The sequence below is a fragment of the Hypanus sabinus genome, chromosome 1 (genome assembly GCF_030144855.1).
Source record: "Hypanus sabinus isolate sHypSab1 chromosome 1, sHypSab1.hap1, whole genome shotgun sequence".
Lineage (NCBI taxonomy): Eukaryota > Metazoa > Chordata > Chondrichthyes > Myliobatiformes > Dasyatidae > Hypanus > Hypanus sabinus.
Genome location: NC_082706.1, coordinates 169,288,866 through 169,418,715, shown reverse-complemented (window position 1 = coordinate 169,418,715; position 129,850 = coordinate 169,288,866). Strand labels below are relative to the sequence as shown.

The 129,850-nt window shown below is 39.6% G+C and overlaps 1 protein-coding gene across 1 annotated transcript; it reads right to left on the bottom strand.

Annotated features, from left to right (window-relative positions):
* Positions 1 to 9,044: 9,044 nt before the first annotated feature.
* On the bottom strand, positions 9,045 to 102,634 carry rgs20 (regulator of G protein signaling 20). Its single transcript, XM_059951386.1, has 5 exons — positions 102,590 to 102,634; positions 50,466 to 50,614; positions 24,485 to 24,571; positions 18,895 to 19,129; positions 9,045 to 9,233 (listed from the first exon to the last, which is right to left on the bottom strand). Exons 2-5 carry the CDS (start codon positions 50,609 to 50,611, stop codon positions 9,045 to 9,047), a joined length of 657 nt encoding a protein of 218 aa, XP_059807369.1. The 5' UTR covers positions 50,612 to 50,614; positions 102,590 to 102,634.
* Between the last annotated feature and the right edge of the window lie 27,216 nt (positions 102,635 to 129,850).

Genomic DNA, 129,850 nt, shown 5'->3' with positions numbered 1-129,850 from the left:
CTCGCTCGCACTCTCTCTCTCTCTCTCCAACGATTACAATACAACAACCATAACTACATCAGCACTTATGAACTGAACTGAACTTTATACTTTTCTATGACAATTTATTTACCCCTAGACATCGATAGAGCTTGTTTATTATTGATTATTATTAGTTCTACACTTTTAGGTTTATTACTGCTAACTTGTTTTATATGTACATTTGCATTATTGATATGGTTTTGCTTATTTTTTATTAATAAACACCTTTAGTATAGTACCACCAGACTCCAACGGATTCTTCTTTCTCTGCTGGTCAGACACCCAGTTATGGGGTATGTAACATTATTATTATTATTATTATTATTATTATTATTATTATTGCTGTTGTTTCTTTAAATTTGCACATTTGTCTTTTGCACATTAATTGTTCATTCTGTTGGGTGCTGTCTTTCAGTGATTCTATTATGTTTCTTACATCTACTCAGTATGCCCACAAGGGTTTTTATGATGACATCTATGTACTTTGATAATAAACTTACTTTGAACTATGGTTAACTGCTACTTTACTCCCTCTGGATTGAGGAGAAGTGTGAGATCTGAGGTGGCTGATGAGACGAGTATTGGACCCACAGATACTTAACTGGGTAGTTGTTTGATTGATTAGCAGAGGGTAAGTTTCAACGTAATCCCAAGTATTCATCATTTATAATCAGTCACTGTCCAGGGATTCCCAGAAGCTGGTAGGAGTGTTGCATGTTTTATAGTGACTGTGTGAATTGATTCCTCTGTCCAGTTAGTAATCTTTTGTCCAACAGAGCTTAGAGTATAGTATCTGGTTTGGAAGCTCTCTAGGTGAAGGAGAAACCCTGTCTCTCTTTCTTCATCCTCCTCTTCAGATGCATATCTCTTACCAGGAGGTTAGAGGGAATATATAACATGATTCTGTTGTGGCCTTTGAAGGTATCTGACTGCGTGCTTTCCCAAACCTTCAGACAGGCAAATATTAAATGGACCCTTGCAGTTGCCACTAGTTCCCTTGTTTCTATTGCTAACTGGCTGTGTGCAAAGATTTTCTTGAATATTTCTATTCAAAGGTTAGCATTCATTTCTTGAAAGGATTCTCAGCTTTTCTACAGTACTGCTGGACTGACTGCCAACAATATATACTATAATTTCTCCTTCAACCGGATCCTAAAGTATCAGCATTTACTGAAGTATGACTAAAGAAGATCACCATCTCATGGATTCCATAAAGCCACTGTTCTCAGGCAGTACTCACAGACAACTTGCCAAATCCCAGCCCACAAGAGTTGCAAAGTGTTTGCAGCGTATACAGCAGATTACCTTGAAGACTTCCAATAGGTCTTGGCCTCTCTGCCATCAGGACTGCTCTGATGAAAATGGCCACAAAAGGAAGGCAATCCTGAATTCGAAGGTCTAAGTTTATTCAGTGAAAATGTAACAGCAGAAGGCAGAGGGCCGCTTTAAAATTGTGCCCCCTCATATTAGCCATTTCTGCCTAGGGGAAAATTTTCTGGCTATCCACTCTCTTCTATCAAGCCACCTCTCATTCTCCCTCTCTGCAAAGAGAAAAGCCCAAGCTCACTCAACCTAATCCAAGCTACAAACTAGTAATCCTTCTCTGCATCCTCTCTAAGATTTCCGCATCCTGATGTTAAAACAATCAATATCAATGAAGGCAAAGATCAATGGGCCAAATGGCCTAATTCTGCTCCTCTATCTTATATTTTATGGCCTCAGACAAGGCAGTGTAGTTACCCCAATACTTTTCTCAATTCTTCTCATTGCACAGTTGCATCTCATATGGTAATTGAGCTAATCTTCACAACTAATGAGAAACTCTTCAACTTACAATGAGTACACTTCAGAACCATGATGCCCAAACATCAGACACAAGGGATGCTGCAGGTGCTGTAAATCTTAAGCAACACACATAAAATACTGGAGGAACTTAGCATCCTGATAAAAGGTCTTGGCCCGAAGCATCAATTGTTCATTTCCTTCCCTGGATGCTGCCTGAGTTCATCCAGCATTTTGTATGTACTCAGCAGTCACTCTGGGGTGTAGCCCATCAGGTGACTTACCAACCTTCAAATCTTTCAGTTTCCCAAGCATCTTCTCCTTAGTAATAGCAACTACATTCACTTCCTTGTAACACTGTCAAATTTATAGTATACTGCTTGTGTCTTCCACAAAATACAAAGTTCATCAACCATTTATTTGTCCCCCATTACAACCTCTCCAGCATCATTTTCCAGTGGTTCAATATCCACTCTTGCTTTTCTTCTGCTCTTTACATATAAGAAAAAATACTTTTGGTATACTCATTTATATTATTGGCTAGTTTACCTACGTATTAGATCTTTTTTCTCCTATGCCTTTTTTTAGTTGCCTTCTGTTGGTTTTTGAAAGCTTCCCAATCCTCTAACTTCCCCACTAATTTTTGCTCTATTATATTCCCTTTCTCTTTTATGCTGTCTTTGACTTTTCTTGTCAGCCATGGTTGCATCATCATCCTTTCAGAATACATGGTCACCTTTGGGAAGTACCTTTCTTGCACTTTCCAATTTGCCCCCAGAAACACCACACAATGCTGTTCTGCTGTTGTCCCTGCTAGTGTCTCCTTCCAAACAACTTTAGCCAGATTCTCTCTCATACCTTGGCTGATTCCCTTTACGTCACTGGAATATCGATACATGTGCCTTAATCTTTTCTTTCTCAAACTGCAGTGAAATCTATCATATATCACCTATCATGGAAAGTAAGCAGGTATGAAGGGGACATTGCTTTGTGAATTGTCCCTTCAGAACTGGCTTGCCCACAAAAGGCAAAGAGTGGTTGTAGACGGGTCATATTCTGCATGGAGTTCAGTCACCAGTGGTGTGCCTCAGGGATCTGTTCTGGGACCCCTTCTCTTCGTGATTTTTATAAATGATCTGGTTGAGGAAGTGGAGGGATGGGTTAGTAAATTTGCTGATGACAAAAGTTGGGGGTGTTGTGGATAGTGTGGAGGGCTGTCAGAGGTTACAGCGGGACATCGATAGGATGCAAAACTGGGCTGAGAACTGGCAGATGGAGCTCAACCCAGATGAGTGTGAGGTGGTTCACTTTGGTAGGTCAAATATGATGGCAGCATATAGTATTAATGGTAAGACTCTTGGCAGTGTGGAGGATCAGAGGGATCTTGTGGTCGAAGTCCACAGGACACTCAAAGCTGCTATGCAGGTTGACTCTGTGGTTAAGAAGGCATACGGTGCATTGGCCTTCATCAATTGTGGGATTGAGTTTAGGAGCCGAGAGGTAATGTTGCAGCTATATAGGACCCTGGTCAGACCCCAGAAAGTTCTATTTTAACTTCATCAGTGCACAGGACTTGATTCCAAAATGCATCAGGCTTGTTTAGATGTTCCTCTGAAATTTTTGAGTACAACTTTTTGGCTGCAATGAGCAAAGGTATGTTTGAAGAAAAAAGGGTGCGGAATTTCATGAAAAGAACACCTCTCCAACTGTTAAGCATGGGGGTGGATCGATCATGCTTTGGGGCTTGTGTTGCAGCCAGTGGCACGGGGAACATTTCACTGGTAGAGGGAAGAATGAGTCCAATTAAATGCCAGCAAATTCTGGAAGCAAACATCACACTGTGTGTAAAAAAAAGCTGAAGATAAAAAGAGGATGACTTCTACAACAGGATAATGATCCTAAACACACCTCAAAATCCACAATGGACTACCCCAAGAGGCGCAAGCTGAGCCACAAGAGGCACAAGTTTTGCCATGGCCCTCGCAGTCCCCTGACCTAAACATCATTGAAAATCTGTGGATAGACTTCAAAAGAGCAGTGCATGCAAGATGGCCCAAGTATCTTATAGGACTAGAAGCCTTTTGCAAGGAAGAATGGGTGAAAATCCCCCAAACAAGAAATGAAAGACTCTTAGCTGACTACAAAAAGTGCTTACAAGCTGTGATATTTGCCAAAGGGGGTGTTACTAAGTACTGCCTTTTTCCTTTTTTGTTATTTTTAAACTGTAAAAGATGGAAATCTTGCTTAAAATATTAAAGAAATGTGTCATCTTTAACTTTATGCCTTTTGGAAATCAGGTAATCTTTTACTCGCTTTGCTGTTCACAGTAGCAGAAATTTTGACCGGGTTGCCCAAACTTTTGCATGCCACTGTATATAACTCCCATCAGGGTCTTCTTATCTTTACAGTTTTAACTCTACGTTAAATTTTAATTTAACATTATTGAAACACAACCTATCCAGATATTTTCCCTTGCTTGTTTCTGGGATATTTTTCTGCCCAAATTTGGTTGCTGTTTTTCCCACACAGTACCTAGATCTCAACAACACCACAATGACTAAAGTGCTTCAATATCAGGAGGCTATGAAATGTTCTACTTAAAATCTCCTTTCGTTTATCCAAGCATTAATACTGATCATGCTGCAAGAACTATTATGAAGCTGAAATACCATTGGCTTCACAATTTGCTGCAAAGTGGAGAATATAAAATAATATTAATCTTTATCATGTTGTACAGAGCTTAGGATATGTCCCACTGTTTATAATGTTTTAATGGTGGTGGGGGTTACCATAACATCAGATAGATGAAAGTATGGTATTTAGTTTTACATTTGTGGCTATTTCTATTTTCTAATGGACCATTAAGAAACTATTGCAGGCTTTACAAAAGAAGGTTTTTTAAGGGATCATGTTGGATCAAAATATAATACTTAATTTTAGCCAAAGCATTTATGACAAATAAAATTTGTAATTTGTAAAATACCCATCATTTTGATTTCATTGTCAAGATATCATCTACAGGCAAGTTCACTGGAGTGACATAAATGCAGATTATGTTTTACTTAATTACGTTTCTGAAGTAAAAACATCTCTGCTATGAATGTCTTGAACAAAACTGAGGCATGTTTTTACTTCTTGTAAGAACATATGAACTTAGAAAGTGAAGTATTTATTGCCTGTGTTTTGTGGAAAATCTGCATTCGAGAAAATTTTTTTTTAATGTGGTGATTTTTACATCCAGTGAAATTACTGGCCTCAGAGCCAGACGTGTAAAAGCATGATTCACACAGTAGTTTTTTCCTTGCTGCTACTTGTGAATGTGATAACACCATCAATACTCGTTCCACTCATCTCTGCCTTACTGATAGAAATGGAACAATAACACACAGCCCATAATCTTCAACTCCTAATAAACCAAGGAGAAAAACTTCCCCCGAGTTGGCTAGGAAATGTGAATTGGTTCTGAGACATAAATGATGTGGTAGCTGTAGGAGCTGAGATTCCAAGGTTTTTAATAATTATTTGGCCTTGCAGTGCTCATTGCAAAACAAAAGAGATGGTTGTTGACTTCAGGAGTGCACGGAGCAACCACTCCCCACTGAATATCGACGGCTCCTTGGTAGAGATCGTAAAGAGCACCAAGTTTCTTGGTGTTCACCTGACGGAGAATCTCACCTGGTCCCTCAACACCAGCTCCATAGCAAGAAAGCCCAGCAGCTGCTCTACTTTCTGTGAAGGCTGAGGAATGTCCATCTCCCACTCCCCATCCTCATCACATTCTACAGGGGTTGTATTGAGAGCATCCTGAGCAGCTGCATCACTGCCTGGTTCGGAAATTGCACCGTCTCGGATCGCAGGACCCTGCAGCGGATAGTGAGGTCAGCTGAGAAGATCATCGGGGTCTCTCTTCCCGCCCTCACAGACATTTACACTACACGCTGCATCCGCAAAGGAAACAGCATTATGAAGGACCCCATGCACCCCTCATACAATCTCTTCTCCCTCCTGCCATCTGGGAAAAGGCTCTGAAGCATTCGGGCTCTCACAACCAGACTATGCAACAGTTTCTTCCCCCAAGCTATCAGACTCCTCAATACCCAGAGCCTGGACTGACACCTAGCCCTACTGTCCTGTTTATTATTTATTGTAATGCCTGCACTGTTTCTGTGCACTTTTTGCAGTCCAGTGTAGGTCTGTAGTCTAGTGTAGCTTTCTCTGTATTGTTTTTTTTACGTAGTTCAGTCTAGTTTTTGTACTGTGTCATGTAACCCCATGGTCCTGAAAAATGTTGTCTCATTTTTACTATGTACTGTACCAGCAGTATGGTTGAAATGACAATAAAAGTGACTTGACTTGACTTGAAATTTCACGACTGTAGTGAATTGCTGAAATTCCTGCCTGAATAATGAGACTATGGGTCACAGTGCAATGGGCACAACAGGCATAATCTGCAAATGAAACCAATTCATCACTTTCTATCACAGTAATCAGGTAAAACAAAACACCTGAGTTTTCAAAGGTAAGTTTTCTGATTTTTTTTGGTGGAGTCTCCCAAATTATTTGCTATTGCCATATCCAGCAACAGTTCAAAAGGGCAAATATGGCTGAAGTCAACTTTCTATGGTATACCACCTGGTGAACAGATAAGATTAGTGTCTTCAACAATATCAGACAGGAGTAGGGAATATTGACTGTTTTATTTGATGTGGCAACTTCATGGCTTTATACAGCTTCTGGTACTTGGTTACTTTCCAGCAGAGCAATATTATTTGCATTTATCCAATGGACAATAATTCGCTTTGTTAGCAGATATAATGGTTCCAAGCCTCTGTTTCGATGGAAGAATACATGTAATTTTCTCTAGGAATACTGTATTGTGATGTTAGTATTTCTCAATATAAGGAAAATAATTACTTAATCTCAGTTTTGAATGAGCTTTTATCTTTACAAATACAAATGAAGAAAATATTTAGGTTCAGTATAAGTTATTGAACAGTTGACTGGCTGAGAAGCAGATTGCTGGCCAGAAAGTTAATCTCTTAATGAGAAGGCAATTCTTGTGATATACTCCTGAAATGGATAAATGGAATTGTTAATTAGTCTATGAGGGGAAAAAAAAACATTTTAACATAAAGAAAAACATTTGTGTAATTTAATTTTTCAATTATTGTTGCATGCAACCAGTATTTTAAAAATCTTCATCAGTATTTTGTGAGTCATGCACCAATACCATAAAATAACATGCCAAAAAGAACCATAAATTAAAACCATACTTTAAATTATAGTTTAAATATTTGAAGATACTACACAGTTTTGGTCTTATGCTGTATCATTGATGCATATCTCTTTCCTTTTATGATTGTGGGTTAATACTGCAAATCCTGATCCAAATGTACTGCAGTGTGGTGCAATCTGGAGACAGACTCCTGCACTTATAGGGAAAAGATAAAAGACAATGATAATTTGAGAGATAATACTCTAAACAGTCCAAAAACAGTCATCATGAAGAATTAAAGATATAAAGTCAGTTGGCATTCCAAAATAATCCGAATTATAAGCTTACCAATGATAGTTACCCCCAATTGTTAATGTGAACTTTTTTATAAAGAACAAAACAAACACATACATTTTCAATTGCAAATGAGATTTTTTTTTGTGTTTATAAAATTTGCAGGTTAAAAGTTTGAAACATATTTAAGTTTTACTAGTCCCTTACAGGAAACCTCAAGAATAGACAAGAGAAGATTGGACACTTTGTTTAGAGCTGGAGTAACTAATTAGGACACTGCTTGAAATCACATTACTGTTAATTATGCACATAGAAAATAGTTGCTAAGCATTAATAGTAAATCATATGTAAAACATTTTTTGTGCAGAACAGCTTATTACTTAATATTTGGCCTTATAATCTATTTAGTGGAAATTTTCTCTAAGCATCCCTTAACACCACCCATTTATTTGTGCATTTATCTTTGTTTTTGTTTTTTTTATGTTGTCAGTATGCAAATCTCTTAACTATGTGTATATCTTATCTTCTTACACATTGTTTGCAATTACTTAACAACTGGGAATAAAATAAATAATTTTTGGCATTTGGCTTGCCCGTATGACTAAAGTGCTATATTTGTTATCATGTGGTTTAATAATACATATTGGAACTTTAAAATCATCAACAGACCATAGTTTGAAGGAGTAAAGTAAATGATTTAAAATGAGTAGATCATACATTTTCCACCACTGCGTTTTAATGTGATCATTTAGCTCACTGAAACTGGGAAGGAAAAGTGTTCTGGTTAAGCATTTCACCAATATTTCTTTTAATACTGCATTCAGATTCCAAATTGAGGAGTGTGTCTTGCAAAATTAGAGGAATATGATAATTCTTCCAAGAAAAATATAGTTTAGATATACAATTGTACAAGTACAATACATACCCAGCATATTACTTTATAAAAGATTTCATCACATTGTGTACACTAATTTAGTTGTGACAGATCATGAAACAACTGTAAATTAAAATTATTGTGCTTTATTTTTTTAAAACAATTGAAATGCCCACACTTTGTCCGTTTTCCATTTGCAAAATAAAACAAGTGATAAATTCTTTGAAATCAAGTTTTATAAATATTCACAAATCATAACTAAAAAAAATTGCATTTTAAGCAAAACTCTGATAGTAAAATAATAGACGTCTTACAACAAACCATGTTTTATAGGCAGTATTTCAGTATTTTTCCAAACCATTGGCTTAGATACTTTAAGTTGATCCATCAGCACTATGTTTACATTTATCAAGTATATATACTCCAAGACAAGTGGAAGTACCGCCCAATGTGGCTGTGGCATCATTATCATAATGTGCAATGGTAGGAGACTTTTGAACCATACTGTAGTACATGTACCTCAGGTGAGGATGTCATTAGAGGAACATCAAGGCACTTCCGCAAACAAACTCTTGTCTTCGAGTACATCTTATTAGTATTTCATGTAAAAAATACAACTACAGGCTTTTAAAACGACTAACATATCATCAGTCATCCTTTGGAGAATCTTGCTGTGTTGATCTGAAGCTGTGTTTTGGCCTGTGTTCAGAGCCCTCTGCAGATAGACATTAAAATCCTTAGTAAAATTTGCCTGAGTATTACTTTCTGGTGAAGATCAAATAGCTCCAGTGTCCCTGTGAGTAATAATAGCCCACAGACATATCAAACTTTTATTTTCAGAAATAACATTGGGAAGGCTTAAGGTTCTGACGATGTATCAGTTAAGGATTGAAGCAGGGTTTTGTAGACAGCGGAGTTCATAAATCTTGGATAAGAGTCTCTGTGCATTAATGTGTAAATCTGAAGTTGTGCATCATCAAATGTATGAGGGGTAGGTTCAAGCATGTTTCTGTTGATGACCTCGCGGACTCTGGAATCAAGGCTGACCTAAATTTAGAATAATACAAAATAAGGACCAGCTCTTTCAAGTATAATGTGCGTTTTACATTAGCAAATGAAAAACTAGTTTTCAGAACACATTTCTGTAAAACTATATTACTGAAAAATTACTGGTAGAATGGAATACCTGAATAGAAAATGTATAACTATGCATCTGTTTGTTCTGTATAGAACTAAGAGTACTAAGAGTAGACTTATTTAAAAGTTTGCTTTGGGACAGATTCACACATATATATTGCTGAGTTTTAGGTTCTCTGAGAAGACGTACATTAGTTTATCTATTCTCAGAACCATTTCTGGTGTTTTTGTGCAACAACATTGTAAAAAGTTAAGTACTTAAAATTGCTGATTTTGCAGGGATTTTGTCTCCTGGGGTGTCTTGGATCTGGGTTCACAGTATTTAAACGAGGGGCTGACTATTTAGAACTGAGATGAGGAAAACATTATTTATCAAGTATATATGAACTTCTGGAATTCTTTACCAAGACGGTGGTAGAGGTTTTGTTGCTTAATATGTTCGAGACAAAAATTGTTAATTGTTTCATATTAAGAAATATGGGGTTGGGTTCAAAACTAGCACTTAGATAAAGGATCAGCCATGATCTTACTGAAAACGAAAACAAATGGTAGGGCCAAATGGCTTAATCCTGCTGTTATTTTGTATGTTGTTTACCTTTTATAACAGTAGGCAAGACTTATTCAGCCTTGGTGGCATTCTTCCAAGTAATTAAAAATCACATGCATAATCTCAATAAGAACACGTTAGTAATTATATATTATTAACACAAAAATAGACAAATGTTTCAACTGGACAATGAACAAGGAAGGATAGTATAAGACCAGAAGACATAGGAGCAGAATTCAACCCATCAAGTCTGCTCCACAATTCCATCCTGACAGATTTCTTATTCCCCTCAATCCCATTCTCCTGCCTTCTTGCCCGTAACCTTTGATGCCCTGATCAATCAAGAACCTATCAGCCTCTGCTTTAGATATACCCAATGGCTTGGCTTCCACAGATTCATTACCCTCTGACTTAAGAAATTCCTCTTCATCTCTGTTCTAAATGGATGTCCTTCTATTCTAAGGCTGTGCCATCTGGTCCTAGACTCCCTCACTACAGGAAACATCCTCCTCCCCACAACCACTTTACCTCGGCCTTTTAGTACTCGATAAGTTTCAATGATATTCCACCCCCCCACCCCCATTCTTCTGAATTCCAGTGTATTCAGGTCCAGATCCATCAAAAGCTGTTCACATGTTAAGCCTTTCATTCCCAGAATTATTCTTGTGAGCCTCCTCTGGACCCTTTGCAATGCCATCACATCTTTTCTTGAGTAAGGGGCCCAAAAGTGTTCACAATACTCCAAGTTTGGTCTGACTAATGTCTTATAAAGCCTCAGTATTACATCTTTGCTTTTATATTCTAGTCCTCTTGAATTGAATATGAACGTTGCATTTCCCTTCCATGCCATCGACTCAACCTGCAAGATAACATTTAGGGAATCCTTCACTAGAACTCCCAACTCCCTTTGAACCTCTGATCTTTGAATTTTCTCCCCATTTAGAAAATAGTCTACTCCTTTATTCCTTCTACTAAAGTGCATGATCATACACTTCCCTGTGCTATATTCCATTTGCCACTTTTTGTATCATCTTCAAACTTGCCCAAAAAGCCATCAATTCCATATACCAAATCATTAGCATAATATGAAAAGAAGCAGTCCCATCACTGATGCCAGCGGAACACCACTAGTCACTGGCAGCCAAACAGGGAAGGCCCTGTTTACCACTCCCCTCCACTTGCCTCCTGCCAGTCAACCAATCTTCTATCCATGCTGGTACCTTTCTTGTAATACAATCGGCTCTTATCTTGTTAAGCAGCCTCATGTGCGGAATCTTGTCAGAAGCCTTCTGAAAATCCAAGTATCCAACTTTCAATGACTCTCTTTTGTCTATCTTGCTTGTTATTCCCTCAAAGAACTCCCACACTTTTGTCAGACAAGATTACCCCTTAAGGAGACCATGCTGACTTTGCGTATTTTATTATTTGCCTCCGTGTACCACAAAACTTTACCCTTAGTAATGGACTCCAACATCTTCACAACCACTAAAGTCAGTGTAGTTTCCTTTGCTCTGCCTCCCTCTCTTCTTAAACAGTGGAGTGGCATTTGCAATTTTCCAGTCCTCTGGAACCATTCTGGAACTTGAACAATCATTTTAATGCCTCTATTATCTTTTCAGCTACCTCTTTCAGAACCCTGGGGTACAGTCCAACTGATCTAAGTGACTTACCTATCTTCAGGCCTTTCAGCTTCACAAGCACCTTCTTAGTAATTTCAACTGCACTCACTTCTGCCAGCTGACACTCTCTAATATCTGGCGTATTGCTAATGTCTTCCACAGTGAAGAATGATGCAAAATGCTTTTAGGTTTGTCTGTCATTTCTTTGACCCACGTTACTACCTCTCCTGTGTCATTTTCCAATGGTCCAATATCCACTCCAAACTCTTCTATTCCTAATATATCTGAAAAGGTCTTGTGGTATCCTCTTAAATTATTAGTTAGCTTACCTTCCTGTTTCATCCTTTCTCTCCCTGTGGCTTGTTTAGCTGCCTTTGATGAGTTTTTGAAACCTTCGCAATTGTCTAAATTCCCACTAAATTTTGCTCTATTATATGCCCTTTCTTTCTTGCTTTCATGGTGTCTCTGACTTCCCTTGTCAGCTATGGTTGCATTATCCTCTCTTTAGCATACTTCTTCATCTTTGGGATGTATAGTATCTATCCTGCACATTCCAAATTGCCCCCAATAACTCATTGCTGCTCTTCCCTCATCACTGCTTGTATACCCTTCCAATAAACTTGGCCCAGCTCCTCTCTCATGCCTATGTAATACCCTTTACTCCAGTGGAATACTGATATATCTGACTTTATCGTCTCCCTCTCAAACAGCAGGGTGAATTCTATCCTATTATGATCACCACCTCCTAAGGATCTGGTTCATTACACAACGCCCTAATCAAATCTGGTTCATTACACAATGCCCAATCCAGAATTGCTTTACCCCTGGTGAAGGGTGTCGGCCCGAAACGTCGACAGCGCTTCTCCCTATCGATGCTGCCTGGCCTGCTATGTCCCACCAGCATTTTGTGTGTGTTGTTGTTTGAATTTCCAGCATCTGCAGATTTCCTCGTGTTTGCTTTACCCCTAGTGGGCTCAATAACAAGGAGCTCTAAAAAGGCATCTCATAGACATTCTACAAATACCACCTCTTGGAATCCAGCGCCAAGCTGATTTTCCCAGTGTACCTGCATATTGAAATGCCCTATCATTATTGCAACTTTGCCCATTTTACATGCAATACCTTTCCTATCACTCATTTAAATTTGTACCCCTCATCCTAGCCGTTGTTTAGCAACCTGTATATAACTACCATCATGTCCTTTTACCCTTGCAGTTTCTTAAATCTACCCACAAGAATTCACCTTCTTCTGATTCTATGTCACCTCTTTCTGAGGATATGATTTTGTTTTGTTTTCACCAACAGAGCTACCTCCCCCTGTCTGCCTACTTCTCTGTCCTTGTGTGTACCCTTGGATGTTAAGCTCCCAACTATGATCTTTTTGCAGCCACAACTCAGTGATGCCCACAGCGGCATACCTGTCAATCTCTAATCTATTCCGTGTACTATGTGCATTTAAATATAACACCTTCCATCCTGTATTCAGCACCCTTTTTGATTTTGTCCCCGTGTTATACTTCAACTCATCCCACTGACTGCTACTTTGCCTTACAATCTGCCTGTTCTTCCTCACAGTCCCACTACACACTGCATCTACTTGCAGAGCAACTGCTCCATCCTTCTCTCCAAGTTAGTTTAAACCCTCCTCAACCGCTCTAGCGAACCTGCCTGCAAGGATATTGGTTCCCATCAGATTCAATGAGTAACCCATCTTTTAGTACAGGTTATACCTTCCCCCTAAGAGATCCCAGAAATCTGAAACAACGCCCCTGCACTAAATCTTCAACCACGTACATTATTCATCTGCCAAATCATCCTCTTCTTACTCTCACTGGCATGTGGCACAAGTGGAAATCCAGAGATTATTACCACAGATGCCTTGCTTTTTAGCTTTCTACTTAACTCCCTATATTCCCTCTTTAGGACCTCCTCCCTTTTTATCTACTTACTTTGTTGATACCAATATGTACCGCAACTTCCAGCCGCTCACTCTCCCCATTTAGAAAGCTGTGGACCTGAGCTGAGACACTCCTGACTCTGGGACATAGGAGACTCTTTCACATCTACAGAATCTCCTGTCTGTTTCTCCATGTATGGAATCCTCTATCAATAGTGCACTCCTCTTCTCCCTCCTCCCCATTTGAGTCACAGACTCAGCACCTTCTCACATCCTGCTAGAGGAGCAATTCACTATCGTGCCTAGCCAGAAAACTGATCAAACTGGCTTTCTTCTTCTAACTCATCACCACCCACCCCCCCCCCACCCAACAGTATCCAAAATGGTATACCTGATGTTGAGGGAACAGCCATGGCCACAGGGATACACTGTTCTGGCTGCCTATCCCCTTTCCTCCTCCTGACGGTCACCTAGTTAACATGTGCCCTGCACCTTACGTGTACAGTAGCTGCCTCCCTGTATGTGCTGCCGATTAACCTTCAGCCTCCTGAATGACTGGAGTTCATCCAGTTCCAGCTCCGGTCCTTAACATAATCTGAAAGAAGCTGTGGCTGGATGCACTTCTTGCAGGAGTAGATGTCAGGGACTATGGAGGTCTCCCTGCCTTCCCACATTCCGCAAGAGGAACATTCCACTATCCTGCCTGGCATACCCTCTGCTCTAAATCTGCAATAAGAAAGAAAGAAAAATTGAATGAAAAAATAGGATTATTTTTCAGGAGCAGGATTGTGATAGAAATAAAATTGGTGACAGAAAGAGTATGGATATATTTAATGATGTTGAAAACTCCACCACAATAATGGGGGTCAAAGCGAGAATTCTGATAGGTAGCAGCGATGCACCAAAAATTTCTGTAGTAATAACATTGTGACTGGGAGTAGAATCAGGAGTCGTAGTGACTGTAGGCATAAGAAGGTGAGAGGTATTATAGACGTGGGACAGGGAAATGGACAGGAATTCAATATAGATCATCGATGCAAATGTAGCAGAAGACACATTAAGTATTCTGATAAAGCTTGAAAATTAGATTTTGAAGGCTAATCATCTATACCATATTACCACAGATTTTTTTTGCAGCAGTAACTGAAGAATTAAATACATTGTGATTAAAGCTTTCGCACCATATAGAGACAGGTTGGTTATATCTTATACTGTGCTTGCATTCACTCCTAATTATTGAATCTGCATATACGAGTTTGTACCTATTCAAGTGTGGGGTCATACACAATAGATTAATTCTGAAAACTAAGTATGTGAAATCTTAATTTACAAGGCATAACACTAAAGCTTTGTCATTGAATAATTATCAGTTATTGAGAACCTCATAAGTATTGTTCAGACAATCTTCACATGAAATAGAAGCACTTCGATCACACAAGATCATTGGACATCTCTTATACACAAAATAAACATAAAACATGCAATACACAGAATATTTTTTTCTGATACAAGGTGATCCTTTAAAGACTTTGTGGTTACCAATACAGATTTTCAATTCAAATCCAACCACAGGTACTGTATATAGAGATTCCAACAGCAATGAAGTTTAGCCCATCCTTCATAACGTCATATCTCTGAGTTAAATTGCATGAACGAATTACTGCTTTTCTTGTAGAAGAAATGTAAAAATGGTGAGCAAGTGGTAAGGGCAATTTGTGTCAGAAAATAGTGTCAGCTCCTTATTATTAAGGAATTGGAACTACAATCACCATTTAATACATGGGGACTACAGGCAGGATATCATGTCGCCCTTGATTACGGATCTATATAATGTAAAATTAGGACTATAGTTTCACTTCAAAAGATACTTATTCCTATCTCAATGTATACTATTTTGGTTAAACATGTAATGACAAATATAGGGAAATTTTTTTTATTTCTAATATATCATGATCCTTTTTTTTTCTCTTTGTACTGATGGTTTATCATCCTCTTAAGAGCAGTTTGGTTATGTGTCCTAATCTATTCAACATTAGACATGTCAACTTTGATATATTAAACTCTTTTCTCAATTACATTTACTTTTTTTTGTTCTAACTCTTGATGATATTCCTCTAATGGTTTCATGAAGATAAGTGGATTTATCCGCATAATTTCCTTCTGACCAGATCTAGCCATAGTATAGGACATATATTACAATGGTACTGTATTGGGACTATAAAGAAAACTGGGTTATTTTCAAAAAGAGCATTTTTAAAGATAATTTCCATACTTTTGTAGAATGTGCAATAACTTAGTGTAAAGGATTATTGAATCTCTAGGTAACAGTGTCAACGTGACTCATCCTGTAATATGTTCACACCCAACTACTAAGAATAAACAACCAGAAACCTGAAGCTTGCAAACTATCTTGTGGTTCATTTGCAATTGATACCATTAGGAATATAACAAATAACACTACTATATATTAAATGTTATGATCCATATTTTGCAATCAATAATGAACAAATGCTGACAGATACCCATAGAATGTTCACACTGTATGTCCATGTTTACTGTTACTGAGTCTTTATACATTAGATCTCCTCCAGAGCCCTCTAGAGGAGATTTGTGAAGCATCTGAATATAACTTAAGGAATTCTAGTTTTATTACATGCTTATATTGCATATAATGGGAAATAGGAATAATGTCTTCTAATCTTCTAATTAAGTTGTGAATATGCTAGCCATATTTGTCAGGGTTTATTATGGGTCACATCTTCATGATCTATAGATAAAAAGAAGCATTTTTAATTTTATAATTCAGCATTAGTTTGTGCAGTGTCATTGCTTCTGATAATATTCTTTTAAAAGATCAATTGGTTTATTCCCTGTACCTCAAAGGACATGAGCGACTGGCATCCTGTCGCACTTGTCTCAATAATAAGCAAATGCTTTGAGAGGCTGGTCAAGGACTACATCTGCAGCTTGCTAACACCCATGCTGGATCCCCTACAATTCACCTACCGACACATCCGATCAACAGACAACACAATAGCCACAGTTCTGCACACCATCGTTACACATCTGGAGAAGAAGGATGCTTATGTGAGAATGCTGTTCTTGACTACAGTTTAGCATTCAACACCATAATTCCCTCCAGACTCGACAAGAAACTCAGAGACCTTGGCCTTCACCCTGCCTTATGTAGCTGGATCCTGGACTTACTGTCGATTGCCGACAGGTGGTAAGAGTGGGCTCCCTCACCTCCGCCCCTCTCACCCTCAACACAGGAGCCCCTCAGGGCTGTGTACTAAGCCCCCTCCTTTACTCTCTGTATACCCATGACTGTGTTGCCACCCACAGCTCCAATATGCTAATTTAATTTGCTGACAACACTACACTGATTGGCCTGATCTCAAATAATAACGAGGCAACCTACAGAGAGGAAGTCATCACCTGACACAGTGGTGTCAAGAGAACAACCTCTTCCTCAACATTGCAGAAACAAAGGAGCTGGTTGTGGATTACAGGAGGAATGCAGACAGGCTAACCACTATTGACATCAGTGGATCTGGGGTTGAGAGGGTGAACAGCCTAATGTCCCCTGGTTTAAACATCACTGAGGATCTCATGTGGTGTGTACATATCAGCTGTGTGTGGTGGAAAAGGCACAACAGCGCCTCTTTCACCTCAGACGGTTGAAGAAGTTTGGTATGGGCCCCCAAAATTCTAAGAACTTTCCATAGGGGCATGACTGAGAGCATCCTGACTGGCTGCATCACTGCCTGGTATGGGAACTGTACTTCCCTCATTCGCAGGACTCTGCACAGAGTGGTGTGGACAGCCCAACACATCTGTAGATATGAATTTCCCACTATTCAGGACATTTACAAAGACAGGTGTATAAAAAGAGCTCAAAGGATCAGTGGAGACCCGAGTCACCCCAACCACAAACTTTTCCAGCTGCTACCATCCGGGAAACAGTACTGCAGCATAAAAGACAGGACCAACAGCTTCTTCCACCAGGCCATCAGACTGATTAACTCATGCTGATACAATTGTATTTCTATGTTACACTGACTATCCTGTTGTACTTAATATTAATTATGAATTCCTATAGATTGCACATTGCACATTTGAAAGGAGACGTAACGTAATGATTTTTACTCCTCATGTATTTGATGGATGTAAGTAATACAGACAATGCACTTCAGTATTTTCTTAACAGCTGTGCAAGTACAGAAGGAAATCAGCCTAGGATGTACTTTCACGTCTTGTCTCTAGGTCAAGAATAGTAACCAAGCTATTCTAACTGTAACTGAATATGTCAATACCACACAAATTCTATCTGAAAAACTGGAATTTACCTGCTTCTCCTCAGACTGTTAGAATGGATAGATTTAAAAAAAATATTAGAACCATGCGAATTAAAAATAATATTTTTCAGATAGACTTGGTTTTCTGGAGCAACGTGTTTTAAACAATGACGGGGGTAATCTGCGTAGATAATCTGTGGCAACATTTTATATAGAAACAGCTTTCAAAGGAATAGTAAGTGTTGATTATAAGAATCCTCATCTTTACTCCCTCACACCCACATATTTTTGCAGTTGAGGTATATAGCTCAACCGGTTTGAATTTGGTTCTGTTACTTTCTCAGCTATGGTTAAAACCTATTTACCAACCATTTATTTTTCCAGGCAGTTGTAGTTGTGATGCACCTACTCCCTGCAAGAAGTAAAATCTGCCCAAAAACTGGAGCACTAACAAATACTGTGATTTTAAAAAAGTAGGAAATTGACTGAAAGAACCATATGCCCAAAAAATCATTAGAACAGTTTTCACCCTTATGTACAAATACAAAATTACAGAGTCTGTGACAGACTCCCATCTGACAGAAGGCCCTCTCATTGATTGTGCCCAAAATGTGTAGGCCAGTGTTCTGATGGTCTCTGACTGACTCAGAAATGATCATTAGCATAAACTAATGTGTGCACATTTTAAGCAGATCTGCACATTAAAATAAGTGCAAATGGACTTTCTTTCCTATTGAATTGTTGTGACATAAGAGGACATGCAGCCCATTTTTTGCATTCATTACTTTTTCCCTCAATGTTTTCCAGATTATTATTTTTCCAAATGTTTTCCTAATTCCTTTCAAAAGACTTATTAACACTACTTTTTAAGGCATGTCAGGCAGTGAGCTCCTTGAGGTTAAACATTTTCTGTCTAAAACAAATATTTCTTCATCTCTCTTGTGTATTTCTTCATCACTTTGAATCAATGTTCTATGATCCTGGGGCCATTCACTAATTGTAGAAAATTATATTTACCCCTTCTAAACCATTACATCACTATTTCTACACCTCTTCACAGTATTTAGATTATATCATTGATCTGCCTAATTACAAATGTACATTTTTGGATTATTATGTGTACTTATAAGTATTCTGATGAGCACTTGGTTTCCATGATAGTATATTTTACTTAAATACTCCCAAAATGATTAATGTAACATGAACTCACCTCTTTAAGTGAAAGGATGGATATATAATCCTCATATATTAACCTTGCTTTCTCTTCCACAATATTTTTGTTGACTTCTTTCTTAAGGTCCTCACAGGCCAGCCAGAACAACATATTCTCCTCACTGTACTCTGTTCGTAAAAATTCTCGGAATGCATTTCTTCCTGCAGGACTTTTCATTAACTTGTCAAAAGACTGTCCCCAGGATTGCACTTCTTCAAGTGTTGGCTTTGGACTGTATTAGCAAAGTCATAAAGAAGGAAACAATGGTTAACTCAAGGAAACCTTTGTATGAACATTCCAGCAAACAACCTGAAATTCAAAGACAGCATTTTTAAAAAAAATGGAAAAACACCTTTTACATCTACACAGTTGATTTCATAAGTAGCTTACCAAATTGCAGTTTTATTAAATTCACACAGAAGGAATATTCTGAATTGGGTCCAATTGACTAATTTCTTCCTATCTTAGAACCTGCTGAATTGTTAGAGTTCTTCCTGTTTTGTTGTCTGGCAGATCTCAGGTTTAATTCTATTCTTATTGGTGGATGTGCCTTCAGAACTCAAGTCCTAAACTCTGGAATTCTATTCCTAAACCTCTCTGCTTCTCCTTCATCCTATAAGAAGATCCTAACAGTTTAGGACTTTGAGTTTTGAAGGAATAACGATCAATGAGGAAAGAATTAAAATCAGAGAATTGCCAGACACCTAAAAAAAATTGTTCAAGGGGATGGATTTTAAGGAGAGTCAAATTGGGAAAGAGTAGTGCAAAGATTTAAGGAGGGAATTCCAGACATGAGTTCAACTGAAATATTGACAGCTGATTGCAGAGCAATTAAATTCAGGGATGAGCAGAAATGGAGGGAAACAAACATACTAAGGCACTGTAGAGCTGGAGAAGGTCACGGGGTGACCATGTGTTCATGGAAAGATTTTTTGAGAAGTGAAAAATTTAAGATCTAGGCATTGTCGAATCGCAAATCAACATAGTGCCACTAACTGAATGGTGGTGGGACTTTGCGTGAGTCAGGGCATGAACATCAGCATTTTGGATGATTATAGGTCAAAGGCTGGAATGTATTGGTAAGGTCCAGTCTACAAAGGATGTAGTGAAAGAAGGATACAGCAGCAATTTAGCTGAGGTAGGAGTAACTCCTTCTTAGAAATCAGCCTCTCCTGCAAAATTCTGTTCTGACGTTTTACAATTAGATAAATTTGTGGATGATTTGTGATCTAACTTTATATATCTGTCTTTGCACCATATTCTTTAAAACCACTGGTTAATAAAAATCCATCAAACATATTAATGACTCACCTGGAATGGATTCTCATTTGGAGTAATAAGTTTCAAACTTCTACAAACCTTAACAGGTAGCTGTATTTCCTAATTTATTTCTTTAAAGGACTGGCTCTAATTTTTAGACTGTCCTCTAAACATAGACTGCTCAACTAATGAAAGTAGTTTCTATCTACCCAACTCCCTTGAAATCTTCACTCATATCCAATTTCTAAGAGATATATCGCTAATTAGTTTAGTTGTTCATTTTAGTTTAACTCGTAATGAAGGTGTTTATATGAGAATTCAAAATTAAACACCAATGAAGACACAAAGTGAGCACATTGTACATGTTCTTAACCCTCAGAAAATCACTTCCATTTATACCATCCTTTTAATAGAGGAAAACATTTCAATGCACACAACTGAGGATTTTTCTGCCTGAATTCCCCAGAGGATTAAAATAGAGGTATGCAAATGATCCCTTGGAAGCTCATTTTCTCCAAGTATTCAGTGGTGAATACTAAACCAATGTGCTCAGGTCAATTATTAAAAAATCAAAAATAGTTAATGCCTTCAATATCAATGAAATAAAGCTCCAAGACAGGTTAAAGAACATTAAAAAAAAATTTTACAGTCATTATTCTAGAGTATTCCGACAAAACATTTAAAAGATTGTGCTCAACCGAAAAAACATTAACATTTGAAGCAACATGAAACAGAAACCATTAAAAAAATCCAAATTGAAACCAATATTTTGGTAGATTGATTATGAGAAATAACTAAAATGTTACGTATGTGCTAGCAAGTTGGTTAGCAGCCACATTGAAAAGACTCAAACTTATTTTTTTCTAAATTTATGTTTCCAGTAAGAAATGTTCTAACTAGATTTCCTAAGATTTCTGATGAATGGGAGAATCTAGAAATGCACAGGAAACTTGGTGAGGAATGAGAGAAAGTGCAGATAGGAAACAGGTGATATTAGGAAGAGGTAGACTGCTTGCAGGTGCAGATTGAAGGTGGGACAGACAATGGTGGGGGGAAGACTTGTGTTTTCTTACAGCACCTTCAAATCATTAGTTGTGTTTTTTCAATCAATTCAGCAGAGCAATGAAAAAGCACTGCAGAAATTAAATTCAGAGCAGTTATATAAATTGACTTTGTAAGTATCAGACTTCACGCTCTTTAGTATTGCCTACCATGCAGCATGATGGAAGTGGAGAATAGATCTGTCACGGATAATCACAGATTTATTGATAACTTTTGGCTGTCATGATGGGCATGCAAGGATGTTACTTTCCCCCGTAAAGGAGGAAGAAGTTTGCACCTACACAAAGATTGCATAGCTGGGGTGTTACTAAATGGCAGAAAGAAGAGTGTGGAAATATATTTAGGCATGGATATAACTGCTTTGCAGATGCTCTCGTACTACTTAATCAGAGTATCAGAGCGGAGAAGAGCAAGAAATTCACTTTACTGGGTATGGAATTATGATCTTGGTAGGGGTTTTCAGTGACATTTGGAGGTTGGGTTAAGAAACCCGGTTCTAGAAGTTTTAATGATTAGGAATGAGAACTCATGGTTGTGAGAGATCAGCAGGCTTCTGAGTTTGTTGAGGAGTTGGAGGCAGTGGTGGGGTGGTTACTACTATGGAGGAAGCAGGTACTTAAGTAATTTAAAGGAAGCACCTGAGTTAGTGTCCCTTTCATGGGCTGGAATCTGCTCAGGAATTCCTCAATAAATCATAATGAGGCAGTGCTACCATTATTCAGCAAAGAATGTTCTTCTGTGGGCATGTTATGGTACCACACAAGTTAATTTCTGCCAGGAAGGCGCTAAGTGAGCATGAATATCATTAAACATGTCATCAATGTGAGGGTGAAAATGCCTGGGCAAGGTCTTGGCAGAGGCCCATATTGACTCGGAAACCATCACAATGATGTGCCACTTTAAAACAAACTTACTTTTATATACAAGCACTGAAAAAGAAACAGTGCCACTAGATTGAAGTTCCACGCAATCATTCGTTGTTAAAGCCAACTGGCCAGAATATAATCATACTCTGATTTGGATTCCGCAGATTCAGTACATTTGACAGTGAAGTTAGAAAGGAAAAGTAAATTATCTCTCTATTTATCATTCCATACAGTGGTGTTGACTTTCCACACACGCCTCTTCATTAACCTTTGTTCAGGAACCACTAATTATCCTGGTCCATTATGAGCAGAATGCTATTTAAGTCAAAAAAATTCTTGAAACACAGAATGTGAAAATATAATTGAATCATTCTCTCTTCTATTCAATACATGGAATGTAGATTACTTACCTCATCAAAATATTTCAATATTTCAATATCCTGAATACAGTAACCAGTTTATCTAATGCCTTATGTGTATTGGTTATTTAGTGATGCCCTGGAAACAGCAGATTCCCCAGAGCATCAATAAAATAAACTTGTGTATCTGAATACAAGGTTTATTGAGGAAGTTGGTGAAAAGTAAATACATTTTATCAAAGTAAATAAGTTCATCCATATAAATAAATCAGTAGGTTTGACTGAGATGAAATTTTTTAACAGAAGATGTTTACATGAGATTTTACTGAGATAATATTTTACCAATGATTTAAGTTAAGATTTTTATTCCCTCCTTTTATTGGAAACTTTCACTAATTAAAAATCAGGGATTTTTCAAATCAACATAATTTCAGACTGAATATTAACTTAATCTGTGTCTGACATTAGATGGTAACTGTTCTGCTCAGTAAGCATTTTGATCGGTCTTTCATAATGGTAAGGAAAACAAGGCAAGGTGACATTTTATCTCAGTACTCAAATGTATACAAAAAATGGAATATGAATGGCTTACTGTGTGTGTTGATATGAATGCCTTATTATTTTTTGCTGTTTATAACAATAATCACTTATTACGATACCAACCACAGTTTAGCTTCAGCAAGTGTAAACATTGGAAGTTATGTAACAACTGCCTATTACTGTGCTCAGTTCTGGTCGCCTCACTACAGGAAGGATGTGAAAACCATAGAAAGGGTGCAGAGGAGATTTACAAGGATGTTGCCTGGATTGGGGAGCATGCCTAATGAAGACAGGTTGAGTGAACCCGGCCTTTTCTCCTTGGAGTGACGGAGGATGGGAGGTGACCTGATAGAGATGTATAAGATGATGAGAGGCATTGATCGTGTGGATAGTCAGAGGCTTTTTCCCAGGGCTGAAATAGTTGCCACAAGAGGGCACACCTTGAAGGTGCTTGGGAGTAGGTACAGAGGAGATGTCAGGGGTAAGCTGTTGTTTTTAATGCAGAGAGTGATGAGTGCATGGAATGGGCTGCTGGCAATGGTAGTGGAGACGGATACGATAGGGTTTTTTAAGAGACTTTTGGATAGGTACATGGAGCTTAGAAAAATAGAGGGTTATGGGTAACCGTAGTAACTTCTATGGTAGGGACATGTTCGGCAAAACTTTGTGGGCCAAAGGACCTGTATTGTGCTGTAGGTTTTCTATGTTTCTGTTTAATCTTGCTCTCCTACCTAACATTCCTCATCCACTCTAACTCCCACCCCTCATTTTGTAAAATTTTCTTTACCTTTGAGATCAATTGTAACAATTGCTGTTAACAGAAAATGGATAATAAAGGATGTTTGGAATAGCCTTTTTATACTCCAACACTGTAAGTTAAAACTGACCATAGTTCACACCACTGCCTCACCTAGTTTAATGTGCAATAATGAATTCACCTTTGAGTCTGCAACAAATAGCTTCACTGTGGTTAAAAAGATTAGTAAAGTAATAAAATGAATGATCAATTGCAAGTTGCTAGTACTAAAACAAATCGAGTGAACATCCTTGTTGCTATGAGCTTAGCTGTTTAACAAAAGAGTTGCAGTAGAACATTCAATGAACTTTGGTGTTACTAAGGAAGGAAGGTTGCACCAGAACAGAGAACTCCAGCTGGGAAAAAAGACAGAAAATAATATTTTGATGAAAAGACCTTAACAAACGAATCATCTCCTTATTATTTCATGATGCTGTATTCTTCTATCTATTTTGTTCACATTACAAGAAGGATGGGGTAGATATTTCTGTCTATCATCTCTCAAAACTAATGGAGAGGAATTTCAGATGAGAAGTGTATAAATTGATCAGATCTCAACCACCTGATTTCTACCAGGACCTAAGTTAAACCCTACCCACTACTTTCAATTACAACCCCCTACTTCAGCAACAAAATCACTGCTAACATGTTAACAACAGCAATCATTTCAATGGAAAGTGTATATTGGTTAAGAAATAACGTACCTTTCTTCACAGTTTGGCAGGCTTTCTCCTCTAGCTTCCTGAGACATTCTCCTTGCTCGTTCCTCATCTTCATTCCTAACAGTAAGACTGCAAGGTAGTAAATAAAATCATTTTATCTGGGTACAAATGTAAATGGCAATGGTGTGTTATTCACAAAAGAAATCTAGACTGATGAGCAGTAATCTTTTTGATTACTGAAAATAAGGATAGAGAGGAACCTCCAAAATATTTTCTCCAGTCTTGAATAGTGATCACCAAAATCATTAACAGATATTGTCAATATTATCCAGCTTAGATGATAATACCAAAAAAAAACCTGGTTATATTTATCACCTGGCATAAGAATACAAAACTAGCCAATTTAAAAAAAAATTTGTAATATATCATTATCTTTCATAGCAAAAACAATTCGAAGTAGATTAATATATCTTCCCTACTTGTCAAATGATATCTTTTCTTATCTCCCATCTTCTTAATTCTTCGTGATTTACTCTCTATTGTTGTCTCTTCTTCATATAATGTATATATTTACATTATACCCTACTCTTGTAATTTCCATTTTATTGTTAAGCCTGTCTTTATCTGTCTGTTTAAAGAGAATTGTAAAGAATTGGTGTAATTTGTAATTATACAGAATTGCAAAATATTTCATTTCCCAACAACCTCCTTATAATTTAAATTCTCCTTTTTTATTGTTGTTGTTGCAAGGTTTAAATTTCTGTCTTTCAATTACTGGCTCATTGGCCATCTTATTGGAAGCCATACTTGATATATACAGCATTCTTGAACTGTGGGATTTCCATCAATAATCCCTTTACTAAAGTAAGTATGTAATTATTTTTCCTATGAAGCCAGAAGTGGGAATGTGGATGTATCCAAAAATATACGTACATAGTATTCCAGGTGCATACCAATCACTGGTTACTATAAATGGTAGCTATGTGATATTTCAAGTTATATAGACTAATAGCAGTGTGGAGTGATAACCCTGCAAATTTTCTTGGAAGATTGAAGATGTGTATAAACAGAAAGCTGGCTGATTTGTCCTGGGATCTTTTTCAAGGTCATAGGTAAGCAACATTTTTAGCATCTTGCTAATTGCCCAGTTTTAGAACTAAAAGCAGTAAACCAATGACAGGAATTGCAATTTGACATTAGTGAAGGTTTTACTTTTTATTTTCTTCATTTTTTAACTTCTTTTTTGTTGTCAAGAAACCTTTTCTAAAGCTGCTGATTTAACTCTGCAGTTCACTCATAGAAACAAACTGGACTATTCACATGGCCAAGGTGTGCACAGGAAATCAAAACTGACTGCATATGGAGATGAACATCGCATTTATGTGTAATGTACACATGTACAAGCATTCTTAATGTGCTTGATCATTGAAGGGAGGGGTGAGGGTATATCTCACCCAATCACTGGTTATGCATGGTACTGCGCAATGGGCATTCGTACTGGATATGTATAACTGTGGCAGTTTAACAAAGTTTACATTTGCTTCTGCAAGTGTTTATAGCTTAATTTACATTTTTGGTGAATTTACAGCTGAGTTTTGGTGAATTGATCTTTTCTGCTCCATCCTGAACTTCCACAATATTTCAACTCCAAATTTAAATTATACTTTACATTATTTTCTGCATTCATTAAATTTTCCAACATCCTATTAAATGCATCTGTGTACCTGCTCCTAAGACTTTTCAAGGCGATTGTCACCCAAGATTGAAGAAAACCATAAGCAAGACAACCACGGTGACCCATTCTGTGCCAGTAACTCACTGCTAACCCAGTTAAATAACTTTTACACACTTGTTACTTCACCAACATTGTGTAGGGATAGACAGCATGTCCTTGGAAATGCTCATGTAAAGAAACTCAGGCGGAGTGCTTCATGGCCTAATGAACAATAAACAAAGATCCCATTAAGAGAATGTAAAGTAAGAAAAGCAGAAGATCAGAGACAAGCTCTTTAAGAGTTGCAGAACAGGAGGGTAGACAAAATGTGACATTTCAGAAGACACTGCAGAAAGAGTGTGAAGCAAGGACAGCGTAAGACTATAAGACCATAATAAGTAATTAGACCCAGTGGGGTAAAAGGACCATGGAACCTTATGAAGACAATATTTATAAAATAAATCAATTCTACATACACTACTCCAAATCCAATATAATCTTGCATTACAGCTCTTCATTAACCACAGGCTGTTCAATGTACACAGAGATACTGGTTCACACCCAATCTTTGGTGCTGCTAAACGGGAGTTACACTTTGTTCCAATACAAAACTGTACACCACTACAGGAGATATTGAGTGTTAAGACACTGTAGCTTCTGTAATCTGGAGCAAAAAAAAACATACCGCTGAAGAAACTAAACTGGTCAGACAGCATCTGAGGTAACAGAGGGATGGTTCAGGACTGAGAGATCTTGAAATTAATTATGAAGGGCAAACTCACTTCCTTATGATCCAATTTCTGACATTAAATAATTAGTAAGCATTTACATACTGGCAGTGTTATCATGTACAGGAAAGGCAAAGAGGAAATGACAGTGGTTACAGTGAATTGTGAGAGAAAGTCCACCAATTTAATTTCCAAAAAGTTGGCATTTTAACAGGATATAGGAGTAAACACTGAAAATATGTTCAAAATTGCTTCTATGTGCTACTTGTACAAAATGCACAGTCTATTCCAATTTACAGGTTTCAATGATCACTACAGCAAATGAACTCAAGTGGATGTAATTACTTTCATGTTTTTTTATTACACGGAAAGAGCCATTTGGTCTATCAAGTATATGCCAGTTCTTAGAGTCATTTCTTTCCTCTGACCTATTGCCTTCAGATCCTCATTATCTCCTCCTGATTCTACAGTAGGGGTAACCTAAAGTACCCACCTAACCTACCAGCCAGGACACTGGAATGCTGGAGCACCCAGAATAACCTTCATGGCCATCGGGACAACCTGCAAACTCCACACTGACAGTACTGAAAGTCAGGATCAAAACCTCGTCACTCAGCACGACTTGCACTCTATCACCTTTAACGTGGGCATAGACGTGGGCATTGACATTAGAAATGTGTAGAAACATTTTTAAAAATCACCAAATTGGATATTTTGTCTTCTTGTCCGTAAATTAATTTCAGTTGCCTGTGTGCACTGAACCAGCTATGCATTAATATCAGTTACCAGGTGGCTTATGGGTAGGATTGAATCTAGAAAAAAAGACTATAATAGGCAAATCATGAACTCAAGAGGTTCTGCAGATGTTGTAAGTCCAGAAAAACATAAGTAAAATATTGGATGAACTCAGCAGGTCAGGAAGCATCTACAAACAGCTGACGTTTTGGGCTAAGACCCTTCGTCATATAAGAGGGAAATAATTTTTCTCTAGAATAGGATATTGTTTAAAAATGTGGCCAATCATGTTTCTTTGCCTGGACATATGTGTTGGGTATACACGTAGAAAGTGCTTAACCCAAGCTAAACCAGGTTTTGCAACTATTTGTGAATACCAGCCCGCTCAGAAAGCAGAGCACTGATCTAAAGTCAACAGAAGTGAGAGAAACTGAGTAAAAATGTTTTGAGGGATTCTTGGGAAACAGCAGGGGAATGGGACTGACTAGATGGCTTTGCAGAGATCTGAGTGTCCCCTCAATCACAAAGACTCAATAACTTTATGAGTTAGATTAAAAAACAACTTTATACACATTATCTCTCCCAAATCCATCTTGTACCCTTCCTTTGTGTGTGACTTCTGCACACTATTTTCTTTTATTTATAAGAATTGTTCCCTCAGGAGGACCAGACAAACTGGTGGATGATTGCTCACTTTCAATGAGACTTACAGGAAGATGTTTCCTGCTTGACATTGCTGCCTGCCACACCTTCAACGGTTTGGTCAGCTGCAGGGTCATCAGTGAGGGACCACCATTCATTGCTGTGTCGCTCCCTTAGCCCCGGAACATCTCCTGATCTCCTGGTGGTGAAGCAGTGAGTGTAAATGCTGGCAGACATCAATGAAGATTTAACAGAAGCAATTTTAAAGCCGAGTGGCCAGTTTGCAGACTGCACCATCTCACGATTGGTGTCAGTAGTCTGGGCTTTCAGGTTGATGGGCAAAGCAAAGGGTATGAAAGGAAAGGCAGTTGTAGCAGCATCACTGAGAGAGGCAAGTTTGGAAGCACTGTATAGTCTTAAATGAAACAATGTTCCTCTGGACCAAGGTGCACAACACAGTAAATATAACTCACATACCACACATAAAGTAATATTACCACAAATAAATTAACATATAACAAAATATACTTCAGAAGTGCCACAGTTGGTGCAATGCCATTACAACTTGGGGTGTCAGAGTTCAATTCTGGCATCCTCTGTGAGGAGTTTGTAGGTCCTCCCTGTGGAATATGCAGGATTTCTCCAGATGCTCCAGTTTCCTCCCACAGTTGGTAGGTTAATCGCTCATTGCAAATTGCCCCGTAATTGGGATAGGGTTAAATCAGGAGTTACTGGTGGCCAGGTTCAAAGGGCTAGAAAGGCTTTTTCTGTGCTGTATCTCTAAATTAAATAAAATAAAAAGCAAACAAAGATAGATATGGTGCATTTATAAAACAAGTTAAAAAGTGAACAGTATAATGCTACTGGCATTTCATATGCGATGAGACTTGGGTGATGGAAGGGAGTTCAGTAGTCTCACAGCCTCGGGAAAGAAGCTATTTCCCACCCTCACAATCCTTGTTTTAATGCTATGGTAGAGCTTCAAAGAAATTGCGGACAGATGGAAGAGTTTCTTGATAATGCTAAGGGGCTTGCATGTGCACTGCTCCTGATAAAATCTCAGATGGGTGGAAAAAAGGCCCCAGTGATCCTCTCAGAAGTCCCTCGTAATCCTTTGTAGGGTCTTCAGGGCAGACACCTTGCAACTCCCATACCAGATGGTGATGTTGCTGATCAGGACACTCTCAATGGAGATCCTGTAAAAATTGGTTAGAACACAGTGGGAGGAGGGAAGCCTTGCTCGCCTCAATCTCCTCAGGTCGCGGAGACTCTGAGTACCACGGCTCCCTCAAAGCCTCTTCCATCAATGAAATCCAGAGGCATAGTCACAAACTGATGAGTTTTGGTGGTAAAGTCAGAAATACTCTGAATAACAGCTACAACGGAAACTGAGATTTCCTTCTTCGGATTACTAATGCTGTAAGTTTTTCCATGGAGCTAAGTACCCCTTTCATATCAAAAAGATTGGGGTTCAAGGTCCACAGACATCCTTGTGTATATTTGGAACTGGGCTCTCCAATTTCCTAACCATTCCATGCAGGCTTTCCAGGAAGAAGGATAGAACCCCAAGTATCTCTACCTGGATAAGCATCAGGTATCCTGTCAACAGGTGGCTAAATGGATATCACCATTTCAGCACTCTGGAGCAGAACTGGTGTTTGACTTGGCCTTGCAGTTAACTGGTGTGTAAGCTAATCCCGCCCCCCAGTTTTGTCATTGGCTACTCATGTATAGTGACTCAGTGCTTCCATGTCCTGAGTCTAAATTGCCCCCTCAACCATACAAAGCGAAGTTCTGAGCAGATGGATGGCAGTGTCAGATGCAGAAGCATAGCAACATCTTCTTGAGTCCTTGGCAATTTGTCACATAAGGGTGGATTGAATTGTACTTCTTGGCACTCTTTAAATTGAGAGTGGCACAATGCCATGGTGGTATGATTCAGGGGCAGGTAAGAGAGCATCAATAAATCATCTGAATCTTATGAAGCTGAAGAGTGTGTAGGATTAGAAGGAAGTGGTGGTGTAAACAAGGAGGATTAGAACTGAGCAAGTTGACATCCTCACTGATTTTAGTCATAAGCTCTGTGACCACTAGCCCATGATGGTGAACATCTTCTCTTCAAAGCAAATTAATCAGTAAGGACCCTCTCCTGATTGTGTGCCATCTTTAGCAAGGGAAAGGGAAGAGTGAGAGTGTATTACAATCTGTTTTTGTTATGTATCTGTCAGTTGAAGATATATGTAAAGTGTCAGTTGGATGCATGAATGTTGAAGTAGTGTATGAGTATATAGAACATAAAACTGTACAGGCTACAATGTTGTGCCAAACTTATGACCTACTCTACAATCAACCCTTCCCTTCTACATAGCTCTCCATGTTTCTATCATCCATTTGCCTGTCCAAGAGTTTAATAAATGTCCATAATGCATCTGCCTCTACCATGAACCCTGGCAGAGAGTTCCATGCACCCACCACTCTATGTAAAAAACTTACCTGTAACCCACCCCCATACTTTCCAACAATCATCTTAAAGTTATGCCCCATCATATTTTTGTCCTGGGAAAAAAAGTTTCTGACTCTCCACTCAATCTATGCCTCTTATCATCTGATACAACTTTATCAAGTCACTCCTCATCCTCCTTTGCTCCAAAGAAAAAGACCTAGCTCACTCAACCCATCTCATGTATGTAGGGGGCATATGAATACTTAGTGAAGCATTGATTGTTAGATTTATGAAGTGAGTGTAATGCAAGGCGTAAAGTATAAGTGCAGTTCTGCATTTGTTGGTGATGGCTTTGTTGTTGCTTAAATTGATGTATAAGGTGATTCAATTCCTTGCAATACTGGGACTACCATCTAAAGCCATTGTACTGGCCACAAGGAATATCCTGCAATCTGAAGACTCCCTGGGCCCATATATGAGAGTCCATGTTTACCAGCAAGATCTTTACAGGTGAGAGACTAGAGCAGGATATTCATTTCCATGTTGGTCTTGACATTCTTCTAAATAATACTCTAAATGACATGACAACTTCTAGCAGAGAAAGATTAAGTGATCCCCTAGGTCCACTGGCACAGGTCAGTGTCAGCTGGTGTACTGCAATAATGTGGAAATGACTATGACTGATGTAATTAAATCAGACACATCCTTGCAGGAAAATCCGATGCCATTGGCACAGTTAAAAACTGATATGTTTCCTTTACAATGCCATCATTTGCACATTTCAATGTACAAACGTTTGTACAATGAATTTCTTAATGCATTGATTTTCAGATGAAACAGAAAACCAAACCCTCAGATAGCCTGTTTGGAAGATTCCACAACACTACTGTTATTGATATAAAACCAGGAAATGATTTGATTCCACAAGATTATTTCAGGAAGAGCAGGGAATTTGCCTAGTGTTGTGGCCACCATTCGATCCTCGATCAGATCTGCATAAACAGATAAACTTGTCACATACTTTAAAGTACCATTTTTGGAAACCTGCAGTGTATAAGTTTGTTACATCGTTTGCTTATCCAACACTGACAGAAAATACAGTAAAGCAAAAACACGCAGATTATTACCATTAAAACAACTTCAGAAAACTCTATATAAATTAACAACACACACAAAATGCTGGTAGACCACAGCAGGCTAGGCAGCATCTATAGGGAGAAGTGCTGTTGATGTTTCGGGCCGAGACCCTTCATCAGGACTATAGCAATATCAGAACATCCTTGTACCGTAGTCACTGGCCTCCTCATTTTCAGGTACCACTGGACAGTTGGCCGTACAAGATGTCCTTGGGCAGTCTTCCATCAGGCATTCTGACAGCATGGCCTGCCCAGCACAGTTGGGCTGACATCTCCAAGGTTGAAATTGCTGGCATTCCGGCTTGAGAGAGGACCTCGGTATAGGAGACCTTGTCTCGCCAGGTGATCTTCATCAGAGAACGTAGGTGACGCTGCTGCAGTTGGTCAAGCTGGTGTAAGTGACTCTGATATGGGCACCATGTCTCACATTTGTATAGCAAAGCTGATATGACAACGGCCCTGTATACCTTGCCCTTGGTGGCCAACCTGATATTCTGTGACCAAACTCGATCTTTTAGCTGACCAAAGGCAAAGCAGGCTTTTCTGGTTCTTGACTCGATCTCTACATCCAGAGAAGCTGAGGATATTATTATGCCGCCCAGGTAACAAAACTTGTTGACAGCATTGAGACGAGTGTCATCAATGAGGACAGTTGGTTCTTCGTAGCTTGAGCCAGGAGTTGGTTGGTACAAAACTTCCATCTTTTTCAGGCTGATTGTCAGTCCGAGGCTTTTGGCTGCACTGGCAAAGCGACTGGTGATCTCCTGTAAGTCTTCGAGAGAGTGGACAACCAGTGCACAGTCATCAGCAAACCGTAGCTCATGTGCCACAATGCCCCTGACTTTTGTTTTTGCTCTCAGTCTTGTGAGGTTGAGGAGCCCGACATCAGCCCTCATTTGTAGGAAGACCCTTGACTTCAGATCTGATGTGACCTCCCGAAGAACAGCAGCGAAGAATAGTCCAAACAGAGTAGGAGCCAAAACACAACCTTGTTTTACACCGTTGCTGATGGGAAATGGGCCTGACAACTCATCACACATGTTGATAGGGTCTTCCATGCCTCCGTGGAACTGACGGAACTGAAGGTTGCTAGTTCGAGCCTTGGCTGAGGCTTGTGTGTGTGTCCTTGAGCAAGGCACTTAACCACACATTGCTCTGCGATGACACCGGTGCCAAGCTGTATGGGTCCTAATGCCCTTCCCTTGGACAACATTGGTAGTGTGGAGAGGGGAGACCTGCAGTTTGGGCAACTGCCAGTCTTCCATAAAAAAAAACCTTGCCCAGGCTTGCGCCCTGGAAACTTTCCAAGGCCCAAATCCATGGTCTATCGAGACTAACGGAGGCCTACTACAATTACACCCATTTTAGTGTTAATTGATTTTATTGTTTATCTTTAACAATGATGGATACCCAAATTATTTTTGTTACTGATGTACCTCAATAATTATGGAAGATACCTAACAGACAAATAAGCTATGATTTTTAAATACTTTGATTAAACTATTTGGAGATGAAATATGTAGTTGACAATACACAAAACCAGTGAGAAACTGAATACCTGCAAAGCTGAAGCTACCTTCATTAGATCGTCAGCTTCTTTACTCTTATGGTCTTGACTTAATTAACCTCTAAGAAGTGCATTAACTGCCTTTGGCTCCTTCCACACTATCCACTTCTATAACAAATGATTCCTTCCACTTTCACAGAATTGACTGGTTTCAACCTGTTTCTTTTGTTTTTTTAACTGTGATCATGCTTTCATCATCTCAAGGCCCAAGCCCTAGATGTGGAAATTCACCTTTTGTTTTGGTGTGCTAGAGGCATTGCATTTAATGTGATGGTCAAATATTGATCTCCATCAGTTTAGAAATAATCTTAGTTTTGATAGAAACAGTAGCATGATGGTTTACCCTTTGAACCAAGAGCTAGAACAGAACCTATATGGCTTCCAGTGGGATCAGACTCAATTTATTGAAGCTGCACATTTATCTGGGAAGGGTATTGGCCCTTAAAGCCACAGTGCCTCTGAAGATCCTGTGCTGGCCTCCTTCCAGTGATTTCCAAACCACCAGGCATTTGCAGTCATTGAAATAGTGGTACCTCCTGTAGTAAACTTCATCGCTGAACAAGTGCATTAACAGGTAAATACTGAAAATGAAACCCAGCCTTGAAGTCTGAATGCACTGTATGGACTTTGGAAAGGATTGAGTAGCTGCAGACAGTTCTGTGGGTGCCCAGTCAAGTCACTTCAGGATAGGCACGTCTTCTATAAAATGCAGTAAAATTGCACATTGTACTTCCAGTTGCGAAGTGAGTGGTTGCATCCAAAAGCTCAATTTATGCTGACAAAGGAGGCATTGTGGAGCACACAGCTGGTTACGTCTTCAAATGTGTAACTGCTATGAGAAAAATATCAAAAACACATGGGTGTGCGTGTCACATGGATGTCTGAGTAAATATTCAACCCAGGTAATCATAAACCACTGGGATGACAACTCTCATACTTCCTTCCTGCTCTCCTCTGCACAAGATTACAAAAGAATTCTCTTGGTTTGAGTATCCATTTGCTTGCTGCATTCTTTCAACACACACTTTCTCACTCAGTACTTCTATATTCCATCACTGTATTGTTTACATTTTGCAATTCGATTGTTTTCTCTGGAACTCTATTAAAGACCATAAAACCATTCGACATAGGAGCTGAATTAGGCCATTTAGCCTATTGAGTCTGCTCCACCATTTCATCATGGCTGATTTATTATTCCTCTTAACTCCATTCTCCTGCCTTCTCTTGTTAACCTTTGATGCCCTTACTAATCAGCATCCTATCAATCTCCACTATAAGTATACCCACACAGCTGTCCGTGACACAGATTCACCACCTTTGGCTAAAGAAGTTCTTTCTCATATCTGTTCTAAAGGGATGAGCTTTGTGCCCTCTGGTCCTAGACCATAGGAAACATGCTCTTCACATCCACTCTATCTAGGCCTATTTGATTGATTTCAATGAGATCCCAACTCATTCTTCTAAACTCCAATAAATATAGACCCAGAGCCACCAAACACTTCTCAAACATTAACTTGTTCATTCCTGAGATTATTCTTTTGAATGTAAAGGCTCAGCATTACATCCTCGCTTTTATATTGTAATCCTCTTGAAATGAAAGCTAACATTGTAATTGCCTTTCTTACCAACAATTCAACCTGCAAATTAAACTTTAGGAAATCCTGTACAAGATCTCTCAAGTCCCTTTGCACCTCTAATTTCTGAATTTTCTTCCCATTTATAAAATAGTATACACTGTTATTACATCTACCAAAGTGCACGACCATACACTTCCCTACACTATATTTGATCTGCGGCTTTTGCTCATTCTTCTAATCTGTCTAACTTCTTCTGCAGACCCTCTGCTTCCTCAACACTACCCAACACTCCATCTATTTTTGTATCATCTGTAAACTTGGTCCCAAAGCCATCAATTCTGTAATCCAAACAACTGACATATAACATGAAAAAGAAGTGGTTCCAACACCAACCCTAGTGGAATGCCACTAGTCACTGGCAGCCAATCAGAAAAGGCTCCTTTTATCCTCACTCTTTGTTCCTGCCAGTCAGCCAATCTTCTATACATGCCAGTATCTTTCCTGTAAAACCATAGACACTTATAATGCTTAGCAGCCTCATGTGAAGCACCTTGTCAAAGGCCTTCTTAAAATCCATGTAAAAAAACACCCACTGACTCTCCTTAGTCTATTCTACCTATTGAATTCAATGAATTCAATTCATTCAATTCAATTCACTCAATGAATTCCAACAGATCTGTCAGGCAAAATTTTTCCTTAAGGAATACATTCGGCCTATTTTATCATATGGCTTCAAGTACCCCAAAATCTCATCATCAATAGTTGATTCGAATATTTCACCAACCACTGAAGTCAAGTGAACTGGCCTATTACTTCCTGTCTTTTGCCTCTCTCTCTTCCTAAACAGTGGAGTGACATTTGTCATTTTCCAGTCCCCTGGAACTATTCCAGGTTCTAATGATTCTTTATATAATGCCTCCACTATCAGAACCCTGGGATGTAGTCCGTCCAGTCAAGGTGACTTATCCACCTGAAGACCTTTCAGTTTGCCTAGCATCTTCTCCTTAAAAAAACAACTACACTCATTTCTGCCCTATCTCTCTTGAACAGTGAAAACTGATGCAGCATATTCATACAGTTCATCAGCCAATGTTTTAGGTTCCTTATTATTATGCTTCCAGTAGTTCAATGTCCACTCTTACCTCTCCCTTACATCTTTCATAACTGAAAACACTTCATATTTCCTCTTTCATCACCTTACTAATTGTCTTCAATTGGTTTTTAAAAGCTTCTCAATCCTCTAGCTGCCTGATAATTTTTGCAATATTGTTTGCCTTCTCTTCTGCTTTTAAGCTGCCTTTGAACTTCCTTGTCAGCCACGTCTAATCCTCCCTTAAAATGCTTCTCCCTTTTTGGGATGAAATGATTCTGTGCCTTCTGAATTACCCCCAGATACAAATGCCCTTAGATTTTAAAGTATTTTCAGTTAAATGGTTACAGCTAATATCTCCAGCAGAAATATGTGGTAATTTGGGATGATTATTTCAAGTGCATATCTAATCATCAGGGAAAAGGGTATGGTAAGTGCTTACTTGTGAAAGTGAAGCTAAAACATATAGTAGCAAGAAGAAAGGAGACCTGCTGAACTGAGAGTAGTGCCATAGTTGCAGATAATGATTACCTCCTAGCATGACGATTAGGACAAATGTTCAAAACTAAGTGATATTCTTTACAATTATATAACTAGGTGATAGCGAATTAACACTTCAGAACATTAAAGATAAAGGGGTGTGTACTGTTATTGCCGAGCTTAAGTAACAGACAAAAGGGAGAGGAAGGGAACCAAAATGTTGTGAACAGTTAAGTACCATATCCCACCCTTTCCAATGTTGTTGAAGGCAATAAAGGTGAGTCACTGTTTCCTTCAAGAATGCAAACACACAGCAAGTCTGGGATGCTCTCCATCTTTCAAAATCTTTGACAGCAGAAAATTTCACTGGGCAGATAGAGATGTTTTGTTGGTGGACTGGACATAAATGCTGCCTCAGCCAATTAAAATTTCAATATTTCCAGTGGAATCCTCCCTTCCAATCATCTACTTACAGCAAATCCTGAATCTTAAGTGGCAATCTGAATCCAGATAGACAACAAAGATGCAGGTTCAAAGTAAATTTATTGTCAAATACATGTCTGTTTTCATATATTACCTTGAGATTTATTTGCTTGCAGGCATTTACAGAAAATAAAAGAAATATAATAGAATTTTATAGATAAACCTACGGAGTCTAATGGAAGTCAAGTAGGATGCTTGTAGAAAGCACAGTGCTTGACTTATAGCACAGTAAATGGGGCCAGAAGATACTAAGACAAATGGAAATACTGTATTGCATGATTATATGAGGTTTACATCTAATTCTATGGATATAATTTTGATTTTATATTGACTTTTTCTGTAACCTTACAAGTTCCTCTCCAGGAAAATAAATCGGAAAATTACTTTATCCCAATGTTGTTTTAGTGTTTATATTGATAGATAAATATCTAGCATAAATATTGTTATAAACAGCAGAAATTTAATAATAATGTACTTAAAATTCTATTCTATTTATATACATTACTTTAAAGGTACAAGGTGTACAAGAGTATATTCACTTTTTATTACAGTTATTTTCTTTGGTTTAGCATTTAGTAATGAAATTTATGTATACTATACAATACTTAGTTACATTTCTCCTAAGTAATACTAACCTTCAAAACCCACTATGGTGGTTTGATTCCAATATACAGGGAGCAAGCTGAAATGGAAAACTGGATAGAAAAGCTTAACAACTCTTTCTAAATTTACTACCACAGAATAGTTTGTTGGTTGAAATAATATTAAGATGTGATATTTGGAATTTACAACTGCATATGGCATTCATTCATTGGAGAACAGTGCATGGAACTTGATAGTATTTGTTTAGGTATCTGATGCACCATCAATAACTCTCGGAGATGGGAGGCGAATGATAGGCTTTTATTAGCAACAGACCATCACAAAACATCCTGGAGACTGAGGGAGGAGCAGTGCCTCCAATCACCTTTATACAGGGGTCTGTGGGAGGAGCCACAGGAGCAGTCAGCAGGGGGGCGTGTCCAGACAGGTATATGTAGTTCTCCACAGTATCTATTTTATCCTTGGGTGGCTTTTAGGTATCTTTTAGAAAATAGAGGACAGAACTGTTGATGTTTCTTGCTATTTAACACCCACATGGGAGTGAGCTATCAATCCTGACAGTTTCTTTAGAGATATTGGCAAAGCTTTGTTTTTTTTTGTTGTTATAATGTTGTGCAATACCTTTCTTCCTTTTACTCTCAGTCTTGCCTCTTTTACTCCAGACTTTATCAAATTTATTTCAGGCCTGACATGTCCTGTTCACTTTATGTGCAGCAATCTCCCTCTACAATCAATTTTCAAATAGTAATAACAAAATATAAATCAAAGTATTTAACTGAAAACAATGTCCAACAAAATACTGACAAATGTTATGGAACTGGTAGAAAACAAGAAATAAGGCCTTCTCACTACTGTGACGGAACTGCATTTATATATTCCTTGCAGTCCAAAACTGTAAACCTTGATTTTTCACATTAGTAGGTGTAAAAAAAATCGTAGATTTTTAAAAAACTTATTTAGACTGTAGCCATTAGAAATAGGTAAACATAAAGATATATTTCTATTAATATAGTTAGCATAACTTGCATATATGCAACTGTGTGACTTTGAGCAAGTTTGATTTTTTTGCTCTATTTAATATTACAAATTGGCAAAGCAAGCAGTAGGATTATTCATTCATACTACACAAGACAAGTAGCATTTATTTATTTAGAGATACAGTACAGAGCGCGCCTTTCCAGCCACATCACCCAGCAACCCAGCTGTTTACCCCTAGCCTAAACACAGGACAATTTACAATGAACAATTAACCTACTAACCAGTACACCTTTGGAATGTGGGAGGAATGTTTCTTTAGGAAGCTTTCTAATGTTCCAAGCCTTTTCTATGCTTTTACACTGGAGATTGTAACAGTCATAAGAAGATCTGCAAATGTCTGAGTCTGGAAACTCAGGCAATTATAGTTATGGAGTCATAGAGATGTAAAGCATAGAAATTGACCATATGGCCCACCACATTCGCACCAACCACAGGTTAACAGTCTGCACTAGTTACATTCCCCAGAACTTGGCTCATGTGCCTAAGCATTTAAAGTGTTAATCTAGAGACTTTGCACCCTTCTTTAACCCTACTTCTGGGCAGTGAACTCACTTCAAGTTGAAGTTCAAGTGCATTTATTATCAAAGGATATATGTATCATACAATCTTGAGATTTGCTTGCTCACCGGTAGCCATAAAGCAAGAAACCCGAAAAAAACCCAATTAAAAAAAATTAAAGACCAACACTCGATGTGCAGGAGAAAGAAGAAGAAAACAAATCATGCAAACAATCGAAGCAAACAACAGCATTCTGAACCAAAAGTGAGTCCTCAGATCTGAACCCAGACATCCCACCCTGGAAAAACTTATTTCAAGGAGGTAGCACCACCAGCCCAACCCCCGCAACCCCATATCCCCCCCCCCCCCCCCGTTGACCTCCAAGGGTGTATGTATACAGGACATTTGATTATGAAAGGACACAACACTTTATCTGATCACATATTGAAACTATTTACACACACACACACACACTCACTATATTCCTTGTTGAGCATTTTGTTGGCAGTCTCCTCAATGCTAATTGCTAAATGCTAATGCAAATAGCTTTTCTATTTCTTTTGCAAACTTTCCTTGTACTGTGATGTGGCATGCTTGGCAGATTTAGGGATTTTGGCCTCATCAAGTAGGACATCAATAGAGTAGCTCCTTAGCAGCTAGCCAGCTAGTTTAAATAACATTAGCTATGCTAATGAATGAATGACACCTGTTAAACTCACCTCAACATGTCTTTTACAGTTATTTAACCCACCATGGGCAATAGAAAAGTCTCTGTTGCAAACAGTGCAGCAAGCAATACTGTCATTATTTTTGACCCCTATTAGGCAGGGGTACACTTTAGTGTAGTCTGGGATGAAGTACATTTTATATTTTCTTTTTTTTGGAACACTCTGCCATGGTGCAGCAGGACACTAAACTGAACTGATGGACAATGAAAGAGAGAGAGAGAGAGGTCGACTGTAAAGCCCGCCCACAGAGAAAACTGATAGGACTACCTAGCACAAAGAGAGACCAATCAGGATGCTCTGTCTGTCACCCTCTTGCTATGTCTGTCATTCTCTCTCTCTCTCTCGCTCACTCTAAAAAAAAATTGATTTCTGGGATATTGTATATAATTTGCGGGCATCAGGGCATTATTAATATGTAGGAGACTCCCAGAACTTCTGGGAGAGGAATGGGATGTCTGTGAACCTCGAGCAGCCTAGAGTAGGCCCAAAGCCTTGCTTATCAATTCACCATGTTAGCAGGCATGGAGCACAGCAGCCGGGGCAGTCTTCACAGCCTCAGTGCCATGCAGATGACCATTGAGGAGAACGAGTGAAATCAGCATTCACCCCGACTGACACCCATCCTTTCAGTCTATTTGGACTGGTGTTTAAATTGACCCAACAACAGGACAACAAAAGGCTTCAGCGCCCTAGAGAGAGGAGTGAAGATCGCAGAGAGTGGGCTAAATCAGCTCTCGTCTCCGATCTGGGACAGCGATTAACTGTGCATTGTACCACACACGAGGACCTGGGCACCGCCTGCGAAAGGCACCTTGCACTAGGTCCAGGCACCACTGCTCTGGAAGGTCCTAAGGCCAGATCACACTGCCCAGCAACTTGCTCCGGCTCCAGATTTCATCGCCCAGCCTGAAACCGCGCTCAAGCTCTTCAAACCAGCTCAGTGCCCAGATTGATCCAACCTCGCACCCAGGCCAGTTGAACAAGCATCAGAACTTGTCTGCCCAGGCCCTCTATTCTTTTGGCTCCCAGAGCAATCCAACCTCATTTCTGGGCCAGCTGTACTGGCATCAGACCTGCATCTGCATCGATTCATCCCCCGAACTCGCCTCATCATTGCTTACCCCTTCACTGTTTGTGGCACTAATTGAACATAATTTTTCCTCAGAAAAGGTATTTTTTGTGATGTTTTTACCACCTTACCACCCTATGGGTGAAAACAATGCCTCCCATATTCCTCTCGCATTTCTTCCACCATTTCTCAAACAGGTGTCATCCTACTGATTTGTTGACCCCTAATATGTGTAATCCTGATCTGTTTACTGCGAGAATGTTTCCTGCGGTATACCTCACCTCTACCACTCATTAGTATTTTCCTTAAGCATGGAGAACACATTCGGTTTCTAAGTTCAAATTAAGAATCATTCATTCATTCAAGCAATGTGAAGAAAAATAATTTTAAGTTGGTGCAAAAATCCTTAAAAGTTTTATGTAATAAAAATAAATGTATGTAAAGCACAATGAAATGAAAAACCCCAAGGCAGAAACATGAAAAGGAGCTTGTGAACAGCAGTATTTCCTGTTACATGGCTTGTGAAGAAGCTTCATGGGAAGCAGACAGAACATTGTGATTAAAAATGTAGTGAATTCTCTACACACCACAGCAATGAGCAGATAGCAGCTGGTGTTGTTATGAAGCAATAGTGTGCTTTCCTAGTTTGCAAGAGAATGAGTTAGGCTGAATGAAATGAACAGGAGATAGATGTTATTTTAGAAACATTAATTGCATGGTATTAGACAGAACTTACAATGTGAAAATGGCACAATTAGTCCATGTTATTTACCTTCCAAGTGAACTGTGGACCCACGCAAATGAAAGCTCTTTTCCATTTTTCACGGTTTATCTGTCCTTCAGCCAACTTTATAAAGCTAATAATAATAAGTATCTATTGGGCCTGAAATTCTAGTATGAACCCAACTCAGTTTCTTCACAGTGTTGCAAACCAAGCTGAGATTCTCCCTAGCAGTTTCCAAATGGCTTTGCCTTGGACTGGGGCTTTTAGCCCAAGCCATGGAGAAAGAAATAGTGATAGGACAAAATTTCCACATCAGGATTTCCTTCCACATGGGACCCTCAGGAGCCTGGAAGAGCAATGTTGGTTCATACAGTAGGTATATCCCTTTATCTGGTGGAAATACAATTGTAGTGAGATCGTATTTCCTGCCGAAAGGAGATCATCCAGGTTCACTTACCTAAACTAGAATTATCAGCTCATTACAAATAAAACCAAAAGGGACAATCCAGTCACCATAGCAGACCACACAGCATGTGTTGGACTGATGGGTGGTTCAGATAAACCTCAAGTGATGATCAATAGATATCGAGAGGAGATAGAATCCTACTGTAACCGTTGATGTTGAATTGCTTTGTGATTTTGGAGCCAAATATATTCAAACATTATTGTCTAATTTCACCCGCATAGCTTAGCGTGTGAGTATCCTTTTCAGATACCTTGATCAACCAATTTTACAATCAAAGAGATAATTTTGTGAAGTAGATAAAATGCCAGTTTATTTTTATTTGCCAGGAGTGCTTTTTATTGAAAAGTTCACAAAATTAACTTACAATGCTGATATACATTTTAATTACACAGTGCTTATGGGAAAATGCAATGACAGCAGTACGAAAAATGATGAAAATAATGAGGTTTAAAACTCAACATCTGAAACATGATCCCAGGATGGCGAGGAAATTACAAATACATTAACTATCCTAATTTTTCAAAGCCCTTAAGATGCAGGATTTCTTTCTTTGGTTAGGAAGTTAGAACTATCACTATGATTTAAGAAGGATGTGAGAAGAGAATCAGGTATATACTGATTGGTTGGTTTCAATCAATCCTGGGGGTAGTGCTAAATGATTTGGACTAAAACAATTGCTCAAAGAAAGTGCATGAATTTTTGAAAAGTGTGTTTTAGCTAACTATCACTCAGGATATCCTCACTTCTCACGGCTACCATCAAAGAGGAGGTACAGGACTCTGAAGACACAAACTCAAAGTTTCAGGAATAGTTTCTTCCCCTCCGCCGCCAGGTTTCTGAATAGATAATGAACCCATGAACACTAACACAATATATTTTTCCTCTTTTTTTGTTCTCTTTTTGCACTACTTACTTAATTTAAAAATGTATATATATATATATATTTCTTACTATAATTTATAGTTTAAAAAATTATTATGCATTGCAATGTATTGCTGCCTTAAAACAACAAATTTCATGACACGCGTCAGTGATATTCAACCTGATTCTGAAATAATCCTATAAAGTTTCTTTGAGGAGGTTACCAGGAGAGTTGATGAAGGAAAGTCAACGGATGTTGTCTAAGTGGACTTTTGCAAGGCTTTTGCCAAAGATCCACATGGTAGGCAGGTCAAGAGGTTTAGTCATTTGGCATTCAGGATTGTACTTGATAATTGGGTTCACAGGAGAAGTCAATTTGGTAGTAGAGGGAAGCCTAGGATATAGCGATCAGTGTTGCTTCTGTTGTTGTTTGTTATTAATATTAACAACATGGATGACAATGTGGTAAACTGGATCAGCAAATTTGCAGCTGACACCAAGACTGGGGGCACAGTGGACAGCGAGAAAAGCTATCAAAGCTTGCAGCATTTTTGGGACAAGCAGGGAAAATGGGCTGAAAAATGGCAGATGGAATTTAATGCAGGCAAGTGTGGGGTGTTGCACTGTGGAAGGACAGACCAAGTTAGGACTTGCACAGTGAATAGTAGGGCACTGAGGAAATGGTAGAACAGAGGCATCTTGGAGTTCAGATCAACAATTCATTTAAGTGGCATCACAAGTAGATAGTGTCGTAAAGAGAGCTTTTGGCACATTGGCCTTCATGAATCTAAGTTCAGCAGATTTTGAGATTCTGGACACCTACCTACAGGAAAGAAACAATAAGATTGAAAGAGTGCAGAGAAAATTTTCACAGATGTTGCCGGGACTTAAGGACCTGGATTATAGGGATGGATTGAATAGGTTAGGACTTCCTTCCCTGGAGCATAGAAGAATGAGGGGAGCTTTGATAGAAGTATACAGAATTATGAGGAGAAAAGATCAAGTTAATTCAAGCAGATTTTTTTCACTGAGGTTGGTTGAAACTAGAACTAGAGTTTGTAGGTTAAGGGTGAAAGGGGAGATATTTAACAGAAACCTGAGGGGAAACCTTCATTCAGAGGGGTGGTGCGAGTTACAGCATGATAACAGGTCCAACAAGCCCAATTACACCTTTGTGACCAATTAAGTTACTAATCCAAACGTCTTTGGAGCAGAGGAGCAAACCAGACACGGTCATGGGGAGAACTTCTAACCACTTTACAGCTAGTGGCAGGAATTGAACCTGACTGCTAGCATGGTAAATGCTAACTGTGCTGCCTCAAAGACTGTGGAACAAGTTGCTAGAGGAAGGGTTGGTTGTGGGTTTGATTCCAACATTTAAGAGAAGATTGGATAAACACATGGACAGGAAGGGTATGAAGGGCTATGGTGCAGTTATGGGTCAATGAGATTAGGCAGAAAACAGCTTGACACAGACTAGATGGGTGAAGTGCCCATTTATGTGCTGTAGTGCACTGTGACTCTATGATTCTATTCCAATAATGGATTAGTGCAATAGATCACAAAAATTGCATACAAATCTGTGCCTATGAATATTGCCTCTACATTAAGGATTAGTAAGAGAAGTGAGAGTACAGAGCAAGGAACCTTAAGAAAAAGTCAATAATTGAGCAGTTGAAGATGCAGAAGAATAATTACATTTCTGATATGGAGGAAATGAAAATTGGTGTCCCATAAGTAGTTGAACCGCAGCCTAACCTGTTTATCAGATATATTTTAATGACCCAGATGAGACCACATCTAGATTAATGTGTACAACATTGTGTCTTTATTTAAGGAAGGGTATTAAAATGTTCAGTTTAGTTCAGAGAATGCTTACAGGACTAATATCTTGTATGGATATGTTACCTTATTGAGAAATGTAGAATAGGGAAGGATTGTACCAGGTGAAGTTTACATGAATTAGTGAGAACTTGATTGAATCCTAAGAGTGGATGTGGTAAGGATGTTTCCTAAAGAGTTTAAAACCAGGCATCACCGCTGAAAATAGGGTGATATACTTACTGTAAGAGTAAATGTTTTGTTTCAGAGAGTCAACGCTCTTCCTCAAAAAAGATTTGAAAGTTTGTAAAACAAGGACAGATAGATGCTTGATAAGCTAATGGAAGAAAGGAAATCGTGGATAAATGGGAATCCAGAGTTAAGGTTACACTCAGATCAGCCATGACCTTACTAAATGGCAGAATAGGTTTGAAAGGAAAAATAGACTAGTCCTAGTTTGAAATCTTAATCAAATAAATGTAGAGGTATGGCAAGTAGATGGGAGCAGGAAGTTTCAAATGGACAGATTTCCACTGAGTGAATCAGGAACAGTAAGACATATGGTGATCAACACAGGGAATTATGAGGTTAACCCCTTTTGATCTGAGAATGACAAATCAGAATAGTTTCTTCATGGTGAACTAATCAATGTTATAAAAATTATTTAGGGATGGCACAGGAAACTGTTGTCTCCATTGGTTGAATCTAGATCAAGGAAGTGTAATGTTAAAACTGAAGCTAATCCCCCAAAGTCTGACCCTTAATCCCTATGTTCCTTTCTATATCGTTCTTATTAATGGCATTAATTGCCTCGCTTCAGATTCTCTAGCTTTTTTTTCCAACATGCGGGATCAGAGAAGGAGGGACAGCACCCAACATTCACATGCATAATCCCAGCAGCCAACGGACATCTGACTTTCCGGGTCACGACCCTTTATTTCGACTGTTGTTTCTGTTGATGTGCGTGCCACATGCTTAGACACTCTGTATCAATTGTCTACTAGAAATGGACAGTTGGCATTTTAGGGCAAGACCTAGCCTGACCCACTGAGTTTCTCCAGCAATTTTTTTAGCATTAGTACAGGAGGTATGGTTTCAGGTTAGAGATATGACTGAGATGAGGAAGAACATTAAATATAAAAATCATTCATCTTTGAAATTCTCTGTCCAGAGAGCTTGGAGAGATTGCGGAGGCATTAACAATGATCTTTCAAGAATCAATAGATTCTGACATTCTACCGGATGACTGGAAAATTGCAAATGTTACTCCACTATTTAAGAAGGGTGAGAGGCAGCAGAAGGGAAACTACAGACCTGTTAGCCTGACATCAGTGATTGGGAAGTTGTTGGAATCAATTGCTAGGGGTGAGATTACAGAGTACCTGGAGGCACATGACAAAATGGCCAAAGCCAGCATGGTTTCCTAAAAGGAAAATCCTGCCTGACTAACCTACTGAGATTTTTTGAGGAAATTACAAGCAGGTTAGACACAAAGAAGATGCAGTAGATGCGGTATACTTGGATTTTCAGAAGGCCTTTGACAAGGTGATGCATGTGAGGTTGTTTAGCAAGGTAAGAGCCCAGGGGAGTTACTAGCATGGGTGGAGCATTGGCTGATGGGCAGAAAACAGAGAGTGGGAATAAAGTGATCCTATTCTAGCTGGCTGCCAATTACCAGTGGCTGCTTTTTATGATGTATGTCAATGATTTGGACTATGGGATTAATGCATTTGTGGCTAAATTTGCCGATGATACAAAGATAGGTGGAGGAGTGGGTAGTGGGAATAGGCAAAGAAGTGAAGTACAATGTTGGAAAGTATATGGTAATGAACTTTGGTGGGCAGACTATTATTTAGATGGGGAGAAATTTCAAAATATAGAGATGCAAAGGGACTTCGGAGTCTTTGTGCAAGATACCCTAAAGGTTAACCTCCAAGTTGAGTCGGTGGTGAAGAAGGTGAATGCAATGTTGGCTTTCATTTCTACAGGTATAGAATAAAAGAGCAGAGATTAAAGCTCTATAAGGCACTCATGAGACCTTGGAGTATTGTGTGCAGTTTTAGGCTCCTTATTTTAGAAAGGATATACTGATATTGAAGACAGTTCAGAGACGATTCATGAGAATGATTCCAGGAATGAGCGGGTTACTGTATAAGGAATGTCTGGCAGCTCTGGGGCTGTATTCCCCGGAGTTCAGGAGAATGAGAGGAGATCTCATAAAAACATTCCAAATGTTATAAGCCCTGAACAGATTAGACATGACAAAGTTATTTCCCATGGTACTGGATTCTAGGACAAGGGGGCACGACTTCAGGATTGAAGGACATCCATTTTGAACACAGGTGTGGAGAAATTACTTTAGTTAGAGGGTGGTAGACCTGTGGAATTTTTTGCCATGAGCGCCTGTTGAGGCCATGTCATTGGGTGCATCTAAGGCAGAGACAGATAAATTTTTGATTAGCCAAGGCATCAAAGGGAATGGGGAGAAGGCTGGGGAGTGGGGATGACTGCAAGAATTGGATCAGCCTATGATTGAATGGCAGAGCAGACTCAATGGGCCGAATGGCCTACTTCTGCTCCTATATCTTGTGGTCTTACGTAGAGTTGTTAATAATATTCAAAACACTGATAGATTTTTGGCTGATAGGGGAATCAGCGATAATGGGGATTAGACAAAGACACAGGTTTGGTCAAATCAGCCATAATCTTATTAAACAGTGCATCAGGTTGGCTCTTGATCTTTGTTCTGCTTCATGGTTGTTGTCATCATTGGTCAACAGATGAGTTGGTGTCTTTGGTGGTAGAGGGGTCAAGATAATGTGGTGGATTTGTGATAAGTGAGCTTGTGTTTAAGATCTTTTGCATTCCTTTAAAAGCTAAACCTTTCTCATTCTGAATGTATTCACCAATATTGCACTTATTGTGGGGAAGGTGGGACTGCTCCCCAAGGAAGGGAGTGTGGGTCAATGAGGAATTAACAGACTTGCCTGAGCTAGGGACACTTAAGAATAACTTACCAGACTAATTTGGAGGGAAGCTCAGGATCTATTCAAATCATAAAAGTGTGTAGCTTTCTCGAGAATAAGAGGATTACAGCTATGATGTAATGTATTGTCTTTCTATTAATCTTGTTTGAGATTTGAATAGTAGATTTCGTGGGAGAGCGCAGCCATTTATTTTGCTGTGGTTCTGACTGGGGAAGCCCAATGTCCATTTTAATTGGGGAAGCCCAATGTCCATTCTCACTGGGGAAGCCCAATGTCCATTCTCACTGGGGAAACCCAATGTGCATTCTCACTGGGGAAGCCCAATGTCCATTCTCACTGGGGAAACCCAACATTCATTCTCACTGGGGAAATCCAATGTTCATTCTCACTGGGGAAACCCAATGTCCATTCTCACTGGGGAAGCCCAATGTTCATTCTCACTGGGGAAACCCAATGTTCATTCTCACTGGGGAAACCCAATGTCCATTCTCACTGGGGAAGCCCAATGTTCATTCTCACTGGGGAAGCCCAATGTCCATTCTCACTGGGGAAACCCAATGTCCATCCTCACTGGGGAAACCGAATGTTCATTCTCACTGGGGAAACCCAATGTCCATTCTCACTGGGGAAGCCCAACGGTCGTCCTCACTGGGGAAGCCCAATGTCCATTCTCACTGGGGAAGTCCAATGTCCATTCTCACTGGGGAAGTCCAATGTTCATTCTCACTGGGGAAACCCACTGTCCATTCTCACTGGGGAAGCCCAATGTCCATTCTCACTGGGGAAGCCCAATGTCCATTCTCACTGGGAAAGCCCAACGTCCATTCTCACTGGGGAAGCCCAAGGCCCATTCTTACTGGGGAAACCCAATGTCCATTCTCACTGGGGAAGCCCAAGGCCCATTCTTACTGGGGAAACCCAATGTCCATTCTCACTGGGGAAGCCCAATGTCCATTCTCACTGGGGAAACCCAATGTCCATTCTCACTGGGGAAATCCAATGTCCATTCTCACTGAGGAATCCCAATGTCCATTCTCACTGGGGAAACCCACTGTCCATTCTTATTGGGGAAACCCAATGTCCATTCTCATTGGGGAAACCCAGAGATAAGAGTCAGCCTTTGGGGTGAGCAAAATCTTTCTTGTTTTAGAATGGAGGGCCCTGGTTGATCGGCAGTCTCTGGCCTTGAGCACCTACAGGAAATCTGTCCATTTGTGGTAGGTTTGCTAATATTATCATTAATTATTAAATGTGATTTACTGACAGTAAACAGTGATGTTTTTCTCATTCAGTTTGACATTTCTGCAAAACGATTTGGTAGGGTGTTCAACATTTCCTTTTTACAGGATGGGTGTAAGTTTCAGTGCAACATGCACATCAGGTTACCCATAATCAGACCCACCCTACAAAGCAGTAAAGTTCCTGAGTCAGATGTCTGCATGAGGGACACAGTATTGGTTGAACAATTTTTTTTAGTTTGTACATGGAGACATACCTTACTTCTTTGTTGATTAATTTAAAGCTGGGACTGAAGTGTTGGGTTGGGTATGTAACGCTGTGCCTTCATCATGGAGAGCTAGTTTGCATCCTGCCCTTCCTCAGTCCTTCTAATAGCTGTGTTCACTTGGTCACATGGCCAGCACCGTGAAAAGAACAGACAGTGCCATAACTCCGTCTTTGGGTGGAATGGGAAAAATTAGCTCAGAAAATTATACGTAAGGGGTTTCTTCTTTCATGTTACTTGCTAAGGCTATTAAAATGGCTTCTCTGTAGTGTTATAATAAAATGGCTTCTCTGTAATGTCAACTGCTGAGGCAGTGGTTCTCTCTAGCAGCATGTTTGGGTTATAATTAGTGTTAATGGGTCTTGTATTCATTTGCTAACCAATTGGGATAGATGTTATTCTTTCTGTCTGTGTGAAAGCTGTTAGTTTGCATGGGCTTGGGGGAGAAGGCGTGAGGAGGATGAAGAGAGAAGACGTGGCTTGAGGAGGCGGTTGCCGGACCCGCTGGGCCTGGGCTCGGTGTGGGAGCCCAGAGGTCAACGACGAGCAGAGGAGGATCAGCGAAAGGTAACCCGTGAGCTCCAACATTTGTGCACTGGACATGTTTATGAGATTATTGGCACCTTTTATTTGTTTTCCTTTGCTTTTGTTTCTCTACTAACCCCATACTTAAATATAAAATCTTAATCATTTAACCGCACATTGTGGACTGAATGTTTCTTCAGGGGACACAACACACAGCATCCACCCAAACAAGAGTGCTAAAGTTTGGCCAGGGAGGGGGCGCCACCACCGAGATCATGCCACTAGAGGCAACGAGTCTTACATATCGTCATGGCTTTTGGAAACAAATAAATATGATGCCTATTGAACATTGTGTCCTGAGCAATTCCAATGCCGTCTGTCATGGTTATCCATCAGGACTGTGCTGAATTCTGTTCTGCTTTTCTTTGCCACTTAGACTAAAGAAATGCAAAATGCATTTTGATTAAAGGACTGATTATGCCTATTTTGTTTATGCAGATGTTTCGTGGGAGTCTATCAGCTGCTGCCTATAGTAATGGGAATATAGTGTTATTTACTTTCCATCACTCTCCGGAGCGGGGGGAAATCAGACAGAAAAACGTACCATGAGCAGCTACAGCAGCAACACCAGCAGAAACAACAGGCATTGGAGCCCCGGTTCCCAGCACCCTGCTGTGGCTGTGCAGAACCCGGCATCTCCTGCTGCACCGACGTCTGCCGCTTACGCATCTCCATCCGCTCCGATCCCATGGGCTGCAGGGGAGGCAAAATGTGAACAGAGCACGCTTTAGATAAACAGCATATCAAAATTATCTGCAGCACACCAGTGTAGAGTGCCTCTGCATTGTAATCTCTTTGGCTTTTAGTATTTAGTTCTAAACTAACTGGAACTACCTACCTTGAGATTCATTTTCTTGCAGGCCCCTACAGGGAAAAAGAACTATCGAATTTTACAAAAAAACTATACATAAACCAGCAAAGAGTATAAGGCAGGGAAATTTTGGTGATTCATTTTTATTGGAATGATAGGAATAACTAATCCTCAAAACTCATCAATAAGCATCAAGATCTTGGCCTCCATATCCCCTTGTGCAATTAGGTTCTTGATTATTTTGGTAGGAGAGCTCAACTAGTTCAGATTGGCAAAACCATCTCCTCTACAGACTCCATGAGCATAGTTGCACCACAAGCCCCCCTGCTTTACTCACTTTATGCCTATGACTGTGAGACAAAGACTAGCTCCAATGCCTTATTTAAGCTTACTGACTACACCATTGTTGTTGGTCAAATCAAAGGTAGTGACAAATCAGCATACAGGAGGGAGGTTGAAAATCTGCCTGAGTGGTGTCACAACAACCTCTCACTCAATGGCAGCAAGACAAAGGAGCTGATTATTGACTTCAGGAGGATGAAACGGGAGGTCTGTGAGCCAGTCTTCATCAGGGAATCAGAGGTGGAGAGAGTCAGCAACATTCAATTCCTCAGTGTTATTATTTCAAAGCATGTTAAGTACTATTACAAAGGAAGCATGGCAGCACCTCTACTTCCATAGAAGTTTGTGAAGATTCAACATGACATCTAAAACATTGACAAACTTTGAAAGATGTGTGGTGGACAGTACATTGACTGCGTCACAGCCTGAAATGGAAACACCAAAGCCCTCAAATGGAAAATCCTACAAATGGCCGTGGATATGACCCAGTTCATCATGGGTAAAACCCTCCCCACCACTGAGCACACCTACATGGAGCACAATTGCAGGAAAGCAGCATCCATCATCAAGGACCCCCACCACCCATGCCATCTCTTCTCACTGCTACTATCAGGAAGAAGGTACAGGAGCCTCAGGACCCACATCACCAGGTTCAAGAACATTTATTACTCCTCAACCATCAGGCTCTTGAATTAGAGGGGTTAACTTCACTCTCCCCATCACAGAGCTGTTACCACCACCAATGGGCTCACTTTCAAGAACTCTTCATGTCACATTCTCAATATTTATTGATTTTTTTTTCCTTTTTGTATTTGCACAGTTTGTTGTTTTCCTTTGTACATTGGCCATTTGTCCGCCCTGTTGAGCGTAGTCTTTCATTGATTCTATTGTGTTTCTTGTAGTTACTATGAATGCCTGCAAGCAAATGAATCTCAGGATTGTATACAGTGACATATATGTACTTGATATTAAACTTACTTTGAACCTTGATGTTCTCAAATGGTGAAAACTAAGTATTCAGTGCTGCTACTCTGAGAAATATTGGTCATGTTTAAATTGAATTCTTGTTGGGTTTTAACTTTATAGCTTTGCAGACATCTGTAGTAACTCATCCAATTTCTAGACAATTTTAAGTGCAATTATATGATGGCTGCAATGCATCCCAGATTTATACCAGAGTAGATCAACCTAGTGATCACTTCCATGTGAAATAATCCTGATTGTGAAATAAACCCTGGTACTACTCTGTGCTGTTCACATCACTGCAAATGACTATTTCCCTCAAGTCTGATGCTCACCTATCCACAACAATGATTATGTAATGCCTCCCTTACTGACATGAATTAAGGCTGAAAATATGCAGCTGTCAATCTGGTACAACTGTACACCAAACTAGTTTGTTACATTTATTGATAATTAAAGGGACATTTGCAGATGCAAATACTTTCTCCTAGTGACTCCAGAACTGATCTCACGGATTCAGCTACAATTAATAATGGATGTTTTCCCCAGTACTTAGGCATCTGGATCTCCATTCACTGGCAGCACTCCAATCACTTCTGCAGCCGATGACCAGGCAAGGTAGATTGGGTTCCCTGCAATAAATGGCAGAGGGCTGCCCAGATATAACTAGCCTAGTCTCAAAAAGTCATTGTCATGGAGTCATCGAGCATAGAAACAGTCTCTACAGCCCACTGAGTCTATGTCTCTACAGCCCACTGAGTCTATGTCAACTAATCAAGAACATATTTATACCAATCCTACGCTTATCTTAATATCTCCATCAATTTGCCTCAGATTCTCCCTCCTACTGACAAAATGCGGGTTACTTACAGTGGCAAATTAACCCTAGAGCCTTTTCAGACATACCATACTTTACACAGGATGAGTAATAGTTTCATGGTCTCAGGCCTCTGGAAAGCCATAGAGATGCGCAAGATGATCTGGAAAGACATTTGCCCTGGGCTGTTGTCTCTATAGAGGCCATTCTTACATTTTTCCTCAACTTCCAAACAAGTAAGTAAAACACCAAATGCAACACAGGTTTAGTACACCAGAAATGGGGAAACCCAGGTTCTAAGAAAGAAAGTTAGCTAGAAAGGTTTTTCAATGAAGGTTAAGAAACTGTACTTCTCCACCTCCGATGCGTAGTGGCCTTGCAACCATCAAGGCCTAAGAATGAGCTTGATATATTTTTGGGTGGGAAGGGAACTGGGGCCATATAGGTCAGGTTTGAGCAATGATCTTACAGAGAGGCAGAAGAGGTTCAAACAGGCATTCTGGGCCGCTCTCCATCTTTTAATTCTTAAACTGTGAAGCTCTTCTCACTGCTGCTATCAGGAAGAAGGTACAGGAACCTCAGGACTCACACCAACAGGTTCAGGAACATTTAATATCACTCAACCATCAAGTTGTTGAACGAGAGTGGATTACTTCACTCAATTTCACTTGCCCCATCACTGAACTGCTCCCTCAACCAATGGACTCACTTTCAAGGACACTTCAGTTCATATTCGGGATATTTATTGTTTATTTATTTATCTTTTTTTTCTTCCTTTTTGTATTGACAACTGGCTGTCCGCCCTGTTGGGGCGCCCCTTTATTCATTCTATTATGGTTATTGGATTTATTGAGTATGCTTTCGAAGAAATGAATCTCAGGTTTGTATAAGGTGACATATATGTGCTTTGAAAATAAATTTACTTTGAACTTTCCATGTTTTCCTGTCCTGTAGTTAATTAGCAAAGCCTTGAGACAAAATAAATAAACCTGTGTGAACTTAAAAAGTACAAAGCAACACACACAAAATGCTGGAGGAACTCAGCAGGTCAGGCAGCAGCTATGGAAATGAATCCGCATTTCAGCCTGCAACCTTTCTTCAGGACTGTACCCCTAACTCAAGTTCACTCTGTGATAAAGATCAAACAAGTAAATAAATGCAAATGAGGCAGTTCACCACATACTTCAAAGTACATGTGACAAATAAAGCTAATCTTTAAAATCAAATGACTTTTAAAAGTAGAATTTAAATCCTTAATGGGGAAAAAGCTTTATTAGGTGAGGAGGAGAAAGACAATAATTATTTAATATTAAAGTTTAGTTTTGGTAATAATGTCAAGGTGTTTTGCATACTCTAAGAATAAAAGACTCCAGCTTGAGTTAATGCTAGCTGCCTGAATTCAGGTTATATTAGGTTACATTGAAGGTGAGATTTTGTTTAATTTGAATATTTCAGCCGGCTACGAAAGACAAGGAAACAATTCATACTTTTGATGGTATCCACCCATTGGCACCAAGCTACAGGACTGCCTTGTGACAACAGCAACATTTCGATTTGTATCTATAATTCCATTTACTTTAATTTTATTACAGCTATCATTTTCATTTGATTGAATTGATTTGATAATCTCTTATTTCTTTTGCAAGGATTCAAATGCTGATATTCTCAGTTTTCTCTCATAGATAAAATAAACCCATTTTCTTTCCAAATTGCAATGGCAAAACTGCACACATTTATCAAAAAGGTTAAAAGGCAAATGCTTCACTAATTAGGGGAAATAAAACATTATTTTTGTTTTTCGCAAGGCTAAATGCCACACATGATTCACATAAATCTATACAATATATTACTAATCCAATATTATAGTCAAAGATCCCATTGTAAAATGATCAATGACCAATGGGCAAAGTTAACATAAAATATCACCAAACACACCAACTAACAGTGATTCAGCAAGAGATATTCTTCTTTAACTTTTTGGGGGGTGGAATAAGAATAATTTTAATGTCAAACACTCTTGATATTTGAATCCAATATAAAACAACAAGGATTAAAACACCAGTGGTTCTCTATGTCCATCATGAGCAACAAGAGAATGCCAGTTCATTAGGGACCATGTACCTATTTATTATCCCTAATATACATGCACGAGGGAAGTACATTCAATTCAGTCTTTGAAGACCTTTCCTGATGGTCTAATTATTATTCATTATTCCAATTATGAAACAGAAGAGATTCAAAACAAAATATTTAAAGGCTGTTTTACAGATGTTTTCGAATCAAATATTTTCTGTAAAGAATAATTACAGATCATAGCTTTTAATGAAGGATACCTTTGCCTCAGGCTCTTATATGTGAGGCATGTTTATTTAATGAAAATTATTTTATTCTGATGTTTAACGTCACAGAATACAGTAATCAGCAGGAGGTACGGCTTACCAGTAAACTGACTTATTAAACATTGAACTATTTGAGAATGTGATTAGTGGGCACCGAAAGTTGAAAGGATTAGTTAATAAAATAATCTGCTTGACAGAAGAAATTTTGCTGCAGTTAAAACCAGAGAATTGTCTAAGCAGAATATTGTAGATTGCAACGTCGGATTTGTAAGCGATTATTTTTAAAAAATCTATAAGTTTTATGGAAATGTTCTGCAAAGCCAATAGAGTAAAAATTTACATAACCTACAGGACAGATCAGGATTGAGAGAAGTATTTTTCTGTGTTTTCTTATCTTCATGCCATAATTATATTTTTCTTTTGCAATAATTAGTATTTTGAGGAAATATATCCACAATATATTAAGCTCAAGGAAATCTAAGAAACTATGGTGCCAATTAATCACTGGCTACAGTAAAATGTGGGGTAATATTTGGAACTTTGCAATCTTTTTACTGGGACTAACCAGCTCATTGTTAGGATTATCAACCATTAAACATCTTCAAGTACTTAAATAGGCATTTAAATCAGCACAGGTAAAAGCAGCCAAGTGTGTCACTTCAATGTGCTATCGAATAGAAATAAAATAACAGGCTAAGTAAGAGCTGCCAAGGGTTGTTCTGATAAATCATGCGGGAAACGAGAACAATTCACTTTGAGTCATCTCCTTGAAGAAGTCTTATTCAACCATCTCAGACAAGATTGCTGAGAAAATTGGCGTCATCTGCAGAATCTCGTTGAAACATGCCAAGAAAATGATTGACAATATGAAAGCTGCTAAGAGACGGTTGAAGTGCTGCTTTTAATATGAAGTACATATGCATCTGAAAAAATTACTATATTTGTTTCTATCATAAGGTTTATCAGAGGTGTTTGAGGTTTCCAGGGATGGGTAGCACCCCCAGTGAGGGGGGGGGGGCTTGTTGTGTCCATTCTGGGGCAGTTCACTCACTTTTGGGTCCAAACGTACTCTCGGCTCTCATTTGTCACTCCAAGTAGCTGTTTGCATGCAACTGCAGCCACACCCAAGTACACCATTTTGACAGGTTGGCTAAACCAAGTGAGGGTAGCTGGCGGGTCTCATACAACAGTAAGCTAGGTCGTGCCTGCTGTAGCATGTGAAGTTAGCTCTGGCGGACTGGGTGGATGAGATCAACAGTGAGGTCCAATAATGAGGAAGATGGCTGTGTAATGCTTCATGGAGAGCGAAGAGCATGACAAAGCACAGAAAGCTCACAGTCATGCAATGCAAACAAAAAAGTCCCCAATCTGTGATGACTACTCATACCACTGGGCATGCAGCACTGAGGTCGAGAGGGTGTTAAGGCCTCAGTGCAACAGTTTTTCCACTATAAAAATCTCCCCACACAGGCCTCCTGTCATTGTTTGATATGATGGAGAACCATTAAGCATTATCAAAATATGATTCTGCAAAGCTTATCCATGAGATAAGCTGATTTGCTTTTTCCAACAATCATAAAGTGCCACGGGATAAAGAGAAGCAGCATCTTTTGACCTACTGATGACAATTTGTTTTTTGCAAAGCACTTAGTCACGGGCTGCATTTCTCTACAAAGGCTTAGGCTGCAATTTGTGTTATCTTTGACTGCTAAAGGCACCATGATTCAAGGTTATTTAATTGAATGGAGGTAAAATACCAAACACCAAAACAGAAGAAAAACATTGCAAATGTCTGATACTGTTGTAGGAGGCCAGCTTGGACCTTGCTGGTTGGAACCCTTCCATAAGCTACACAGGCTTTCAAAAGACATAGAAGTACAGCATAGTCCAGGTTTTTTGGCCCACAATGTTGTGCGGCCTCTTAACCCACTCCAAGATGAATTTAACCCTTCACTCCTGCTTAGCTCTCCACTTTTCTTCCACTCATGTGCCTATCTAAGAGTCTCTTAAATGTCCCTAAAGTATCAGCCTTTACCACCCTGGCAGGACATTCCATGCACCCACCACTCACTGGGTAAAAAGTCAACCTCAGGAACCTCCTCTAACCTTTCCTCCAACTACCTTAAAACAATTACCCAAAATGTTAATTCCCATCTGTAGATGCTGTCTGACCTGTTGAGTTCCTCCAGCAATGTTTGTGTGTTGCTCAAAGCTTATGGGATGTTAGCTTTCATAAGTCGAGGGATAGAGTTTAAGAGATGCAATGTAAAAATGCAGCTCTATAAAACTCTAGTTAGGCAACACTTGGAGTACTGTGTCCAGTTCTGGTCGCCTCACTATAGGAAGGATGAGGAAGCATTGGAAAGGGTACAGAGGAGATTTACCAAGATGCTGCCAGGTTTAGAGAGTATGGATTATGATCAGAGATTAAGGGAGCTAGGGCTTTACTCTTTGGAGAGAAGGAGGATGAGAGGAGACATGATAGAGGTGTACAAGATATTAAGAGGAATAGACAGAGTGGACAGCCAGCACCTCTTCCCCAGGGCACCACTGCTCAGTACAAGAGGACATGGCTTTAAGGTAAGGGGAGGGAAGTTCAAGGGGGATATTCGAGGAAGGTTTTTCACTCAGAGAGTGGTTGGTGCGTGGAATGCACTGCCTGAGTCAGTGGTGGAGGCAGATACACTAGTGAAATTTAAGAGACTACTAGACAGGTACATGGAGGAATTTAAGGTGGGGGGTTATATGGGAGGCAGGGTTTGAGGGTCGGCAGAACATTGTGGGCCGAAGGGCCTGTAATGTGCTGTACTATTCTATGTTCTATGTTCTAAGATTTCCAGTATCTGCAGAACCTCGAGTCAAATCTTTACAAATCACTGGTTCCATTTCAGCTGGAGTAATGTATTCAGCTCTCGGCGCCATCCTTTGGGGATAACGGATGATCTTGACAGAGGGATTTCCTTAAGGTTGTTATAGTGGGGGGCGGTAGTGGGGACAAACTCCTACTACCTATTAAATGCTCCCAAAGGTGTGCACCTCAAATAGCCTCTGACAACCAAGTCCTTCTCCTGGCCTTCATCTGTGGCTTAGCTACTAAGCCCGGCAGAACCGTTTTTACTGACAGGAGGAGGGGCAAAGGTGGGTTACGGGCACCTTAAAACCAGTCGCTTCAGACATATGGGGCTTATCATCCATGGTTGGAAGCTGATTTAGGAGAAGGAAAACTCTGGTCTCAATTTAGGCTGCCTTACAGCTATACACACTCATGGGGAAATCTTCAGGAGTAAACCCCAAGGGAAAAATCCCAAGTTGGAGTCCCTACAGCAGTCCTACATTGAGTTCAATGTTGCCTGGTAACTCCTGTGACACTGTTGGTACCAAACTATATCGGTCTCTGCCATTCCTTTGAGTTCATCAGATGCATGGAGAGGGGGAGCCTGCTACATGGGCAACAGCTTGCTCTCCATATCGTACTACCCAGGTTTGCATATCTGGATAGGTAGGAAGTAATATCCATGGTCAACTCTGACCAACAGAAGCCTCAGGCAGAGAGGGATTTATCACAATAAAACATGGAGAGTGTGAAAGAGCAGAGGCTGGAGTTTAGCAGGATAGGGAGAAGAGAGATTTAGTAGAAGGTAAGTGAATTCCATTGGAGATGTGACTAGTGACTACTTAAGTTTTGAAGCATTTTGAAAAGAACTTGGCAGTATGTAATTGAAGTCTCTTCCACAATTTAGATAGAGAGGGGTGATGCAGATTGAAATGTTTCTCTCTTCAGCTTCTGCAGTTGCCTCTACTCCGACAAGGAGTTTCATTAGGTGAGGTATAGCACTTGGGGAAGAAAAAAATTGAGGAAAATTGTAAGCATAATGACGTCCCTGATTAGCTGACATTAATCTGCCCTGGACTGAGTCTGTTATGGATTAATTAAGATCATGGTTTGGCTGCCAAAATGATGCAGATGTAAACTGTAGACAAATTCTTTGAGGAGGCAAAATTTGAGAAAGATGCTCCATAGACAATCCTGATTGGTAGAATTAGTGTGTAGTGTGTACAGTATAATGATCAATTCTGCTTCCAGTACTCATTTTGGAGTTTGCATTCGGAACTAGCATATCCAATTACAATCAGATATATCTCTTTCCTTGAAGAAAGTCTGAATACAGGATCTCCAAGGTCCACTGAGTTACAGTATCATCTCCCACAGACATCAATCTATTTCGAGCTGCACTTTAAAATCCACCTTCACCAAGCTTCTGGTTGCTGCTTTAGTTTTTTTTCTTGGTTTCATGACCTTCATATATTTTTAATGCTAAAATTGTATGTTTAATACAGCATTCAGCGTGTTGTAAAAGTATTCAGCCCCAAACGCTTTGTTCACATAAATGAATTTTACGACCGGGGATTTTGATTAATTTAACTGAAAATTTTTATTTGTGAATCACATGTTTTTTTTTTCACAGCAGGGCCCAAAAAAAATGGAAAATTGTAAAGCATGAAAAACTAAAAATTCAAAAAACTAAAATGTCAGTAGGTCAAATGTATTTATCCCCCTTTTCTCAGTACTGTACTTAGTTGAACCACCTTTCACAGTTATCACAGCCAGCAGTCTTTATGGGTAAGTCTCTATTAGCTTTGCACAATCTGATACATAAAGAGGTGCATCTTGATGTCAGTGCTGGCTTGTATTTTGATTGATCCTATTCGTGATAGAAATACAATTTGAAAAAAATCACAGAGGATACTAAAAGATACAAGGAAGATAATAAATAAGTAGCCTATACAATTTAAAGCCATACAGGCAGTATATTTTGGATGAAAAACAATAAATATAAATATAAACCACACGTACAGAAGAATGTGAATAATGAAGAGATTTAGGATCCAAATCTCTAAAAGCAACTTTTTCTTTGACAAAACCACAAAAATATTAGAAACATTTTATATCCTAGGGGACCACAGAGTGTAAAGCACAACAGTACAACAGAAGTACAGTGCTTTGAAAAAGTATTCAGTCCCCACAACTACTTTCACATTTTACCGTCTCATTTTCTAAATTTAAAATATATTGAAGTAGTTTTTGTTGAGCAATCTTCAAAATATAGTGCATTGTGTCAGATCAAAAGAAACATTCCTAAACCCGTCAACAATTTAATAAAAATTAAAAACCAAAATTGTGAGGCTGAAATTACTACCCTTTGTAATTACTACACTAACTTTCCTCAGGTGCAATCTTGTACATTACCATACGAACTCACCCAATTTATTGATGTAGAATATCAGAGGTTCACCTGAATAAGTACCCCCTCTTTCTGTAAGGTCCATCAGTATGGCAGGTTTCTGACAGACTAAATCAAAATGAAGACAAAACAGCATTCACGGCAAGTCTGGGCAATGATCATAGAGATGCACAAATCTGGAGAAGGGTACAAGATCATCTCAAAGCCACTGAACAAACAGTACCTCAGAACTCAATGCAGTTCTTAATAAAAAGCACTGAACAACAAAGATTTTGCTTCCTGAATACCTTTGGTTATATCTTATGGATTTTGGGCTGCTGATCATGAAAATCACCACAAAATTTCCATATCACACACCATTTATTTGAAATTGTCTATATTTGTTTTTTCAATTCATAATTCAAAGCAATTACAATGTTGCCCACAATGTAAGCTGAACAGTTTTCTATCTTGTCCAGATACGCCTGGCCTTGCTTAGGCAGAGCGAATGCTGCATGGCAGGATAGGTTGCAGAAAAACATCACGCACACACTGTTCTCTGCATTGCATTTGCATGTATATCAGCTTGTGATCATTTTGATGCACATTCTCTACGTGTGTCACATATTGTGTGCACTCATTACAATAAAATACTGTAATTGTATTTTCAGGAGTATTTGCGATAACAAAATGTCTGGCCAATGTTGCAACAGCCACGATAATTTCTGTTATATTTGTGGCAAGTAAACCTCAAAGACAGAGCATGTCTCCTCTTATTAAGAAAGCCTATGAACAGAATTACTGGGTTCAAGATGGAATCTGCTGTTACCATGCAAAAAGTATTCCAAGAAAATTCTTGATATTTAAAACACATTTCCCGAAATAATTGATGCTAAGATTAAGGAAGGCATTTTTGTTGGTCCACAAATAAAACGAGTCATCAATGACAGGCAATTCAAAGAACTTCGAGTGGGACCAGAGAAAAATCACATGGAAGACATTCAAGGATATTGCTGAAAACTTTCTTGCCAACTACAGAACACCAAACTACGTGCAGCTGGTTGTCAAAATGCTTCAAACATACAAGACCATGAAGTGCAACGTCACTAATGATTCATTTTCTACATTCCCATTTAGACTTCTTGTTTGCAAATCTTTGTGCTTTCATTGACAAGGTTTCACCAGGACATTGTGGTCAGGGAAAAACGGTCTCAGGGCGACAGAAATCCGTAAATGCTGGTTGATTATTGTTGGACACTTATGCAAGAAGCCTTAGACACTGTTATGTTATTAAATGCATTATATACAATAAAAGTTAATTTATAGTTTCTCTAACTTCCTTTGAGCTACAAGCAGTCTGAAATTATTACTGTGTTCAGCTTCAAATGGTCCATCAAAACCACAAAAAAATCTGAGGAAGTAACACTTCTGAAAAAACTTACTGTCCTGTGAAATATGAAACCACAGCCGCACTGCCTAGGTCTGGCCGCCCCTCTAAACTTAGTTGCTGAACAAGATTGGTACTACAAAGACAGGCTACTGTGATACCACTCTGAATGAGCTGCAGAAGTCAATGGCTGCAGCTAGAGATGAAGTTCATGGCTCTACAATCTCTAATGCCTTGCACAAAAAGGGTATATATGAAAGAGTGGCAAGGAAGAAGCCCTGGCTTAAAAAAAATCCTGCCAGTAAAGACTTTGCAAAACATCACTTAGAAGATACTGTAAAGATGTGGAAGAAGGTCTTGTGGTCAGATGAGACTAAAGTGGAAATTTCTTGCCTCAACACTAAGTGGTGCATGTAGCATTAATCTAATAGTGCATATCAGCCAAGTAACACCATCCCTGCTGTAAAGTATGGTGGAGGTAGCATCATGCTATGGGGATGATTCTCGGCAGCAAGGACTGGAAATCTGGTCAGGATTGATGGGAAGGTGAATGTTTTTAACTACAGAGAGATCCTGGATAAAAACCTGGTAGCCTCTGCCAGAAAGCTTAAACTGGGAGGAAGTTCATCTTTCAGCAGAACAACGACCCAAAGCACACTGCCAGATCAATCATGGAGCGGCTTGAAATGCAGAAAATTGACATCCTTGAGTGGCCCAGTCAGATTCCTGGCCTTAACCTGATCGAACATCTCTGGTAAGACCTCAAGATTGCTGTCCACTGCCACTCCCCAACTAACCTGGCATTAGCTTGAGCAATTTTGCAAGGAGGAATGGGCAAATCTTGCTTAGTCACCTTGTGCAAAGGTCAAGGAGACTTATCCAAAAAGACAGCTGGTTGTAATAGCTGTAAGAGGTGGTTCAACTAAGCACTGAGCAAAGAGGGGAGAAGGGGGGGGGGGTGAATACTTTTGAACTGCTGACTTTACCCAACATTCACTTCTTTAGATATCTCCAAACTAGACATCTTATAAACCCTTTAATATCAAACTTCCCTGAAGTACCTGATAAAAATGTTGTTGACTTGTTTCTTTGCATGAATCCATTGTGTAAAGGTTTAATATCTACTATTCGAGATAAATTAGCAACTTCGAGGCGAGCCCCACTTGACAAAATTAAAACTGCCTGGGAGCAAGATTTAAATTTTCCTTTGACCAATGATCTATAGGATTCAATTCTCAAGTCAGTTAATTCAACTTCTTTATGTGTTCGCCATTACCTGTTACAGTTTAAGGACTTTTCAGTTTTTGAATTTCTGGTTTTCATGCTTTACAATTTTCCCTATTTTTTGAGCTCTACTGTGAAAAAAAGAGCACGTGATTCACAAACAAAATGTAATACTCAATAATGTGAACAAGGTATTGGCAGCTGAACATTTTTACGAAGAACTGTATATGCCTTTTACTAAATGCTTGCTAGACTGCAGATATAAATTCAGAACTCAGTGACTTAAAATTAGGTGACTGAGATGAGGAGGAAAAATATTCATTAAGGTGTTCATTTTACGAGATTGACTCACTTCCGGATGTACTAATAAAACTATATCAGGTTGTCATTCTCAGATATGAAAAAGAATATTCTTTAATAGGAAAACAAACAACTCTGTCTCTAAAACATCCTTGAATGTGAATAACGTTGCATCTGTAAATATCAAATTATATTTTACAGAAACTTGATCTCTAATCAAACAAATTTCCTAATTTCCTAATTGAGAATTTCCTAATTTCCTAATTTCCTAATTGAGAGTAAATCGGAAACCTTTGCCAAGACATCAGATAGTTCCTGATTTTTATTACTAATCTTGGACAGCATAGTTATTGCGAATCCATTTATACTGCTGCATCTTGGAATATAATACCCATGAAAATAAACAGGCTATTTTGAGTTCTTGTGAAATGAATGCTAACATTGTGATTGCTTTCCTTACTAACGACTCAGCTTGCAAGTAAACCTTTAAGGGAATCCTGCACTGGGACTCACAAGTACTGTTCCACCTCTGATTTATGAATTTGCTCCCATTTCAGAAATAGTCTAAACCTTTGTTCCTTCTACCAAAGTGTATAACGATACACATCTCTACAATTCTGCAGACTGCCTCCTTCCACAGCACGGCCTGCCCCTCCACCTATCTTACAATTTTCTACATTGTATTCCATCTGCCACTTCTTTGTTCTCCAAATCTGTCTCATTTCTTTGCAGACTTCCTGCTTCAACACTGTCTCCCCCTCCACTTATCTTTGTACCTTCTGCAAAGTTGACCACTCAACCACCAAATCCACCATCTAGATCATTGATATATAACTTGAAAAAAAAACCAGGTTCATTTGGAGTCTCCAGGTTCTGCTAATAACCATTACAGATCAATGCATTAGTCAGATTATTTGCATTAATTGGCACAAATTCCCAAGCTCATAAAAGGTATACACTACTAAAATAAGCGCTGCTGAAATGTTAGGTTTCCCTGTCTTTTTTTCAACACCAGTGCCTGCAATATGTTCCCCACTTTCAAAGATCATAACCACAATATCCTTGTGAAACAGTGTGATTTTCACATCAAGAGTGTCAAGGAACTATCCAGATCACTCATTACGTGGTCAGAGCTGGTAACTGGAGTTCCTTTCTGGAATGAATTCCACTAAAGCCAAAAGTAATGCTTAATAAATTCATGACCTGACAAAATGTATCAAGGTGTATGTTCTCAAGATTCAAGATTGTTTAATGTCATTTCCTATGCACAAGCATAAAGGAGAACAAAATAATTGTAACTCTGGATTTGATGCAACACAAAAAACACAAAAGATAAAGAATGCAATCATAAAAAAAATAATGAATATAAATACATAAGATTCTGCAGATGCTGAAAATCCATTCCTGAATAAGGGTCTTGGCCAGAAAATTAAACTGTTTATTTATTACCATAGATGCTGCCTAGCCTGTTGAATTCCTTCTGTATTTTGTGTGTGTTACAATAAATATAAATACATAAGATAATTTATATACAGAAGATTTGATGTATGTCCATAAAATGATGCTAGGTTGTACGTACTTAAGGTGACTGACAGGAAATAATAGTGTTTGAGTTAACGGGTGCAGGTTTTGATCAGGCTTACCACTTGGAGAAGGTAACGGATTTTGAGTCTTATGGTCCTGGAGTGAATGCTACGTAGCCTCCTCCCTGATGGAAGTGAGACAAACAGTCCCTGAGCAGGGTGTGTGGGATCCTTCCCGATGTTACTGGCCCTTTTCTGGCACATTTCTGTATATATGTCCTTAATAGTGGGTAAGCCAGTGCCAGTGATGTGTTGCACAATTTGGCCACCCATTACAGAGCTTTCCTGTCTGATGCCGTGCAGTCTCAAAAACAAGCACTAATGTAGCTTGTTAGGAAGCTCTCTACTGCACATTCTGTAGAATGATGTGCGTATTGATGTGCAAAGCCCAACGCTCTTCAGCCTCCTCAGAAAGTAGAGGCTTGGGTGGCTTCCTTGACTATAAAGGATGTGTTCTGGGACTATGAGAGATAAGTGTGTGATGTGCACTCCCAGGCGTTTGAAACTTCTCACAGTTCCCACTGACGTAAAGGGTGGTGTGAATGGTGCGAGTTTTCCTGAAATCAATCACCATCTCCTTTGTCTTGTTGACTTTAGGAAGAGGTTATCTGCCTGGCAGCAGTCCTCGAGCTCTCCCTCCTCCTCTCTGTAGACCATCTCATCATTGTTGGCGATGAGCCGCACCACTGACCAAGTCATCAGTGAACTTGACCATGTGATTGTTCAGCTATTTGGCCGTGCAATCGTGTGTGAGCAGGGTACAGTAAAGGACTCAGCACACAGCCCTGGGGAGCACCCGTGTTGAGGATGAAAGGAACTGCATGTCACACACAATGCCTTCAGTTGCAACTCTTACATCTATCAGACATCAACATACCCACATACACCTTAGACTGAAGATGTAGTGTATCTTTAAGCATGGTGCTTCTACTCTCTGTGTTTTATGACACTTGCAATTTCAATAATATTGTTGGACAATGCATTGAACAAAATGGAATTCACAAAAGCTAGAGAGCATCCTTCATGACAAAGCACCAGTACAACTGGATCCATAGTCAGAGAACCATGGCAAAGCAGCAGGCTGCAAAACCAATGCTGATCATACTGCTAAACATAGATCAATCAGCAAAATGCTGTAGGAACTTTGCAGATCAGGCAGAGTCTATGAAGAAAAATAAACAGCGGATGTTTGAGGCAGAGACCTCTCATCGGGACTTCTTGGCCCTGTAATGTCGACTGCTTATTCCTCTCCATGGATGTTGCCTGACCAGCTGAGCTCCTTCAGAAATTTGTGTGCATTGCTCCAAATTTTCAGCATCTTCAGAACCTCTTGTATTTTTAACAGTTCAATCCATTGACTTTGTTGTAACTGCCATCAAACTCAACAACCATTCAGTTTAGCACAGTTGAAGTGGATATGATAAATAGACAAAAATATTTGTAAGTGAAGATCTCCTTCAGCATTGCAATACCACACATGAGTGGACATCAGTGTTGCTGAATGAATGAAGTCACTGGAGAAAAGTACTGGTAGGTACAAAGCAGCTTCTTTATTAAGCAAAACATGGCATAGCATGCATCATATGGAGATGCTTTCAGTCAGAAAATCTGGCTGGTCCAACATGGAGCTCGATACTTATGTGCTAAATGTCAAAGGATAATTCCATATTTACAATGGATCAACAATGTTTTCTTTGAAACTACACACAAACTTCACACCTCCCAATTTGCACCCATGCCACAGATACCCAAATTAATTTTAACCATCATTGTCTGGGCTGGGATTCATGGCTTTTAGGAACCCATTGTTCAGAGCTGCACTCCAAATTAAATCCACAATTTATACTTGGACCTGAAGACTGGTGGCCAAAGTTGATTGTTTACTATAAATGAGCTAAAACGAAAAAATCACTCTCAAAAATCAGCATGTGTTGGTGCTGGTAGAGTATTAGGCCATATAATAGACAGTCACTTGCATTGGTGTGAATGCAACTATGCACACATTGAGAAGGGAAAACATAAAATACTGTTTTGAATCAGTTTTTATCCAGATAAATCTTTAGTGGTGGACACCAAAACCAGGAGGCATAGATTTAGGGTGAAAGGGGCAAGATTTAAAAGGGACCTGAGTATAGCATACTGTATATTATGAGCTCTCAGACCAAGTAGTTGAGGCAAATACAATAGTATAATTAAAGAAGCACTTGAATAGGTTCATGCAGGGGAGATGCCAGGTGATATGAGCCAAATACTGGAAATTGGGACTAGCTGGGTGGGCACCATGGCTGGCATGAACTCATTGGGCTGAAGGACATGTATCCATGCCGTAGTTGCTCTATGAGTGTAAATCTACTAGTGATAGGTTTAGAGTTATAAAGGACTACTGGCCTCAAGTCAGTGATAGATAGATAGATAGATAGATAGATATTTATCTATCTATGTATTTATTTATTTATCTATCGATCTATCTATCTATCTATCTATCTATCTATTTATTTATTTATTTATTTATTTGTGTATAGCACAGAATTGGCCCTTGCAGTCCTTTGAGCTGTGCTGTCCAGCAACCCCCAATTTAACCCTATCCTAATCATGGGACAATTTACAATGACCAATTATCCAACCAACTGTTATGTCTTTGGACTATGGGAGGAAACCAGACACTGGAGGAAACCCACTTGGTCATGGGGAGAAAGTACAAACTCCTTACAGGCAGTGACATGAAATTGACCCATACTGTTAAATGTTGTGCTAATCACTATGCTATCATGCTGTCCAATATCTTCTCTGGTGACATCAACATTGCAAATTTTGCAAAACTGAGTGCATGGTTCCACACAGGATGCCACTAAGAACATCCTATCATGGCTTCTGCACAAGAAATATGATGTTGGGAGGTAAAATGCATTTCACATTAAATACAGGATGATAGCAGTCCCGTGATTGAGTTTGAAATCAAAGATATGGAGAGACTCATGCAGAAAATGGCCTATTTACGGATGTTCAAAACACTGACAAAAGTTGACCGGAGTATAACTCTTAGAACGAGGTGTCATGTGAGCACATGTGTCAAATGGGGTCAAAGTAGTTACCGCTCTTCCTTGTTATAAAAACACATGACCCTGAAACCAATTATAAAAAACTTTGTTTACTGGTCCTGTCTGTTCAGTGACCTTTAATCATCAGTAACAAATATAATATTTGCTAATGGTACAAGAACAAACCATCAAAAACTTCCTTGCATTCATGGTTATGGCCTACTAGAAAGTATATATAGACTTTTGTAATAAAGGGAATTACAACTTCTTCTTACTGATCAATAATCATTGACAGTGGATTGAAGAGAAGCAAATGGACCACAACTATTCATAGATAAATTGAGGTCTTTTTGTGCTTGTTGTGAGCTACTTGAAGAATTTGTTTTTTACAATGACAGACAGACATACTTCGTTGATCCCGAGGGAAATTGGGTTTTGTTACAGTCACACCAACCAAGTATAGTGTAGAAATATAGCAATATAAAAACATAAATAATTAAATAATAATAAGTAAATAATGCCAAGTGGAAATTAGTCCAGGACCAGCTTCAATAGTGCCTTTCAATAGTGATCTACTCTGTTTGCCAACTTTATGAAATGGATTGATAACAAACATATTCTATCCATCATATCCTTCAAATGTAGTAGCTGAGAAGTCAGTCAAAATAGTTAAAGGCACCCTCAAGAAACAAGCCTTACAGGGATAAAATGCTTGACATGACACATTGTTCATTGAGTACATAGAATACAGAACAGTACAGTACGATGTTACCTGAAAGTTTGGGAATATATTGTTTGGATAACTTCTTACTGATGTACAGAGCAACAGATTTAAAATATTCTTGTGCCTTATTAAATTATACTTGGCTCCTAGAATTGAGCAAAAGCAGTTGGGTCAAAAATATCAATGAAATATTAATCAGAATTAATGCACTTCCAATTGAAATCAGTGCATTATGTTCTTAACTCACTTACCAAGAGATGGGAGTAGGAGGGAGGAAATATATTAAAGTTCTGTGGACCAAGAGATAATTTGTTGAAGCTGATGACAAAATCTGAGGTGGATCAAAAGAAGAATGAAATCTCGTGGGTGAACCAATCAATTACGTAATTGTTTCCAAGCTAGTTCCAGTGCAGATTTGGGAAGTTAAGTATCAAATTTAAGTTGGTTTGGAAAAGAAGCAGAACTATAAGTATATCAGGAAAGTTCAAAGTAAAGTAGTGTCATGTATATGGATTTCAGCAAGGCATTTGACAAAGTACGCCATGCAAGGGTTATTGAGAAAGTAAGGAGACATGGGATCCAAGAACACATTGCTTTGTAGATCCAGAACTGGCTTGCCCACAGAAGGCAAAGAGTGGTCATAGACAGGTCATATTCAACATGGAATAGCTAGCACAAGGGGGCACAGTTTTAAGGTGCTTGGAAGTAGGTACAGAGGAGGTGTCAAGGTTAAGTTGTTTTTTTTACGCAGAGAGTGGTGAGTGCATGGAATGGGCTGCTGATGACAGTGGTGGAGGTGGATACGATAGGATCTTTTAAGGTACTCCTGGACAGATACATGGAGCTCAGAAAAATAGAGGGCTATGGGTAACCCTAGGTAATTTCTAAGTTAAGGACATGTTTGGCACAGTTTTGTGGGCTGAAGGGCCTATATTGTGCTGTAGGTTTTCTATGTTTCTAAAGTAAATATATTATCAAAGTATATATACGTCACCATATAAAACCCTGAGGTTCATTTTCCTGTGGAGGTACTCAATAAATCGATAGAATAATAACCATAACAGAACCAATGAAAGAGCAACCAGCTCGGATGCTCAATCAGTGTGCAGAACACAATAAACTATGCAAATACAAAAAGAAAAAATAATAATAATAAACAAATCAGCAATAAATATAGAGAACCTAAGATGAAGAATCCTTGAAAGTGAGTCCATAAGTTGTGGGAGCATTTCAATGATGGGGCAAGTGAGGTTAAGTGAAGTTATCCCCATTGGTTCAGGAGCTTGATGGTGGGTGTCCGGACGCTCCTAAGCCTTCTTCTTGATGGCAGCAGCGAGAAGAGAACATGTTCTGGGTGGAGGTGGTGGTGTCTCTGGTGATGGATTCTGCTTTCCTGCAACAACACTTCATGTAGATGTGCTCAGTGGTGAGGAGGGCTTTACCTGTGATGGGCTAGGTTGTTTTCTCTACTTTTTGTAGGATTTTCCGTTCAAGGGCGTTGGTGATGCAGCCACTCAATATACTTCCCGCTATGCATCTATAGAAGTTCGTCAAAGTTTTAGACGTCATGCCATATCTTCGCAAATTCCTCAGGAAATAGAGGTGCTGCTGTACTTTCTTCATAATTGTACTTATGGTGAAGATGCCAAATAAACATTTAGTCTAGATTCATGGGTGTGGTTCATTTAGTGTGTACTTCAAGGTTACTTGTTGAAAATGAAAATGGCCAAAGTACATCACTGGAAAAATAAACAATAGAATTGTGGTGTATCTTTAATTGAATACTTCCTCTTATAAGTGCCTCCAGATGAATTTTGCATCATTTCTACATGAAATTAAAAAAATCAACATTTATTTGCTAAGTAATACAGTAAAAAATTGCAGAGGTTTAAGATCTCTCTTTTTAAGACTGCTTTTGTTTTGTTCACTAATATGCACATTTAAACCTGCTGAGACTCACAAAGCAAACCTGGCAATTTCCATTCTCTTTCCTGTAGTTACCATCTCTAAATTGTTCTCTTCATACTAAAGTTCAAAGTTTTTAAAAAATTGCAAAATTATAAGTTACTTGACATGTGTATGAGTTACAAGACTCTATGTTCCCAATATTTAGCTTGAATTTTGTCTTTATCTTTTCGTTGTTTACTTTCACTGAGATCTGTGATCACCCTTAAACTCAAACATAATCTCATGTGCACCTTGACTCTCAACTTCTTAGCCTCAGAATTACTTCGGGCCACTCTTGCTAGTCTCTGCCACATCTCAGTGTGCTGATTTCTGCTGCATTATGAAGGTCACTAAACTCGATACTGAATGCGAGGAGGAGGCAGGATATTTGCCCACATGCTTTCTGAAATGCACTCCTGTTACAGAGAACTTCACTGAACACCCATGACAGAAGCAAATTTTTGTGTATATATTTCAATGAGTCCCTGAGCAAAGAAGGTGTCTCTTGTGAGCGCTGTTCTTCATTATCTCGTTCAGATCCTCCTGACCCACTGGAATAAGCTCTCTCAATGACCCAACCACCCATTACTGGAAGAGTTAATTCATCAATGGCAATAGTCTGCAAAAGCTGGACAGTAGTGCTTCTACACTCTGTGGCCATTTTATTAGGTATACCTATACATCTCCTCTTCAGTCAATTATAGCATGTGGCAGCAACTCATTGCATAAAAGCATGCAGACATGGTCAAGATGTTCAGTTGTTGTTATATGAAACATTAGAATAGGGAAGAAATGTGATCTAAATGACTTTGACAGTAGAATGATTATTGGTGCCAGACAGGGTGGTTTGAGTTTCTCTGAAACTGTTGATCTCCTGGGATTTTCGCATAACGTCTCTAGTTTACACAGAACTCCTTGTTAATGGGAGCAGTCAAAGGAGAATGGCCAGACTGGTTCAAGCTGATAGGAAGGCAAAAGTAACTCAAATAACCATGTGTTACAACTGTGATGTTCAGAAAAACAATTCTGAATGCACAGCACATTGAACCTAAAAGTAGATGAACTATGGCAGAGGATGAATGTAAACCCTGTGGCTACATTATTAGGTAAAGGGGATGCCTAATAAAATGGTCATTGAGAATGGTATTTTCCTTTAAGACTGGCTGCAAAGATCACATATGCTATCTTATATAATGCCACATTTCATTAGGAAACGTTATTCTAAAACTGACATTGTTATTTTCAGCTGCTATTGGACAGGGAAACTTTACCAGGTTGACCCACAGCACTGACTTAATGCCATACAAAGGGGATTGGGCATTTGCTAAGCCACAATCTTCCCAATGTCACTCAGCCAATGATTTCCAGATTTGTGCCTGGAACTTGGATTAAGTTTTATTTGTTGTAATAAACAGATGGTCCAACACCCAAAATATTGCAAAGCCAAGAATATTTAACTTTAAAATTCATTAGAGTGGTCCTTTCCTAACTGCAGGCATGCTCCACCTTCTGATTCTTAACTTTGAGGTCTAACCAACATCTGCCTCCACAGTCTCTCCACTAACTGTTCGGCACTCTGGTTCCCATCCCCCTACAATTCTAGTTTGAACCCCACCGAGCAGCATCAACAAATCTTCCCACTCCAGTTCAGGTGCAAACCGTCCCTTTTGTACCGGTTCAACCTTCCCTGGAAGAAAGCCCAATGATACAAAAATCTCAAGCACTTCTTCCTACACCAGCTCCTAAACCATGTACTAAACTGTATAATCTTCCTATTTCTGGCCTCACTAGCACATGGCCAAGGTATCAGCCCTGAGATCACAACCCTGGAGGTCCTGCCCTTTAACTTAGCATCTAATTTCCTGAACTCCCTATGCAGAACCTTGCCAGTTATCCTACCCATGTTATTAGTACCTACGTGGACCATGTCTTCTGGCTGTTCACCTTCCCACCTAAGAGTGATGAAGACTTGATCTGAGATATCCCGGACCTTGGCACCTGGGAGGCAACATTCCATATGGGAATCTCACTATCGCCCACAGAACCTCCTATCCATTTCCTGTAACTAACGAATCCCTATCACCTCAGCTTGCCTCTTCTCCCCCTTCCCTTCTTAGTCACAGAGCCAGAGTCAAGTGCCAGAGACCCAGCCACTGAGACTTTCCTCTGTAAGGACATCCCCACTGACAGTATCCAAAGTGATGCCACAGGGGTACTCTGTACTGGCTCCCTAATCCCTTTCCCCTTCCTGACTGTCACCGTTCCCTGTAGCCTGCACCTTGGGTGTAATTACCTCTCTATATATACTATCTATCACTCCTTCAGCCTTCCGAATGATCCGAAGTTCATCCAGTTCCAGCAACAACTCCTTAACGTGGATTGTTAGAAGTTGCAGCTGGGTGCACTTCTTGCAGTTGTAGTTGTCAGGGACCCTGGAGGTCTCTCTCACGTCCTGCAAGAGGTGCATTTCACTATCCTAGCTGAGCAGATGTAAAGAGGAGAAGGAAAAAGAAAACTTGAGCTTTGCTTTCTGCGCTTTCTCTGACTGAAGCCTCTCTTCACTGAAGCCCTGAAGAGCTAACACCTTCAGATCACCATTCTGACTATGCCCTCCCAGAGGACGGCCGCTGTGCTTGCCCCTGCCTTCCTTTAATTTGCTCTTACTAATCAATCCCGAAAGCTGATTGGCCACTGGTCTATTACGCTGCTGTGACCCACTCCTGCCTTTTAATCTCCTCTGTTGGCCAGAATTATAAGGAGAGAATTAGGAAGTATTGTAAGGAGAGAAAGATATCAAGAGACTTTAGGGAAGTGTAGACAGACTAAGTAAGTGGGTAAGAACATGGCAGAGTAAACCCTGAGACTGACATCAATTTGAGCAGTGCTGAAGTTCAAGGTTACCTTTATGTACATCTACACAAATAACTAGAATTCGCCAAGCAAATGGTATGCTTGTCTTTTGTGCAAGAGGATTTGAAAAGAGCAATAAGGATATTTTACAGCAACTTAATTAATGTCCTAGTGAGACTGCCCTTGCAGTATTGTGTAGAGTTTTTTTACCTTAAAAACAATGCATTTGCCCATGAGGAAATGCGACAAAGATTCCAAGACTGTGGGTTTTACAAATGCAGAGTGATAGAGAAGGCCAGGCCAGGATTAGCTAGAGTTTAGGAAAAAAATAAGAGGAAATCTTCATGAAAGTTACAAAATTTGGATATGCCTGAAAAGAAAGATGCAGGAAGAATGTTTCCTTTAGCTGAGGAGTTCACAAACTGAGTCAGAGTCCCAGAACAATGAACGTTGGATGCAGGTAAATTTCTTCACTGTGAAAGAAATCATAGCAGGGAGCTTAAAATTGAAGTGTACACATTGTACCAAAAGTACAGAAAGCTGGTTAGAGAGGGTGCAGTGGCTTTGTTCTGGTGCTAGATATTTGTACAGGAAAGATTCTAGCATGGATAAAGCAGTGGCTGATTGGCAGGAGACAAAGAGTGGGAATAAAGGGAGCCTTTTTTGACGGGCTACCAGTGACTAATGGTGTTCCACAGGGGTCTGTGTTGGGACTGATTCTTTGTACATTAAATGTCAGTGATTTGGATTTAGACAGACTAGAAGAATGGGCAAAGAAATATAGTGTTGGGAAGCATATGGTCATGCACTTTGGTAGAAGAAATGAAAGGATGATTATTTTCTAAAAAATACAAAAAGAGAAAATACAAAAAGCTGAGACGCAAAGGGACTTGGGAGTCCCTGTGCAGGATTCCCTAAAGGTTAATTTGCAGGTTGAGCCTGTGGTGAGAAAGCAGAATGCAATGTTAGCATTTATTTCACGAGGACTAGAATATAAAAACAACAATGTAATGTAGAAACTTTATAAAGCACTGGTGAGACCTCACTTGGAGTATTGTGAGCAGCTTTGGGCCGCTTATCTTAGAAAGGATGTGCTGAAACTGGAGAGGGTTCAAAGGATGTTCATGCAAATGATTCCAGGATTGAATGGCTTGTCATATAAAGAGCATCTAATGGCTCTGGACCTGTCTTGACTAGAATTCAGAAGAATGAGGGGTGACCTCATTGAAACCTATTGAATGGTGAAAGGACTTAATAGAGTGGATGAGGAGACGATGTTTCCTCTGGTGGGAGAGTCTAAGACCAGAGGATACAGTCTCAGAATAGAGGGGCATCCTTTTATAACAGAGATGAGGAGGAATTTCTTTAGCCAGAGGGTGGGGAATCTGTGGAATTCTTTGCCACAGGCAGCTGTGGAGGTCAAGTCTACAGAGGTTGATGGATTCTTGACTGGTCAGGGCATGAAGACATAAGAGGAGAAGGCAGGAGATTGGGGCTGAGAGGAAAATTGAATCAGCCATAATGAAATGGCCGAGCAGACTCAATGGGCCAAATGGCCTAATTCTACTCATATATCTTATGGTCATCAGCAGATAATTAAAAATTTAATGCCATGCCTTTTCTTAAATTTCTGCAATCAGCCTGCTGAATGTTCACAATTATCTTCAAATTTCAGTTTGTTGTGATAGATCTTTGCTTGCTTCATGATTAGCATACTGTTAAGCAGCATATGCTGACATGCACTCCTAGTCCTGCGTTTTTTGCTTTCAATTAGTTTCGTGTTTTGGAGTTACCAAGCATACCGGTAGCAATGAGGAAGTTTTAAACTAACAAATTTGACTACCTGACTGTTGAAGTGTAGTGAGATGTTCAAGTTAAAAAAAACACAGTGAGCACAGGTGACTAATAAACAGTGCAGCACATACTTCTTCGGTATGGGACAGAGATGGCTGAGTTAACAAAAAATGGCAGAAAACAGACGAGCAGTAATCTACATGCTGCTGATGAACAATCGTATAATGATGAGAGTGACACAGGACCCCGTTGCCCTGAGATTTTCAATGTAAAAGCTAACAAGAGGCAAACAATATGACTTACACCACAAGTGAACAGCAAATTAACTAAAATGGAATAGGACACTGGCTCCGCTGTTCAAAATGAGTTTGAACAGCATTTCAATTTTACTTAACTGAAGCCTGCAGATATCCAACGGTAACGCATTGTAAGGATTCACTGCTAATGTAATGGCTTCTCTGTACTGCTCCTTGTGTTTTCCTCGTGTTTGCTTCTCTGTAATGTTCACTGCTGAGGTAACGGTTTCTCTGTAGCAGCAATGTTTGGGTTATGGCTGGAGACAACAAGACTGTGGTATGCATGTTAGCCAATCAGAGATTGTTGCTCTGTCTTGTGAACCTGGAAGGATATTTTTTGTGGTCTTTGGTCGAGGGAAGATGAAGAGGGAAGACACGTTTGGAGAGAGCTGGTGGACCAACAGACAGAGTGGAGTGGGTGGGCAACGCTCGGAGGAGATCAGTGGTGGAAGAATGGTGAATGAGTGAGCTCCAATGTGCACTTTTGACTTTTCCTTGAATTGGGCCCTTTTTTATTTTCATTACTAACCCTATATTCAGATTAAGATTCATAAAGTTCAATCATTTAATTGCGTATCGTGTACTGTCTGATATTTTGTGTTGTGGGTATGTAACTGGACAGTACATTACACAGCATCCACAACATGATTTCTCAGTTTGGCGGGGCCAGAGGCTGTTTTCCCCTGGACAAACAAGGGCTCTCTGAGCCTGGGAGTCACACAACCAAGAACTTACATTGAAGGGAAGATAACTCATGTGGGAATAACATTAGTAACAATGAAATACAACAACCAATAAACTAGATTAAGGCTTGTGTGTGGTAAAAACAGGAGGGCTAATATTGTGCAGTCATGATTGACTGAGACAAATACAACTTGATCGGAGACCATTTCCATGCCACATCCCCTGCAAGAGTCAACTGAAAGCAAGTTAAGAAAAGTACTGGTTGATGCCACAGTAGTGTTCAAGGATGGCATTGGAAAAGTTGAACATATCACGGGTAAGATAGTGTTTAATGAAAATGCTACAACCAAGTTTTACAAAGCCCATCTCTTTCCTTATACCACCTGTGATAAATTAGCCAGTGAGCTGGATCGCATGGAGGCTGAAGGAATTCTTTCCAGGGTTCAGTCCACCCACCCCATGGTTCCAGTAACCAAGAAGACTGGGCTTGTCAGGATCTGTGGTGATGTCAACGTAACCATCAACCCAGTACTGAACAGATCAATACCCTCTGCCCTAGATAGAGGATATCTTTGCAAACCTTTCTGCAGGAAAGCACTTCAGCAAAGTGGACTTAGCTGAGGCCTACATACAGATGGAGATGGAAGAAGAGTCCAAAGTGCTTCTCACCATAAATACTCACAAAGGGTTTTATACTATAATAGGCTCATTTTTTTTGTGTAGCATCTGTATATGCACTCTGGCAGAAAGTTATGGACCAGGTGCTATAAGACTGTCCAGCCACTCAGTATTACCTGGATGACATCATTGTTACTGGTGAGGACAACAAGGAACATCTCCAAAATCTCAAAACAGAGTTAAAAAGCTTAGAAGATTATGGGCTTAGAGTATGAAACAAGAATGAATTATTTAAACTGAGTATTGCACCATTGATGCAAAAGCATGACACAAGTGTGCTGAGAAAATTCAGGCAGTGGTAGATGCCCCAGGACCAAAGGACATGTCACAGTTGTGGTAATTCTTAAGATCTGTCAATTACTATATAACATGTTCCTGCCAAACCTGGCTACTGTGCTGCACCCCTTGAACTCATTACTACAGACTGGGAAGAAATGGCAATTGACAGAGCAGTGTGAGATGGCTTTGAAAAAGCCAAAGGAAATGGTATTGGCAGATCCACACTGTCCAGTGAAGTTTGCATGTGATGCCTCACCTTATGGTACAGGTACACTCATGTCACATATTATGACTGATGCAATTGAATGCCTTAGCATCAAGTTCCCTTGCTGCTGCTGGGAAAAATTATGCACAGATTGACAGAGGGGCCTTGAGTCTGGTTTGGGGTGTAAAATGTTTCAACCAGTACTGTATGGCAGACAGTTTACCCTCATCAACCACTAGTGTCCATTTTCGATCCACAGAAGGGTAGCCCACTAACAGTAACAGCACGACTGAAGAGATGGGCTCTTTTTCTTGAAGGATACAATAACAGGATTGAATTCACAAGGATGGCCAATCATGGAAATGCTGATGGATTGTCTCATTTTTCCTTGGAATAGAAAACACCCAAAATATTTACAGAAGAGGACATTCCTCTGGATGTATTCTCCCTTTTGCAAATCTAAAGTTTCCTTATTGCGGCAGAGATGAACCAAAGTGAAACCAGAAAATACCCCATACTGTCTTAGGTCTACATGGCCGCACAAAATGACTGGAATGTGCCGCAGAAACTTCAGTTCCCCCATTTTTACCACTGTCATGATGAATTTGCCCTTGATACCAATTGTTTTATATGGGGATTGAGAGATGTTATACCATCTAAGCTGAGAGCTAAAGTGCTAAAGGAGCTACATGGCTCTCATCTAGGCATGGCCAAATTGAAAGAGCTGGCTTGAAACTTTGTCTGGTGACCTGGGATAGATCAGCAGATCAAACAGTTTGCAAAGTACTGTTTAGGATGCCAACACATCCAGAGGATGCCAAGATCAGCGCCCCTCCATCCCTGGGAATGGCCTGCACTGCTCTGGCAGAGGATTCATGTGGATTTTGTCAGACCATTCATGTGTACATATTTCTTGTTAGTAGTGGATGCAGCTACAAAGTGGCCAGATGTGATCCTGATAGCCCCCACTACAGCCTCACACACAGTTGCTGTGTTGAGAAGCTTCTTTGCAAGCACTGGTGTTACAGGACACTTAGTGACAATGGGCCATGGTTTGTTGTGTGATAGTTTCAGTCATTCCTGAAGATGAATGGAATAAGATATATTACATCTGCACCGTACCACCCAGCTACAGGTGGCTTGCTGGAAAGGTTTGCTCAGAATCTAAAGACTGCACTGCGAGTAATGTCAACAGAACACACTACACTGGCACTGAATCAGAATCTCACCAATTTATTCCTTGCATATCACAATGCAGCACACTCCACAACCGACAACTTACCAGCCACTATGTTCCTGGGTCATCTCTTGGGTTCATGCTCGCATCTCCTCAAACCCATTCTCAGAAGGAATATGTAGAACAAACAGCTGAGACAAATTGAGGACTCCTCAAGCAAGGAGTCCTGGTGAGTGTTCAGTATCAGTCCTGGTCCCAACACAGTTGAGAATGTGTCATCTGCGGATGACACATTGTTCAGTTGAGGAGCGAAGAGTCAATTGTTAGAGAAGAAAGCTGTGCAGAGGTGTCAGAATCACTTCCGGCACTCCCAGAGTCAACTCCTACCACCATGCAGCAGGCCCCAGAAACTGCGAATGTTTTACAGCTACAAGCCTCACCTGCCACACCAAGTGATTCTCCTTGTCAGGAAATATATTATTACACAAGAGTAAGAAAGCCTCCACAGCAACTAAATCTTTAGATCTGAGTGGGACGATTTAAAATTTAGTGTGCTGTGGATGTCTATAGTAGTTTTATTATATACAGCTCTGCCTTTCAAACTGTGCATAAAAGGTATTGAGCTTATCTGGGAGTGAATCATCACAGCCATTCATGATGCTAGGTTTCACCTTGTAGGAAGTAATAGCTTGCAAACCCTGCCAGACCAAATATGCACCCGATTCTGTCTCTAGCTTCAGTCAGAATTGTCCCTTCAATCTTAAGATACCCTTACTTAGGTCATATCTGTACTTGCTGAATAGGTGTGGATCACCAGTCTGGAATGCGACAGATCTAGCCCTCAGCAGACTTTAATTCTCCCGGTTCATTCATGGCTTCTGGTTTGGTTATGTCCGGTGTGTTCTCATCCACACAGATCTTGAAGTCAATGACAACTGTGGTTAATTCATTCAGATTTTAAGATGAATCCCTGAATATTGTCCAGTCCACCAACTTAAAGCAGTCTTGGGGAGTGCTCCTCTGCCTCCCTTGACCATATCTTCTTGGTCCTCCACACTGCTGCTGCAGTCTTTAGTCTCTGCCTGTACACCGGGAGTGGAAGCACAGCCAGGCGATTGGACTTTACAAAGTGTGGGCGTGGGATGTCATATTAAGCGTTCTTGATGACAGTATACGTTTGTTGGTGCCTCTGGTTCTAATCATAATTTAATTTGATTTAATATGGTTATGGAAAACATTGAAATAGACAAGGTGTAATTATTCTAAATTGGCAAAGTTAATTTTAATAGACTGAATAACAAAATTGCTAGACAAAAATGCTAGAGTCTATGGAAAAAACAATGCTGAATGAACTCAACAGGTCAAGTGGCATCTGAAAGGGGAAAATAATTGATAATTCATGTTGACCTGTGCTTCTCCAAAAACTAGTTTTGAATTGACGGAGATTTGAGTTCATAGAGGGTGGACTAGCTAGTGCAGAGTACCCTTGTGGCCATCCCCCTCAACAAAAGTATATTACTTTGAATACTGTCGAGGGGGGTGACCTAACACAAGAAAGTCACAGTGGTTGGCTGTCTGGCACTGAGTTTGCCTCTGAGACTCAGAAGGGAAGAGAGGAGAAGAGGCATGCTGTGGTGATAGGGGATTTGTTAGTTAGGGGAATGGACAGAAGGCTCTCTGTGGGCGAGTACTAGTTTCCTAGATGGTATGGTGCCAGGGTCCAGGATATCTCAGATCGAGTCCTCAGTATTCTTAAGTGAACAGGGGAGCAACCAGAAGTCATGGTCCATATATGTAGCAATGACATGGGTAAGGATGAGTGAGGAAGTTGTGCACAGGGAATTAAATGATAAGTTAAAGGGAAGGACCTCCAGGTTTGTGATCTCAGGATTGCTACACATGTCAAGTGCTGTGAGAACTAGGAAGATGACAAAGTTTAATGCATGGCTAAAGAGTTGGTGTAGGTGGAACGGCATAAGATTTTTGTATCATTGGGCCCTCTCCAAGGGAAGATAGGACCTGTACAGAAAGGACAGTGTAAAGGGCGTTTCTTCTTTTTCTTTGTTACTGCGTATGTTAATCAAAATGGCTTCTTTGCTTTGTTAAAAGTAGGAATGCTTCTTTGTTGCGAGAGAATGCTGGAAGCTTGTTTGGGTTAAAATTTACTGATAACGAGAATTGTATTCCTTTGTTAACCAATTGGGATTAATGTTGTTCTTTCTTCTGAGTCTGTAAGCTATTGTTGGCGGGCTTTTGGGGAGATCGGCGCGAGGGGGTGAGAGAGAGAGGACGCGATGCTGTAAACTGGGTGAGGAACAGACCACAAGCAGGGGTCCAAGGCCAGGAGGTACCCCGAGGAGAGGAGACGATGATAGTTGTGCTTGGTTGACCACTTCAGGTGGTCCTGAGCTGTGAGTCGAGGAGTTCGGAGGGGATCGAATGGTGGCCAGAAGACTTCAGTAATTGAGCTCCAACAGTTCAATGCACCCCCCGAGTCGCCTCAGGCTCGCTCAGCTCGTTCTCGTCTCGGGGGAGCAGCCTTCGGTCCCGCCAAACTGGGTAATCAACTGGTGTGGAGGCTGTGTGATGTCCCCGGCTCGCCAAAAAATCAGACAGGACACCATATGCGATTAAATGATTACAATTTATAAAGATTACTATAACTAAGTAATTAATAATGAAGTGATTAATAACGATACAGTATATATGAAGGAAAGGAAAATAAAGAAAAGGCACCAAACTTATCAAAGTCCAAACCACTTCGTGCACAACCGTTGGAGCTCAATTTCTGAAGTCTTCTGGCCACCATTCGATCCTCTCCGAACTCCTCGACTAGCAGCTCAGGACCCTCCGAACTCCTTGACTCGCAGCTCAGGACCACCTGAAGTGGTCAACCAAGCACATCTATCTTCGTCTCCTCTCAGGGTACCTCCTGGCCTCGGACCCCCACTTGGGGTCCATTCCTTGCCCAGTTTACAGCATCGCACCCTCTCTCTCTTACCCCCTCGCGCCGATCTCCCCAAAAACCTGCCAACAATAGCTTACAGACTCAGAAGAAAGAACAACATTAATCCCAGTTGGTTAACAAAGGAATACAATTCAAAGAAGCATTCCTACTTTTAACAAAACATTTTGATTAACATACACAGTAACAAAGAAAAAGAAGAAACCCCTTTTACAACAGTTTCTACCTGAATGGAGGGTGACTAATATCCTAGCAGGAAGGTTTGTCAATGTTGCAAGGTGGGGTTTAAACTAAAGCTTCAGTACCAGAGTGCCAGGATAGTCAGTGGAGAGGTTGTGGAGACAGACGTCAGCAAGGCCTCAGACAAATTTAGAAATCAACAGGTTGAGCATGGTGCGACTAGTGTCCTGAGCTGGGTATATTTCACTGAAGGAAGTATTGTAGAAAAGGCAGAAAATAGTGCTGAAGATGAGGCAGCTGGTTTACAAACAGAGGCTATGTGCAGTGTGGAGAGACCGTTGACAGGGCAAAATTGCAGTTATCAGAGGAGGTACCAGAGGATTGGAGGATAGTCAATGCTGTTCCACTGTTTAAAAAAAGGCTCTAAACACTAACCAGGAAACTATGGGCCAGTGAGTCTGACATCAGTTGTGGGAAAGTTATGGGAAGGTACTGTATTCAAAAGGACCAAATATGTAAGTATTTGGATATATGTGGACTGATTAAGGACAGTTAGCATGGCTTCATGCATGATAGGTCATATCTAACTAATAGAGTTTTTCAAGGACATTACCAGGAAACTGGATGAAGGCAAGGCAGTGGATGTTGTCTGCATGGACTTTATCATGGCATTTGCCAAGATCCTGCATAGGAGGCTGGTCAGGAAGGTTCAGTCGCTCGCCACTCAGGATGAGGTAGTAAGTTAGATTAGACATTGGTTTTGTGGTAGAGGGTTGCCTCTCTGACTGGAGGACTGTGACTAGTGGAATGCTGCAGGATCAGTGCTGTGTCCTTTCCTGTTTGTCATCAATATCAATAATCCGGATGATAATGTAGTAAACTGAATCAGGAAACTTGCAGATGGCACCAAGATTGCGGGTGTAGTGGAAAGTGAGGTCTGCTGTCATGGCTTGCAGAGAGATCTGCATCAGTTGGAAAATGGGCTGAAAAATGGCAGATGAAATTTAATAGCAGCCAAGTGTAAAGTTTTGAACTTCATTAGGACCAACCTGGGTAAGTCTTACACAGTGAACAGTAGGGCACTGAGGAGTGTGGTAGAACAAAGGGATCTGGGAATACAATTCCATAATTCATTGACAGTGGCGTCACAGCTAGATAGGGTCATAAAGAAAGCTTTTGGCACTTTGACCTTCATAAATCAATGTACTGCGTACAGGAGATGGGGTATTATGTTGAAGTTGTATATGACGTTGATGAGGCCTACTTTGGAGTATTGTGTGCAGTTTTTGTCACCTCCTTCCAGGAAAGATGCCATTAAGGTTTAATGAGTACAGAGAAAATTTACTAGGATGTTGTCGCATCTGGACGACATGAGTTATATGGAAAGATTGAATATGTTAGGACTGTATTCTTTAGAATGTAGAAGATTGAAAGGAGATTTGATAGAGGTATACAAAATTATGAGGGGTATAGATAAGTTAAATGCAAGCAGGCTTTTTCCACTGAGGTTGGGTGAAACTACAACCAGAGGTCATGAGTTAAAGGTGAGGGATGAGAAGTTTAAGGGGAACATGAGGGGAAACTTCTTCACTTAGAGGGTCATGAGAGTGTGCAATGAGCGGCCAGCACAAATGGTGCATGCAAGCTCGACTTCAACACTTAAGAGAAATTTGGATAGGTACATGGATAGTAGGGGTATGGAGAGCTATGGTCCCCGTGCAAGTCGATGGGAGTAGGCAATGTAAATAGTTTCCGCATGAACCAGATGGGCCAAAGGGCCTGTTTCTGCCCTATAAGAAGAACTGCCAAATTTCAACCTTTTGCTGACTTTTACTGCATGGAGCTGCAGATAAGCTTTCTGACAATGGCACAACTGTTCACGTGCTTCCCCGTCTATTCAAATCTCAAGAAGGCAAATGGTAATAGCATTGTCTGAAGTAACAAAAAGTGAAATCCTGCTGTATATGGTTAATCTAACAAAACTGACCTCCAAACATGTCGTTCACATGCCCCACCACCTAACCCATGACATAATAGGGCCAGGGCGCTTCTGTAATGTTCTAAATATGATAGGTACTCTGATATCATAAGTACTATTCGGTATGACAATGTATGTGATAGGTACTCAGATTTTCACTAAATCTCAAACACTTTTAGGAGCTTTTGTCATAGCACTTTTGATGAGAACAGCCTCCGCTGATGAAGGGTCTTCAATCTGGAACATTAAGTCTGTTTCTCTTCCCACATATCACAAGTCAAGTGAAGTTTATTGTCATTTAATTATATACATGTATACCATCAAACGAGATGTTTCTCTGAACTAGGGTGTAAAGCTCTATAGTATACATAACACATAATAATTTATGAAACTAAGGATGAAATCTATAGATGGATTACACATAAGTAAACAACCAGAAGTGCATAAATTAAATACTGTAAGGTACAGTGACACTCTGAACGCAATGTGACAGGAAGTTCAGAAGCCTAATGGCCTGAGGAAAGAAAATGTTCCCCATCCTGACTGTTCCTGCATCGGAGTCTCCTGCCTGATGTTAGAAAGTCAAAGAGGTCGCTGGATGGATAGGTGGGATCCTTAATAATGCCAAGGGCACTGCGTAAGCAATGCTCCTGATAAATTTCCTCAATGGACGGTAAGGGAGACCCCTGTAATTCTCTCAGCCATTCTCACAGCCCTTTGTACAGACTTCCAGTCCGACACTTCGCTGATCCCATACTAGACGGAGATTTAACTTGTCTGGTTGATCTCAATGGTGCTCCTGTAAAAATGTAGTTAAGGTGAGGCCTGCTAAGAATTTTACTTTATTACTTTATTACTTTATTGTCGCCAAACAATTGATACTAGAGCATACAATCATCACAGCGATATTTGATTCTGCGCTTTGCGCTCCCTGGAGTACAAATCCATAGTAAATATAATAAAAATTTAAAATTCTAAATCATAAATAGAAAATAGAAAAGGAAAAGTAAGGTAGTGCAAAAAAAAATGAGAGACAGGTCCGGATATTTGGAAGGTATGGCCCAGATCCGGGTCAGGATCCGTTCAGCAGTCTTATCTCAGTTGGAAAGAAGCTGTTCCTAAATCTGGCCGTACAAGTCTTCAAGCTCCTGAATTTTCAATATTTTCTGTGTTATTTTGGATTTCAAGCATCTGCAATTTTCTTGATATATATAATCCTCCACTTGTTTTTCAATCAAGGTTATATTATTTCAATTTACAACTGTGGATTTGTGGATCCCATTAGGAAGGTACAGAACAGCTAATAGACAGCCCAGCATGCCTGGCATTTCTCTCCTGGAGTTTTCTTCCTCCAACCTGAAGTACTGATATAATTACAGGCCCACAATCCCTTATCTGAAATCCTTGGGGCCAGTTGCATTTCCAAATTCAGAATTTTTCATATTTCAGACCCCCCCTGGATACCAAAAACATGTATGCTCAAGTACCTTATTTAACTTGTCTCAGTGTGGTGGACTTTAGGACCCGGTGGAGCTCCAAACCTACGCACATCCTCCCATCTACTTTAAATCATCTATAGATTACTTATAATACCGAATACAATGTAAATGCTATGTAAATAGTTGTTACACTGTATTAGTTAGGGAATCATGACAAGAAAAATTTTTTTATTTCCAACCAAAACATTCAATAAAACATAAAAATATACAGCTTCAAATGAACTGAATCAAACACATGGTAAATGACTTACTGGAATAAATGTAGAACGTAACTGTCACTATAAAACATCAGTAACTTGTCTTTCTGTTTCTTTAAATCATATACAGTAGTAGTTCTGACACCATATTCTTCAGTAAGATGCCGCACAGACACACCACAATCAAGCTTCTGCAATAACTCCACTTTCTGCGTTATTGATAATGATAGATGCTTCCTTCTCTTTTTCTCATTGTTACTCATAGGGGTATCTGCAGCTCTTTTTGACATTTTCACAGTGAAATTAAACACAAAGTCAACAGTGAACCCAAAATATCAGCGAACAGCAAATGCACGTGTAACCAGTATGAGCACTGGGCCACAACTGACGTGTGGTGGCCTCTGCTAGTACTGCCGCATCACACCTGAGTGACGTCAGCTGGAGGTGAAAAAAACTACGGTTTTCAGAGCTTTTTGGATTTCAGAATTTCAGATTGTGCACCTGCATTACCAATTGTCCCATTCAATCAACCATGCAGCAACTACAATGGAACTTGTCAAACCACAGGATACTGGGTACCAACTATCCTTGAGAGGGTTTGCATTTTAAGAGTAGTATGTCCTACCACCTTTGTTTGTCCCAGTGAAACCTCTTCTTTAAATAGCATCTCCCGTCATCGATCCCAAATATGATAGGAAATCCAGTGGGACCACAATTAGACAGAGATTAATCAGCACTGAAGTGTGCTTAATATATTGTCTTATTGATTTCCCTGCTCTCCAATGGGTGCACAGCAGTGGCTTTGTTGTTAGTCAGAGATTTTCAGTGTTTTTTTCTAATCCACACTTCTTATTTGCAAACAAACCTCTTTTATTATTTTATATTGGAGGGGCGGAGCGAATTGATGATGGCACTAAATGGTGACTCCTTGTTTGCATCTCCAGAAACAGCTCAATTTCTATTTTTGATATCTTTTTTTTCCCTTTTCAAAGTACTCTTGAAGACCCTGACTTGGAGTTACAGTCTGACTTCAGTTCTTCGCAGGAATGGGGCCTGCTCTCAGGACCTCACAACCAGCTGCTTTTTGATATCCCAAGGACACGGCCTGGAAGACTTGGATTTTCGTGGCTCTGGATACGGGCTGATTCGAGGCTGGTGCCCCTGACTGAGGTGTCTTGGGAGAACATGGAACACTGGGGGCAGCGGGTTAGCTACCGTGAACTGTCTGTCCAGAGACCTGAGCCTTTTTGGGGCCGATTGTTTGGGCGCAGAGCTCAGAGAAAGCAACACAACAGACTTTTAACATCATAAATCAGTGAGTTTTTTGTTATGTCTCCCCTCTTGCAGTTAAATGGAGACATCTTATTAATGGGGAGGAGGAAGAGAGAGAGAGAGAGCGAGAGAGAGAGAGAGAGAGAGAGAGAGAGAGAGAGAGAGAGAGAGAGAGAGAGAGAGAGAGAGAGAGGAAGAGACTGTAGTATATCAAATTACCGGGTGAACGAGTAGTTTTTGGAGTACTGCAAGTCTGTGTCTTTATTGATGCTTTGCTGCATGCTTGAGTGCTCTATGGCGGGGGGCGCCGATACTGTTTTGCTGGTGGGGGTGGGGGGATCATTGCTTTGCTGCTGCTTATGTATGGGAGGGGGGAACTGGGAGAGGGGCTTTGGGGCTCTAATGTTTAACTGTCATTCATTCTTTGGGGCACTCCTCTGTTTTCATGGATGTTTGCAAAGAAAAAGAATTCCAGGATATATATTGTATTTATTTCCCTGATATTAAATGTCAGAGCTTGAGAAGGAGAGGATTTGCGGGCTTTTTCAGTTACTTTAATCGGTCAACCAACTGGGAACGGAGGAGCAGAAGACAGCCGGTCAGCTAGCGCACTATAAAAGAAGTTTTGTCTAGCGAAGCACCCATCATCGGAGTGGACTGAATCAGAGTGGGACGGCTTTGGTGTGAACAGACAGAGGTGAGGGTAGGTCCCTGGTAAGTTCTGTTTTTGTTCGTTTAGAGTAGAGAGAGTGCCAGGCAGGATGTAGGAATGCTCCTCTTGCAGATGTGGGAAGTCAGGGAGACCTCCCACATCTCCGGTCTCCCTGACAATGACACCTGCAAGAAGTGCATCCAGCTGCAGCTCCTAACAAACCGCGTTAGGGAACTGGAGCAGGAGCTGGATGACCTCCAGATCATTTGGGAGAATGAGCAGTTTATAGATAGTAGTTTCAGGGAGGTAGCTATGCCAAAGGTGCAGAGCACAGGTAATTGGGTTACAGTCAGGCGAGGGAAAGGGCAGGCAGAGCAGGGTTCCCCTGTGGCCATTCCCCTCAACAACAAGTATACTGAATTGGATACTGTTGCGGATGGGGGGATGACTTACTTGGGACAAGCTGTGGCAGCCGGATCTCTGGCACTGAGTCTGGTTCTGCAATGCAGAAGGGAGGAAGGAGGAAGAGGAGAGCAGTAGTGATAGGGGACTCCATAGTCAGGGGTACAGACAGGAGATGCTGTGGTCGTGACAGAGTCTCCCGGATGGTTTGTTGCCTCCCGGGTGCCAGGGTCAGGGATGTCTCTGATCGCGTGCACAGCATTCTCAAGTGGGAGGGTGATCAGCCAGATGTCGTGGTACACATCGGTACCAATGACATAGGAAGGAAGAGTGAGGAGGTTCTGAAGAGTAAGTATAGAGAGCTTGGTAGGAAGTTAAAAAGCAGGACCTTGAGGGTGATAATCTCAGGATTGCTGCCTATGCCACGTGACAGTGAGGGTAAGAATAGGATGCTCTGGAGGATGAACTAATGGCTGAGGAACTGGTGTGGGGGCAGGGTTTCAGACTTTTGGATCATTGGGACCTCTTCTGGGGCAGGTGGGACCTGTACAAGAGAGACAGGTTACACCTGAACTACAGGGGGACCAATATCCTTGCAGGGAGGCTTGCTAGTGCTACTGGGAGGAGAGGTTTAAACTAGATTTGCAGGGGGATGGGAACCAGGGTGCCAGAGCAGATAGTGGAGCAGGGGTGAAAATAAATTATGTTAAAAGTTCATGCAAAGTCACAAATAGAAGGGTTGTGTGTGGTGGTAATAATCTTCTGATGTGTGTATACTTCAATGCAAGGAGTATTGTGGGGAAGGTTGACAAGCTGAGGATGTGGATTGACACGTGGAATTATGACATTATAGCCATTAGTGAAACTTGGCTACAAGAGGGGCAGGACTGGCAGCTTAATGTTCCAAGGTTCTGATGTTTCAGACGTGATAGAGGCAGAGGGATGAAGGGTGGAGGGGGTGGCATTGCTAGTCAGGAGAAATGTTACAGCAGTGCTTCGGCAGGACAGATTAGAGGGCTTGTCTACTGAGGTCATATGGATGCAGCTGAGAAACAGGAAAGGTATGATCACATTAATGGGGTTGCATTATAGACGATCCAATAGTCAGCGAGAATTGGAGGAGCAAATCTGCAGAGAGATATTAGACAACTGCAGGAAACAAAAGTTGTGATAGTAGGGCATTTTAATTTTCCACATATTGTTTGGGACTCCCATACTGTTAAAGGTCTAGACGAGTTAGAGTTTGTAAAATGCATTCAGGAAAGTTTTTTAAATCAATGTATAGAGGTACCAACTAGAGAGGATGCAATATTAGATCTCCTATTAGGAAACGAGTTAGGACAAATGATAGAAGTGTGTGTAGGGGAACACTTTGTGTCTAGTGATCAAAATGCCACTTATTTCAACTTGGTCATGGATAAAGAGAGATCTGGTCCTTGGGTTGAGGTACTAAACTGGAAAAAGGCCAAATTTGAAGAAATGAGAAAGGATCTAAAAAGCATGGATTGGGACAAGTTGTTCTCTGGCAAGGATGTGATTGGTAAGTGGGAGGCCTTCAAAGGAGAAATTTAGAGAGTGCAGAGTTTGCATGTTCCTGTCAGGATTAAAGGCAAAGTGAATAAGAATAAGGAACCTTGGTTTTTGAGGGATATTGGAAATTTGATTAAGAAGAAGAGAGAGATATATGACAGGTATATGCAACAAGGAGCGAATAAGGTGCTTGAGTGCACCTAAAAAGTGCAAGAAAATACTTAAGAAAGAAATCAGGAGGGCTAAAAGAAGAGATGAGGTTGCTTTGGCAGTCAAGGTGAAGGATAATCCTAAGAGCTTCTACAGGTATGTTAAGAGCAAAAGGATAGTAAGGGATAAAATTGGTCCTCTTGAAGATCAGAGTGGTCGGCCATGAATGGAAGCAAAAGAAATGGGCGAGATCCTAAATGTTTTTTTTTTGGATCTGTGTTTACTAAGGAAACTGGCAAGGAGTCTATGGCAATAAGGCAAACAAGTAGTGAGGTCATGGAACCTATACAGATTGAAGAGGAGGAGGTGCTTGCTGTCTTCAGGCAAATCAGAGTAGATAAATCCCCAGGACCTGACAGAGTATTCCCTCAGACCTTGAAGGAGACCAGTATTGAAATAGCAGGGGCCCTGGCAGATATACTTAAAATGTTGGTATCTACGGGTGAGGTGCTGGAGGATTGGAGGATAGCTCATGTTGTTTCATTGTTTAAAGAAGGCTCTAAAAGTAATCCGGGAAATTATAGGCTGGTAAGTTTGATGTCAGTAGTAGGTAAATTATTGGAAGAAGCACTAAGAGATAGGATCTGCAAGCATTTGGATAGACAGGGACTTATTAGGGAGAGTCAACACGGCTTTGTGCATGGTAGGTCATGTTTAACCAATCTATTAGAGTTTTTCAAGGAGGTTACCAGGAAAGTGGATGAAGGGAAGGCAGTGGATGTTGTCTACATGGACTTCTGTAAGGCCACTGACAAGGTCCCACATGGGAGGTTAGTTAGGAAGATTCAATTGGTAAGTCTACATGGTGAGGTAGTAAATTGGACTAGACATTGGCTCAATGGGAGAAGTCAGAGAGTGGTAGTGGAGGATTGCGTCTCTGAGTGGAGGCCTGTGACTAGTGGTGTGCCACAGGGATCAGTGTTGGGTCCATTGTTATTTGTCCTCTATATCAATGATCTGGATGATAATGTGGTAAATTGGACCAGCAAATTTGCTGATGATTCAAAGATTGGAGGTGTAGTGGATAGTGAGGAAGGTTTTCAAAGCTTGCAGAGGGATCTGGACCAGCTGGAAAAATGGGCTGAAAAATGGCAGATGGAGTTTAATACAGACAAGTGTGAGGTATTGCACTTCAGAAGGTCAAACCAAGGTAGACCATACAAGGTAAATGGTAGGACAATGAGGAGTGCAGTAGAACAGAGGGATCTAGGAATACAGATACATTATTCCCTAAAAGTGGCAATACAGATAGATAGGGTAGTAAAAAGAGCTTTTGGCACATTGGCCTTTATAAATCAAAGTACTGAGTATAAGAGTTGGAATGTTATGGTGAGGTTGAATAAGACTTTGCTGAGGCTGAAATTTGGAGTATTGTGTCCAGTTTTGGTCACCGAATTACAGGAAGGATATTAATAAGGTTGAAAGAGTTCAGAGAAGGTTTACAAGGATGTTGCCGGGACTTGAGAAACTGAGTTACAGAGAAAGGTTGAATAGGTTAGGACTTTATTCCCTGGAGCGCAGAAGAATGAGGGGAGATTTTATAGAGGAATATAAAATTATGATGGGTATAGATAGAGTGAATGCAAGCAGGCTTTTTCCACTGAGTCTAGGGGAGAGAAAAAAACCAGAGGACGTGGGTTAAGGGTGAAGGGGAAAAGTTTAAAGAAACATTAGGGGGAGCTTCTTCACACAGAGAGTAGTAGGAGTGTGGAATAAGCTGCCAATTGAAGTGGTGAATGCCGGCTCACTTTTAACATTTAAGAAAAACTTGGACAGGTATATGGATGAGAGGGGTTTGTAAGGATATGGACCAGGTGCAGGTCCGTGGGACTAGGCAGAAAAATGGTCGAGCACTGCCAAGAACGGCCAAAAGGCCTGTTTCTGTGCTGTGATGTTCTATGGTTCTATGGTACCCATTGAAACCTCTTACTTATAATTCAAATTAACAACTTTTCTAAGATTATTTTTCAATGATCATTTGTCTTTAAGTCCTTTATTTTCCTAGTCATGACATTTACTCATGGAATTATGCCTCAGATTTACTTCCCAAAATATCTGTATTTTTTCAAACTACTTTTATCTCGTAAATAGCACCAAAATTGTGATTTTTCTGGTTTCAAATATCCACTTCTTCAGTCTGGCAGTAGTTGATTTTAATTTCATTTAAAAAATTTAACAAATTAAATAGAATACTAATCAAACATGTATGTTTTGTAGCTTCATAATTTTTTAAAATTATCAGTTAATAATACTTGATAAAGACTTAACTATGTTAGCCTAAATTGAACACATACATACATGAAGTCCTGTTTTGTATTTCAATAAATTGATCTCTCAGGAATACAGTTGAATTTGAGGTGCAATAGAACTGTACTTGATAAATTGATTCCATGTATAACAATCATTTCACTGCAATGTTACTTTCTTTTGACTCCCAAGGGTAATTTTACATGAAGGAAAAATTTTATATGCTGCTGAATGTAATTTCATTCAGGTAAATTATTATTGATTTTTTCCATATAGATAATAATGGCTGTAGTATTCCCAAAGGACAATTAAGTAATACCAAATAAAAAACCTTTGCCATGAAGTTTGGCAGAACAACAACAGTCTAAATATGATATGGCAATGAGCATAAAAGAGTCTCCAGTGTGCTGATGGATTGATGCATTCCATATTTGTACCACTTTATTAAACAACAATATAATCTGGTGCTTGTTTCCCATTAAGTTTGTATTTGATATTCACTTTTACCAAAGCATCAGCACAGGAAATTGCTTTCTGAAATGGAATTGTATTGGACTTATTCTGCAGCATGTAATTGACTGAATAATTGTCAATATGTGTCATCAGAGTAGTACAATTTACAATAAAGATTGTACTTCTCACTGAAATAATTATACACAACACATTTCATCAGGAGAACCGAAGTGTAAAAGCCAAAGACCCATTTGAAAGTCAGCACCAGTTCCATTGACACCTTCACGACTTTGTTTCTCTAACTTAGTAAAATTCAGGGGAGAGAGAATGGGACGATGTGATTCGTGGCAGCTGGTACAACAGGCACCAGGAAATCTTAAGGATGAAGAGATCTTAATGAACTAGAATCTCTGGCAGGACTTTATTGTTGATATGCTATTGGTTGGCAAGAGAAGATGGTGGAAGATGAACAGAAGGAGGTCACAGTGGGATCAGATGGAAAATATAAGGCAATAAGGATGGGGGGAAAGGACATTGTCACTAAAATCAGGAGGGAAGGTGGGATGGAGGCATATATTGGGGGTAGTAGTGGAGAGGGTTACCAGCAAGCATGGGTTTGGAGACTGCAGAAGAGGGGCATCAGCAGACGAAAAGGCTCAAAGGTTGAGAGCACTGGTAAATTATATGACATTGGATTTGGAAACTGGGATTGGAGCAGTGATGACGATGGGGACAGCTAAGAGTGATTCTGGTCAGCAGAATGATCAAGGGATGGGCAAGACTATTCCTGTTTCTCTTGCACTAACTTCTAAGTCACATGCCTGTTACATTTGTTATGGCAAAAGAAGACTGTAGCTTTAACTATTTATGGAAGGAACAATGATCATTCAGAATTTTAAGTCATGTGTTAGCTGATACAACTTAATATTGACAGATGATAATGATCTGCTAAAAGCAGAAAAAAAGGAAGTGTTAGTGTCACATAAAATAGACACTGAAGCCCTTCTTATGAAGGCAGATAATATTACTGACTCTGCACCGAACAGTTGATCTAAACAGTATCGGCAAATATTGAGAATAACTTTATTATAAATTATCAGAATGGATCATCACCTATTAAAAATGCACAATCGTGCTGAGATAAGCCGGGAGCTGAGAATTTGCTCTTCGATATTGTGATTGCAATAATTCACTTTTTTTCCTCAAGATATTTACATAAAAGAGCCCAAAATCCCAAAACCTATTCACAGATAATGATGGTCCAGTGAGCAATCTTTTGTGTTAATATGAGTTTACTAGGAATACTATCTATTTAGAATTAATCAAAAATACATATAACATTCCCTGATATAATTCATTAAGGATCACATTATAAACTTACTCAGTAAGACCATAAGACATAGGAACAGAATTAGACCATATAGTCATTGTCCTTCCACCACACCTTGCTGATTACTGACTGAAAAGTTTCCTTCTTCCTGCAACTATAAAAAACTGCATTCCTGTTTCTGCTAGGAAATTATAATAGTATTATATTAAATTGCTTTTCAAAAGATGAATATCCATCTAACGTCATGATTCTGCTAGAATTCTCTCCACTCGCCTGCCCCAACAACACTCAAGACACTGAATGTTAGCCAGGACAAAACAGCCTGATTAATTGATACTCCATTTATACTGCTCAGCATTTATTCCATTTGTAATATGCCATGGCTACAGTGCACACATTCTACAAAATACCTAGCAGTTACATAACCAGGCTACCCTGACAGCACCTCCCGAATTAATCAGGATGAGAGCGAAATGCTTTGGACCGTCATCAGATCTCAACAGGTCACACAAGTCCAAAATAACTATATATTGCTGTTCCTTCATCACCACTGAACCTAAATCTTGGAACTCCGTGTCTATTGGTCATATGAAAATACATTCACCATTAGTGATGCAAGAGTTCTAAGAGGTAGCTCACCAGCTCTTTCACAAACATAATTAGAGACGTACCTTAAAAGATATAGAAGATGTAAAGATATACAATTAGATGGCTGCTACTCAAGCCAAATAAAGAATTAATTAAAAATGCAAGAAGTTACATTATCCACCAAAATTATTTTGTTCTTTGTATTTAAAATAGACTAATCTCTTGATTTAAAGTAGGCAACAATTAAGCAGACCAGAAACAATTTTTAAAAAAGCACTTTCTTTAAAAATTTCATAGCTCTGTAATAAACACCCTACTAAATTCTTCCCAAAATATCTACTTTTAACACTGGAGAGCCTATTTACAGCATATTCTTCACAACTCATCTTAATGAAACCAAGGATCAGACGTATTACTCTCTCCTACATCAACACGGAGATCTTATCGTTCCCTTATGCATGCTGCTGTATCTAGAACCTGACTACAATCGAGTTGGGATCTTTGAAAAGTGCTGTAAAAACTTGGATATATCATCTGGAAATGCAGTCCACTGAGTCTGCTTTATTTATAACAGTCTCATATTAGTTGGATACATAAGTAAATTCTGGCTAACTCGTTTTCCATTTTCCTCATAATTATTTCTAACCAGGACAATTGGAATTTAGATACAGTGCTCCTCATTCTTGTCCTGCATTCAATAAGATTACGACTGATCTGTACACCTGCCTTTCCTCTCCTTGCCATTATATCTTTTATAAAAAGAAAATTACCAATTACAAGATTAAAATGATCCAACTGCCAACTTGCACGTGGACGTCTTTTTCAATTTCTTTCCCCAAGAAGCTCGGTTCAAATGTGTAGGTTATAAACTTTTATCCCAGATTTGTCAACCAACAAGAAGACTGACTTTTCAGTCCCCCTTAAAGTCTTGAAAACAGTGATCTAATCACACCTTAACAATAACACCTATCAGCAAATTTAAGCAAGTAGCTCTTTATTCGGATATCTAAGTTGTTAGATATCAGTGAATAATTGAAGTACCCAAACAGATCTCTGTGGGATGTCTTAATGAATCACCTCCTGCTATTTAGAGAACTCACAATTAATATCTGTATCTTCCAAATCCTACAACTGATAAAAATTTTCAGAGAGGCCAATAAATAACCTGCGGTTTCTTTAACTTTTAACTGCATTGCTAAAAATCTGTTCTTTGGGATGTTAGTGAATACCTTTCAGAAATTCATTTGCTTGGCACCCAATTACATTCATTTATTCTTTTAAAAATTAATTTAATCAGATTCATTGGGTCGCACCCACTATTTACAAATCCTTATCAAGATGTTAAGATCATATGAGGACTTGATCCAGAATTATACTAATCATACTTAGTGTACATTGACGTGGGAAAACTTAAGAGTCCACACACTCTTATTGTTACAAGGATGAAATATGAAGCATTTGATTTATTACTGAGATACCTCTGAGATTACAGTTCATTATGGATTTGCACCATCTGCAAATATATCAAGCAAATCCCAAATAAATAAGTGGATTAAGGAAAAAATGATGAGGAGCCACATCATTCATTCACTCGACTCAGTTCAATCCGAATCCACTAGCAACTGTTTTCTGACTCATTTCTTTCTACCAGTCACTCAATGGCTCACCTTTGTTGGTAACACACTTAAAATGCTGGAGGATCTCAGCAGATCAGGCAGCATCCATGGAGAGAAATATACAGTTGATGGTTCAGGCCCTTCAACAGGATTATGTGGATTTCAATGAAAACTTCTTGAAATTCCTAAAAATATTTTGTTGCACTTCTTCCAGGGATCTATTTAAATGTTCTTTCTTAAACAATGGCTGGTAAATTAGTCAAGCAAAACTTTCGTCAGAATCCAAGTCAGTTGCCTGGTTTTCTGACCATCAATCTGAACATTAGCTCTGTTTCTATCTCCACAGATGCTGTCAAAGCTGCCGAGTATTTCATCTTTTATTTATGAGTGTCAATTAGGGTGTTTCCTACAGCTATTTGCTCCAGATTATTGATTTCTTTCATTTCCTAATGACTGAAGTCTAGGCATTTCTTTGAGATGATTCTTCATTGAGCAACAAGATTGTTCTACTTGCCGTCTCACGACATTTCTCAAATGATGGACATTGTTTTATAAATCTGCTTTGCTGTCAGCCTGCTGAGTTTGTTTACAACTTCTCACCTGGCAATGTGCTGTTGGATAAGGATGAACATTTAAAAACAGTAAAGGCTGGAAACACTCAACAGGTCTTTTGCCCCTGTAAGTGAAGGTTTGTGATAATGTGGAAGATAGGGACGACTGGGATAGAAGTGCCCCCTGAAAGAAAGCGATAAAGGCTGGTGAATGGAGGAGATGGTAAATGGAATGAGAGAGAAAATCAGTAGTAGATAAGAGGGTTAAAAATTGCTGAATGCTAGAAATGTGATATTTAAGATAAAAGTTACTAACAAGATTATGGCTGTGTATTTAAAAAAAATAGTTGAACCAGGTGCTGCATATCGATGCAGCTATAAAGAAAGCAAGAAAACTGCTATATTTTATTAGCAGTTTGAGGAGTTTTAGTATTTACCAAAAACACCCATAAATTTCTACACATGTACCATGGAGAGCCTTCTAATTGGCTGCATTACCATCTGGCATGAGGGCGGGGGCTACTGCACAGGATTGAAGTAAGCTGCAGAGAGTTATAAAGTTAGTCAGCTCCATCATGGACACTAGCTTCCATTGAATCCAGGACATCTTCAAGGAGCAACACACACAAAATGCTGGAGGAACTCAGCAGGCCAGGCAGCATCTATGGAAAAATATACAGTCGATGTTTCAGGCCGAAATCCTTATCTCCTTGTCTCCCCATTGCCTCCCTCTGGTGCTCCTCCCCAACTTTTCTTTCTTCCATGGCCTTCTGTCCTCTCCTATCAGACTCTCCCTTCTCCAGCCTTGTATCTTTTTCACCAATCAACCTCCCAGCTCTTTACTTCATCCTGGTTTCACCTGTCACCTTGTGTTTCTCTCTCCCCTCCCCCTCTTTTAAAATCTACTCATCTATTTTTCTCCAGTCCTGCTGAAGGGTTTTGACAGTACTTTTTTCCATAGATGCTGCCTGGCCTGTTGAGTTCCTCCAGCATTTTATATGTGTTAGTCAGATTACCAGCATCTGTAGATTTTCTCTTGTTTGCATCTTTAAGGAGCGGTGCCTCAGAAAGGCAGCATTCATTATTAAGGACCCACACCACCCAGGACATGCCCACTTCTCATTGCTACCTGATGCACCATCAATAACTCTTGGAGACGTGAGGTGAGATATAGGCTTTTATTGGCTGGAAGAAAGAACAAGCAGCAAGTGACCACCACACAACATCCTGGAGACTGAGGCCGGGGCTGTGTCTCCAATCGCCTTTATACCAGGGTTCGTGGGAGGAGCCACAGGAGCAAACAGCAGGGGGGGCGTGTCCAGACAGGTATATATAGTTCACCACACTACCATCAGAAGGGAGGTTCATAATCCTGAAGGCACACACTCAGTAATTCAGGAATAGTTTCTTCTTCTCTGCATGTGATTTCTGAATGGACATTGAACCCAGGAACACCACCTCACTACTTTTTTATTTCTATCTTTGCACTACTTAATTAACTATTTAATATTTCATATATCCTGTATACTTACTGTAATTCACCATTTTCTCTCCATTAATATGTACCGCATTGCACTGCCACCACAAAGTTAACAAATTTCATGCCATATGCCAGTGATATTAAACCTGATTCTGATTCTGAAATAGTGAGGGGGATAGAGCAAATGTATTGAAGCAATCTGTTGGGAAAATGAATGAGGTTCCACGTTTTAAAATACTACGTGGAATATAACACTTTTGTAAATGCAGTGGGCACATGGATTTATGTCATAGAAGGTCAAGCTATCAAGAATATACAGCTTAGATAATAATTTACATTTGAATAAAAATCTTCATAATTTTTTTACATAAATATTGCCCCTTCCAGGTAACAGGAAACAACTTAAAAGACCGAACAGCCCATTTTCTTTCCAGCAGTCATTTATGCTTGCTGTTTATTGCATTTTGTCTGAAGGTAGCTTGGTATAGATAGGGTAAATGCAAGCAGGCATTTTCCAGTGAGGTTGGCTGAGACTAGAACTAGAGGTCATAGGTTAAGGGTAAAAAGTGAAATGTTTAAGGGAAACATGAGGGGGAAACTTCTTCACTCAGAGGGTGATGAGAGTGTGGAAGGGGCAGCCAGTGGAATGGATGGATGTGGGTTCGATTTCAACACAAGAGAAATTTAGATAGGTACATGGATGGGAGAGGTGTGGAGGGCTATGGTCAGGATGCAGGTCAATGGGTCTAGACAGATTAATAGTTCAGCATGGGTTGTAGATCCTGTTTCTGTGCTGTAGTGTATGTGACTGTGTAGTTCAATGGAAGAAATGGATTTATCACAATCCATTAGCAAGAGCTACGGCACAAGAATCCATTTCTGCACCATGCAATTTACATCACTCAGATAAAAGGAAACTGCAATGTATTTTCTGTCTGAATTTATTACAAAGATACGGGAACAATGATGAACTAGATTTACTTAAATCATGAATAGCACATTACTAGAAAACAATCTGAATAATGATCTACTGAGAAATTTAAAAATTTTTCAGATAATTGATTATATTTCAATATTCAAACAATTGGTGTAGAACACTCTACCATAATTACCTTGAAAAATAACTTCGTTTCCAATCTTCTGTACTCTTTCTATCTGATCCATGCTTTGAGAATTTATTCTGCCTATTTTGCATGCCTTCAAGATTTTCTGACGAGTCTGCTGTTTTCAGTCATCAAGATTTGCTTTCTGATGCCTGTGTGAGTACTTCTGAAAATTGCTAGCTAATTTGTGTGTTAAAATTCTTCCACACTCTTTCCTTCACCATTGCCTGAGCTCTCAGCATCTGTGAAAAGCGACTGTTCCCTCAGATCCGCTGACCTTTCCACGCAGAGTTTCACCAGTGCCATTTCTTCCAAGTCGACGAAACCTCATATCCCCTTTAGGACCTTTTCCCTCACTAATTATTAGCCTTACAGTTGTTTGTGTGGAAATGATCAGATTCTTCAATTTGCTGGTAGTTCTAATTGAGACTGCCAGAAGAATGCATTCAAATAAGGTGCAATGTTCAAAGTAACCATGTAACAACAGAACGAAGCAAAGTAATTCTAGATCTTAAAGAGGTTCGTCTCCAGAAGCTTTGCAGCTTACCTGAGCATCATTACTTCCATTAGACAATGAAATAATGAAAATTTAAAACGCACTGATATTCTGTCTATTAATTATGAAGTGAGAAAAATAAATAAACCATTTTCCTGGAGGTGGTTTAAGCTGTTATGTAAGAGCCCGAATCCTTCAGTTATTTTCTATCATTCTACATTGATATGATTTCCCCAAGTACAGTTACCAATGTAATTAAAAGTCTTCTAAAAACAACTGTGAAGGTGGCATGTCCAGCTTTTATGCTGGCAGCAGCTCTGATTTCAAACCCCTGACTTCCTTGCCTTTATCTGTCCTCCATCCATCGTTTAATTTCTCTCATCATTTTTATATCTCACAAACCTTATCTCACATTCACAGAACTCTGAACCCTCCATCCACTTTTGACTTCACGTTTCTTTCTCTGCAGTTTCTCCCCAATTTCCCTTCCACTTAATACATTCTTTCACTATCCTGTCAGTCCATTTCATTTGGTGAGAGCTTTCCACTATCATATTCAATAAAGCTGACACCTTCTCCTTCCTGCAGCGGCAAGTCAGTCCTTTTATTCTCACCACCGCTGGAAGTGATCGCCTAATTTTACTCACAGTGTAAGATGCGCATAGCCGAATAGGCACCTCACAAATGATTAGGCTAAAGATTGCTATGGTCTATAATCAATATTGCAGAATGTCAATAATTTATCTCCTAGTCTTTTTAATTGCAATCACACTGTAATTTCACTGTCCTTTTAAAGATGCAGCCGGTAGATTTTTCCGCAAATGCCAATTTAATATTAAATATGCAGCAAAGTCAGCAGTGGCTCAAAATATGGTAACATGGTAGCTAATAATATGTATATTTTTTCACCTACCAAACTAATTGCCTTTCTGGAAAATCAAATAGCCACAAGTGATGGAAATGTGAAATAAAAGCAGAAAATGATGGAAACACTTTTGATGGCAACACCTGTAAAAAGGAAAAGGAGTTAACATTTCAGTTGAAAGACACTTCATCAACCTGAAATGTTAACCCTGTTCCTTTTTCCACAGGAGCTGCCCAACCAGCTGTGTCTTTCCAGCATTTTCTGCCTTTCTGTTACATCCATCTGTAACAGCAATTTTATCTTACCTTAGTTTCTTTATTTAAAAAAAAATTATCCTGGCCCAACACGTTAAACTGGTTATCTGAAAATGCACTCTCTTAGTATTCTTCTGACAAAGATCAATGGGCCAGAGATCTCTGAAAATGAAACAGGCAAACAAAAATGGTGCGAGGATGCCTGTTCTTCTTCATCAGTCACACCTCTAAAATTAATAATATATTTCACCATTTATAAATATAATGTCAAATGGGTGAAGTGCAATTTATTATTTATTAGGTTATGATTATATGAATGCTCTTGTAGCCTACAGGGCATGAATATATTGTAAAATTCACAGCATATTAATTACATAATCCACATTTCCCTTGATATCTTAGCGATAGTTGACTGCTTTAGAATGAGGTACTAAATGGGCCAGATTAAAATGAGTTCATTAGTGAAATTGTTATTCAATTATAATTTAAAAATTACGATTCTTATGAATTTTATTTTATCGTTTGATAGAGTTAATTAAAAGGAAATATTTTCCAACCCCTGAGTGAGGGAATTATAGACTGCACGGTATTATCCTGTGCAATAATCTCTTCCACGAAATCCATAACCCTTTCTGTTGGTCAAAGCAATCCTATGTTTCAATATATTTTACTTACTGGTTTAACTTACTGATTACTGTGGCAATACATTTAGAAACCGATTTATGTATAGGCGCTAAAGTACAAAGTAAACTTCAATTTTGGGAGAAAACGCACGTCTGTACATTTCTACATACATGGATTCAGTCTGTTGCTTGGATTTTCTTTTGTTCACAATTTAATTTTATCTGTTGTGCTATTCTACCAATGTTCTAGTTTTAATTATGTCAAAGAAGAAATGATAATAGGACTGCTTCGTCTTTTCCAATATTCCAGTGTCGCCGAAGAGATACCCGAAGAGATAGTTTCTAAACTACAGGCTACAATTCTACTTTACAACAGCCTCCCAATCCTCGGGAAGTTGCCCGTCGTGTCTCAGCCCCGGTTTCACGGCGTGCGACTTCAGCATTGTACACAATCTTAAGATTACTTCGGGAGGGACCAAATGCAGGAGCCACATGTAATGTTCAGTTCTGCGTTACATCATGTCATTCCAGCACTCGAATCAAATGCTTTAAATGCGCACACTGGGCACATAACGATGTTATAATGAATGGGCTGGATGAAGGCTCGCATGAGCCATCACAACGTACTTCTCCCCCGGTATAAACTGCTGGGATTTTTTTTACCGCAGTTGAAGTTACATTTTCGTTGGGTGCAGATTCCTTGTACGAATTAGCCGCAACTACCATCAGATGAGTAAGTTAAGTTACGTCCAAAATGATAGAATTGCTCTATTCGACAAGCTGCGCTAATCGAACAGGGGACATCAGTGTTCCTCCGTTTCCCACAGATACGCTTCCCACAAGTGCAAAGTAGGTAATGCAATGGATCGTTTAGAATAATTGGAATATTGCAGCAGGAGAGGAGGGGGATAGGATTGAGATGATGTAACCACTTGAATTAACAGATCCGAGGAAACTGCGCCTCGATTTTTTCTACAAGGGGAAATTGCTGCTCTCCACCCAAGGCAAGAAAGGCCACTGATATTACTTGGTGAACAGATGCTGTAAAAGGGGGCTTTCCCTCCAATGCAACAAGAAGAAAACCCGCCTGAGTGACTGCAATATTCCCGGTTGAGCACACATCCGTTAACAAGCATCAGGACCAGCATCAACAAAACTGGGGATCATCTTCCACCAAGTTCAGCGGTGCCACATGTATCATGCTGTAGTCTGCACCCCACTGATGCCTGAACTCAGGGGGGTCCCCAAGGACAAGGGAACGGCACAGACTTTATCTCCGTGCCACCCCCACCCCCGTTGTAACATTGAGGGGGGGGGCAGAGAGAGAGAGAGATGCTGCCCCGTTGCCTCCTCCTCCTCCTCCCAGGCTGGGCAGAGTGCAGGGGAGCCCAGAGTCGAAAAGGGTTCCGCGCGGTGCCCACCCTCTCCTCACACTCGATCTTCAGATACACAAGGCGCGGCTTTTAGTGGTATCCCCTGTTTGCGTGGTGTGTCGGGGCAGTGCGGGAGGTACTCACGGTCCGAGCATCAATCCGGAGAGCCGCAGACGATCTCCACCACCCTCCCAGCCGATTCCAGTGGGATCCTCACCCAGGGCCGCTCACTGGCAACGCCTGCGCATGCGTGCGGCTGGTTGCTAATAAAAACGCTGGGATTTTACAGTAAAAATCCCCTTATGGTCCAAAATCCGATTTCGAGATTTTACTTCTTCCTTCTTCACGCATTTTTTTTTCTTGTTGTAGCAATGCAAGCCACAGCTTGTAAACAAAAACGCGAAATGTTTCCGCAACCCTAACTGGCTCTCTGTAAAACCGGCTATCGAGTCAGGGAATAAAATGACAAATGAACCGTGAATGCCATAGAGCCCAATACACATTGCTCCAACAGCACTCGGGGATCCTCGCAGTAGTGGGCTCCCCCTGGCATGCCCCTGGGAGCCGCACATTGCATCTCTCTTAAGTTATGCCCAATTCTCCTTCGACTTCCCAACAGTGTACGACGCATCTTTGAGATGTCAGTGCAGTTATTTAGAACTCAGGGACTATGTGGAAACTTGAAGCAGCAATTTTCATCAAGTTCATCCCGATCTATTGCTAGATGAAATCAACTCTCACACAAGCATAACCAAAACATGCATTGAAACTCAGAGACCAACCGTATTTGGAAACGAAGAGCCTTGTTTATTATTAAAAGATCAGTACATATTTAAACAGCTGTCTAAAGGGAGATGCTTAACTGTGGATAGAATCGAATTAATTGTGATTATTTATATTTACAACCTGCTAACAGCTGAAACCTATCACACGGTTTGTGCGGCGAGATCCCCTTCTATTGTCACGTTTTGTTTTATGTTGCTTCCTCTCCAACCTGAAAATAACTGCTTCACTGGATCCTCCCTGCCATTTTCTACGGAGAGCTCCGCAGCATTACACAAAACAGAGCAGGCGCCTGGTATCTGCCTTTTACTGCAGGATTTTTAATCTGATGACATCCTTTCACTCATTTGTCAAATCGAAACTGAGAAATCATGACAGCACAACCAGATATCAGAGAACTTGTAATTGAAATTAGAGGCAAGTGGTCCACGGCATCAGAGCGAAGGTGAGCCCTTGGCAGTCTTAAAATGGACGATGAGGGGGACTCCGAAGGCGATTGCCGTGACAAAAATAATGAACCTAAAATAACCGGATGTTCCCTTGGCGGAATAAAAATACCCAGAAACACAAATAACGCACTTCTCTTTCCCGAGTTGGCCGAGATGGAACCCCCCCCTCCCACCCCATCCCCACCGCTGTAACAAGATACCGCAAAGCATAGCCTGGGACCCTCTAGCCAAGATACTGACCTGCTGTCTATTGTGTCAGTCTATGTATGCATCATATTTCCCCAATTAAAAAAAGGAAAATATACGGACAATTCCAGGTATAAAGTTAAGATCATAAGAGTTACAATCCCATATAGAACAGCAACCAAATATCAAATCAAATACCGAATCAGACCTAATCGTTGTACAAACCATGACATACAAAATCACTGGCAGATCCTATATCATTGGTAGCAGTTTCTTAAATATTAAAAATTAATAGAAGTTCATACAATAAACGATGCCAAAAATAGTTCAGGAAAAAAAGAAGTCTCATTCTGCACTCACCTCTGGTTTAGTAGACACTCGGCGAAAGCGCTCAGTACATGAATTGGCTTAAGCTTATGGATTTTTCTTTACGTTTACTCGTCTGTGTCAATGAACACGGGGTACCACTCCCAAAAAGGTATCTTTCCTTTTTAAAGAAAATATTTTAGAGTGGCGACGGCACCACGTAAAAGCTAGATCGTCCGGCAATAATGCGTCGATGGAGAAATCGGACAAGAGAGAGCGTTATTGCCTGCGAATTCGCCATATCCAGAGAAAGCTGTTCCTCCCACCTCCCCTTAGTCTTCAGCAGAATCGAACATCATCACGGTACATACCCAAGGAGCTTTTCCGTATCTGCCCAGTGAGCACATTACCTATTCGAGCCTCAGCTATATGTCAATATTGCAACAGCTGGCCGATCAATCAATAATGATTTATCAACATTTTATTTCTCAACACATTCTGGTGTAAAACGGCAGTGTGGAAATGAACGCGGCATTGTACAGGAAGCCGGGAAGGATGCTTTTCGATTTTATTTAAAATCAGTTAATTAGGGGTTAATCAGGCTGAAGTTCTCGGTGACCAATGGCCAGCGTCTCCAACAGAGGAATCGCTATTTGTTTGGATTTAGAAATCTCACATCAAAAAATACGGGGACAAGCTGCTGCCGACCGGTTGCCTGGCAGCGCCTTTTGATCATCGGTCGTTATTAATGCTGAATGGAACTGGAGTATTGGGAAGCAAAATAGCTGTCTCACCTAAATCACCAGCTGTTCTCCGCAGAACATTCAAATCATCGGCGTATTCCTGTAGATAGTCATGGTTTATTATTTGATTATAAACGTGCTCTGTGCACAGGGCTCTTCTACCAGGCGTTAACATTGTAATGTACACAAACATGCAATAAAGCCCAGCAGGTTTATTATATACGCCTTCCATTTTCCCTCTTTCACCATGACCAGGTAAATCTTTTCTTCTCCAAAACAGAAACAAGGAAGTTGGGAATCTAAAAGAAAACACGAAATTCTGTACTCAATAGATCAGTAAGCATCCATGGAAAGAGAAAGAGTTACAGGGATCTGATTTTCACTGTACAGATGGTGCCTAACCTATTAGATTTCATTTCTTGTCCTGTACAATGATTTGTGCTAATCAACATCTACCAATCATAGTGACCTGTGGGATCTCTACATAAATAATGCCAGCAAGTCTTAACGCATCAATAGGCAAATCCGAACTGCCCATTAATTTATTGGATATTTTAGGATCGTATCTAGAATTAAGATTATCTTTAATGTACGTTCTCTCTTTCCGCTTATCTTGTTTCCTTATCAGCGTACCTATCTTCGTCTCTCTCTCTATTCTTCCAGCCATGCGTTTTGGGACGGTAAAGAGTTGGGAAATCAAGGCATGATAAAAAGTTGGCGTCGCTGAAGAGCAAGTAGAGAAATAAATTCGCTAAAATTCTGGCAAATGCACCTAATTATTTTTTTTAAAAACATCTGCATTCTGGGAGGGTGAGGCTCTGCACCAGAGGCTGACTGTCACTAGTTGGTAGACTTTAGGTCAGGGTCATATGCAAAATAATGGAGCTTGACAGCACAGAAACAGGCTTCGCACCAATGAGCATCGCAGAAAATATTAGTAGGGAAACTCAGCAGGTCAGGCAGCATCGATGGAAAACAGTAAAGAGTTGACCTTTTAGGTTAAAACCCTTCATCAGGACTGGAAAGAAAGGGAGAAAAAATCAGCATTTCCAGTCCTGAGGAAGGGACTGGGCCTGAAACTGACTCTTTATTCCTCTCCTTAGGTGCTGCCTGACCCGCTGGTTCCTCCAGCATTTTGTGTGAGTTAGGCTGGATTTCCAGCATGCCCTGTGAGCATCAAGTACTAACCTTACTTTACTCTCTTCATATTTACAACAATTCTCTTAGACTCTACTACGCTCCCACTTACACTAGGGACAATTTAACAGCCAATAAACCCACTGATCCATAATTGCTTGGAGAGTGGAAAAAAACCCAGAACACCTGTAGGCAACTCACACAGTCGAACTCCACAGGGGTAGCACTGGAGATCAGGATTACACCCAGACCATCTGACCGTGAGAATGCATTCCATACATATATCAAGAGAATGAGGATCTCTAGGGAGTGAGTAGGTTCACCTAAGGATAGAGGAGGGAACATGCGCTTAAACCAAGAGTAAAGGAAGGAGAATGTCGACAAGGTCCTAAATGAATACTTTGCATCAGTATTTACCAAAATGAAGGATGTGACCAATAGACAGATCCATGTGTATCATACTAATTTGCTAGGGCATTACAAAGTAAAGAAAGGGATAATGTTTGTTCCCTTAAAGAATATTAAGGTGGATATCACCAGGGCCTAATGGGATATACCCCATGTTATTGAGTGATGCAGGTGCTGGGCCTTGTCGGGCCTTGCTTGGGGTCGGGCCCTGCCTGGACACCTGTATCAGGCAGGTGGATTACTAACTTGATTGTGATTTTTGAGGAGATGACAACGGTGATCGAAGAAGATATTGTCTACATGGATTTTAGTAAGACGTTTGACAAGGTCCCTCATGGGAATTGATTCAAAGGGTTAAAATGCATGGGATCCATGGTGAATTGGCCATTTGGATTCAGAATTGGCTTGGTCATAGAAGGCAGGGGGTAGTAGTTGATGGGACTTCTGGCTGGAGGTCCGTTACTCGTGGTGTTCTACAGCAATCTGAACTAGGACCTTTGGTGTTTGAAATATATAAATATATTTATAAATACTGTACATAATATATAATGCAATACTATATAATATATAAATATATATATTTGATTTGTCAGGTTCAGGAACCGTTATTACCCTTCAACTATCAGGCTCCTGAACCAGTGCATATAACTTCACTCACCTCAACTTTGGACTCACCTTTCAGGACTCTACAATTCATGTTCTCAATATTATTTATTTACATACTCATATTTTTATTATTTGTCCAGTTTGTCTTCTTTTTGCACTTTTGTCAGTCTTGTGTATTTTTTCACTGATTCTATTGTATTTCTCTGGTGAATGCCTGCACAAAGGTGAATCTCGAGGTAGTATATGGTGACATACATATAGTTTGATCATGAATTTAAAGTCTTAGAGGCATAGATACTTACAGCAGAGAAACAAGCCCTTCAGCCCATATAGTTCATGCCAAACCTTTTAAAATGTCTACTACCAATGACCTGCACTTTGAACTTTGGTATAAATATAAAACTAATCCGGCTGAAAGCATTGAGGGGCAGGTTAATAAGTTTTCGGATGTTATGAAGATTGGTTGTTCCATGGATACTGTAGTGGAATATAGATTAGTTGTAGATATGGGTAGAGAAATGGTAGCTGGAGTGCAGCCCAGATAAATATGAACTGTTGCACTTTGGGAGATCAAATGTAAATGGACAGTACACTGTTAATGGCAACACCCTTAGTATTTTGATATACAGAGGGAGTACAGGGTCCATGTCCATAACTCTCTGAGAGTGCTAATAAGGTTGACAGGGTAGTAAAAATGCATATGGTATGCTTGCCTTTATTAGTTGAGGAACTGAGTTCAAGAATTGGAGTATTGTATGTATTTCTGTTTGTCCCATTACAGGAAGGATGTGGAGGCTTTCAAGAGGTTACAGAAGAGGTTTTACTGTCTGGATTGGAGGGCATGTACTGTAAGGAGAGGTTGGATAAACTTGGGTTGTTTCCTCTGAGCAGCAGATGCTGAACAGAGATCTGACAGAGGTTTGTAAGATTATGGGAGGCACTGATGGAGCAGACAGACAGAATCTTTTTCCTAGGGTCAAAATGTCTAATATCAGAGGGCTTGCATATAAGGTGTAAGTTCAAAGAAGAAGTTGTTTTTTCACATGAAGTGTAGTAGGTGCCAGGGCTGCCTGGGGTGGTGGTGGACGGAAATACAATGGGGATGTTCAACAGGCTATTAGATAAGCACATGAATGTGTAGGAAATGAAACAATATGGACATTGTGTGGGGGTTAGTTTATTTGGGTATTTGATTACTAATTTAGTTATTTTGGCACAGCATTTTCAACTGAAGGGCTTGCTCTTGTGCTGTACATAGAAACATAGAAAACCTACAACACAATACAGGCCCTTCGGCCCACAAAGCTGTGCTGAACATGTCTCTAGAAATTATCTAGGGTTACCCATAGCTCCCTATATTTCTAAGTTCCATGTACCTATCCAGGTGTTTATTAAATGACCCTATCATATCCGCCTCCACCACCGTTGCTGGCAGCCCATTCCACTCTGTGTAAAAGACTTACCCTTGACTTCTCCTCTGTACCTACTTCCAAGCAGCTTAAAACTATGCCCTCTTGTGCTAGCCATTTCAGCCCTGGGAAAAAGCCTCTGACTATCCATACAATCAATGCCTCTCATCATCTTATACATCTCTATTGGGTCACCTCTCGTTCTCCGTCGCTCCAAGGAGAAAAGGCTGAGTTCACTCAACTTATTCTCATTAGGCATGTTCCCCAATCCAGGAAACATCGTTGTAAATCTCCTTTGCACCATTTCTGTGGTTTCCATATCCTTCCTGTAGTGAGGTGACCAGAATTGAGCACAGTACTCCAAGTGGGGTCTGACCAGGGTCCTATATAACAGCAACATTACCACTCGGCTCCTAAACTCAATCCCATGATTAATGAAGGCCAATGCACTGTATGCCTTCTCAACCCGCACAGCAGCTTTGAGAACTTGCAGAATGCCTTGGGGTTTTCCTTAATCCTGTCTGCCAAGGCCTTCTCATGGCCCCTTCTGGCTCTTCTAATTTCATCCTGCTAGTCTTATAATATTCTAGATCTCTATCATTACCTATTTTTTTGAACTTCTTGTAAGCTTTCCTTTTCTTCTTGATAAGATTTACAACAGCCTTTGTACACCACAGTTTCTGTACCTTACCATCCTTTCCCTGTCTCATTTGAATGTACTTATGCAGAACTCCACAAAAATATCCCTTGAGTATTTGCCACATTTCTTCTGTACGTTTCCCTGAGAACATCTTTTCCCAATTTATGCTTCCAGGTTCCTGTCTGATAGCCTCATATTTCCCCTTGCTCCAATTAAATGCATTCCTAACTTGTCTGTTCCTATCCCTCTCCAATGCTATGGTAAAGGAGATAGAATTCTGATCACTATCTCTAAAATGCTCTCTCACTGAGAGATCTGACACCTGACCAGGTTCATTTCCCAATACCAAATCAAGTACAGCCTCTCCTCTTGTAGGCTTATCTATATATTGTGTCAAGCAACCTTCCTGAACACACCTAATATACTCTACCCCATCTAAACCCATTACTCTATGGAGATGCCAATCAATATTTGGGAAATTAAAATCTTCCACCACGACAACCCTGTTGTTATTACACCTGTCCAGAATCTGTCTGCCTATCTGCTCTTCGATGTCCCTGTTACTATTGGGTGGTCTATAAAAAACACCTAGTAGAGTTATTGACCTCTTCCTATTCCTAACTTTCATCCACAGAGACTCCGTAGACAATCCCTCCATGACTTCCTCCCTTTCTGCAGCCGTGACACTATCTCTGATCAACAATGCCATGCCCCCACCTTTTTTGCCTCCCTCCCTGTCCCTTCTGGAACATCTAAAGCTTGGTACTCTAAGTAACTATTCTGACCCCTGAGCAAGTCTCTCTAATGGCCACAACATCTTAGCTTTAAGTGCTGATCCACACTCTAAGCTCATCCATTTTGATCATGATACTCATTGTATTAAAATAGACACATCTCAAACCATCAGTTTGAGCGTGTCCCTTTTCTATCACCTACCTATCCTCCGTCTCACACTGTCTACAAGATTCCTCTGTTTGTGAGCCAACCGCCTCTTCCTCCGTCTCTTCAGTTCAGTTCCCACCCCACCAGCAATTCTAGTTTAAACTTTCCCCAGTAGCCTTAGCAAACCTCCCCACCAGGATATTGGTCCCACTGGGGTTCAAGTGTAACCCATCCTTTTTGTACAGATCACAGCTGCCCGAAAAGAGGTCCTAATGATCCAGAAATCTGAATCCCTGCCCCCTGCTCCAGTCCCTCAGCCAAGCATTTATTCTCCACCTGATTCTATTCCTACACTCACTGTCACATGGCATAGGCAGTAATCCTGAGATTACTACCTTTGAGGTCCTGCTTCTGAACTTCCTACCTAGCTCCCTGTAGTTTGTTTACAGGACCTCCTTCCTTTTCCTACCTATGTCGTTGGTACCAATACGTATCACAACTTCTGGTTGTTCTCCTTCCCACTTCAGGATATCATGGACTCGATCAGAAACCTCCCAGACCCTGGCATCTGGGGGGCAAACTACCATCTGAGTTTCTTTCCTGCGTCCACAGAATAGCCTGTCTGACTCCATAACTGTAGAGTACCCTGCTGGCATCCTCTTCCTTTCCCTATCCTTCTGGGCCAGACTGTACCAGAGGCTTCTTCCAGGTAGGTCATCCTCCCCAACAGTACTCAAACAAGAATACTTATTGTTATGGGGGTAAGCCACAGGGGTAATCTCTAGCATCTGACTTTTGCCCTTCCCTCTCCTGACTGTTACTCACTTATTTGTCTCTCAAGGCCCCGGTGTGTCTACCTGCCTATAACTCCTCTCTATCACATTCTCACTCTCTCTGACCAGACGAAGGTCATCAAGCTGCATCTCCAGTTCCCTAACGAGGTCCCTAAGGAGCTGCAGTTCGACACACCTGGCAAAGAAGTGGTCATCCAGGCGGCTGGGAGTCTCCAGGACTTCCCACATCTGACACCGATCACAGAACACTGGCCTCACACACACACTTCCTGTCTGTATTCTACACAGCTAACCTACTGATGCACCATCAATAACTCTTGGAGATGTGAGGCAAAATATAGGCTTTTATTGGCTGGAAGAAAGAACAAGCAGCAAGTGACCACCACACAACATCCTGGAGACTGAGGCCGGGGCGGAGTCCCCAATCGCCTTTATACCGGGGTCTGTGGGAGGAGCCACGGTCAGTGGGAGGAGCCACAGGAGCAGTCAGCGGGGGGGGGGGGGGGGGTGTCCAGACAGGTATATATAGTTCACCACACCTACCTCGCCTCAATCCACTATCGCCTAAGCCACGTTGAGCCAAAGCTCTGTCCCCCTCTACTCAGTTACCCGCTCCTCTGATGCCAGCTCTATAAAAGAGTCTCCTTTTAAACTCTTCTCGCTGTTCTAACTGGCTGACGTCCATATTCTCTGTGAGACTGCAGCTTTCCATGCCCAAGAGGTTCACATGAGTGGAACAAGAAATTGAAAGGAAAGATTAATAACGCAATATTCTCTCTCTAGTCTGAGCCCTGGGTTCAATTGGAAGAATCTGTTCTTTTACCCTCCCTCCAATCAGCAAAATGAGTCAGCAGATCAGCCCTGTTTAGTTTAAAATATCATGCTAGGTGCAAGGACTGTGGTGCATTTTACATTCTAAACGAGTGGAATATCAGGCAAAATATAGAACCAATTGTTGTGGAAAATTATTTCTTTTTCCAGGATATTCTTTCTGACATAAAGTAATGAGCATAATTCTTTAAGAGATGCAAATAAAAAGATCAGTGGATAGATGCACATAATTTGTTGAAGGTAGCTTGCAAAAGCATCTTAAATAAGATGCTGGACTTTAAGTATAATGGTACACAGCACAGAAGCAATAAAGCCCAGATGAACATCAGTAAAATGAATAGTTCATCAATTTCTGAATGTCATTCTTTAGGAAAGATGTGAAGATAAGGGAAAGGGTGCAGAAGAGGTTTACTGAGAATATTCTAATCATGTCAATAAGTTGGAGAAGCTTGGACTGCCTTTCTTGGAATAGAATGTTATAAGCAGGAATGATAGAGCTATTTAAAATCAGGAAAAGTATTGAATAGAGAGAAGCTATTCCTTATGCCAAAGGGGTCAAGATAGAATGAAAATGATGAGCCAGAGAACCAAAACTGCCAAGAGCAACTCATTGGTATCTGGAATGCATGGCTAGAGTGGAAGTGAAAGCAAAGGTAATTAATAGCACTTTAAGGGAAGATGAGTATGTATCTGAAAGGAAAGACTTTTCAGGTCTATGGGAAGTTAGCAGAGGAAAGAGATCTGTTAGCTTGGCCTCATGTAGAGCTGGTACAGGCACAATGGACCAAATAGACTCCTTCCATGCTAGATTTCTCTACAACAGTCACTATGCACTCATTGTGAGATTGCCCATCATTATTTGCTCACAGCCAGCAAGTTAAAGGGTGGGTTCAAAAGAGTGTCCTTAGTTTTCCGAACTGCTGTCGGATGTTTCTTCAGTTGCACAGATAATTTTAAGTGACAACAATTTTAATTGCTATTTCTCTGTTACTGTAGTCATGGTGGACTTCAAATTGCATACTGACTGGGAAAATAAGGTTGGATTGCAAGGGAAGGAAATTGTAGAATGCCCATGAGATTGCCCATGAGTGAAAAGACAATTATGGATTTGTGTTGTGTAATAAGCCAGATTTGATGAAGAAGTTTAATGTAAAGGAACCCTTAGGAGGCAGTGATCATAAATTGTGATAAAATTCACCCTGCATTTTGAGACAGAGAAGCTAAAACCAGATGTATCAGTGTTACAGTTGAGTAAAGGAAACTGCAGAGGTACAAGAGAAGATCTAATCAAAAGTTGATTGGAAGGGTGTATGGAAGAACAGCAATGGCTGGAGTTTCTGGGACCAACTTGGAAGGTGCCAGATAGATACATCCCAAATAAGAAGTATTCTAAATAGAGGATGAGGCAACCATGGCAGACAAGGGAAGTCAATGACAGCCTGTATAAGTAAAAGAGAGGGCAGTTAATCTAGCAAAAATTAGTAGGAAGTTAGAGGATCAGGAATATTTTTAAAACTAACAGAAGGCAGCTAAGAAAGGAATAAGGAGAGAAAAAAATGAAGGTAAGCCAGCCAATAATATAACAGGAGATACCAAAAGATTTTTCAGGTACACAAAGAGTAAACGAGAGGCAAGACTGGACATTGAACAACTGGAAAATGAAACTGAAGAAGTAGTAGTGGGGAACAAATAAATAGCAGATGAACTGATTAAGTGTTTTGTGTTGATCTTTACTATGGACGATACCAGCTGCATGCCAGAAGTTTGAGAGAATCAGAGGCCGAAGTGAGTGTAATCGCTATTCCCTAGTGCATGATTCCCTAATGGTTAATTGGCAGGTTGAGCAAGGAAGGCAAATGCAATGTTAGCATTCATCTTGAGAAGACTAGAATGGTATTTAGAATGCAAGGAGCAGTTTTGGGCCCCTCATCTAAAGAAGGATGCGTTGGCATTGGAGAAGGTCCAGAGGGTTATGAGAATGATCCTGGGGATAAGAGGGTTAAGATATTTATTTATTTATTGATGTACAGTGTGCAGTTGGTACTGCTGGCCCTTCAAGCCACAGCACCCAGCAATCCCCCAATTCAATCCCAGCCTAATCACAGGACAATTTACAATGACCAATTAATCTACATCTTTGCAGTAGATTAATTGGTCAGAGCATCTGGAGGAGACCCACACAGTCACGAGGAGAACATAAAAACTCCTGTGATGAACATTTGATGCCTCTGGAACTGTACTCACATGAGTTCAGAAGAATGAAGCGAGGGGGTATCTCATTGAAACCTACTGAACATTACAATAGCTGGATAGACAAGATGTGGTGAGCCGTGTCCTGAAGTGGGACCTAGGACCTGAGGGCACAGCCTTCAAACAATAGAACATTCCTCAAGATCAGAGATGAGGAGAAATTTCCTTGGCCAGAGGACAGAGTATTCATGGAATTCATTGACACAGATGGCTGTGGTGGACAAGCCACTGAACATATTTAAAGCAGAGATTGGTACTTCTTTATTAGTAAAGTTTGTTATGAGTGCTGAACAGACCTGATGGAAATGGGGTGCAGAGTTAACCGTTCCCCCACCCCCCCCGAGAACTATGAACTATTGCTATTGCTATGCTGCTAATGAGAGAGAGAGAGAGATAAAGCACAGAGGCAGGGACATCTGCTACAGATAAGAGAGAGACACACACATTTGATTTATATATTATGGCTTCTTCACCGATTGTTTACCTTTCGCTACAAGGACTTTACTTTGCTCGTTAACATTCCTGAGGAGAAAGCAGGAGTGGCCTAGTTTGATGGACATAGACATGTGGAGTTGATGGATGGCTGATACCCCGTCCATGGGGATAAAAGACAGGTGTGGGGAGACACCCTCAGACACACCAGTGGACACTGAATGAGTGTTGTGAACCAACAGGAAGGTGAGGGCTTCGAGGACCAAATCAGGAGATCGTTCAGCAAAGCTCACAGTGTGAGGGCAGGACCGGTGGCGGCTTGTGTGTGTGTCCACTCATGCCAGAGTGACGAGTCCACCACGGAAGAACGGTCTGGCCGAGGACGGAGGGGTCATAACCGAATGACCACAACGGTACGACGGAATAAGAAGACAACAGAAGGTTTGCTGGCTGCAGCTGCTCAATCTCTTGCTCTCTCTCTCTCTCTCTCTCTCCAACATTGCAACACAACAACCAACTACCTCAGCACACATGAACTGAACTGAATTCTATATTCTCTTATGACAATTCATTTACCCCTAGACATTGGTAGAGCTTGTTTACTGTTGTTGATTATTATTCCTACACTTCTGTTTTTATTATTGCTAACCTGTTTTATATGTATATTTGCATATTTGATACTGTATTGGGTAGTTTATTAATAAACACCTTTTGTTTTCGGTACCACCAGACTCCAACGGATTCTTCTATTTCTGCTGGTCTGTAAACCCAGTTACGGGGTACGTAACAAGTTGTTAAAGGTTACAGGGAGGCAGGAAAATGAGGTTGAGAGGTAATAATAAATCAGCCATGATGGAATTGTGGAGCAGACACAATAGGCCTAATGGCCTAATTCTGCTATTATGTATTAAAGTTCTTATGAAATGGAAATGAGCACTATTCAATTATCAGGGAATTTTCCACATTGGATCTCAGAGAGTATGACTCTCAGAGAGTCAAACAGCACGGAAGCAACCCCTTCAGACCTACTGGTCCATGCTGACCAAGATTCCCATCTGAGCTAATGTTGGAGAGAATTTGTGAAGGAAGTGTTTGAAGATAGTGGTACTTGGCTGATGTCCTACAGCAATGAACCTGGGATTGTGATGATTATCTTCAACAATGGCAATATTTGTGCAAAGTATGGGATTCCATTTATTGAGATTTCAATCAATTTTTATCGAACCAAACCTTCTGAGGGTTCCTTGTTGCCATGCTCAATCAAATGATGCTTCGTTGGGCTGACTCTACCATTGTTGCTCACAACTCGGCTCTGGAATTTGTGCATGTTTTAACCAATACTGAGGAATGGAGTCCAATGATCAAGACAAAGCTCAGATGGAACACCAGGGAACAAGTTATGGACAGATAATTGTCACTCTTTAGTATTGCTGGTCATAGCATGCATAACTCCTTTGATATCTTAAATGACCGATAATTGTCAGGATTGGGTATAAGCACAAGAGATTCTGCAATTGCCGGTAATCTTGAGCAACACATAAAAAATGCTGGAAGAACTCAACAAGTACGGCAGGAATAAATAGTCAACATTTTGGGCCAAGACCTTTATCAGGACTGGAAGGGAAGGGGTCAAAGGCTAGAATACGAAGGTGGTGGGGGGAGTTTAAGAAGTAAAAGTTGGCAATTTTGGGTTTGTTTGCCTTTATATGACCTGGATCTAAATGGGCTATTTTCCATTTATTCAGATAAATATCTCTGCTGCAGTTACGGTGAAACAGCTTGGCTGGTGATTAAAAGTTGAGGGCTATTTCTGGAGCACAAGTCTTCAGCATTCCTTTTGGATCTATCTCATTGCACTTGCTTATACTTACTGAGCACAACTGCATTTTAATATTGTGAGGAATTAATAGAGCAATAAGCTCCCAGCCAGAATATTGAACCTGGACTGCTGGAGTGCTCAGGCAGTGAACCACACTTGTTATGTGCCGGGTACACCCACCACAGAGGGTGGAACTGCTGATGGTGCATCCTTTGGCCATTAATGCTTTAATTATTCTCCACAATTCATGATTAGGATTGCAGTTTCCTCACACATATTATGTATTCAAAATTAGGATTGGTGGTCAAAGAAATTGATCAGCTATGTATTTTGAGGAAAGAGATAGAAGTTTAAGGGTGGTTTACTGACAGGTTATAAGCACTCAAAGTCTAGGGAGCAAGCACATATATAAGAGGTGGAAATAGATGAGACTTAGTGAAGCAATATGTTGTGGTCAGAAGTTCCACTTAAGGTCAAATGGATTGTCAAAATTGTCCCTTTTCCTATTCCCACCTATCTCATCTAATCCTGAGTATTTACAACAATTAAGAATATCATTTGAGATGCTCCCATTTTGTTGTCCAGATTTGTGTGAAACTTTTGCACAACTGGAGGGGGTTTCACACTACATGCAAAATTTCAATATTAGAGTATTAGAGCTTTTGGAAACTCAAAGCATTTGTGTTTGAGTCCTTTCAAACCTTTGAAGTGAATTTCTCAAACTGAAAACTCACTGTTTTCCTCTCATTCCTAAACAATTCATGCATTAATATTGCATCAATGGCCCCTTGTTCTTGAAGTCTCGACTGCTATAAAGTTTGTTTGTCTGCAGTATCCCATCTTCTAGGAAGAGTGTGGTAGAACAAAGATATCTGTGAATGCAGGTCCATAATTCATTGAAAGTGGTGTCACAGGTTGATAGGGTCGTAAAGAAAGCTTTTGGCATATTGGCTTTCATAAATCAAAGTATTAAGTACGGGAATAAAAACACAAAATGCTGGCAGAACTCATCAGGCCAGGCAGCATCTATGGGAGGAGGTAGTGATGACATTTCGAGCCGAAACCCTTCATGGGTTGTTATGTTGAAGTTGTATAAAACATTGACAAGGCCAAAATTGTAGTTTTGTGTGCAGTTTTGTCACCTACCTACAGAAAAGATGCAAGTAAGGTTGAAAGAGTACAGAGAAAATTTTTGAGGATGTTGCAGGGTCTGGAGGACCTGAGTTATATGGAAAGCTTGAACAGGTTAGGACTTTATTCCACCGGAGCATAAAAGATTGCGAGGAGATATGATAGAAGTATACAAAATTATGAGGGGGTATAGATAGGGTAAAAGCAAGCAGGCTTTTCCCTCCGAGGTTGGGTGGTACTACAACTAAAGATCATAAGTTTAGTGCGAAAGGTGAAGAGTTTAAGGGGAACAGGGGAAAACTTCTTCACTTAGAGGGTCACGAGAATGTGGAACAAGCTGTTAGCACAAGTGGTGCATGCGAGCTCAATTTCAATGTTTAAGCCAAGTTTGGATAGGTACATAGATGGTAGGAGTATGGAGAGCTATGGTCCTGGTGCAGGTTGATGGGAGTAGGCAGTTTAAATAGATCAGCACAGACTAGATGGGCTGAAGGCCTAGATTCTGTGCTGTACTTTTTTATGACTCAATGACTGTAAGTTTAAGCTTTACTATTTTAAAACCCTGCAATTTCTATTGCTTGTTTAATAAAGAAGTACTAATTTCACATTATTAAATTATGGACCATTGAATCTTACATCAGTGCTGGACAAACTATTAGAGAGGATCTGAGGGACAGAGTTTATGAGGATAATATGATAAGGGATAATCAGCATGGCTTTGTGAGGGGCAGGTTGTGTGAGCCTAACTGAATTCTTCGAAGAAATGACAAAGCAAGTTGAAGGTAGAGCAACGGATGTGGTGTACAGTATTTTAGTAAGGGGTTGGACAAGATTTCCCCTGGTAGGCTCACTTAGAGAGTCAGGAGGCAAGGATTTAGAATTGGCTTGTCCACAGGAGGCAGGTTCGGTAGTAGATGGAGTTATTCTGCTTTGAGGTCCATGACTAGTGGTGTTCTGCAAGAAGTTGTTCTAGGACCCTGATCTTTAAGATTTTTTTAAATGAGAGGTGACCTGATAGAGGCATACATGATAATGAGAGGTATGGATCGTGTGGATAGTCAGAAGCTTTTCCCCAGGGCTGAAATGGCTAACATGAGAGGGCATAGTTTTAAGGTGCTTGGAAGTAGGTACAGAGGAGATGTCAGGGGTAAGTTTTTTTACGCGGAGAGTGGTGAGTGCATTGAATGGGCTGCCAGTGATGGTGTTGGAGGGAGAAATGATAGGATCTTTTAAGAGACTCCTGGATGGGTACATGGAGCTTAGAAGCCATAGAGAGCTATGGGTAAAGCCTAGGTAATTTATTTTCTTTTGTAATTTATTTTTTTATTGAAGTTTATTATCAAACAAATATGTCCATATGATGAATTTCAGACATTGTACATATTTATCATATATGTCACAAATCTCCACAAAGTATTTATCTGAGGTATACACTTATAGAAAAGAGTGGAAAGAAAAAACAAGCTTATTGTTTCAGCTTATGATTAACAGATGCTGTTATCTTCTCCATTTCATAAATGTCCATTGTAATTTCCTGTCTCGTGCCCCTTTCTAGGGTAAGACTATCTGATAATTATCCATTGAGTTTAATCCTAGCAGTAGGGTTGTCATATAGTGTCTATATAGTTTTAATAATTATGTCTTGGAAACCAAATCTATGTAAAACTCTGTAAAGAAAATTCCAATTAACCAAATCAAATGCCTTTTCAGCATCCACGCTTCGTATATTGTCTTGTGTTTGGCTTAGTAGTATAAAACCTGTCTGATCGTTACGTATCAGTATGGGTAGAAACTCCTCTAATCATTTGGCCATGATGGAGGTAAATAATCTATAATCTATATTAAGAAAAGATATTGGTCTAAATGACCTGCATTCCATTTTATCCTTTCCTTCTTTTGGTATAGCTGAGATTATCGCTTCCTTCCAACTGGGTGGCATTTGTGCCTTTTTTAGAGCCCAGTTCAGTGTGGAGAGTAAAACAGGAATTAACTCATTTTCAAATTCTTTGTACCACTCTGTCGTATACCCATCTGATCCTGGTGACTTGCTTAATTTAAGCCTACTAACTGCAGCTTTTAATTCAACTTCAGTTATGTCAGCAGTCATCGTTCTATTTTGTTCTTCGCTTAAAGTAGGTAACTCTAGAGAATTCAGGAAGGTGTCAATTTGGGTTATGCTTCCCCCTGGAATTTTGGAATATAGAGTTTTGTAAAATACTTCAAAAGCTTCTTGAATTTCTATAAAGGTCAGTGAACAAATCCATTACACAGAAAAGATTTTTCTGTGTACTCCTCCTTTTCAAAGTTTAGCTTACTTGAGATAAGAATAGCAACTCCTCTCCTATGTCCTGAGTTTTATTCTGCTGATTTCAATGATACATTGACAGATAAATACAGATGGCTAAGGACACACACACACATATATATACACACATACTTACATACTGACCTTTATGGATTCTGCAATGGGGGCCCTCAACTCACAAGTAGGAGGGGTTATCCCCCACAGCTAGACATTTCCTCTAGCTCAACGCAGGGTCATCTACTAGAGACCTCAGCCTTGGAATCACACCTTCGTTGCCTTTTATGTTATTGTTTGCATTTCGTGGTTCTTATTTGTTCAGGGAGTAGATCGATTAAGTTTTATTCTGCTAATTTCAATGATACATTGACAGATAAATACAGATGGCTAAGGACACACTCACACACACACACACACACACACACACACACATATATACACACATACTTACATACATATATACATACGCATATATGCACACATTAATATATATTTTCATTTTGGTGGGGAAAAAGGAGTAAGTGAGCAAATAAAGAAGAATAACTGAGTAATATAAAATCCATATTATAATAAGTATTTCTCGAGATAGGTATGTCACTGTCTATTTTTGCTTCCATTTAGCTTCTCAACATTTTTAAAGTTAGCCAAATCTTATGGCTCTTCTGGAGGGGGTGAGGGCTGTCTTCGGAAAACTCACAGTCTCTTCCTGATATACTTCTCACACCCTCCTCCCGTCTCCTGCTTTCTCGATTCTCGCACTAATTTCCAAGCAGAGCGGGATAATTCCTCTGCCGGGTTTTCCCTCAGTTTGATCACGTCGACAGGCAACCCTCTGGCCTTCATGTCTGTAGTCATCTCTTCCACTGTCTGATACAGTTGGATCCCATCTTGATAAAACACTCGAAGTTTAGCAGGGTATGGAGTTTGCAATCTCATCCTTTCTTGCTTTGGTATTCAATTTACTTCAGAGTATTCTTTATGTTTCTGCAGGACCGTGGTGGGGGGGGGGTAATCGGTTGAAATATATTAATTTATCTTCTAAAAACACCCTGTTCTTACCCCAGGCCCTTTGTAGAATCTCCACCTTGGTACTGTATTGAAGGAATTTAATTCCTATTGGGCGTGGCTTATTTTCTCTGCCTTGGGTAGGCCTCGGGACGATCACGCAATGTGACCTCTCAATTTCCAGCTCCATAGTCGAGGGAAGCTCCAGCGCATCCCGCAGCAACTTTCCTACAAACTCCATCATAGACAAACCCTCCGCTCCTTTGGGAACGTTGTATATTCTGATATTTTTCTGCTGTGATCTTCTCTCCAGGTCAAGCAGTTTACCTTCTTGTTGATTTATTATTTTTATTGTCTTACTTAGCATCTGTTCCACGTTTTGCACACGATCTTCTACCTTCTCAATTCAAGTCTCTGCCACTGCTATTTTTTGATTAACATTGGTGAGCTCTGACATAATATCATCTGCTGTTGTTTTATATCTTTTTGGAACTCCCATATCTCTTTCAAAATTTTGATCATATTTGCCGCTTCGCCTGAACGAGGTCCATCGTCAGCCTCGCTAGCACAAGGTAGGTACACGTTCAGCACAGCTTTGTGGGTTGAAGGGCCTGTATTGTGCTATATGTTTTCTATGTTTCTATGAATAGATTCTTAGCAGTGTGGAGGAACAGAGGGATCTTGTGGTGGAAGTTCATTGATCCCTCAAAATTGCAGCACAAGTTGATGGAGTGATTATGAAGGTGTTTGTTGTGTAGTTTTCATTAGAAAGGGGATTGAGTTCAAGACCACAATTTAATGATTCAGTTCTAAAAAAAACTCTGGTTAGACTACACTTGGAGTATTGTGTTCATTTCTGGTTGCCTCATAATAGGAAGAATGTGGAAGATTTAGAGAGAATGCAGAGGAGATTTACCAGGAGCCTGTCTGGATTAGAGAGCATGTGTAATGAGAAGAGTTTGACTGAGCTAGGGCTTTTCTCTTTGGAGTGAAGGAGAATGAAAAGTAATTTAATAGAAGTGTCTATGATGATAAGAGGGATTAATCAAGTGGACAGCTGTCGCCTTTTACTCTGCCTGGCAATGGCTAGTAAGAGAGGGCAACATTTTAAGATTAAAATTTTAACTTGGAGGTTAGTTTGGGGGTGGATGGGAAGTCAGAGGAAGGTTTTTGCACAGAGTGGTAAGTTTGTGGAACTCACTGGCAGGGTGGTGGCAGAGGCTGATACATTAGGGATATTTAATAGATAAGGCAAATGAATGAAAGAGATGACTATGGGAGAATGAAGGGTTAAATTGATCTTGGAGTAGCCTAAAAGGTAAGTACAACATTGTTGGCTGAAGGGCCTGTACTGTATTGTTTTGTCTAGTTCTATGTTTTACAATAGAAAAAAAATTCCATCAGATTGTGCCCAAAAAAACAAGACCAGAAAAAGACAGATGTCTTGCTTTTAAAATTCTAGACAAGGCCTGTATCCATAAACCTTGTTTTTGTTTCATTGATTACAAAGAAGTGACCTAGCACTGTTTGGCAGTCTGAACTCATTATATCAGGCAGATGAAGAGAGACTCAATAAAGATAGGTTCAAAAACCTCAGCTGCACGTTTGCATAGTTCTATCAAGTGGAACTCATTTGCGATGGGAGGTTCAGGGGTCGGAAGTAGAAATAAAACCCAAAAATTCAGGTGCTCATGTGCATGCACCAGTTAGGTACATGAGTTCTAAAGTGTTGAGATGCAATAGGTTTCTGCAATGAGATGGCAAATGGTAGAGGCTGTTTTGGGCTAAAGTCGGAGAATCGTGTTTTCGTGCTATCAGACGTATTCAAATCGGATATCGACAGAGATTGGGCCATTGGATTGAAGTCAAATGATGAGATGATCACAAGATAGGGAGAGAGGTGATAAGAAGTCAGGTAAAAAGGTGACGTAAAATAAGAAAGTATAGCATATACTCACCATCAGGTAAGATATACTGAGTTAACATTGTACATTTAGGACCCTTGATGAGAAATCAAATGGTTCAGATGTTGAATTATTTCAAATTGTGCTGTTCTAGAACACAAAGATGATTGGACCAAGAGTGGTAAACTATTCGGGGTCCCTGAGGTCATTAACAACGAGGTGCAAAAGAAGCAAACTCCAAGGAATTCACCTGGAAGAAATCAAATACTTGGCCCTGTCTAGCAGAAGACCAGGTCAGATCTGCTGCCTTTAAATAATTCTTAAGGATCTCTCAGACTTCCTCTCAACATTTTTTCGGTGTGTGAGGGCTCATTAAAGTTTAAAGTTCAAAGTAAATTTATTATCAAAGAACATATATGTCACCATGTACATCCCTGAGATTCATTTTTTGCAGCCATTCTCAATAAATCGATAGAATAATAACCATAGTAGAGTCAATGAAAGACCACCCAACCTGGGCCTTCAACCTGAGTGCAGAAGATAACAAACTGTGCAAATACAAAAAGAAAGAAATGATAATAACAAATAAGTAAGGAATAAATATCAAGAACATCAGAGTGTTTGAAAGTGAATCGATTTGTTGTGCAAACATTTCAGTGATGGGGCAATGAAGTTAACCCTGTTGGTTCAAAAGTTGATGCTTGAAGGTTGGTAACTGTTCCTGAACTTGGTAGTGTGACTCCTGAAGTTCAGGTACCTTCTTCCTGATAACAGCAGCGAGAGGAGAGCATGTCCTGGGTGGTGAGGTCCTGGATAATGGATGCTGCTTTCCTGTGACAACACTTTGTGTAGATGTACTCAATGGTTGAAAGGTCTTTACCTGTGATGGACTGGCTGTATTCACTACTTTTTGTATGATCTTCTGCTCAAAGGCTTTGGTTTTTCATACCAGGTTGTGGTGCAGCCAGTCAATATACTCTCCTCTGCACAGCTATAGAAGTTTGTCAAAGTTTTAGGTGTCATTCCGAATCTTCCCAAACTCCCAAGGAAGTAGAGGGATTGGCGTGCTTTCTTTGTAATTGTTCTTCTGTGCTGGGCCCAGAACTGGTCCTCCAAACTAATAACACTGAGGAATTTAAAGTTGCTGACCCTCTCTGCCTTTGATTATCCCAAGAAGGACTGGCTGATGGACCACTGGTTTCCTTCTCCTGAATTCAATAATCAGCTCCTTTGTCTTACTGGCGTTGAGTAAAAAGTTGTTGTTATGGCACCACTGAGCCAAATTTTCAATCTCCCTCCTATATGCTAATTTTTCACCACCTTTGATTAAGTCTGCAACAGTGGTATCATTAGTAAACACAACAATGGCATTGGAGCTGTGTGTAACCACACAGTTGTCAAGAGCAGAGCAGGGGCTAAGCAGCCACCCTGTGGTGCACCTGTGCTGAGGGAGTTTGTGGAAGAGATGTCATTAGCAATCTGAACTGACTGGGGTCTGTGTGAGGAAATCGAGTATCCAATTGCATAAGGAGGTATTGAGGACAAGATCTTGGAGCTTATTGATTACTTTTGAGGGGTTGATGGTACTGAATGCAGAGCTGTAGTCAATAAAGAACATCCTGATGTATGCACCTTTGCAGTCCAGATGTTCCAGTGTTGAGTGAAGAGCCAATGAGATGGCAATGGCTGTGGACCTGTTGCTCTGGCAGGCAAATTGCAGTGGATCTAAGCCACTTTTCAGACAGGAAATGATATGTTTCATCAGCAACATCTCAAAACACTTCATTACTGTGGCTATAAGTCCTACTAGGCAATAAGCATTGAGGCAGGTCACCATGCTCTTCTTAGGCACTGGTATAATTGAAGCTTGCTTGAAGCAGGTGAAAGATCAGGTTAAAGATCTCGGTGAACATACCAGCCAGTTGATCAGCAGAAGTGTTCCTCCTATGCGTTGAAGTATATTGTTCTTTCTTTTTAAATCTTTTTATTAGTTTTAAACAAACATAAATGAAACATGAATACAAAATGTTTGAGAGTTCATAATTAATAGTTTAAATAGACATTCAGATATGTAATAATAAAAATATATAACCTCTCAAACCCAGAACAATAATGAACAAAGAAGTAAAAAGAAAAAAAAAGGAAAAAAAAACCCAAAAAAAGAGAGAAAAAAAACCAAAAAAAAACACTAACCAACATGGGCCATTGAATAATATTAAGTACATATGCAGTAGTGCCAATAACTCCGAACCTCCATCCAATCGATTAAGGATAATATAAGTAAGGTTTAGGAAAAGACAATTCAACTCATGTGAAAATGTTGAATAAAAGGTCTCCAAGTTTCTTCAAATTTAACTGAAGGTTCAAAAACCACACTTCTAATCTTTTCTAAACTCAAACAAGAAATAGTTTGAGAAAACCACTGAAATACAGTTGGAGGATTAATTTCTTTCCAATTCAATAATATAGATCTTCTAGCCATTAATGTAACAAAAGCAATCATTCGTTGAGATGAAGCAGATAAACGATTATTATCTGTCATTGGTAAACCGAAAATTGCAGTAAGAGGATGTGGTTGAAAATTAATTTTTAAGACTTTTGAAATAATACTGAAGATATCTTTCCAATAATTTTGTAAACAAGGACAAGACCAGAACATATGAGTCAATGAAGCAACATCAGAATGACATCTATCATAGGTTGAGTTAAGATGAGAGTAAAATCGAGCCAGTTTATCCTTAGACTTATGAGCTCTATGTACAACCTTAAATTGTAATAGGACATGTTAGGCACAGATAGAGGACGAATTTACCAATAATAAATTTTTTTCCCATTGCTCAGTAGATATAAGACAATGCAACTCTTCTTGCCATTCCTTCTTAATTTTTTCTGATACATCTAACTGTAAATTCATGATCATCTTATAAATGATGGCTACTAAACCCTTTTGATAAGGATTAAGAGCTAAAATTCTATCTGTAATGTCCAATGGACATTCTTTCAAAAAAGACTGTAACTCATTATACAAAAAATTTCTAACTTGCAAATAACTGAAAAAATGGGTTTTAGGTAAAGTATATTTATTAGATAGCTGTTCAAAGGACATAATGTTATCATCCAGAAACAGATCACGAAAATAGTTTTCCATAAAAGAAAAGCTTGATCCATAGATGAAGGCCGAAAAAAATAATTAGATATTATAGGACATGATAAAATAAATTTATTCAAACCAAAAAATTTACGAAATTGAAACCAAATTCGTAATGTATATCTGACTATATGATTAGTTATCTGTTTATTCAATTTGAATAAAGAAAAAGGAAGTGAAGATCCTAAGATTGAAATTAATGAAAAATCTTGCACAGATTTACATTCCAAATTTACCCATTGTGGGCAAGTAGCTATAGTCCATTCTTGTATCCAGAATATTAAATACCGTATATTGACTGCCTAATAGTAAAATCTTAAGTTTGGTAAAGCCAAGCCGCCCTCCTTCTTAGGCTTCTGTAAATATTTTTTACCCAATCTAGAGTTTTTGTTCTGCCACAAATAAGAAGATATTTTAGAGTCAATCATATCAAAAAAAGCTTTACGAATAAAAATTGGTAATGCTTGAAATAAATATAAGAATTTAGGTAGTATCATCATCTTAATAGCATTAACTCTACCAACCAATGACAAAGATAGTGGAGACCACCTAATAGCAAGTTGCTTAATTTGATCAATTAAAGGTAAAAAGTTAACCTTAAATAGATCTTTATGTTTTTTAGTAATTTTAATACCTAGGTAAGTAACATAATCTGTAACAATTTTATATGGTAAATCTTTATAAATTGGAACTTGCATATTTAATGGAAATAGTTCACTCTTGTTAAAATTCAATTTATAACCAGAAAAATTACTAAATTGAGCAAGCAAAGATGAAATAGCAGGGATATATTTTTCAGGGTCAGATATATATAATAACAAATCATCAGCGTACAATGATACTTTATACGTCCTCTCCCCATGGGTAATACCCAGAATATTAGGTGATTCCCAAATAGCTATAGCCAACGGTTCTAAAGCAATGTCAAATAGTAAAGGACTTAAAGGGCAACCTTGCCTCGTACCACGAAATAACTGAAAAAAAGGGGATCTTTGATTATTGGTAAAAACTGAAGCTAAAGGTTTATGGTATATTAATTTAATCCATGATATAAATTTTGAACTAAATTTAAATTGTTGCATTGTAGTAAATAAATATGGCCATTCAACCCTGTCAAATGCTTTTTCAGCATCTAAAGATATAACACATTCTGGTATTTTAGATGAAGAAGTATAAATAATATTAATTAATTTTCTAATGTTAAAAGATGAATAGTGATTTTTAATAAATCCAGTCTGATCTTCAGAAATAAGTCGAGGTAATATATTTTCTAATCTAATAGCCAAAATTTTACTGAAAATCTTAAAATCCGTATTTAATAAGGATATAGGTCGATAGGATGCACATTCAGTAGGGTCTTTATCTTTTTTAAGAATTAAAGAAATAGAAGCTTCATAAAAAGATTGTGGTAGTTTACCTACAATTAATACATCTTCAAAAATTTTACAAAGCCAAGGAGAAAGTATAGAAGAAAAAGATTTAAAAAATTCTACAGGAAAACCATCTGGATCAGAAGCTTTACCGGAATTCATTAAAGAAATAGCCTTTCCTATTTCAGATTCCGTAACAGGTGTATCTAAAATTACATTATCCTCAACAGTTATTTTTGGAATATTCAATTTCCTTAAAAATTTGTTTATTATAGAAGAGTCCTTAGTGAATTCTGATTGATATAAGGAGTTATAAAAATCTTGAAAGGCTCTATTTATCTCTTTGTGATCGATAGTCAGAGTACCATCTTGTTTACGAATTCTAGTAATCTGTCGTTTATCCGAAACAATTTTCAATTGGTTGGCCAATAATTTACCAGACTTATCTCCATGCATATAGAATTGAGTTTTTGATTTAATTAACTGACTTTCAATCGAAGAGGATAATAATAAACTATGTTCCATTTGAAGTTCCACTCTTTCTTTATAAAGTTCTTTACTTGGAGTCATTGAATAAATTTTATCAATTGCTTTGATTTTATCAACTAATGTTAATATTTTAGAATTAGTTCATTTCCTAACTCCAGCAGAGTATGAAATAATCTGTCCACGAATATATGCTTTAAAAGTATCCCACAAAATTCCACTAGAGACTCTACTGTAGAATTTGTTGCGAAAAACAAATCAATTTGTTGTTTAATAAAGTTAACAAAATCTAAATCCTGCAATAAAATAGGATTAAACCTCCAAAATTTAATATTGACATATGAATCCGTTATTTTAATAGATAACTTCAGAGGTGCATGGTCAGATATGGTAATACAGTCATATTTACAATCAGTAACATCTGTGAGTAAATGGTGATCAATGAAAAAGTAATCAATTCTTGAGTAATTATGATAAACATGGGAAAAGTATGAAAACTCTTTGTCATTAGGGTGAAGAAAGCACCAAATTTCACAAATAGCTGAATCAATCATAAAAGAGTTAATAAGAGAAGCCGATTTATTCGGAAGAGTTTGGGTAGGCTTGGATCTATCCATCACAGGGTATAAACAACAGTTAAAATCTCCACCCATTATCAGTCTATATTGATTCAGATTAGGAAAAGATGTAAATAAGCATTTAAAAAATTCAGGACAATCAGTATTTGGAGCATAAATGTTAACTAGAACAACTTTTTGATTGAAAAGTAGACCAGTAATAAGCAAAAATCTACCTTGTGGATCTGAAATTGTTTCATGATGTATAAAAGAAGTTGATGAGTCTATTAAAAATAGAAACACCTCTTACTTTGGCTTGCGAATTTGTGTGATACTGTTTCTCCTTCCAAAACCTAAAAAAGCGTTGACTATCCACCTTCCTTACATGAGTCTCCTGCACAAAAATAACATTAGCATTCATTCTATGGAATGCTTTGAATATTTTTTTCCGTTTGATCGGATGATTTAAACCATTAGTATTCCAAGAAACAAAATTAATAATCCTATCCATATTGACAATATTTATTACAGTTAACACTTAAGTTTAAAAAAAAAGTGAACTCATGAACCCGGAAGAAGGAAGTGAGGTCAAGGAGAAACTGGAAGTCACGGCACTGCAACCATTTTTGTAGTTTCATATAGGCCCATGAAATAAAACTCTGCAAAAAGCAAGCAAAATGAAAAAAAAGAAAAAGAAAAATACCCCTCCCTCCACCCTCGAAACCCCAGGAAAAAAGCCAAAAAGAGGCAAGCAGGCAATCTAATACTAAAATTACCCCCGTGTCTCAAGACGGCAACTCAGACAAAAAAAATTGAAAAAAATACAAACAACCCATAATATAAAAAAGGATTAATATAACAAAAGTTAAAATATAAAATTAGTATTATATATATAACAAAAGGGTTAAAAAATTAAATTGATAAAACCCATAAATAAATACTACTAAAATAGAATTTTAAATGAGAATTTAAAACTTTCAAACTCATCAAAATGAATATGACGTTCCAGGCACTAAAGTCTGTCGGGAAGGAGAAACGCCATTTTATTATTATTTTTTTAAAAAATCTTAATATTTAAATGTTAAAAATATAAAAAAAGCTTATACAAACTTAAAAAAGGAATCCTAATCAGTTATTTTCAAGGTTAATAGATTAGTAAAATATAAAAAAAAATAAAATCAGAATAGATCAAAAAAAAGAGAACTTTTACAATATATAAAAAATACATGTCAGCCATACCTAAAAAAAACCATCATTCTGTAAGAGATCGATATTTATAGACTAATTATTACATTAGTCAATGCAATAGAGTGTCATTGTTCCAAAAAACTTTGAGCGTCTGCTGGAGATTTAAACAGCCGAACAGTTCCGTCTCCAGAAGTAACTCTCAGATGTGCTGGAAATAACAATGCTTGCTTGTAGCCTTCCTGGTGAAATTTAGACATAACCGGTCTAAAAGCCATTCTTGCCCTTAAAACTTCAGGACTATAATCTTCCAAAATACGAAATTTGAATTCTTGAAAGTTAATCATACCCTTTTTCCGAGCGGCTCGAATCAGTCGCTCTTTGATATGAGGGTAATGGATCCGGAGAATTACATGCTGTGGTTTGTCTGAATCAGAATGATAGCGAGAGATACGGTGAGCACGATCAATTATTGGAGGAGAGTCCAGAACATCTGAACCGAAGACATCCATTAGAAGTTTAGAAAAGACAACGGTAAGATCACCGCTCTCAAACTTTTCCGGAATCCCAATTAGAAGTATTTTGTGTCAAAACATCCATTTGAAATTGCTGTGCTTGACAATGACTTTGGTGTGTGTGACA

Excerpts from the sequence above, each read along its gene's own strand:
- rgs20 (XM_059951386.1), bottom strand. The coding sequence starts at position 50,611 with ATGGGATCGGAGCGGATGGAGATGCGTAAGCGGCAGACGTCGGTGCAG. Across the intron at positions 24,572-50,465 it reads TGCTGCTGTAGCTGCTCATG|TCTTACTGTTAGGAATGAAG; the intron begins GTACGTTTTTCT and ends ACTACCTTGCAG. Across the intron at positions 9,234-18,894 it reads CCATCCTTTCACTTAAAGAG|GTCAGCCTTGATTCCAGAGT; the intron begins GTGAGTTCATGT and ends TTCTAAATTTAG.